Source organism: Physella acuta, unplaced genomic scaffold, assembly GCF_028476545.2.
Source record: "Physella acuta isolate Inbredline_101_S28 unplaced genomic scaffold, ASM2847654v3 ptg000421l, whole genome shotgun sequence".
Taxonomy (NCBI): Eukaryota; Metazoa; Mollusca; class Gastropoda; family Physidae; genus Physella; species Physella acuta.
In genome coordinates this window covers 144,227-264,520 of record NW_026731940.1, presented here as the reverse complement: position 1 = coordinate 264,520, position 120,294 = coordinate 144,227, and the positions used below count along the sequence as shown (strand labels likewise).

General features: G+C 37.4%; 5 protein-coding genes across 11 annotated transcripts; 3 read left to right on the top strand and 2 right to left on the bottom strand.

The window, feature by feature from the left end:
• The first annotated feature begins 10,037 nt into the window (after positions 1-10,037).
• On the top strand, positions 10,038-16,569 carry LOC131942705 (cholinesterase 2-like). Of its 6 annotated transcripts, none has more exons than XM_059302620.1 (4): positions 10,038-10,189; positions 12,873-13,086; positions 14,694-16,014; positions 16,356-16,569. In XM_059302620.1, the coding sequence occupies exons 2-4, from the start codon at positions 12,873-12,875 to the stop codon at positions 16,546-16,548; spliced, it is 1,728 nt and encodes a 575-aa protein (XP_059158603.1). In that variant the 5' UTR covers positions 10,038-10,189; the 3' UTR covers positions 16,549-16,569. The 6 variants fall into 6 exon arrangements, with proteins under 6 accessions (XP_059158603.1, XP_059158602.1, XP_059158601.1 ...); XM_059302619.1 differs by having other exon boundaries at positions 12,870-13,086; XM_059302618.1 differs by having other exon boundaries at positions 12,865-13,086.
• Positions 16,570-19,394: 2,825 nt separating this feature from the next.
• On the top strand, positions 19,395-28,613 carry LOC131942702 (mediator of RNA polymerase II transcription subunit 17). The gene is made up of 15 exons (XM_059302612.1): positions 19,395-19,486; positions 24,099-24,278; positions 24,547-24,682; positions 25,002-25,179; positions 25,298-25,459; positions 25,657-25,787; positions 25,887-25,958; positions 26,066-26,125; positions 26,248-26,447; positions 26,687-26,743; positions 26,953-27,087; positions 27,297-27,411; positions 27,590-27,738; positions 28,116-28,248; positions 28,424-28,613. The coding sequence occupies exons 1-15, from the start codon at positions 19,395-19,397 to the stop codon at positions 28,502-28,504; spliced, it is 1,881 nt and encodes a 626-aa protein (XP_059158595.1). The 3' UTR covers positions 28,505-28,613.
• Positions 28,614-30,279: 1,666 nt separating this feature from the next.
• Positions 30,280-44,968, bottom strand: LOC131942722 (uncharacterized). The gene is made up of 24 exons (XM_059302643.1): positions 44,840-44,968; positions 41,358-41,460; positions 41,030-41,205; positions 40,541-40,658; positions 40,317-40,407; positions 39,852-39,951; positions 39,345-39,421; positions 39,094-39,232; positions 38,928-38,999; positions 38,615-38,764; positions 37,999-38,140; positions 37,683-37,778; positions 37,147-37,226; positions 36,912-36,998; positions 36,452-36,583; positions 35,851-35,937; positions 35,627-35,672; positions 34,642-34,774; positions 34,231-34,354; positions 33,239-33,361; positions 32,764-32,898; positions 31,292-31,463; positions 30,780-30,907; positions 30,280-30,303 (listed from the first exon to the last, which is right to left on the bottom strand). Exons 1-24 carry the CDS (start codon positions 44,963-44,965, stop codon positions 30,280-30,282), a joined length of 2,661 nt encoding a protein of 886 aa, XP_059158626.1. The 5' UTR covers positions 44,966-44,968.
• Positions 44,969-54,013: 9,045 nt separating this feature from the next.
• LOC131942701 (uncharacterized) lies at positions 54,014-57,673 on the bottom strand. Of its 2 annotated transcripts, none has more exons than XM_059302610.1 (3): positions 57,510-57,673; positions 54,834-56,835; positions 54,014-54,354 (listed from the first exon to the last, which is right to left on the bottom strand). In XM_059302610.1, exons 2-3 carry the CDS (start codon positions 56,782-56,784, stop codon positions 54,047-54,049), a joined length of 2,259 nt encoding a protein of 752 aa, XP_059158593.1. In that variant the 5' UTR covers positions 56,785-56,835; positions 57,510-57,673; the 3' UTR covers positions 54,014-54,046. The 2 variants fall into 2 exon arrangements, with proteins under 2 accessions (XP_059158593.1, XP_059158594.1); XM_059302611.1 differs by lacking the exon at positions 57,510-57,673 and adding an exon at positions 57,026-57,075.
• Positions 57,674-61,910: 4,237 nt separating this feature from the next.
• LOC131942721 (serine/threonine-protein phosphatase 6 regulatory ankyrin repeat subunit B) lies at positions 61,911-86,958 on the top strand. The gene is made up of 3 exons (XM_059302642.1): positions 61,911-63,955; positions 67,286-69,457; positions 86,765-86,958. The coding sequence occupies exons 1-3, from the start codon at positions 61,966-61,968 to the stop codon at positions 86,956-86,958; spliced, it is 4,356 nt and encodes a 1,451-aa protein (XP_059158625.1). The 5' UTR covers positions 61,911-61,965.
• The last annotated feature ends 33,336 nt before the right edge of the window (positions 86,959-120,294 follow it).

The window sequence follows — 120,294 nt, the reverse complement described above, 5'->3', positions numbered from 1 at the left end:
GTTAGCTTAGCCAACACCCTTAAATAATAAAACGTATGCAGCTCTTGTTCGGCAGGCCTTATTTTTATAATATTTTATCTAGTATATGAAATAGTATGTTTTAAATTAAAGAGTCATCTAGCTATGATTTCCATTAAATGTGTCGGTTGCTGGCTGTTCCAACTCAGTGAGTGGGTAGAGAGTTCCACGCTGTATGCTTGTAGGTTATCAAAACAAAACGCAGTTTATCCTATAAACATCTTATATATCATGCATTTTAACTTCTAAGCTCTCTTTTAAGCAGTGGCGTAGCAATGTTGGGTGTCTACCGGTGCGACATGTAATGGTGTCATCTCCCCCTCCCCCCCCCCCCCCAGGAAAGATATATATATATATATATATATATATATATATATATACAGTGTTTCTTCCAGACTTTTTTCTCCGGGGGGGGGGGGGGAACTTGAAATTTTCGGGGGGGGGGGTTGGGGCGGTAGACTTTCTTCGGGGGGGGGGCACTGTCAGGGGAGGATTAAGCTTGGGCGGGGCCCCGGGCTGAAACATTGAGAAATCGGAAGTAGCGTAAATTACTACTTCCGGTCAACGGAAATTACTCAAAATTTAACAGAAGGTAGAGAATTAGATCTTTTACTTACATGTGAAATTTCATTTATCTATCTGAAATAGTACTCAAGTTATAGGCTTTTGAAAAATTCAAAGTAGAAAAAGTACCACTTCCGGTTATCGGAAATCGCTCAAAAGTTGATACGGATCTACGATTTTTGATAAAATACTTATATATGAAATTTCATCATCCTAGCAGTAACGGTACTCAAGTTATCGTGTTTACACACGGACACACAGACACACACAGACATACGGACAAGATTGCAAAATTATGTTTTTTCCGTATCAGTGAGGTGTAAAACGTTTTTTTTGCACGATTACAATACTTTCTCTATACTACGTATATACGAGAAAGTAAAAAGAGAATTTCAAACCACTCTATGTAGGAAATTATTAATAACATACAGAGGTTAAACTAGTAAAGTAAAGTAAAGTTTCCCTTTCAAACCTGACGACCTATGGGGCAAGTGAAGTAGAGTTCACTTGTTTCTGTGACCTCGGCATATGAAGAGATAGTATGGTCAGCACTATGCCCAGCCGCCTTTACTTTCCCTAACGTGAGTTAGGTACCCATCAGAGTTGAGTGGACTCAGGGACGGTCTACGAGGTTAAACTAGGCCCAACTAAAACAGTAAGCACGGTATAAGCATAAAAAATAAATTAAAAAAAAAACACACCTCCATCCCTTAGGTGTCATCCATTTATGAGGCCCACAATAAAATGGATTTCCACAGGCGTCCATTTAAAGAACGTCATCCCTGGCCTGTAAACCCGATATTAACGTTCACTAAAAGTAAAGGCCTATAAATGTTTTTAAAAGTTTAAATCATAGAATGTTCACACCAGATTCATGTCAATTATGTTTCAGAATTCGAACGCTGTTTATGTTTTTAACTCTACAATTAACCCAATTTATTGTCATAAGCAAACGCTGTCCGGGCTGGTATTTATACTAAAGTGTGTGCTCGAGTTTGATATTTTGATAAAAATAAACCGGGAGTGATCTCCCCTAAACTTTCTCGAATATTCTTATATAAAACAACAAGGGATGGGAACTCGGGATATAGTTATGATTTTTAATCCATTTTAAATACATAAACTTTTAAAAATAAAATAGAATCTCATAGAAAAAAGTATTGCACACCAAGCGAGCGCCGAATAAAGATGTTCATAATGGTGCGCAATATTATTAGTACTTTATAAATTTAGATGCGTTTTTGAGAAATCGGAAATAGCGTAAATTAGTACTTCCCGTCAACGGAAATTACTCAAAATTTAACAGAAGGTAGAGAATTAGATCTTTTACTTACATGTGAAATTTCATTTATCTATCTGAAATAGTACTCAAGTTATAGGCTTTTGAAAAATTCAAAGTAGAAAAAGTACCACTTCCGGTTATCGGAAATCGCTCAAAAGTTGATACGGATCTACGATTTTGATAAAATACTTATATGAAATTTTATCAACCTAGCTGTAACGGTACTCAAGTTATCATGTTTACACACACACACACACACACACACACACACAGACAAGATTGCAAAATTATGTTTTTCCGTATCAGTGAGGTGTAAAACGTCGAGATTTGCAAAAATCTCGATTTTTTTTTTGCACGATTACAATACTTTCTCTATACTACGTATATACGAGAAAGTAAAAAAAAAGTGAAATAAACTTGTGATTCAATTATTAAAACATTGGCTTTTATAGTAAAAAAAATCACTTTAAAGTGAAATTTACTATGATTGAAAAAGTAAATTTGGGGGCCCCTAAAAATCGGGGGCCCCTGGCTGCAGCCCTCTCAGCACCCCCCTTAATCCGCCACTGGGCACTGTTAAAAGTATGTATTTTTTATATAAATTATATAAATTTCATTTCGTTCGTGGGGGGGGGGGGGCGGTAGAGATGCCTGGAAGAAACTCTGTATATATACACATACCCTATATTCCATGTACCTGTGTAAGTCAGTGTATACGCATGTGTATTCAAATAAGTCTTTTTAGCGCAATTTCAAAAAAAAAGAAAAATGGCGTTTAATAATGCGTCATTTCTGGATGGATGAATGGATGGATGTGTGTCCGCAGCCTTTAAATCGTATCTCCTCCTCAACGAAGCAATATCGAGGACTAGTTCCAAAAGCAAATATGTTAAGCAAGTTCCAAGGATGATCGTGGGACAAAAAATTCCCGGAATTCCTTCCTGGATTTCCCGGAAAAGCCAAAAAAACCTCGAACAAATGCAGTTTTTGCTCCATATCTCGACAACCAGACCACTTAGCGACTTGAAACATTTACCAATCCATTCCTGCCATAATTTAGACCAATATTGCCGAAGAAAGTTTTCAAAAATATCCTTTCGTTCGGTCACAAAAAATTAATTAAGAACATTTAAACTGAGCATCGTGTAGGTTTTAAGCGCAAACGCTGAGGTTCGAAAGGATTTTTTAAATTTAAACTGAGCATCGTGTAGGTTTTTAGCGCAAAGCGCTGAGGTTCGAAAGGATTTTACCATAGCGAATGAGCGGAGGTTCGAAAGGATTTTTACGTAGGTCTGTGAATTCTAAAAAATTAATTAAGGAAATTGCGCTTAAATTGTCACTAGACTTTTTATTAACTTGTTTTCTGGATGTATTTAATTATTTTTTTTAAGCTACGCACTTTTGACAGAACTTTGTCCTTCAAATTATGTCGCTAATCACGGGTTGAACTGACTGGTTATACAAAAAGTAAGGGATTGCTCCAGAGGCGTAACCAGGTTTATGGTGTAGGGGGAGCGATAATAGCAACAACAAAAATTGGAATTCATAAGACGCGTGAATGCATTTATTTTTATTGCTTATTCAGTTTTACAAAACGGTCTTCATTTTTAAATTTAAAAAAGAAACAACATTAATTTACTATGGCGTATGTAAACACATTTGATTTTAAAAATGTATCCTGTAACTTAGAACTTTTGATAAAACTACAACATCCTTTTTCGTCTAAGTTTCATTCTAGCAAAATGATCAATTACATCTTTTAAAACAACATCAGAAGCTAATTGCCGTTCAATCGTAATCAGGACTAAGCTGGACAACCTGTCTTCGTTCATAGTAGAACGGATGTTTAAGAGTTTAAGACGGCTGAAGGAACTTTCTGCTCCGGCACTGCTTAATGGTAAAGTAAAAAAAATATACGACACAAAGTGGACAGGTTTGGATGCAAGGAAACACAAGTCATTAGCGATTATGAATTTCAGAATGCTGTTAATTTTCACCGCTATTTCCAGAGGTTCTTTTTCAGTTAAAACGCCCTTGTTATCACTGCTTACACCAAAAACTTCTTGGTAAAATGTTCTAAATGACACAAATTCCTCTACTACTTCAGTTCGACTTTCAACAATATCCGAGTACGCCGCAGGAAGCTCACAAAATTGAATAAATCTTTCGACGGCGTCTCCGTGTTCAGTAACATGTCGTATAGACAAAGAAAATTGATCCATTTTGCTAATGTCGATAGTTGAATCTACAGCCACAGCGAAATACCTTGCTATTTTCACCTACTAGCTTCTTTAAAAATTGGGCCCTCTCAGCTCCCCCCCCCCTTAATCCGCCACTGGTTAGAGCAATCACTAAATCAACATTCAAATTAGATCATCATGTGATATGTTCGAAATTTAAAAATTTAGATTAAATACAATCATTGGCTAGGGGAGGGTGGGTGATGGATAATAATATAAAAAGTTCATGTCTATTTGAAAATACTGTCTTATTTAATTGCTTTTTTTCACCGATTGTGTGACACCAAAATAAAAAGGCAAAGTGCTGGTAAAAAGTGCCCAGACCTTTCCAAATGAGAGACGTGGGGGGGGGGGGGGGGCATTTTCACCAACGCGAATAACTATATATAGGCCTAACTTGAGGTGGGGCGCAAAATTGATAGTTTGCCTTATAGGTAGCGCCTGCCCTGGGCGTATCACAAAGCAAAAAAGGATTTGTAGAGGAAATTCCAGATTTGTATCAATTATAGCATTAAGTTTGACTGGCACTTTTCTGTTAATATCGTCTTCTACACGGGTGTCTTCTAATATCTCTATGGACAATACCTTATTGTCTTGAGTTTCGACGACTTGATTCTGCATATGAGATGATGTAAGTAATTAAGTAAAGTTCCCTTTATATATATATATATATATATATATATATATATATATATATATATATATATATATATATATATATATATATATATATATATATATATATATTGTCACAGACTGTATTATTATGTATCTTTATTATATTGTGTTTTGCATGAATGAAGAGTACCTGGCTAGCGGAAGGACTGTCTGAGCGATCGTCATGTGTTTTTTCATGTTTTTGGGTGAGATCGCTCATGTACGTAAGGGGAGAGAATGGACCGGATAAAAGGGAGAGCAAAAGGTGAACGGGTGTTGTGTGCTAGGACTTGGGACTTGAACTGTGGCAGTGAATGTAAGATGTCTCCATGACTTGGAGTCGTGACTGTGACTGTACTTGTTGAGTATCTTCTAATATGGATTTACCATTCTCACTGTATATAGTGTAAATAAAGTCATCATTTGAAGTTGCCACTATTGCTTGTATTCCTGTGTGAAAACTAACCCACAACAACAAAGAATTCATGTTGTTACATATGGTGTCAGAAGTGGGATGTTATGCCTTTTGGCCTAGTAAATTCAACAGCAACATTCTCCAGATTTATGAGAATAATGCTGGCAGATATAAAGAATGTCGTACATTTTGTAGATGACATATGTATTCATTCTAAGGATATCAAGACACATATGCAGTCAGTTAGAGAGGTACTAACAAAATTAAGGGAGCATGGCGCGACTATTGCACCTGAAAAGTTAAAATTTGCAAATGAAGAAATGGATTTTTTGGGATTCAAAGTAGGCAAAAATCAAATTAGACCTACTGACGGAAATAAAAATAAAATTCTCAACTTAGAAATACCTAAAACCAAGAAAGAAGTCAAAGGTGTATTGGGTCTATTTAATTTCTACAGCAAATTCATACCCAAGTACTCAGATATAACTCTACCTCTAAGACAGCTAATTACCAAGGACAGCAGTAGAACAATAAATTGGTCTAAAGAATGTCAGGATGCTTTACAGCTAATAAAGCAGTACTTTGAACATGAAGTAACGCTTACTGCCCCTAACTTTGAGAAGACACTAACACTGGTAACGGATGCTTCAAATTATGGATTGGGTGCATGTTTAATGCAAGAAGTGGACAAGGTACTACGGCCTATATTTTATCTGAGTAGGTCACTAAACAAAACGGAACAAAACTACTCAACTGTGGAGAAAGAATGTCTGGCCATTGTATGGTCCATGACCAAACTGCAGAAATATCTATTAGGAAGAAAATTCATTCTCCTCACCGATCACAAGCCATTGTTAGCTATGAACAACAAACGGATAGCCAACAGCAAGATAAACAGATGGTTATTGATTCTGCTGGATTTTCAGTATGAAATTAGGTCTATAAAAGGGAAGGATAATGTAGTAGCAGATTTTTTGTCTCGGCAAAATGTTGACAGTACAGAAACTGAGCCTACCCTAAACCACATTAGTCAACATTTATAAACCTATTCTATACTATTAATTAACAGTGAATAAAGTAAATCAAGTAAAAGTTAGAGACTATTTATTCCGCATAACAATAAGACGGAAGTCTCAATGATGAATTGTATTAGTCGATACCTGTGAAAGGCAAGAATGTTGTGTTGTGACCTAGATATGACTGAAATGGGTCGACTAGGGGAGACAATAAGGTATATTACTTATGTGTAGTAATAACATGCCTTGATGATAAGGTTGTTTTACTACATAGGATATAATTATTTAATTCATGTCTTTAAGTATTTTAACTATGTGTTATGTTTTGGAATTAAGTCCTGTACCAAATTAGTTTGGTATATTATTTATCCCAACTGATGTAGTTTTTTTACAGTTACTGGGTAATTGAAATGTTTTTTTTCTCCTATGTGAATGTATATTGATGCATTAAATATTACATATAATGCTTGTACATTTAAAGTTTTTGTTCAAAACACTGACATATTTTAATTATCACTGATATAGTCACTATATACTGTTGTATTTGTATGCACTATAAATTTATGACTACAAGTGCTTAGTCTAAAATGAATATATTTTACTCTACTTTGAATTGTACACAATTTTTTGTTGTCTGGCACATGATCCTGCCCTACTAATATTGTATTTATAAATTTTGTTACACAAAATTTTATTCGAAGGGGGGACGTGTCACAGACTGTATTATTATGTATCTTTATTATATTGTGTTTTGCATGAATGAAGAGTACCTGGCTAGCGGAAGGACTGTCTGAGCGATCGTCATGTGTTTTTTCGGTGCCCTGTCAAAACGGCCCGGGACAAATCGGCCCCGTCAAAACGGCCCCGTTAATACGACCCCGTCAAATCGACTCCCGACAAACCGACCCCGTCAAAATAGCCCCGTCAAAAGGGCCCCGACTTATTGGCTCCCGTCAAATGGGCTCCCGTCATATTGACTTGCGACATATAGGCTCCCGACAAATGGGCTCCCGATATTTAGGCTCCCGACAAATGGACTCCCGACATATTAACCCCTGACAAATAGGCTCAGGACATATTGGCTCCCGACAAAGCGGCTCCCGACATATTGGCTCCCGACATAAGGGCTCAAGACAAATGGGCTCCCGGCAAATGGGCTCACGACATTTTGGCTACCGACAAATGGGCTCCCGACATATTGGCTCCCGGCAATTGGGCTCCCGACATATTGGCTTTTAACAAAATGACTCCCGACATATTGGCTCCAGAAAAATGAATGATATGACCACTCTTGGCATAAAAGTAACTTTTAATGCCCGAATGAAATTATTTTTTCATGAACCAACATTAATTCACAAACAAATCGAGCCCTTAACAGCTAAATTCCACCAATTCTAAAGTTTTGATAATGTTTAATTTACAACAGCAAAGATCTGTTGCTTAAAAGCGAGCACAGAAGTGTAAATGTATGATATACATGATGTTAACATGATAACAGCATTTTGTTTTGATAACCTACAAGCACAGTGGCGTAGCGAGGTCGGGTGTCACCCCCGGGGACAAACTTTCAAGTTTGCGATTTGCACCCCCCCCCCAAACTTTCGATTTGCACCCCCACCCCCTCAACTTTTTCTCTATATATTTTGCTTTTTTTTTGCCTTGGTGTCACCCCCCTAAATGGTGTCACCCGGTGCGGTCCGCAACCCACCCCCCCCGCCCCCCCCCCCTCCCCCCTCTCGCTAGGCCCCTGTACACGCATATTGCAGTTAGGAAGGTACAGCGTGGACCCTTCTCCACACACAATGAGTTGGAACAGCCTATAACCGACTCAATTATGGATGTCATAGATAGATGACCCTTAAATTAAAACATACTATATTTTATAATAGATAAACTAATATAAAAGTAAGGCCTGCCGAACAAGAGATGCACACGTTGTATTACATAAGAGTGTTGGATAAGCTAACTCTAAAGAATATTGATGAAGGGGTCCCACTGGCAGATGTCATATTCAATGAGACCGCTTTGCCGGGAGACTTAGTCTCTACAGAAACGGTATTGTCAGTGCAGTGGCGTAGCTAGGATTTTTGGGCCCCTATGCAAAAATTATCAGTGGGCCCCTTCGTCAGCCGTTAGGCCAGTGGCGTCGCTAGGTCGGGTCTCACCCGGTGCGGCACTTCGTATTGTCACCCCCTCCCAGGAAACAAAGCATATATATATATATATATATATATATATATATATATATATATATATATATATATATATATATATATATATATATATATATATATATATATATATATATATATATATATATGTGTGTGTGTGTGTGTCGGCCTACATAGGCCTAAAATTTATATATATGCCACATACTGGTACACGTACGTGTTTAAGCATTAATCACTGCTGACTTAATAGTAACGATGTTTATCTACAGTCTGTTTATAATATAGTTGGATGTAGCATTGTTTTCTTTATAGTTTACGTTTACGTCGTGGTGTCACACCCCCCCCCCCCCCCCTCTTGATATAATTTTCGATTTGTACTTAGAAGACTATTTAACTTTAACTAATGGATCAGGAAAATGGCATTTCATTCTATAAATTTTACAATTTTTTGCCTTTGGTGTCACCCCCCCCCCTAAATGGTGTCACCCGTTGCGGTCCGCACCCCCCGCCTCGCCTTCGCTACGCCTCTGCGTTAGGCTACAGAGGAGTTAAACTTTTCGGAACTTTTAACCTTTTTCTTTTTTAAAATTATTTATATGTAACAAATATTAAAATTCCATTGTAAAAGTTTAAATTTTTTATGAGGGAAAAGGGCCCCTATGTGCCTTGGGCCCCCATGCCTTGCTTACGCTAGCTTTACGGTAGCTACGCCACTGTGTCAGTGGTCCTTTTGTCTGGAGCCAAATTGACAGGAGCCTTTTTGTCGGGAGCCAAAATGACGCTAGCCTATTTGTCGGGAGTCGTAATGACGGGGGCCGTTTTGTGGAGAAACTAAATGGCGGGAGCCTATTTGTCGGGAGTCGAAATGACCGGGGCCGTTTTGTGGAAAAAACTAAATGACGGGAGACTATATGTCGGGAGCCAAAATGACGGGAGCCTATTTGTCAGGAGCCTTATTGACTGGAGCCCTTTTGTCGGGAGCCTATATAACTGGAGCCTATTTGTCGGTAGCCTAAATGACGGGAGCCTATTTGTCGGGAGCCTATATGACGGGGTCCATATGTCGCTGGCCCTTTTGACGGGGCCGATTTGACGGGGTCGTTTTGACGGGGTCGTTTTGTCGGGGTCGTTTTGTCGGGGTCGTTTTGACGGGGCCGTTTCGTCATTGGCCGAATTGACGCCGCACGGTTTTTTCATGTTTTTGGGTGAGATCGCTCATGTACGTAAGGGGAGAGAATGGACCGGATAAAAGGGAGAGCAAAAGGTGAACGGGTGTTGTGTGCTAGGACTTGGGACTTGAACTGTGGCAGTGAATGTAAGATGTCTCCATGACTTGGAGTCGTGACTGTGACTGTACTTGTTGAGTATCTTCTAATATGGATTTACCATGAATAACCATGGATTTATCATTCTCACTGTATATAGTGTAAATAAAGTCATCATTTGAAGTTGCCACTATTGCTTGTATTCCTGTGTGAAAACTAACCCACAACAACAAAGAATTCATGTTGTTATATATATATATATATATATATATATATATATATATATATATATAATGATGGAAAATTTGAACCCCCCCCCCCCATGAGACAATCCTGGCTACGCCACTGTGTCTGTGTGTTTTGTGGGTCGACCACTGCCCCAACACTGCCACTCCACCGTACCACACGTAGTGGCCTACACATTATGGAACCTGTCATAGGCTTCGCGCCAATAAACACCAATCTGGGTCTCTGTTCTACGGCACACAGCAGACGTCACACACCAAGATTTAGGGCTCTGCTAGTGTTGCCGTGATAAAACCCCGCTGTGCTGGTACCCAGGTCAGAGAATGTTTTCGTTTTAAATAGTGGTGAAAATTCTGGTTCACGTGTATTACTACTGTGGCCGGCATATTACTCGTGTTCATGTTTTGTTAAGCACGACATACTATAGATGTTTGTTATGGAGGGTGTTGTGTTACTCGCTGCATTGAAATAACTTTGCCATGAGCTAAGTTCTCTGTCAATTTTTTTTTAAAGAGGCGAATTTTTTTTAAAGTTGTTTACGGGGACACACAAAACGGTGGGTTTTTATTATTTATTTATTTAATTATATTTCAATATATTTGTATGGGAATTGGTAAGCTATAAGGTATTCGTGAAAAGTATCAAATAAAAACCTCAAAAATATAATTCTTTTAGTGCAATTATAGAAGCTTTTACAAAAAAAAATATGACAAATATTTTATTTTAGATACAATGCATAGGCATACAATGTTTTTTATTGTACTTTAAGGAAACAATTCCTCAAATTTCTCTGAATTTGAGGTATGAGTCTTGTTAATGTGGATAATTAATTTATTTTTTAAGATACATTGACAAAAAATTGTCATATTGTTTAGTATATCATTGCTCGTATCTGTGCACAGTTTCATTGACATTTATAACCTAAATTTTATTTTTTTATTTATTTTTGTTGGTGTTAATTTGCATAATTGTAACAAAATCACACCCTGTGGTCGATAAAAGTAAAAAGAAAACTTTTAAAAAACTTACTTATGTTTTTTTTTTGTCTTTGAATTGTTATACTATCGGTATACATATTTGTGGCTGAAATTTAAGGATCTTCAAAAAAAGGGTCTAGGGATAGAGGATCCCCTTAACCCGATAGTTTTATTCATCAATTCAGTTGACGAATCCAAACAAAACAACCAAGCTGGGCCACAACTCCTCCATTCCCGCCAACAAAGTTGTGAATTCACCCAAACAATATAATTACCTACCCCTTCAATACACCCCTTCCCCCGAAGAGATGCCTGAAAGTAACACTGCTTCCATACCAGTGGCGGAACTAAAAAACAGGGGCCACCCCGCAAAAAATTTTTTTAGGCCCCCCCCATATAAATATATAGGCCTATATATGTATATATGTGTGTATATATATATATATATATATATATATATATATATATATATATATATATATATATATATATATATATATATATATACTCAAACACAACATACGAACATAGGATACTTATTCATGCTGGCCTGTTCGTGTTATGAGAAATACGTGTTTTTTTTTTATTAAAACAAATTACAACATCATGTCATGAGTGTAAGTCGTAAGTGCATTAGTCTGTTTTGTGAAAATCAGTTTTATATTATCTCTGCCGTACGACCTTTAACCTCCTATCGGTCAAAAGAATATAAAACATGAAAGCTTTCTGTAAATAATGGTTTCTCGTGTCATGTTTATTTTTATGTTTTTTTTTACTTATTTTATTAATTTTAAATACATTTTCTTTTTATACAGTGTCATTCTTTAGTAAATAATTTATAAACAAATAATAATAAAGAGAAGTAATTGCTTTTTAATTTGTTTAGTACAAATCTATTAAAAATGAGCATCAATATTTGACTATTTAAAAAAGGGAAATAAGTCATGGAAGTGGTTTGAACGTTTGCTTATCTTTCATAAGTTTCAATGTAGGAGAAAGACGACTCGGCTTTCACGGTGGTTTAAAAACGAAGGAAAAATGAGCGTGGGGTGGTGTCTATAGAATAAAGATTATCCAACCGCAGCCACGGTAATCTTTTTTACAAAACAAACATTAAGTCAAAAATGCAAGAACATTTTTTTAACTATAACAATTTTTTTTATGGTCGGCCGTGGGCCCCTAAATGGCGTGCCCCCCCCCCCCCCCCCCCGCATTGCGGGGTCTGGCGGCACTGTAGTTCCGCCCCTGTTCCATACGCGTGTATTCACCACGGTGCGATGCTTGAGTGTATAGGAACTTTATTCAGCTCCAACCTGATGAACAACAGTTCACAATTTTTAATGTGCCGGTCTTATCAGTTAAACCCCCCATAGACCCCTCGATATATATATATATATATATATATATATATATATATATATATATATATATATATATATATATATATATATATATATATATATATATATATATATATATTTTGAGGGGGTGCAAATCGAAAGTTTGTCCCCGGGCGCCGGAAAGGGTCGCTACGTCTCTGATATATATATATAATGCTGGAAAAAAATTGACCCCCCCCCCTCCATGAGATGATGCTGGTTACGCTACTGCACTGCGTTACAATATACTTTTGAAATCCGACGATTAATCAGGTGAAGTAGAGCATATCTGTTTCTCAGGACATTTTATATGATAGAAAACGGTGGCTGGAATAACGATGATTGGAGAATCTTTGGAACTGTTTCCATGTAATCTCCACTCAACAGCTTGAGTTAGACTGTAATGCTTTATACACAAGCCTTTTGTCGAATGTCGACTACGAAGATTCTCGAATAGGTCTACATTTAAATAATGTTTCATTAATTTCATCACATAGCCGAATAGGTCTACACCAAATCTCTATATCTTTTAACTTTTTATAACATTTATCATTTAACATTTTTATATAGTTTTGTTTATTCAACATACCCATTGTTTTCAAATAATTTTTAACTTGTATCTATTGCTTTCAAGGGTAGAAGATGTTCGTCCAGATTATCCTCCTTTGGAATTTGGTTACACTGGCATTTTCTGGCCAAGAAAGACTCGTGGTGCAAGCGCCCGTTGGAAAAATCCTGGGACTGAAAGAAACTGCCGTCAATGGAAAAATGTTTTGGTCGTTTAGAGGGGTCCGGTACGCCAAACCTCCACTGGGTCACCTCAGGTTCGCCAAGCCGGAGCCCTACGTCATCCAGGGTAAGTTGGGGGGGGGGGGGGGCTTAAAACAAGAGAATAAGAATACATTCAGAGAGTAGGCTAGTCTAGTGTTATTTCTATTGCAGTTTTTTTTTTACTATCTGGTAAACGGAGTATAGAGGAAGTATTGTGATCTTGCTAGAAATTGAAATCGACATTTTGACAAATCTCGATGTTTTACGCGTCCCTGAGTAGGAAAAATTTAGTTTTGCAATTTTGTCTGTGTATGTGTTTTCTCACGAAAAACGAGTGGTTTATTCGTTATTTCTATCGCTCAATTGCTCTGGAAATGCTACCCCCCCCCCCATCCCACACACACTTTACTGTTGTATACGAGTATACTAAAAATTTAGGGGAACTCACTTCTGCTTTATTTTCCTTTTAACTTAACAGTAGTGTATGCTTTGTCATCAATAAAAATACATGGAAAAATGTAAATGAATTTAATCAAGAACCGTATTATATTTTGTACACACACTTTTATATTATTACTAAAGAAACTTCTTAATCACAGCTCGTGTTTTTCATTTTATTTATATAACCGACCCGTAGGTCTATTTCATCATGAAGATCAGTTGGCCTGCATTTTTTAATTGGTCATTTATTCAATTTAGAAGATTAACTCTCCTTAATAGGGCATAATCAGAGTTTCTTCCAGGCATCTCTTCGCTCTGCCCCCCCCCCCCCGAAGAAACTCTACCGCTCCGCCCCCCCCCCCCACCCGCACGAAATGGAATGTACATAGAAAATATATACTTTTAACAGTGTCCGCCCCCCCCCCCCCCTCCCGAAAATTCAAGTGCCGCCCCCTGTCCCCGGAGAAAAAGTCTGGAAGAAACACTGGGCCTAATAATACATATACACCACTACTTCTTATTATAGACCAATGTTTATGGACTTGATGGCAGATGAAGTAGAGTTCATATGTTTTTGTGAATTCGGCATACGAAGTGATTGTATGGACATTCCTCATAACTTACCAAACTTGAGTCAGGTACCCACGAGAGCTGGGTGGACTCAGGGGCTCGGGTCCGGAGACCGTATTCGACTTTCAGCCAAGCTGCCGTGTGGTCTGTTGCCCGACCATGCCGATACTTCATACAGGCCAATAATTCTTAATACAAACCAGTAGCGTAGCGAGGGGGGGGGGGGGGCATATGTCCCCTGGCGCCGAGCTTAGGGGGCGCCAAAATGGGTTGGAAAAATAAATTGAAAGGTTGAGGGGAGCGCAAATCGAAAGTTTGAGGGGGGTGCAAATGGAAATCTCGAAGGGGGGTGCAAATCGAAAGTTTGAGGGGGGTGCAAATGGAAATCTCGAAGGGGGGTATAAATCGAAAGTTTGAGGGGGGGGGGGGGGGTACAAATCGAACTCTCGAGGGGGGGTGCAATCGTAATTTTGAAAGTTTGAGGGGGGTGCAAATCGAAATCTTGAGGGGGGGGGGGGGGATAAAACGAAAAGTTTGTCCCCGGGCGCCGGGAAGGGTCGCTACGCCTCTGATACAAACCAAAACTTCTTAGTAGGCCCAAATACCATTATTTGTCTTGTATGCCATATAGTACTATAAAGACAACAATTCTTTTATCAACTGTTCTGTTTGTACTTATAGAAGAAATCTTCGACGCCACAGCTGAATGTGCTGCTTGCGTGCAATCCGAGTTACTGCCTTTGATGAAAAAGAACACATCCGAAGACTGTCTTTTCTTAAATATATTTTCTACGAATCCCCAAAATATCCAAGGTCAATTAAAAAAGGTCATGATCTGGATTCACGGAGGTGGTTTCATTTTCGGTTCTGCGAGTGAATATCATCCCGGAAGTTACGTCACGGATCAGGACGTCATCGTCGTCGCGATGAACTACCGGCTTGGGGTTCTGGGATTTTTAACAACGGAGAACGAAGCAAGTTCAGGTAATTATGGTCTCTGGGATCAAATCCTTGCTATCCAGTGGGTGAAGAGCAACATCGCGGCGTTTGGCGGCGACCCAGACGACATCACGATTGCGGGGGAGTCTGCCGGGGCGGCGGCCGTCTCCATTTTATCGTTAAGCTCAGTCACAAAAGGACTTTTTACCAAAGCTTACATGCAGAGTGGGACTGCATTAACTCTGTTAAATAGACCTAAGGAGTCAACTCGTCACGCACTGAGAGCGGCGAAATTTTTAAACTGCTGGGATAAACCAGACGACATAGACATTGATTTAGCCACCGGAAACTTCATCGTCGACTGCCTACGTAAGCGTTCAGCTAGCGAGATCGCCAATGTCCAAGTGATGATTGGTACAAAAATTGTTTTCGTGCCCTATATAGATGGTGTTATAATCCCGAAATCCCCAAGTCAGTTGCTGCAAGACTCCGTATATTTGACAGCAATTGGATTCCCACAAAGGAAATACCTCATGGGTATAAACAACAACGAAGCGAGCCTTGGGGACATTCTTCTGCTTGTGCCCAGACAATTCATTTTCAATCAAAACAACACAACAGCGGAAGAGAAAGACAAAAACTGGCACGATTTTATCGTCAGCTCAACCAGAGATTTCATATCACAACGGTTAGAAGCAGACGATATTTCAGAAGATCTTCTGCGCCAAGTTTACGGTTGGTATGACGCACGATACGGCGCGCAATCAGTTTTTGTACAGTTGGCAGTCGATGTCAATTTTGTCCTGCCCATGTTTGATATCCTGAACACCATTTCAAGTCTGGGATCTGAAGGGCGGTTGCTGTATTTCAACCACTACCCCCGTTACATGAAGGGCGCTTACAGGGGCACCCCGCACGCTTTGGACATTGCCTACCTGTTTGACATGCCCGTGGACTGGATCAAGAGAATCACCGGTGATCAAAATGGAGGCGTGTTTGAGGAAGAGGATGAGAAGCTTAAAAAACTGTTTTCGTCAGTCATCGGGGACTTTGTTAAAACAGGGTAAAAAAATTTAATTCATTTTATGTAGGCTTTGTAGTTAAAAAGTTAAAAAAAATAATAGTACACTATACTATAAAAAAAACTATGATCGATCAAGTTTATGTGTGTGCTGTTGATTCATGTTGCTGCTGAAATGTGTGTTTTTTGTTGTTGTAAATATTGTAATTATTGTAGAGTAGATCTAAGCTGTTTCTGAGTAAAAACCCATTTTGAGTTTTTTGGCTAACAAGTTATCGACTTATTTTGTGTTCATTACTTATTATTCATTATTTGATCATCATATTACATTTTAATTTTATATCTCAAGACAATCATTTTTCTATTACTATCTATTTTTCAAGCAACCCAGAAATAGCCACACGTCACGGTATTACAGAAGGTTGGCCAAGTTATGATCCAGTAGGTGATTACTACCTAGAATTCAACCTTGAGCCTTCCATTAAAAAAAACCTGGCAAGGGATGTGAGAAAGTTGTGGAGTAAAGAAATACCAGCTGGGCTCAAACAACACCAACACACGCACGGAGAGCTTTAGATAATATTTAGAACGTACATGTATTAAGGGGTCGTCCATAACAGTTTCTTCCGGGCATCTCTTCCCCCCCCCCCCCAAAATTTCAAGTGCACCCCCGGAGAAAAAAGTCTGGATGAAACACTGGTCCATAAATGACGTCACATGCGTAGGGGGAGGGGGGGGGGGGGGGTCGGTAATTTTGTGACGATGTGTGATGACGGGGAGGGGGGGGGGTCAGATGGTGCGACGTCACACTTTTGCATTATAAAAAAGAAATGTTAGAAAACGAATTTTAGACGTTATTTCGCGTTTTTAGAAAACTGTTTTAATAAATTATAATAGGAATTGATTAAAATACTCTATTTTGAAAGATTTCAGACAATATTTTGGAAAAATATCGATGTTTAAAAAAAATTCAACTGCAATTTTGAGGGGGGTTGTAGGCTGAGCTGTGACGTCATTTTAGCGGGGGGGGGGGGGTGTCTGACTTTTTGTGACGACGTGTGACGGAGGGGAGGGGGGAGGTAAAAATCGTCCAAAAAAGCGTGACGTCATTTATGGATGACTCCTAAAGTGTAAATTTGTTAAAACTAGCTTTACACTTATTTTGTAAATGCAGTCGTTAAGGCTTTTTAAAAAAATTATTAATTTTTTACATATTTTTATAAACACACAATTGTCAATTAAATATGAAATACAAAGAAGGTTAGAAAATGCAGATTAATAATGTTTTTAACATACGAAGGAGTAATAAGGCCTAACATGTGTGGATATACAAAAAGATAACATAACAATTACAAAAGGGCAACCTAAGCATTTTAAGATAATCTTTTATTCCCTCTTGAGAATATTTGTAATGCGTGTTAGTATTGTTACTGGCAATGCGAGAAACCGTTATTTTTACCGAGTGCCTAGGCTTAGGCAATTTGAAGTATAAGCTCGATTAAGCCCCTCCATCTGTATGTTAGAACTACGAAGGCTTTTCGATTGTTAGATATAAGGGGGTCGGCGTGGTCGAGTCGTTAGAGCTCATGGTTGCTAAACCGAAAAGCCTTGAGCTCGTACTATCGGGTAGGAGACGGAGACCCCCCGAAGAAAGTCTATCGCCCCCCCCCCCCCCCGAACGAGATGGAATTTATATAGTAAACATACACTTTTACTAGTGTCCGCCCCCCCCCCCCCCCGAAAAATGTCGACCGCCCCCCCCCCGAAAATATCAAGTGCCCCCCCCCCCCCCCCCCCCCCCGAGAAAAAAGTCTGGAAGAAACACTGGGTTGAAATCAGAGTAAACGGGCCTATATGGTGCAAAACAAGTTGACACGTATACTTATTTACGTTGGAGGGAATCTCTTCCATCACCAAAATTAAGAACGCAGAAGAAGAAGTTAGATCTAAGTCAATTCTTAGTATCCCATGTCAGTTAAGTGTATGTTATTCAAAATTGCTTTTGATGTCTATAACTAATTGAACTGTTTGTTGAACAATGTAGCTTTCATAGATATATTGCCATGCTGTGTTTTATGATAAATGATAATTAATGATAAAATTGTGATGTCAAATTATGTGCTTGATATATATTAAACAATAAACCACGCAAGATTTGAATTTAATCTTTCTTTTGACAAAAAATACATAATTATTTTTTTCTACAATCAGTTCGAAACCAATTACAATGATTAAAATAATCAAGCTTAAATTTAAACCTTTAAATGTTAATTAGTCAGTTTTTGCTGAGACTGTATTCTACTATGAATCACCAAAGAACAACTGATATTGAATAGTGTAAAAAGTAATTTGTAGGTTGAAAAAAAAATTAATAGATCTATAAAACAGTAAGGGTTGTGATGACTCTTCCATTGTAATCGAGCTCTAGAAATGTAGATGTGACAAAACTGTCCATATTTCAAGAAAACATACTGAATTTTAAAAAAAATTATCAGAGAATTCTTTGTGAGTATATACAATCAAAATCAAATTCTGAAGATGTCCTCACGGAGATAAAAATAAATTACCGCCACGTTTAGCGGAAATCGTTCAATAGGTGGTATAGTCCTACCTGTGTAAATGATTTAATACTTACATGTGAAACATCGTCCACCTGACTTAAATGGTACTCAAGTTATCGGTTTTTGTGAAACCAGAAATAGATTAAGTACTACATCCGGTTATCGGAAATCGCTAAAAATTTATAGAAAAGTACCATTTTGAAATAGAGATCTAATACTTGAATATGAAATTTCGTCAACCTAAATGAAACGGTACTCAAGTTATCATGTTTATACACACATACACATACATACATGTAAACTAATTTTTATTTTACTCTGTGCGATGTTAAACGTCGAAAATAGTCAAAATGTTGTTTTTTGCTTTGCATGTTTACAATACCTCTATACTTCATATTTAAAACAGTATTGATTCGCAACACTCGAAACATTGTGTGAAAACTGCTTTAGTTATTTTTTAAATGTGTCTAATTAGAACATTCCTTCATTTCCAGAGGTCTTTAAAAAAATAAATTGGGCTGGCCATTTCTCAAGAATCAAACCTTAAACTTAACCCCCTCTCCCCCCCCCCCCCCCCTTTCCCCACACACACACACTAATACTAGTTTAAATATTTACTACGAAGATAGGCCTAGCTATAGATACATTTCTATGTCTCTATTGAGACATTTATTTAAATCTTTCATATAGTACAATCAACTACTTAAAACAGAATAAAGCATTTTTTTCAAAGGCATAGGCTAGCATCTAATTATTCTAGAGCTAAATTTTAGTTTAGATCAAAGTAAGTTGTTAAAAATTTAACACTGACAATTTTTTGGTACATTAATCTGGCCATTTTTCAATAATCAAATAAGGAAAATGGCTGCTCCCTCAGTAAACGTAAGTGTTGAAGCAGCTATAGAACACCAAATTCAAGAAGTTAGATATGATGGGGAGGAGGTATATGTCACGTAAGTATTAAGGATTTCTAGATCTAGTCTCCTACGAAATAAATACACTAAGTTGCCTAAATTCTTTAATAATAGGATTCTGATTCTGGATAATCAACATCACACAATAATAGATTTTCTCATTGCTTAGATGGCTGGATTGACCTCTGACCCTGAAACGTCACGCGTCGTTTTCTGACGGTTTTTACGTTTATTTTAGGGGTCCTATACACGACAAATGAAAAAACTGCTAATCTCGCTAATTCTCATCATTATTTTAATGAGACATGCTATATAAATGGACGCCATGCCTGAAAATGGCCGAAAAAATAGCCAGATATGTGGTTTTAATTAATACATGCTATTCTTGTCGAGTACTCTTGGGAAAAACTGAACTGTCGCTTTAAACGGCCCAGCACTCGGTCGAAACCCCCCGGCACAGAAGTAGTAATATATAATTGAGATATTTATAATGAGTAATTACAGTTATGTTGATTCGCCTATTTTATATCGAATTTCCATATGAGGTACCCATGCAGACATTTCTGTCCGCTTTGTTTACTATCGTGACGTCATTGTTACGCTAGTTACCTCACAGAAACAACTCGTTTTTGTTTTTTGCGGAATGAACTGTTAAGTCTAGTATTTTAATTATAATTCAATTGTAGCGTGTGCAGAAAAAGTAAAATTATGGAAATTATTTTTGTATTAGTAATTTTATTAGTATATTGATTTTTTCTTCACTGTGGGCCGACAGTAGCTGCATTGAATTTAATTCGTGACCGGTGGTTAACCTCGTCAACGCTGCGTGGCCTATTCGTTTATATAATTAGTGATGCTCGTTCAGTGGCCTTTTTCAGAGCTAGGCCTAATTACGGGCGTTTTTTAGACTTAATTGATCGGCCGTTAGCCCTTTTCATTGCTGCGTATTTAAAAAAATGCTCGTTCAGCGGCCTTTTTTTTTGCGCTAAATAATCTGTTTACGGGCATTTTAAGCGTTTATTTATTTTTTTAAGCTAGACGTAGATCTAGTTTAAAAAATATTTTTTAATACAGCTGGCTGCAGGGGGGGGGGTGCAAATCGAAAGTTTGAGGGGGTGGGTGCAAATCGAAAGTTTGAGGGGGGGGGGTGCAAATCGAAAACTTAAGGGGGGGGGGGGTGCAAATCGAAAATTTGAAAGTTTGTCCCCGGGAAGAGTCGCTACGCCTTGGGGGGGGGGGGGGGGGGGGCTGACACCATTAAGTGCCGCACCGGGTGACACCCGACCTCGCTACGCCACTGGCTGGCTGTCTTGCATGCCTGATATGTGAACTTAAAAAAAAAAAATTACCGAACTTTAAAAAAAAATGACCAGAAGTAGGGAAGTAGGTCTGTTTTTCAATTGGCTAGAGGGAGGGGGGGGGAAAGAGAGAGAAGTGAAGACACCGACCATCTCGTGTACGCGTGTTCATGCTATGACGTGTACTATAGGCCTGCTGAACTCACGGTGACCCGCGACCGTGGTGGGATTTTTCATCCACAGGATAGTAAACGTAAGCAAGCAATCACGCGAGTGACGATGTTTGGAGATTTTTTAAAAAAAAATCACATTCGTCATGTTTTCAAGATGAAAAAAAATTGTAATGTAAAAAAAAAATATACCATGTATGAACCTCAGCTGCCACACTGTTGACTCAATATAATGTGAATTGAGTGTAAAATGTATTTGTATTTATAAACGATCATAACTGATACTATCTTATTATTTTAAGCATATTTATTATTTATTATTTAAAATTAGAATTTGAAATAAAAATATTTATTATGGTCATTTGATTTATGCAGGTGTTCATTACTTCATAAAATGGTATGAATAACATGTAGAGTAGAATTTAAAAAAATAATAAAATAACTAGATCTAGTTTTATTATCAACCAGTTGCTTTTTGTTATTTTCCGGTGAGTAAATTACCTAAGCTGACGCAATTACCATGGCGGGAATTAAAAGCTCGTGTACACAAGTCGACGACGTCATGTTATGCCAAGAACGCTGTTTTGTCATTCATTTTCAATTTTGATTAATTTTCAAATTCTCTCTTTTCTCGTCAACCGAGTAAGCTAGATATTTAAATGTGGTGTCAAATGTTCTCTGAAGGGGTAAGGAACTTAATGGTGTATTTGAAATAACAGAATATTTTATTTTTAAAAATCCAAAATTCAACCTACACAATAAAACTTCAAAACAACACAACTGAACTCCTGAGTCTGACTGACACTCACACTAAGTCACACAGACTACAGTCATCATGACATCAAGACATAGATTCTACATCTAGATCTAGATTTCTTATAATATAGAGTAAAGTTCCACGCGCGGTTAAAACACCGGTGCGATCATCGCCTGTTTATCGCTTCGTACAATATTTGTTTTGATGTTTTATACGAAACTACCGATATCTGCTGTAAACCTGTCCATTTCTAAATATATCCAGGTCAAATTCTTTTGTTTTTCTCCTTCTGGAAGTCGAGTTTTTAAATTTTAAAGTTTCGAGGTATGACGTCGTAGGCGGTTCTAGTTCCCCCTATGAAAAACACTAGGTCCCGGATGAGATGAATAAAACCAACCAATCAAAGCTTTTTATAACTAGGTTAACTATAAATAGCTTCTACAATATATGCGGGACACTGTACATACGATAGATAAGGCTAATAAAGCAACCTGATAGGTAAATAGGGGTGGCCGCAGCTTGGGTGTCGATTACGGTGGTTTCACATCGCTGCGTAACCAACGACTTGAGCTAGACTAGCCTAGTTCTAGATGCTCTATATTTCAAACTAAGCCTAGAATCTGTATACTTTCTATTTTTTTCTGCTGTTTTAAATTATTTCGATCATCTACTTCTTCTAAATCTAGTTTGTGTCTCTACATACAAGCATATCTAAGCAAATGTTACGTTATGTCTTTTAGTGGTTGTTACGTCCCTTTGTTATGATTATTATAGTTGCGTCCCTTGAGTCATCACTGGGTCAACTTTTAATGTCTTTAATTAATTTAATTAACATGTTTTTAATTATTATTTTTGCAATCTATTAATTAATAATACAATCAACAACACGTTTAAGTGTGTAAAATATTTATTTCAATTATTAAAATTGGATCAAAACGTATACAATACGCTCGTTGGCAAGCAGGTTCTTGCGTACGCAGGCAAAAAAAAAAGGGAAAAAAAATATCGCAAGGAGGGACGTCACTAAAACATGAATATCTTAAATACTATGCGTAGGAATACAAAATGACTCATACATATTACAGTAGAATGGCAGCGGAGTAATACAGTGCTTTCGGTTTGTTTCTGTGTGAAACGGTTATAAAATAGCGCCCGATGAAAATCGGGAATTTGGAATTTTCCGCTATGTGTGACCGCGCGTGGAACTTTACTCTAGATCTAAGTCATACATAACTCATTTAAGTATTAAACTAACTGATAACTCATATAAGGCCATAAGGGGTCATCCATAAATGACGTCACACTCGTAGGGGGGAGGGGGGTCCGTAATTTTGTGACGATGTGTGATGAGGGGGAGGGGGGGGGGTTCAGATGTTGCGACGTCACATTTTTGCATTATAAAAAAGCAATGTTATAAAACGAATTTTAGACGTTATTTCGCGTTTTAGATAACTGTTTTAATAAATTGTAATAGTTTAGACAAGATTTTGGGAAAATATCGATGTTTAAAAAAAAATTCAACTGCAATTTTGAGGGGGGTTGTAGGTTGAGGTGTGACGTCATTTTAGGGGGGGGGGTCTGGCTTTTTGTGACGACGTGTGACGGAGGGGAGGGGGGGAGGTAAAAATCGTCAAAAAAGCGTGACGTCATTTATGGATGACCCCTAACACTACTGTTGGTGTGTCAATCTCAACTCAGCCATAAAATAATAAAATTTAGATCTAGTTGGTCTAGCCCTAGGTTTTTAACATTTAAAATTAAAAACAGCTTGGTTCGTATCTAATCTGGAAAGTCGGGAAAAAGTGAAATTAAAAAGTGAATTCAGACTTTAAAAGGTTGGGAAAATCGCTAGTTTTTGGGCTGGAGTTTTATAAAGTCTGGTATCTAGTTTTAGAAACAAAACTTGTCCACACAGTCTATATTTATATATTTCAGACTAACAAAAAGGCTATAGGCCCTACTTAAGTGAATTAAATCCAACTTTTTTCCGCACCCTATGTGTGAGCCTAGAATGGGGAATGATGTTTTTCGTTGGATAGCAGAAGACCAATACCCTCCCCCCCCCCCACCAGCCAAACAGTACCAACTACGCACTTGGGGTCATAATGAGGATACACATGTATCATTTGTATTCATTAGTTGCAAACACATTATCTGTATAAAGTCTGGAATTTAATTTACGAATTAGTGTACGAATCAGAGTAGGCATATAGTTAGGTTAATAATGTTAAACTTAAATTAACTGTAGTATGACCACCTGAATAGGTTGTTATAGACATGGATATTATTATTGCTATTTGTTAAAAGAATTTTTTGACTTTTGAAAGTTTTCAAAATTGTTCCAAGCATTTTTTTCAAAATATAAAATAAAAAAAGAACAGTGAAAATATTATGAAAATAATGTTATTGTTTGTTTTTCTACATAGCCCCTTGTCTATGTCTGAAAACTTGAGTAAACTAGCACACAAAATAGATTTCTACAAAGATGAAAGTGAAGAGAAAGGAAAACCTACTTCTGAGGGTGAAAAAGAGACTGATGAAGAAAAAGTTTTAGCTCCATTTCAACCATCGCTATGGCCTTGGGACTCAGTGAGAAACAAGCTAAAGTAAGTTGGACAGTTTGTGATGTTAACTATTGTTACAAGACCCTTCTTTAAGTCAGTAAACTGTATCATTGTTTCTGATGGATTAAACATACCACACTTCGTATTCATTCACACTGAAAACTTTTACTTAGAATTATAGTTTGTTTTTATAATTGAAGTGTGTATATCTGCAATATTGGCCATATAAACATTTGACTGTAGCTAATCATAGTGTATGTAAACTTTACAAATCTTGATAGGTTATATTAGTTTTTTTGTTTTCAAATAGGTCAGCGTACACAGAAATCAGTGTGCTGTATGATATCCTAAACATAGTCAAAGAGAAACATTACATGGTAACAGATCCAGTTTCACAAGATTCTCCAGAACTTAAAGCACCTCTACAAATGCTTGCTAAGAAAAAAGTATGTACACAATATTTCAGTTTTTTCCTAATTGAATATTTGTTTAATAGTGATATAATCTATGTTCATATTAAAACTTAAAAAAAAATAATGTAATTTATTATCTCAATGTCAAATCAAACAAATAATGTACCAATTTTAGGGATTTAAACTAAGAAATATATTAATAGTGGGTTTTTTTTTAATGCAAAATTAAAAAAATTAATTTACCTATTTTCTAACTACCAAAATTTAAAAATATATTTGGTTGTTTTAGTATATTTAAAACATGCTGCTAAACTCTCCTTCCTACTGATACTAATGAATGAGTTGCTTCCAGAGTCTGATGGCAGCTGCACAGATTCTGGCCACTGGAGCCGAACGTCTAAAAAAAGTTCAGCTTGATATGGCCTCAAACACACAAGACAATTTTTTAATGGAGCTGCTCAAGCTAAGAAAAAACTGGAGGTTAAAAAAAGTACATAATACAATACTTGGGGAACTGAGTTACAAATCAGGTATGATATGAAACTTTAAAAAGCAAATATTCCTTTTTTTAAATTAAAATTACATATGGTCTCTATTATTTTCAGTACGTTTAGAAATTTTATGATATTATTATTCTTTGTTTGACAGCTGGTTCAAGGTTCTGGCAAGGAGGTACTTTTGAAGTACTTAAAACATCAGATCTTTTAGCAGAAGGGGAGATAAATCCTAGAAAAAGCTCTCTAGATGTCATCATACCAAGTGAATTAGAAGGTGTAGCATACATACAGGTGGAGGTGAAGAGTGTGCCAGGTAACTTATCTCTAAGACATAAGCAGCAATTAGAATAAAATTGGTCGAGTCATTGCTCTGTTCATGTAACATAGATAATCTGTACTTGTTACAGTACAACTAGTCACTCACCAATGTTGTATAAAGGTTCACGCTATTTTTTAAAAATTTTGTTTCCTTTTGAGACTGAAAATGTATTTTTTATTATCAATAATTAGATTTAATGGATTTGACAAGTGCTACGCTAAAAATGCCAGCAGGCCTCGGGGCAGTTTCAGTGGATGCCTATTGGCAGCAAAAGCTTGAAGTGGCTCAGAATGTCTTGTTTTGTAAAGAGTTATTTGCACAGGTAGCATTTCATTTTATGAAATAAATTTGTATATAAAAATTTTTATTGTTCAGTTTGAACATGTATATGTGATAAAATTATTCATCAAATTTTTAATAGCTTGCTCGTGAAGCAGTGCAAGTAAAAGGAAATACCCCACACATGGTTGTTGGCAATCAAATTCTCACTAATGTAAGTAATGCCTTTAATAACCGATAATTTTATTTTAAATTTGATCCCTGTATGTTCAGTAGAATCTGCAATTACATGCATTCACAAACTTCTTCATTTTTTTCTAGGTTTTTCCAGGTATTCAGCTGTCCATAGTACTTTGTCATTACACAGGAAAAGAAAAGAAGGTACCCTTGACTATACATATAACACTATATATTTTATTACAAGTTTAAAAAATAATACCATCATGTTATGTCTAAAACTGTCTTGTGTCAGCTTTAAACAAATGTGACATCATCATCACCAGGTAAACCTGTCACCACACAAGCTGGAACACAACCACGTCCTGGAGCACTCACTGCATCAGTTGCTGCGGGAGGTCCATGACAGAAACCTCAACTACAGCCCTCCCCACCCAGTCAATGCAATGCTTGGTATGAGCAAGCGACGTCGACTGGCTGGACCAAAGGCAATGTGCCGACTTGAGCTGATGGAGATGGTGGAAAAGTAAGACTACAGTTTTATTTTTTTTGTTCTATTTAACTTCTTCAAAATGGCACTACATAAAACTATTGTTTGTGGTTAATAAATATATTTTTGGCAAAGTTAAAGTTAAACAAAATAAACTAGCTAGATTTTTTTTTATCACTGAATTGTATTTGGCTTAAACTTACATTTTTAAAATTATTTTCTTGTACTTATAATAATATGTTCTTGTTTAAATTAATGATAATATTTTCTTTCAGTGAATCTCTCTTAGAACAGATATTGAAACAAACAAAACATGCTGTACTGAGAATCAGGTAGAACTGTTAAAAAAATATTGATATATTTTGTTCATCACAGAGTATTACATGTAGGGATAATCTTTCATTTTTATTTTAACCTACTTTCAACTAACCCAAAAATTATTTTATTTGGTTAAAAAAAATAATCTTTTAGCCTTCTAATTATCGCCCAAACTTAACCCACCCACCATTCTTTTCACAATGAAATTTTGTTTGTCTTGCAGATCCATGCACGTCATAGACCAACTTTCCATCAATATCCAAGACCCACAGATTTGTGCTCACTGGAGCTGTCTCAACAACAGTCTAGAATCCAGTGTTAGAATCAGCATCACATCCTACGGCTATGAAACAATCAGGTTTGTCTATTTGATCTTAAAACTCAATTGATTTCAAATTATGACATAATACATTTTTTGTAGCTATTTAACTTTAAAAGGGTATGCTCTGATCAGGTTTTAGAAATACCTACATCTTTTGTGTATTGTTTAAACTGTGTACTAATGATATTTAATAGTTTTATTTATGTTAAACCTAATAAAAATTTATTTTTTGTTCAATTTTCCAGAACCCCACTTGTTCTTATAATTGGAATAGACACAATCCAGGTTGTGATGAAAGATGGCAGAGTCTGCACCTTGTCATTTGAGGATAGTGAGCTAAGAGATCTGTTACAGTGGCAGGTAGGTTACTGCATTTTACTTTGGCACTGTGATCATGACTAGCTTGTACAACAATGTCCATAACTAGCCTTCCCTATTGGTGACCCAAGCTAGCCTTCCCCACACTCACTGTAACATGTTACTGTCTTTTTATCTGAACATTTTGATCCTTATTGATTAGCTGTTGTTTTTTTCCTAGATCTGCCAACATCATGCCCATTCCATTCAGCATCTTGCCAAACTACAGGGCTGGCAAGTGTTGTCAGGAATTGTAAGCAGTGGCCATGGTGATATGGAGACCTACGGCACAACCTCTAATGTTATGCTGGCCTCACCTAAAGGCAATGTGTAAGTTGTATAAAAAAATCACCAGTATTTTGTGTCGTTGTTTGTTTAAGATTAGCTATAACCAACTTTAGGGACTGCATGGTCAAAAGGTAGAACTTATGACTACCAACTTAGAAGTCTCAAGTTTGGATTCAGGACTCAAGTCTGTGGGTCATCCTTGAGTCCACACAACTCTGATGGGTACCTGACTCACCGCGCTGACCATGCTATCCCTCAATGTCATTTGTTTAATAGTGATATAATCTATGTTCATATTAAAACTTCAAAAAAAAATTATGTAAGGGGAGATGTGTCTTGAGCATGGACGGGAAAAGCTTATCTTAAACAACTTTATCTATTCCTCTACTGTTACAGATACTTGATTTTCTATTTTTCAGCGTGCTTGCTTTTCATAGTAACCCAGTAAGTGGAAATCGACTGTCTGTGAAAAAGATGGATCCAACCATTGAAACTCACACCTCGCCAGCTGTCACTGCTACAAAATGGGCCAGCTTATGTGGGGAATTTCAAGTTAGTTCAATTTTTATTTTTCCTAACCTGTATCTGGGTGAGCATGACATATTTTAACAGTAAATGTAAGTGGAGGTTTTGATGACAAAACCTTTTACTGGACAGGTCTAAAACAAAATTTTGTAGCTCTGGCATTTTTTGTATAAAGAATATTTATCTTCAATTTTAATTGCAGGAAATCAATCTTCAGCTCTTGGAGGGTCGTAACTTGGCAGGGAAGATAGACATGCTTATGGCCAGATTGTCTTCTAGTTGATAGGTCTAAACATCATCTGATTAATTAACTTGTTAGGTGGACAGCACTGCTGTTTAGTATATTGGTATATAATGGCCCTGATAACAATGGTTTAGATAACAAATGAAAAACATTTATTTGTTCTGCAAGATCTCAACTTGAAATCTGCAAGCATCATTTCAAATATCTGTATATATTTTATTAAGTAAATAATATTACTTGTTGGAATGTTTATATGTAAATAGTTATTTTTGTTTTAAGTTCATGATGTTTTTTTAAATAAATCTTTTTAATGTAAAAACAGTTTTGTAAAAATAGTTTTTATTTAACAAGAACACAATTAAAAGCTTTTTGATTAAGTGAGACATAAAAATCAGTATTGCACACACAAAAAATGCGTAAGTAGAACTAAAAAATTAATACCATTATTTTACAAAATGTGAGTGAATAAAAAAAAAGATCTCTAGTTCTATAACAAATATATTTTATATTGGTTAGGTAATTAAAGTAGACTAGAATAATTTGTAAAAATCATGTAATGTAAAAGTATGATATGCAGATGTGGACAGAGTTCAAGCAAGCATTATCACATAAAAGTATAAGTTGTGTACTAAGATGTAAAAGTGAGATCAAGGAATGTAAGTACTAATTTTCACACTACAGTTATCACTGGCTACATTGGACCATGTGATAATATTACAACAATCAATGTAGTATGTGATTAAATAGACTGAGATGACACCAAAATGGGTGTTACAACACTGGTTAACTATATGAAAATTTGATGTAAAATATTAACAAATCCAGCTATATGTTTGTAGTAATATCTGTTAAACTGATTTATGAAAATACCATTCTTGTAGTTCAATAACTTGTATACAACTTTTCAAACACACAAATAAAATTATCTTGAGATATAGTTACAAGTACAATCAAATCAATTAAGAACAATTAGAATGTTACACATTGACACACCAAATATAACAACAAAAATTAATATCTAACTAAAGGCTAAACTACAACCAAATCATGTACCTTGGCAACAGTTTTTGATTATTTCTCATTTTAAAAAAAACACAATAACCACAATAAAATAATATTTAAAAATAGTTTTCTGTGAAAAATTCAGCATTTCTTTTTTTCACAAAAATTTGAGATTCTCTGTTACTGAGGTCAGAAATGTGTGTAAACATTTCAAATAAAAGAAGCTACAACAATTTTGGCAGTGCAAAGGCAGATAAACTCTCGTGTTGAAAAATTAAGCATTTCTTTTTTTCACAAAAAATTTGAGATTCTCTGTTACTGAGGTCAGAAATGTTTGTAAACATTGCAAATAACAGAAGCTACAACAATTTTGGCAGAGCAAAGGCAGATAAACTCTCGTGTTGTACAGGGTATTTCGATAACAAGAAGATTAGCAACACAGTTAACTGACAGCTGCCGAAATAACTACTGACAAGGCTGTATATTTGAAAACTTCTTTGCTTACTTAGAGAATCTAAAACACAACAGGCTACCCCATGTAATGTCTTAGATTAGTCATTCCACATTTTTTTCATACAACTGAATACTTATATTAATACATATAAATAAAAAATACCAGAGAAGTTTTAAATTGAATTCTTAAGTACAAAAATCAGGTTGTATGTTCATTGACTATATAAACCAGTTATGAAACAAAATTAACTTTATGTTCTACTGCTTTATTAACATTTCATTTGTTGTAACAGTCTATTGTAAAAAAAAAAGGGAATGTTACTAGTTTCATATGATGACAAGTACACTAATTAGAATCTTCATGATTTGTCTGAGCTGGGACACTATAATAAGATTAAGTTAAAGAGGTAGATTATAGGTTATATAATTTTACCATTTAAAATAAAACCTGAATTTAAAAACTGGTCACTTCTAATTGTAGGAGAAAATGAAAACAAATTATCAAAATAAATAATGTAGCATTTCTATAACAGATATGCCACTTTGATGGCAAATTTATTAATTAATTCAAGGACTAATAATCTACTTTGACTTTTTTTTACTAACTATTGATAAAAAAACATATTTTTTTTTCTTAAATAATATTGTAAGTTTAATTGTATCACAAAGAACTATTACCAAGATTATTGGTATCATTAAAATTTCCTAACTTTAAAACCTAAGAGACACTGTCATTTGTGCCTCCTTATATCTAAAACCTAACAAAGACATTGTCACTGTGGCTCCTGAAAGTGTCTGAGTACTTTCGCAACCTGACCCCTTGCCAGGCTAAGAAAATTCCACCAAGGGACAGACCTACCAATAGACCAATGAGAATTGGGCCAGACACCTCTGGTTCATGCCAGGTTTTCAACTGACCCTGGCGCCAAACTGTGTACATTGACTTCCTGCACCACTCGTCATGGCGGTTGTCATCCTCCATGCTGGCTGGAGAAACATAGGAGAGGGATTATGGCTCAAACAGTAAATTAATCATACATGATTCATCAATAGTTTTATTCCATCATTGGAGGACAAATTTAATTTTTAGTAACATAAACATTGTTAAAAAATATAATGATTTATAAATGGTTGATTTAATGTTAAAATCCACAAATAAATAGAACTTATATTTGCTCAGATGGTATTGAACGTGTTGCTATGAAACAGAGTTTAAAGAAATAGAAGTGAATTTTAGCACCATAGTCTTAATTCATCAAGTTTCATTTCTTCAGTTGCACACAAGATTTGTCAATAGGCAGAGTTAATTTTTACGTTTAGTTATTTATTAGAGTGGTTTAATCAAAATTATTTAAAAAAAAAGAAGCTTACTTTTCTCCGCTACATGTATTGTAAACTTATGAGGGCTGGATGTGTTGCATGTGTTGATATCTGCTATGTACAGCTTGCCAGGTTGTGTGAATGTCTGGTAGTAGATCCCTTTATCTGAGTCTTGTAGTTCCAGCTTCTTGGCCTTGCTGAACTTGCAGTTTTGATAGTCACTCTGAAACAAGTGTACACAGGTTTATTAAACACCATTATACTCAATGGTGTCGATTGGAAAACAATCTGCTCATCATCATTCAGTGAATAGGGTATGTTATTCATGGCAGTCTCTGAGAGTGCCATCATAGGTGACTTGACTAAAACAGGTGGTTGCTAATACTAGACTATTAAATAACATTACAAGACTAGATCAACACATGCCCCCTAAACCAGGGGTCGGCAACCTGCGGCTCGCGAGCAGCATCAGCTCTTTTGATGCCAAGATGCGGCTCTCCTGCTCCTTGCACAAATATTAATAGTTATATTATTTCATTTTCAAAACTCATAACAAAATTATACTGTAAAGAAACACAAAACAGTAGAAAAAACTCATCAGAGAACAGTGAAAATAAGTGCAGTAGAAAGTATACGGACAGCCGTGCTGTGACCAGCCCTATGGCAACAATTCCATGCTTGCCACTGCCAAAGTGTCGACTTTTCAAATATCGTTAAATGGGGAATGTTATTCTTTAAGAATGCATTCTTCTACCTGTCCGTCAGTAATCATTAATTTGACCTGAGTGACTTAGTTCTTTTTAGTTATTAGCTTCCTACTGTGGAGCCGGATACTGGACGGTGGGGTACGAGTTTACCCTGTGTTCAGTGGGGTGGAAGATAAGCCTGGTGGGAACCAAAGGACAGAAGTGACAGATACACGGTAATCAAACAAATATCTAAGCCAGTTAGTCGGAGTTTGCCATGTTGCGGCCTGCCTGGCTAATGGGAGACACCTCCTGAGCCAATAGTGTCCATAAAGAAAGAAAAAAAAAAGGTAACTGCTCCTAATGTGGTTGGGACGGTCCTATAGTTTTTTTTTTTTATTACTAAATTCATTATTCTGGCGAAACAAGTGTATGTTTTTATATGAATAAATATTATGTCATATTTAAAGCTATTTATTTTAAATAACAAATCAAATTTATTTACCTAATCCTAATCAATTAATAAAATATTGAAATAAAAATGTTAGTGGCTCTTTAAAAACCGGGAAATTTTGTAAATTTTAACTTTTGGCTCTTCCGCCTCAAAAGGTTGCCGACCCCTGCCCTAAACTGATATTATACACATAACCAAAGACTGAGCCTATATCTTACCCTAGTACCATAAACTGATATGGTATAAATAACACATCACCCTTAAGTTTTTAGAGTGTTAAGCATTTTCCTCTCATTTGTAAAGTCATTGAACAAACAGTTTACAAATAGTTACAACAGCTAGTAAAATATTTGCTTTAACCAAGGTCTGAATGACCATGTTACCTCTGATGACATTCTATAGAAGGTTGAATTCTCTCCCAAATATATCTTCAGGTTGTCTGAAACAACAGCGTAGATGTCTTGGTACGTTTCTGAATCCGCTGACCAGTTGTACTGGTCACTGCCCATGTTATGTGTCTGGTTACAATGGACAAATTATTTTTATATAAATTGTGATTAGAAATAAATAAATTATAATAAGCATTTCACCCCTAAAAACTAATTCAGCAATTTCATCAATTTAATAAGCTTATAGCAAACTCTAACGTGCCCAGCATTCATTAAAAGTTTTTTGTCATACTACATGCAAACCCATGTTTCTGACAATAAATCAAAATCATTACAAATAAAAACTGCAAGTTCTAATTTTCGAAAATAATTTCATTTTGGTGGAAAATTTTTCCTTAAAACGGAAACTGGATTTCCATTAAAATATGGGAAAAGTGACATCGCTAGTATCACAAGTCAATGAACAAACCTTGCTTTTGATGCAATTTCCTCTATATACAGGTGGTAAGCCCTTGTTGATGTTGGTGTCACCATTTACTATTATGGACACAGAGTCTGATGCAAGTCGTTGGTCATTCAATGGGATTTGATTCTGTAGTATTTAGGTGACAAATAATGTCAAGACAAAGGCACTTACCATTGTTCAAACAAAGTAAAGAATAGGAAATTTTAGCATATTGAATAATGAGTCTATTAAATTAAAATTTAAAAAAATCATTTGATTATATTTTATTCAGGCAACTTAATGGTAAATTTGGTCAACAATAGCCTATTGTTCTTTGAAAAAAAAAATTAAGGCACTTCACTTACAAGAAAATCTAGAAATCGGACAAAGCCATCAACATATAAAGACCAAACAGGATAGAATCAATGAACACATTATCAAACATTGTAATGAAATTAGTCAATTTTTTTATCATTGGTCAAAGAATATTATTTCTGAACAGTTTTTAATTAATGAACACATTATCAAACATTGTAATGAAATTAGTCAATTTTTTTATCATTGGTCAAAGAATATTATTTCTGAACAGTTTTTAATTAAAATGGTTTATGAAACATTGGCTTTTAACCTGTCAGGTTTTCAACAAATATTCCTTGATATTTTTATATTAAGACCATCCATGATGTTCAACCCTTCTGTTTCATTCATCACAAAAAAGATAAACTCCCCCCCCCCCCCCCCCACCCCTTCTCATCAAATGCAATACATTGCAATATTTATTTTTGAACTAGCAATTTTTATTTACTATTTTCAAATGAGATCTTAAAAATGAGAAATTACTGATTAAATTCAGTTAAAAACAATTTAAAAAAAAAAGCGAAATTGTGATGTAACATTTTCTTAACTAAACCGCCTTGGTGACAAAATTCCAAACTCTTACTCCCCTCCCATGATATGTGACATCATTTATAAATGACACAACAGACTGATTCCTAGAGCAATTAGATTCTACTCACACATGCAATGAATGAGTGACTGAGTGAGGCCACAGGTGTGAAGGGAACTGTATCCACCTTCCCTCCACTGTCCAGTTCCAGGCTGTAGTTCATGCCACTCCAGTACCTGTTGTCTACCTGCACACTGTCAGGTGACCAGGGGGAAAAATAGGAACTTTAACAATATAAACAATTGAGCCATCAGGTGATCAGAAAAAAAGATTTACTATAGTATCAGAAATTTTTTAATGATTGGCACATGTTCTCACTTAGGTATACTGGAACACACAACTATTGACACGTTTCAACTTAATAATACTGGAGCATAATGTATATGATCACACAACATTGGGCACATGTTCCAATGTCTCAACTTATTGAAATAGAACATTATCTATGAACACACAATCATTGGCACTTGTCCCAACTCACCAATACTGGAACACATTGGCCCTGTCCAAGATGAAAGTTTCCATCTGGTGCCACTCCCTGCCTGGTCCATTCCCTATCACCAGCTGATCAACTCCTATCCCATTCAAGGAGAACTTATTCCTTGTGTCTTCACCTGTACAACCAGTACAACAGGGATATTGTATATACCACACTACAACAGGGATATTGTATATACCACACTAATGTCAAAATCACACCATAAAGACCAACTACACACATGCACCCAACCCCACACAAGAAGCAGACTCAAACTTTTATTGCATAGATAAATAAGCAATACTAAAAAAACAAGCTAATTAAAAAGTCTAGTGACAATTTTAGCGCAATTTCCTTATGTTATCTAAAAATAGCTCTGTCATAGCGTAAATCAAGAGCAGGGTTAGTAAAACCATTGGTTTAAATACATGTTTTATTTACAATAGAGTTACATGACTAAAAACCATTGCGCGTCTAGCTACTGAACGTGATGACGCAGCCATTGAACGTGATGGCGCAGCTATTGAACGTGATGACGCGTGTGGTGTGGTTGGATAAAAATGCCTACTAATTCGGTCCAAATTTTAATTAATTCAAAAAAATTTTTGTGACCGAACGAAAGGATATTTTTGAAAACTTTCTTCGGCAATATTGTTCTAAATTATGGCAGGAATCGATTGGTACATGTTTCAAGTCGCTAAGTGGTCTGGTTGCCGAGATATGAGCCAAAAACTGCATTTTTTCGAGGTTTTTTGGCTTTTCCGGGAAATCCATGAAAGAAACCCGGAATTTTTATGGCCTATGTTCATCCTCGTAACTTGCTTAACATAATTGCTTTTGGAACTAGTCCTCGATATTGCTTCGTTGAGGAGGAGATACGACAAAGCTGCGGACACACATTCATTCATTCATCCATTCAGAAATGACGGGTTAATAAACGCAATTCTCCAAAATGGAAATTGCGCTAAAAACCACCAATAGAACTTACACTTTCCTTCCACCATCCCACAGTACTGCAGCAGTGAACCAACAACCTAACGAAGCAAACAAATCTGATTAAATAAATATTGGAAAAATATTTTTTGTCAATACTCTCATAAATTATTATAATATAAGAACATTATTTTTAAATATTAAATTGAACTGAATGAAATAGCATTATTTTTAAACTAAATCGTCCTTTAAATAAAATAAATGTTGTATGGTACCCACATTTCCAGTGACATTACCACCCTCTGAGGTCACCCTGATGGCAGCTTGTCCTTTCAGTAGGTGAAGTAGAACCTCACTACTCAACTCCTGTAAACAAGTATTGAATATTACATAACTGTATAGATCTATGACACTATTATCATGTACACATGTATACACATGTCTGTAAAAAAAGATGAGCAGAATAACAGATTTAAAATAAAACCTGACGGGACTTTTAAATAACTTGTTACTTTATAATTTGACACGAAAAAAACAATACATAATCTTTTGACTTAGAACAGGCCGTAACAGACTAAATCAACACATGCATAAAAAACTAAAAATTGGGTGTGGTGAAATATGCCCTTGTGGCAACGTCCCGGAAAATACGGAGCACGTCCTTCAGGAATGTTCTTTATATAGCCAGGCGCGTGTCAGACACTGGCCCCTGCTCACCCCACTCAGGGAAAAATTATATGGGGCACCTGCTAATCTGGAGACCACAGTCCGGTTTATTCACGAAGTTGGACTTGTTGTCTAAATCCTCCACCATATTCTCAATTAAGAACGAAGAAGAAGAAGCAAAGAAATTTTATTTTTACTTAACAAAACCACCTACATGGTACAGCATGGCCTCTATACAACAGAACAGCTGTGTACAGTGGATTGTTTCCTTGCTCAAGTCCACTAAAACATTACCACTGGGACCAACAAGATGAGCGGACTGGAGGCTTGGGGCCAGATCATTCAGCTGACAAAAAAATTAAATTTAAACACTAGGGCCTAAACAAACTCAACATAATCTGTTTTTTTTTATCCTGAAAGTAATACATAAAGTGCTTGTTAATGCCTTTTTTGACAAACAGAAATCTAAAACAATGAGGACAAATGACCTGAAATCTTTTAGTCATTTTATCAATAAAACTGTATAACTAAACACTCAATCCCTAGTTTCTGTGATCTTTAAAACAGCACAAAATGCACTTTGAAAAAAATAAACCGAAACTTAAAAATACTAGTCAGATGCCCTAAAGACTATACAGGTAAAAATGAAAATTGAAGTATAAAGTACTACATACAACAACATCTACTCTTAGCCACTGTCCTTGGGTGATCTGAATCTCAGTCAAGCCACGAACACGACCTCTCTGATCCCTGAGTACAGCCTGCATTATTGTTATATATTGGAAGTATTTAGTTCAATGCATCAATATAATTATTTTATAGGCACATCGCCAATCTTTTTTTAAATGTAACTATTAGTTTTATGTTATTGCTATAAATTGTAAAAAAGGAAGCAAGGGAATCACTTACATACATCCCTTCTTCCAAGTCACCCTCCAAAACATTTTTTTCTTTATCTGTCTTCACACTGACAGTTTTCAGAAACTTTACTAAATGTGCAAAAAAATATTCAAAAGTTATGGTTCATCTAAACAAACACATCTTTTCCACACTGGACAACAAAAAGATTCAACTTTCGATGTACTGTACAATAAAAATAATTTAAAATTTATTTCACGTAGTATTTAAATTTCCTTTGTTTTATGTATATATTTCAACAGGGATACCTGTTTTTTGTTAGTAAGTATTTATCAACCTATAAAGAACAGGGAATTGATATTTTAAGAGAAATGTTTCAGAAACATTCCTGCAAGTATAAGATTCTTTAGCGATTGTTCACATAAAATAACAAAAATAGGAATAATGTTACTTTATACCACCACCTTATAGCACACATTAAAACAAAAAAATATTTGGCACAGTAATTTAAAATAACATTCTATGTAAAAACTAAGGGTCATTATTCAGTGAAAGAAGGAGCTAACTGTCAGTAAATATCAACCTACCTGTGTTGATGTAAGGCAGCTGTTTGGTTATATCCACAGCAGCATGTAATATCCCTGTAAAACTGGGTGGCACATCTATCTCTATGGGAGGAATACCTGGAAAAAATATGTGGAAACATTTATTTCTATTAGAGGAATGCCTAGAAAAAATATTTTGGCTATCACACTATTTCGCTCTATCAATCCGAATTCAGCTGCAGGTTTCATGTTACTTCTTTCTACCGTATCCACCCTAAAATAATGTATAAACCTGCTCTGGTAGTTAAAAGCAGCCCCTGTAACAGTCAAAGCCCTTGCTGTGACTCACATTACCTACCTACAAGTGCTGGTCCACTGATGACTATGGTCTCTATCTGTTCCCTCTCAACATGCAGGACAGCTGTGATGTATGCCCTGTTTTCTAGCACTGTCATACCCAGGATGCCGTGAGCTGTCACATGAACTGACTGTAGATAAGCCTAGGGATTCAAAAGATACACTTAACACTGACTGTAAGTAGGCTTAAGGATGAAAATGTTATATTGTAAACATTGACATTAGATTAGCACAGAAATTCAAATCTTATCATTCACTGAATATGCCTATATGCCTAGGCATTTAATTGTTACACTTTACATCATTTACACTAATTTAACTTAACAATTAACCCCTGATGGGTCATATGGAAGAAGAGGAAGACCACTCTAGTAAAAACATTTCTTCTCTATGCTATGCTGGGCACACCATTCAACTTAATGTGTTCAGACATTCACAGGTTAGGCTCAAATTTGTCCTAACCTTGTTTTAACCAATAACCTCTAGCATAATAAATATACTTCCTCATCTACTAATTTACCAGCAACTACAGCAATAGTTAATATTTGGTAGTTTAAAAAAGATCTAAACATCAATATTTTCAATAAGTAATAGTATAATAGAGATCATCATCCTACCGTGTAGAAACTGGATTTGGGCACACAAGGTCCAGCAGGTATTGAGGCTATGGGATCTTCTGCCTGGGGGCCTAAAAACTTGCTGGCCACCAACCAACCACTCTTGCTGTACTCATCGTGTAAAGCACCAATTTTACCTCCAGTGAAGAGCTGAGAATATAGCATTACTCATTAAAACAATCTAAGATTAGTTCTAATTTTAACACTTCAGGTACTTTACTTAAAATTTTTATAAATAAACATGATGAGTTGAAAAATCATCATTCTTTATGAATAAGTTTAGCATATATTTTTTTTAATATTTAGTACTTACTTCCCCTGAGTGGATTATATCACCTGCGAGAGATTTGTCAGATCCAACAATGTTCAGCACAAGTTGATCCCTCTAATTTAAAAAAAAATGTATGTTAAACAAAATGCCTGTAAGAAGTACAAAGCAGCACATTAGCTTCTAAGATGAAAAATACATAACTACTTACAGATAATTCTTCCACTTCAAATGTACTGAGCTCTTCCCATGTGACTGAGAAGGAATTTGAAATTTTCTGTTTCTCTGTGATTGTGACATTCCATATGATGCTGATATTTTTTCTTATCTCTACCCTTTCTACGGGTCCTCTATGTAAAATTAATGAAATAAATATAATTTCCTGCCCATTTATTAAATATAAATAAAATGTAATTAACATAAAAAACACAAAATAAACAATTAAATCTAAAGAACCCTCACAGTTTCAAGGCATCAGGAATATGTATATGCAACTTCTTGTGAAGAACATCATATACTAGTTTTGCACCCTCATCAGTCTGTTAGGCAAAAGAAAAAAAATTTCTGTATTTACACTTTATATTGAATTTAAGGGGCAAAAGCTTGATGGTTTTAAAACCCAATTTGGAGTTGTTTTTTTTCAATGGCTAGACAAGTAAATTAATAATACTCTACTTCTTTTAAAAAAATAAACTATTAACTTGTGTGTAAAATGTTACTTATTCATGATTGGTTTACAAAATGAAGATGTTTTTTCTAATGAGACAAGCAAGTTTAAGATATTTTTAAAAGGACAAGACATTTAAACCTCATTTCTAATAAGGAATAAACTTTTTATGTTACTAGCATATAATTTGTTAACAAACACTATTGTATAATTGGCTTATAAAATGAAGATGTTTTTTGAAATGATAAAAAATAATCCAAAATGTATGAAAAAGGAAAGAATAAAAACCAAAATACTAATACCTTGTATAAATACTGTGGTCTGTAGGGCCAGTCACCTGGTATGTTGTCTAAATAATTAGAACAGTAGCTCAGATTCCTGTTAACACCATCAGCAGTTGGCCTGTGAGGTAGAGAATTGTTTTCAGGTGTGTGTTTAATACATCTAGGAGGTGAGTGAACAATTGAAACTGTTGAATTTTAAGAGCCCAAGCAGCAAAAGTGCATGTAAACATAGCCTTAAAGTATTTAAATTTTCATGCCTTTGTCTCACACACAGATGAAATTGGACGTTGAAAAATAACCCCACTGCCTAATAATCATAAAAAAATTAAAATGTTATTAAAAACACTTTAGCAGGAATTCTAAAGATACATTATAAAGTAACATACAGAGTATATAACTTAAAATAGATTTTAAATAACTACAAATTCACATTACTGTACACTAGTTACTTTAAAAGGTAAATAAAAAAAAGATTCCACTTACCTAATTCTAATATTAGCACAACTAGAAACTGCAATGCAGTCAGTAGCATTGCCAGTGTCATTTCTCTGTGTCAAATCACACAATTTGTTTTCTAGAAAAGAGAGAGAAAGTACATAACTATATATTGGTCATTAAAAAAAAATCACAGAAAATATATCAGATTAAATAGAAAAATAAACAAGTGATTAAAAAAAATATGACAAGTGTACTAAAACATTTAAGACCTTGAGGTGTGATTATCTGCTGTAACATCAGCTGGCAGTTTTCACAATTCAAATCTGGTATCATAATAGTGATGTAATAGGTGCTTCCATTACATATTCCAAGAGGGTTGCCATTTCCCTAAGAAAAAAAAAACAACAAATTTCCATATAAAACAACATATTGAGATGATGCTGTTCTAATAGCTTTTAACATGTGATAAGTTTTTTTAGGTTTAGCAAAATCTGAAATGTGTAATTTAAGAAAATTGTTTTAGTCAATGTGGTTAGAAGTAGGGACAATAACTGTCTCATTTCATGTCCAAAACGTTTAATAAAATTCAGCATGGAGATGTAACAATGGTTTCAGTTGGTGATAACATTTTCTCTAATTATATTTTAAAATCAAGTTAACACTATACACGTAGGCTACCTTCTTGTACACTTTAAATAGTGCAACAGTTCAAACAAATCTACCAACATCTAATAAAAACATTAGAAGTAAAAACAAACTTTTTCAATACAGTCTTTGCTGACAACAGCCTGGTTATTGTGTGGGATGTGATCTAGCAGCAAACAGCTGTACTTTGTCTCGTCCCCTGAGCTGTCTGTAGAGTTGGTGCCATTCTTTATTTCTTCAAGCTTTATGTCTTTGGAGTCTCCAATTAATGTGACACGGAATGGGGAATCTATAATTAATTAGGATATCAGGGCATTAATTTAGAAATAAAATAAAAATAGCCTGTGTACTTGTCATTTAATTTTCAATGTATTATTTGGCTTATGTAAAAAGATATTCTTCACATAATAAGTTTTCAGATTTTAATTAGGATATACAAACTTGATTGAAACTTGGTCTCTTCAAATCTTATAGTGAAAAGTCCAGGTGAGACATCCATGATGTTTTTACTGCTAGTATCATCCTGGTCACAGGTATTTTGACTCTGGAAACATAATTTTATTTTCTTAGAATATTAAATTATCTAATACATCAATGTAGCATATCTATAATACACATGTGAGATTAAGTTAATTGCCTGTTTTTAAAATATGTACTAAGTCTAAATTAAACTTTTGAAAACGATGAGGTAAATTTATACTGTGTCTTTAGAAAACATTTGAATGCACTGAAAATAAGAAAATAAACCAAACATATTTTTCCAATAGATTAATGGCAAAAATCCACTGGATGCTCTTGAACTCTCTTTAACACATTTTTGTGAGCAATGCTTATACCTGTGAAATGATGTATTAGACCTCAACATGCCCTAATTGATAGGCTTAAATACTAAGTATTATTATTAGGCCCAATACTATAGGTACTTATAATAAAACACCCACATCTTTAGTTATAGATTAGGTGTAGTTAATCGAAGACTAGAAGAGAAATATTAATTTAATAGTCTTTCTTAGAAAGTTTCTAGTTTTAGTCTAACTAATCGTACTAATGTCGAATGCTAAATTGATTATTGCACTAGAAATACTAAATTACTAAACAATAGTGGCCAATTAAGGATAGGCACCACGGATAAAAATTTTTTTTTTATTTAACACATTTCTGGATGTTTAATAAGTTCATATAATTATAGTTGCTAAACTATAGACAAAAATAATATATAGCCGTCAATAGCAGTACTGGTTGCCATGGAAACAGCGAAAAGGTGTGAAAACTAACACCTTTTCAAATCGCTAAGGCTTTGTTCCCATAAGAGATTTTAAAAAACGGATGAAAGATTTAGATTTCTCAAACCAAAATATACATTTCTACGTTTACTTATTGCGATAGCTTGTACTCAATTTTTTATACAAATTTTTACGTAAATTTATGTACAAAAATTAGGGGGTGGTGTTACAAAAATATCAATATTTCCTTAAGTATTGTAGTAAACTTAATGTACAAACGTAGTTTTGTAGATGGTATAATGCTGAACGCATGTGGAATGTTTTATTCTTGTATGACAAAGGGTTCCAAAGCCTTAGCGATTTGAATGTTGAATTTTGAGTAAAAATGCAAAGTTGAGAAAACGTGAAAAGAAGAGCGGGAAAAGGCGCGGTGCTTTTTCTCTTATAGAAAACAGAAAAAAACGTCTTGTTATATGTGGAAGAACCATTTGTCTAATAAAACACGCTTTGATTTATGTTGTAAGCTTTAGATAGATTTTTTCTATGTAAGCAGAAAATATGTATACAACAGGTAATGAATGTATGACTATTAAGTATTACACATCCTATCAATCGAGCGGTATTCTCAGAACAGCTATCATCAAACCAGATAAAGTTTTGTTTGTTAGCCGGTCTTCTCACTTCAAAACAATGTCTTTCTCTATTCAAATTGTAGCTTACACAAGTTTATTGCCTTATGATAATAGCCTACAACACAACACTGGGTACAACGCTGGAGGCTAGACACGCCCCTCCACCCCATCCCACCGCTGGATAGTGCGTGAGGAACCGATGAGCCATAGATTACCAATGTTCATTCAACCGCGAATAACACATCTGTGTAGATAGGGTCAAGTACAGGGCCTAAGTAAATGCTTCCCAGCTATCCTATCTACTATTATCTAGTATTTACATTCGTTGCTAGCACACCCTGTACGGAGAGATGGGCATACACTTTAACACATGTGTCGTATACAGTCCGGTGTAAAGCCTGATGAACGCATTCAAGCCTATCACAGCATGCCGTAACAAGATTATAAACCGGCCGTTGGTTGAATGGCGAGAACGTAATGAAGGGAGTAAAGGGGATGGACAGTACATTCTTCAAACTGATAGTCATGTCCATGACGCATTGTTTCAGCTTAGTATAATTTTAAAGCGTACGCAACAGTGTTTAATATTGTTCCAGTGATAATCAACAGTACATTTCTAGGCAAAGTTTCAATTATTAAACTTAATGTTGTTGTATAACTTTAAAACAACAAATAGAAGAGTATACGCAAATGAGGTAAACAAACGAGACAGGCGATTGTTTTGTTTATCTAGAAACAAGATGGCTGCCTAGCATACGTGGTTAGTTGCAGCCTATCGTGAATTATTTTGATTTACTGTACTATAATATGATTGGTCAAGCGTATCAATGAACCTCTTCCCATTCATAAATTTTACGCGCATGCCCTTATATGGAGTTTAATATAAAATTTTACTTTGTAGAAAACAACTTCTATCCCAATTATTTTTAGAACAAAAGAAAAGGTCACTACACCAGCGGGTACACGAGTGCTTGGCCCTTAGATTGCTGTAAAGTTTATTGTGCCTCGCGGGCAATAAATGATGTAATACCCGCTCGAAGATAGCCGCTGTCCGCGTAGTAGTGTGAAAACTTGCCGGGGGGTACCATGTTTCACATCGCAATAAACGAATAACCGTAAGCTGTAGAAGTCCGAAATGTTCGGGTTAGATAGATAAAAGGTATTAGTATCGAATTAAGAAATAAAAATTTTGGGTAGCAAAATTAACATTTTATCGAAAACATGGGTATCTTGTTCCCTTAAATACTAGTAATTGAGTATTAGTAGAGTATTATTAATAGTCTTAATTTACCATTCCCTTATTCAACCTTTTTCCAAAAACATAGCTTCGCCTATTCTGGTTCTAATTTGTGGAACAATCTTCCTAATAAAATAAAGCTATCTAGATCTGAAAATATATTCAAATCTAAACTAAAACTAAAATTATTTAATGACCTAACTGACTCATTGTAACATTTCTCATTCATCTATTATATTCTCTTTTTTATCTCATTATGTATGATAGCTATGTACCATTGTTTCTTTATTCCACATTTTTAGTGCTATGTGTTACTGCTATGTGTTATTGAATTGTTTTATTTGTTTAAACGGCCAATGTGAAAAAAGGCCTTTGTGCCTACAATTGTAACCGTTGTTTGAATAAATTTGAATTTGAATAGTAAAGAGAATTAAATAAATAACAAAGAGGCTACCCAACAAACACTTTAATAATTCAATGTCTGTTGGGCAGTGTTGGGTAAGATGTTATTGTTAAGTCACAATAAGTGAGACTACTCTACTGTACTTGCTTAGGCTACTTTTACTGCAGTGAGTTGGGAGAGGAATAGTACTAAGTAGAGTTAATTTAGTAGAGTACACTAATAGTTCATTCATATTAATACACAACAGTTAGACGAACTGGTCTAGTTACATTTATTTTAATTTCAAGTAAAATTTAAAAAAATATCTATTATTTAACAACCTCCCCCCGCCTCCCCCCCCCCCCCCCAATTCAGGCTAATCAACATTTCAATTTCTTCTTGATTTGTGATTCTCTAGAGATTTTAGATTTTAGATTTACCACACTTACAAAGTATGTGACAGATTCATGGTCAGATTGGAGACTAATGGGTTCAGGGCATACAAGTCGAACGTTTCCTTGTGTTGTCGTGCAGATAGTTAATAGAAAAAATAAACTTGAAATGAAGAAAGCCATTTGTATTTATTTAGATCTAGATCTAGCTGAGTATTATTACGTTTAACTTCAGTTGCTTGTTTCCATTCTGCTACACTTAATATTCGACCCGGAAGTATTATGTAAATGAGTAGTACATTTTCGATTTCGTATTTTATCTGAGAGCCCAGCATCACACCTGCCCACTTCCTAATAGCATACGATAATTTTAATTGCCTGGTATTTGTTTTATAGCAAAGCTTAAGAGAGTTATATTATTGTTAACCTTTTAAAAATGATTTCCTTCCCCATCGTTACAAATTGCCTCAAATAGAGGGTGATCAATAAACGATGACACGCCTTTTTTGACAATTTTACCTACACCCCTCCACCGTCACACATCGTCATGAAAAGCCAACACACCCTAATGTCACACCTCAGGCTACAACTCCTGCGCTCCCCCAATAAAATTGTGGTATTTTAAAAAAAAAACACTCGTTTTCTTTCTAAAATATTTCCACAGCTCGGTTAAATTGTTGCTATATTAATCAGTCAATTACAATTAACAAAAACAGTATTTTAAAAAAAGGGAAAAGAAAATAGTTTTAAAAATGTTAGTTTCTAACCTTACTGTGACAAAAGTGTGTCGTCACACTTTCTGAGCCTCCATTCCATCTCGTCACACAATACCGAACCCCCCCCCCCCCCCGTTAAGTGTTTCTTCCAGACTTTTTTTCTCCGGGGGGGGCACTTAAAATTTTCGGGGGGAGGGGGCGGTAGACTTTCTTCGGGGGGGGGGGCACTGTTAAATGTATATATTTTCTATATAAATTCCATTTCGTTCGGGGGGGGGGGCGGTAGACTGTAAGAAACTCTGCCCCGTCCTCCCTTTCCGTTCAGTTCAGAGGCGTAGCGACCCTTCCCGGCGCACGGGGACAAACTTATGATTTGCACCCCCCTTCAAGCTTTCGATTGCCCCCCCCCCCCCTCAAACTTTCGATTTGCACCCTTCCCTCAAGCTTTCAATTATTTATTTTTTTCCAACCCATTTTGGCGCCCCCTAAGGTCGGCGCCCGGGGACCAGTGGCGTGCAGAGGTGTGTAGATGCCCGGGGCAACTGAAGGAGAGGATGCCCCCCCCCCCAACCCCACCCCCTATGTATATATATATATATATATATATATATATATATATATATATATATATATATATATATATATATATATATATATGTTATAATAACTTATAATACATACATGTATTGGAGTTTATAAGAGCTAATTCTGAGATCACCAGAATCGGTCATACAATATAAATAAGTACACATTGAATAGAATAGTATATAAACAAAATAATACAGTTCAATAATTAGTTACGGTTCCCCAGGTGTGCCCTTCTTTCAGAAAATGTCTTCACCACCTCCTGCTTGACATCAGCTGTTAAGAATTCTTTTTCAATACTTATCAGAGCTAGATTTGTTAGCCTCTCATTTGACATTGAGGACCTTAGATGTGTTTTAATTAATTTAAGTTTAGAAAAAGACCTTTCACAACTAGCGATTGAAAACGCAATTGTGAGAAGTATCCTATATGCTATACATACTGTTGTGAATACATCACATCCAAATTCTATTAGTGATTGTAGTACATCTTTTGGCTCACACGGAACTGTGGATCCTGCAGCTCGAATGAGTATCACAAAGTCAACAATTTCATCAAACAAGCTTGCACCCGTAACATCGTTGTCGTAGAATTTAGCAAATTCGTCACAATCGCATTTCAATTGCTGTTTCTCCTTTTCGTCGTCTATTTTAACAGAATTTAGATTCAACAAAAACGAAAACCGGTTTTTCAAAACTTCAAGCCGAACACTGCGATCATTAATTTCCATTTTTAACCGATTGATAATCTCATGCATTACTCGGTTGATTTCCTGCTGTGCCGTTAGTCCAACATCTCTTGTTGTTTCACCAGCCATCATATTTCTTCTTGTTCGAGCTATAGGTATTTCCCATTTGTCACAATATTCATTTGATGAAATTATCGCGGTGTTAATTATATCTTCAGCCTTAAAGTTTAATATTTCAGCTAGCCCTTTTAAATCTTGAGATGCTTGATGAAATCCCATTTTCGGATCTTGTAATCGTTTTGAAACTTTCTGCACTGCTGCTAAAATAGCACACCAAAATTCAACAAAGACAAAAAGTTAAACTGTTGAATAGCGTTTAAAAGCGATCCAGCGTCAGAGTTCGTATCTGTTGAAAAATCTCCTTCTTGTAAATGTTCAAGGCTAGAAATGATATTATCTATTTCTTCTTGAATTGCATGTACAGCATCATATCATGAGCTCCATCTTGTGTCACAGTGTCTTTTGACTGATAATTTAGTAAATGTTTTTAATACTTCCCAGCGTGAACACGATGATGTAAAAAAAGTGAAAACTTTTTCCACGGTTCCAAAAAAAGTGACTACAACAGGTTGAACTTCACTTGCATGAACGCATGCTAAGTTAAGGCTGTGGTTTTCGCAATTAACAAAAACTGCCTTTGGGTTAATGTCGATAATTTTTCTTTGAACGCCTCCTTTAACCCCTGCCATAACTGATGCATTATCATATGATTGACCACAACAATCAGTAATAGAAATACCATCTTCTGCCAACTTTTCTAACATTTTACTTACCAAGCTTTCTGCATCTTTTTTATTTACCTGAAAATAACCCAAAAATACTTCCTTTATTTCAACTTTTTTGTTTTCATTAATGCGCACATACCTCATAATGTGAGATACCTGATCTTCATGCGAAATATCTGGAGTTGAATCTACCATTATTGTATAATATTTTGCAGCCTTTATTTCTAAAATAATTCGACTCTTTATAGTTTTGCAAAGGAGATCAATAATTTCATTTTGAATCCTATTAGATAAGTATGTGACACCTTTAGGCGTGTCCTTCTCTCTCTGCAGGTGATCAGCTAAAACAACATCATATTTTGCCATAAGCCTAACTACTGCTAGGAAATTCCCGGTGTTTTCACTGATTGTTTCTTCTGGCTTTGCTAAAGCCCACATTCCTTCTCCTCGATGTCCCCGAAAAGCCATGTTCTGTTTGGCCATGAATGAAATTATTTCAACAATCCTTTCAGTTATGGCTACCCATTTTTTCTTTTCTGTAGATATTTGCTCTTGTAGCTCAGCATCTATTGTGGTGCATTGCCTAAGTCGAACAACAAGGTTCAAGTTTTCCCTCATGTACGCTCTATGAGATGGACTTTTCTCGTGATCCGGTATACGGGGATTCAGCTTTCTCCATTTGGAGAACCCTTTTTCCAGGCTAAAATTTGATGCTGACGACGACTGCTCGTTTGAAAACAAAAAACAAACAAAACAATAACAGACGTTTTTATGTGGAGAGTACAGCCGCCATTTTCTCTGCACAACCTCGCCATTTGTCGAGTGCTTCTCAAACCACTGTTTGGTAAAAGATCTGTCATCTTTGTCACATGTTGGGCGAAATGGACCATTTTTGTGCTGATATTTTTCTGGGCCGCATTCAACTATTGTCATCTTTAGCTGATCTGGAATATGCTTTCTCAAATAGCCAAAATCATTTTCTTTCAAAAACATGCACAGATCCGTATCATCGCGCTCACGGGTGTCACTAGTCGTGCTAGAGACTGCATTTGGTTCAGGCTGACAAGGGTTTATATCAGAACAATCGTGTGAGGTTGATTGTCCTGAACACGCATCGTCTTTCACTTCTACATCAACATTTCTTCTTTTGATCCATGCATTTAATGCGCCTCTTTGAAGGTGTTCAGTTTCGTCTCTGGTCCTCTTTTTCTTTCTATTCTGTGCTCCGCTCGGTTGTACTTTCTTCATATTGCTTAAATTTTGTTAAAATTTACTAGATCTATGTCAATCCCAAATTATCGGCAATTAGGGCAGCTAATATACTACTTCCCTGCTTATTTATGTCCCCCAATACACTGTTTTAAAAAAAAAGGAGCGGGCCTTAAAAAATTAAGATGTAATTAGTTTTATTGTTTTGTTTATAATTTACGCAAAAGTTGAAACTTCTCACTTAATGTGATTTGCTGTTTACTAAAATATCAAATCACTTTTGGCAAGTTAACAAATCACTAAAGAGAATTTAATCACAAGCAAAAATAAAATAAATAATTCGAAAATCGCTCTAATGCAATAAAGTGGTTATTGTTCGTTCAATGGCCAGTGGTTAATATAAAAGTCATGCGTTTAGGTATATTATATAAAGAGACAGTGTTAGTAAGCACACAATTTTAGATAAATTACAATATCACCCAGCATTAGTGGTTAAAATTAAAACAAATAGGAAAACATTGACAGATTTGGACACTTAGCTCGAATTGTGGGAAAAACACTGTTTTCGGCTATAGAATCCAAGAGAAATGTCTCTCAAATGTAATAAGAACGCTCAGTAGTGTGGGGTTTAGGGGTGGGTGACAGTAGATGCTTCGAGATTTGGGGTGGGTGAAAGTTGGGGGGGGGGGGGGTAAGGTGAAATATCACGCAGACTGTGCATTTAAATTTATGGCTATGGGATGGAACATCCCCAAAAAAAAGTCTCCAGATTCGAGTACTACATTACTGGATCTCTGGCCGTGCCAATAGAGCGTCCAGGTATTACATTACCGGTCTTACAATAGGAGGTTTGTGCCTAAAGTGAGGGGGGGGGGGGACAAGTGACAGCCAGCTACACCTTATTGATGTGTTTTTCGACGGTACGACCGGGCGGCCGCGAATGCCGGTAAGGGGTCATCCATTTATGACGTCCACACCATTTTGGGATTTTGAACCCCCCTCCCCCCTGTCCACAAACGTCCACTTTTGACGGAGCCCCCCCCCCCATGTACGTCCACACTGACTATAAGTTTTTGCATAATCTTCTTCCACTATTACTCAAACAACTGCATTAAGTGTGTATATACTCTGAGTGTATATAATATTACAACATTTTTTTTATCATTTTCATATTTCAAACTAACCGAAAAATCCCATTAATAAAACACAGGAGACCAAAATATTTATTACCAAAAAATATTATATTCCTAAAATGAAATGCAATTCTTACCTGTATCCTTTTTGGGTTGCCTGGCCCAAAATGATAAAGATCGGGACTGATTTATCCTGATGACGTCCTGCAGTTCAACTAATTTAGCTGTAAATTAAATTGTTCTTCTGGCTGCCTCTTTAAATTAAGCCATAGGCTATTAACCTCTTTTTGAAGTTGATATTTCAATTTGGAAGGATAAGCCTTTTGATACAAATCATTTAATTTAGCATATTTCGCGGTGTTTTGACTAGCCATTATTTCGCACACTTGTAGTCGCATTGACACTGTTATATTACTGAGTCCAACGTTGATGCTAGTGTGTATTAACGCCCCCCCCCCCTGTCCCACACCTGAACAGGGACAGCGTGCTATGCCCCCCCCCCTCCACCCCTCTCCCGTCTCACAACTGAACTGGGATAACCCCGCATGCAATGCAGGTCGCCTGGTATTTGACATGGGATGCAAATGTGGGGAAAAACGTAATTGGATCCTATTGTATTCGAGGTTAAGCCAGGGCATAGACCCAAGCTGGGTGGTGGGCCAGAGAGATAGGACAGATGAACGTTAGCTTCGCAAGGAAATATTTTTCTTTCACACTACCAAAAATAATGTTAGATTTAATGTGTGGACGTCCACATTGGGCCACCCCCCCTCCCCCTGTCCACACGCGGCCACAAAAGTCAATTTTTTTCGGACCCCCCCCCCCCCCAGTGTGGACGTCATAAATGGATGACCCCTAATTAAGAAGTGTGAGACTTAAGGACAACTTTAGAATGAAGTTAACTCGGCCCGGCCCAGTGTATCAAAACAGTACGGACTTGAAAGTTTGTATTTAACCGTACACAAAAATCCAAATGGCCATGAATAAAGAATATCATTAGAATAAAAAAAAACCAATAGGCTGTGTGCTTAATCAGTCTACGAATGCCGTTACGTCCATCATAATAAATAAGGATGCCCTACAAACATTATGCAATGAATAGAAACATAATAAAGATGCCCGATAAAATATAAAGCGAACAAGGGCATAATTACTGTAGGGATGCCCTTCAGACATTCAATAATGAATATAAGCATAATAAATATCCGATAATATATAAACGAATATGGGCATAATTGCTGTAATTATATAAATACAAACGTGAATACAAGTAAATGACTTTAAAGATGCCCTGACGATATATAAAATGTATGCGGGCATAATTACTGTTTGGATGCCCTTCAAAAGTATTATGATGAATATAAGCAAATTACATTAAAGATGCCCCAACAGTGTGTAAATTATAATCATGGGCTTTAATACTCTATGGATGACCACAAAGTATAAAATGATTATGGGCGTGTTCTCTAAAAGATGCCCCTACAGTGTGTAAATTATAATCATGGGCTTTAATACTCTATGGAGGACCACAAGTGTATAAAATGATTATGGGCGTGTTCTCTAAAAGATGCCCCTACAGTGTGTAAATTATAATCATGGGCTTTAATACTCTATGGATGACCACAAGTGTATAAAATGATTATGGGCGTGTTCTCTAAAAGATGCCCCTACAGTGTGTAAATTATAATCATGGGCTTTAATACTCTATGGATGACCACAAGTGTATAAAATGATTATGGGCATGTTCTCTAAAAGATGCCCCTACAGTGTGTAAATTATAATCATGGGCTTTAATACTCTATGGATGACCACAAGTGTATAAAATGATTATGGGCATGTTCTCTAAAAGATGCCCCTACAGTGTGTAAATTATAATCATGGGCTTTAATACTCTATGGATGACCACAAGTGTATAAAATGATTATGGGCATGTTCTCTAAAAGATGCCCCTACCTACACAAGTATCAGATACTCTATTAATTGAAAGACTGCATACATTTATTCGGGGAATATCAATGACTACTACACCACTACCCTTCACCGATGCCCCTTTCTCCCTGAAGGTTGTACGACACGGACAGTACGATGACTATATCAGTGTATCAGTGCCATGTGTTGATTGTATATACACATTTCGGTGAATTCGGCAAATTGTGATAATTTGATAATTCTGCCTAGGTAGACAAACCTTAGTAGACATTTAGCTTTCCTAAAAAAAAAAAAAAAAAAAAAAAAAAAAAAAAAAAAAATCAAATTTTTTTACCCCCTTTGGATGCCCCCTTGATGTGGCTGCCCGGGGCCTGGGCCCCCTCCGCCCCCCCCTCTGCACGCCACTGCCGGGGACATATGGTCCCCCCCCCCCTCGCTACGCCTCAATTCAGTTCATCATAAAAACACGGCTATGAAAGTGAAATAAGTCACTGCGAAAAGTATACGCCGCGAGAAAAATATCATCTGGTTACCAAGCAGAGTAAAATATTGCCAGTTTTTAGCGCAATTTCCATTCTGGAGAATTGCGTTTATTAACTCGTCTTTTATGGGAATGGATGAATGGATGGATGGATGTGTGTCCGCAGCTTTAAGTCGTATCTCCTCCTCAACGAAGCAATATCGAGGACTATAGTTCCAAAAGCAAATATGTTAAGCAAGTTACCAGGATGAACATAGGCCAAAAAAATTCCGGGTTTCTTTCATGGATTTCCCGGAAAAGCCAAAAAACCTCGAAAAAAGGCAGTGTTTGGCCCATATCTCGGCAACCAGATCACTTAGCGACTTGAAACATGTACCAATCGATTCCTGCCATAATTTAAAACAATATTGCCGAAGAAAGTTTTCAAAAATATCCTTTCGTTTGGTCACAAAAATTTTTTTGAATTAATTAAAATTTGGACCGAATTAGTAGGCATTTTATCCAACCACACCACACGCGTCATCACGTTCAATAGCTGCACCATCACGTTCAATGGCTGCGACATCACGTTCGGTAGCTAGGCGCGCAATGGTTTTTAGTCATGTTACTCTATTGTAAATAAAACATGTAAAATACTGAATTTTTTTAAAATAAAAAACGTTTTAATAACTAACCAATGGTTTTACTAACCCTGCTCTTGATTTACGCTACGACAGAGCTATTTTTAGATAACATAAGGAAATTGCGCTAAAATTGTCACTAGACTTTTTAATTACCTTGTTTTTATCATAAATTAACACCACAAGCATTAGACAAAATTTTAACCTTCTCCTCTATACTTTCGCTACAATAGCATAACAAGACGCCTGATCGGATTGTGGGGAGGGGGGATGTTAAATGTGTCGTAGCATATGTCAAGAGTGATCAATGATTTTAATAAAGGACTAAATTTTCCGTAGGGGGGGGGTGGACACTGTTAAAAGTATATATTTTATATATTTAATTCTTTTTCGTTGGGGGGGGGGGGGGGGGGGGGGGGAGGGGGGCAGACGTTTTCGGGGGTTGTGGGTGCTTACCCCTCTCTCCATCGAAAAGATACCAGAGAGAAACTCTGCCTACGTAGCCAATCATTCATTGTCGTCACCAGGCTGATGTGCATTCGCTTGAGATTAAACATTTTATTATTGAACTTAGTTATCTTTCAATTAATTGTTAACGACTTAGTTAATATCCCATTGGATTAGAAATGAAATATTCTAGTGTTGTCTTCAAATACTAATGCATCTGTAAAGTTAAATGAAATCGTTGCATGGAACGTATATATCGGTCAAAATTGAGTCATAGAATTAGAATTCGTGACAAACCCAAAGCCAAACAGACATTGTGAACTAAAGCTTATAATAATGAGAACGCACAGACCTTTTAATAATTTTATTCTATTGTACAAGTTTATTTCCTAACAATGTTATCTTCACCGCAATATATATTTATGAACCATAGATGGCAACAAACTCAACTTTGCAGTAAGTAAACATGAATTGCACAACAAATGAGACATACTGAAAACACATTATAGACTTAGAATTTTTTTGTTAATAATTTTATTATTTATTTTATAAAATACAAAAAAAAAAGAAAATAATTAAAAAATAAAAATTAGCAAATCAAACAAACAAAAAAAAAAAAAATCAATAGCAAACAGTTACATGGATAAAAAAAACAAATTTAAAAAAGCCTTTTAATTCTTCACATCCGAGGGGACCCCGCCCACTTGCTGAGAGAAGGCCTCTATAGCGTCTCCATCCTCTAGGCCCAGCTTATCGGGCGTGTCGGCCTCCTGCACGCGGTCCCCGTCGTACATAAACTTGATGGTACTCATCTGATAGTTGTACTTATCGCAGTACGCCCTCATCAAGATACTCATGGGCTCGTACCTACCGAGCTCCACGTTGATGCACTTACGCTGTTGGTCCACACATCTCAGGTCTACTTTGTTGGGGTCTCGGCGTGGTGGCCGGCAGTTTTCTTGGAGTTCTTCAATTTTTTCTAAATTAGATATTGAACACACGATGTTAATGGCGGTAGAAACAAAATTATATGAAATTAAAGTATCTGAATAAATGCAAATTGGTTGGTGATGTTTTAGCGTGGAGTTCTACGTGCAATATCTACATGTGTTGCAAGAATGTCTAGAAAGAAAATTTTTTATATTTATGTATACATATGAGACAAAGTTAGAAGCACCAGAGGCTTAAAGATTCTTAATTTGTGTACAAAATTATTTTTTTTCAAGTAACAAATACAACAATATCTTCTTTAATTAAACGATGAACACTTTTCTATGTAAATGTAAGCAGACATAAAAAATATTAGTGGCAATAACAAGCTAATAGACCCTCAACCCAACCCTTCAATTTTAGAAATAAAATTAATATTAAGGAAGTATTTAAATTTTTAAATGTGAGTTGTAACAAAAAGAAATTTCAAAACAACTACTACCCCCCCCCCCCCCAACTTCAACCTACCTGTCAGTTCTTTGATTTGACTCTTCATTACCGACTCGTTCATCTTCGTCATGTCTGTGTAATGTTTCTGTAATTTCTGAATTTGTTGCTGATGCGTATCGTTCAAACTCTTCACGTTTTCTTTCCATCGCTTATCCTCTTCTTCTTTTACTTTCTGCATCTTGGCGTTAAACTCTTTGAGTATGTTTTCTTCGCGCTTCTTCGCGGACTGTTCATTTTCTTTCATTTTTTGCAAAATCTCACTTTTTTCATTTTCGCTTGCATTTCTTAATTGTACCAAATACTTGTTCTCTTCTTCAGCCTTCTTTCTTTTCATCTCTTCCATTTTTACCTCATGTTCTTTAGCCAGTAGCTGCCTTTTCATTAAATCGTCTTTTTTATTTTGTTTCGATACTTTTATCTGCGCGAGAGTGGAATTGAGTTTATCGATTTCTTCAAGTAAATAATTTAAAGCACCCGTCTCTTTGTCTTCACTTTTGATAACTTGGCTGAGGTTCTCAATCTTTTGACCAATAGTAGATAACTCTGTGTCAATTTCATTCAAATTTTCATCTGTGATTTTTAAACGACTCATAGCCTCAATGATTAGATTCGTTTCTTTCATAATCTCAGCTTTGATAAGTGGTTCTTTCGCCTGAACGATTAGTTTCTCCCTTCCGTTCTTCACGACTTCGAACAACGAACTCGTGTACCTGACCTCTCGGTGTTTCAGGGTTCGAACCATCTGCAGCAATTCAATCACCTGGTCTCGTTTTTCTTTCTCGTCTTTTGTTCGGTTTCTGAACAATATACACCTGTAGCTGCACTCAATCAACAGGTGTTTAAGTGGGCCAGACTGCTTGCTCAGCCATTCAGGAAAATTTTCAACATTCATATCTTCTTTATTGAGATCAAAACTATCACCGTAGGTCATGATAATAATGCAATAATCCCTCACTATGTTTTCACCGAATATACTTTTCAACATGCAGATCGTTTCTTGTTCTTCCTCAGTGAACCTCACGCCAAACTTCAGGACCATTAACAGAGCATGGAATCCATTGGGACATCGCGTCACTGCTTCAGCCATATCCTTGCAGGCTTTCTCTGTAGCTTTGACGCTGTCTAATCGAGTTTCACCAACCCCCGGGCCGTCGACCACATGCACAGTGTAGTCTTCAATGTCCGTCCAAAGCTCCTGGACATCGTACGTGTCCGAGGAGGCGTCGGAAGACGTGCTGAAGACTTTTCTTTGCGCGATTGAATTTCCGGTTGCACTTTTGCCATGGCCAGTTTTTCCAATGAGGAGAAGGTCAATGTCCTGCTTGACCACAACTCTTGCTGGTTGTGGGCATGGTGCTGGAGCAGAATTAACGCCCGTTGCCTGATCATTTTCTGAGAATGCATCATCGTCGTCACCATCACTGTTGGTAGAATCGTCCGTCTGTATGCCACTTGTGTCGTCGTGTAGACTGCAGTCAGAGACCCTTCTGAAATTTGATTCCAGACCTTCTGGTGAAGGCCTTGTTGATCCAGAGTTACCCCCTTGCAGATTTGTATCTACAAATGATCTCCCCGGACTAATCAGTGGAACGGGTACAGCTTCGTTTCTCTCATCTCTCGTTGAATCTTGTCCTTGCCGTAAGATATTCGGTCGACTCTGTTCTCTCACCTGATCCACCTCCCTGTGTAAACTGTTGGGCGGACTCTCTCTACTAAGCCCATCTGTTTCATCAGCTTCAATTTTTACCTTTATAACATACTTAGTAATCAAACCAACAACGATTTTGACAATATAATCTTTGACGAGTCTCATGTGTCTGATAACCGTTTCATTTCTGGAACAGTACCAGGACACACAAACTGCCAGTGTGGCAGTTAGAACATGCCAGAGAATTCCAGAAAGCCACATACTCAAGCACACCGAAACAACACATCCAATGCCAATTGCCTTTTTTCTATCCAAATCCATCTTTTTTTTTACTATTTCACGATCGGAATACCAAATTTACGTTATGTTGATCTGAAATATTAGAAATAAGTTTATTATCTAGCTATGTTGACCGCCACATAGGCCTAAGGGTATAACTTTAATCACTATTAATAATATAGTATTACTACTATTCACACATTTTATTTCCAGAATAATTTTATCAAAATTAAATTCAAGATATTTACTAAATTCGTTTAAAAAAATTCTAAATAAAACTAACTAAAATTCGTAGATTCAACAAAGAAGCCCGAAAAACAAGATAATGGTATAGTTAATTTTTAAATCTATTTCGGGAAATCCTTATCTCATTTAATATATTACGTGTTTTATTTCCAAATATAAGTTGCAAGCTAATCAAACCGAGGCCAATATTTCAGGAAACTCCAAGGCTTTCATTGAAATATCTCATTTCAGAATTTCCCAAAATTACTACATTCAATTAACATAGATAGTTTAGCCTTAAATAAGAACTTTATTAGTTTTTATAAATAGTAATCGGAAGTTAGTTTCATTATATTATTATTATGTCCTTTTATTTTCTTATTGTATATCACTATTATATCGATTACAAGTATTTTTTATCATATAGATCAAGGCATAAAATTTTAAATATCATAATTTTCTAAAAGCAATATGATAAATTAATAGTAAATTAACTAATTATCAAAATTATTTATTTATTTATAAAGTAGTTCATTATTTACCTCATGCGTATATAAGAATTCTACTTTAAAGACAAATAAGATAATTTTTTGACGAGCTAAGTCGCTATAATTTTAAAAGCTTTCATGAAAATAAAACATCAACATCGACAGATTATTTTAAAATGACAACCAAACTCGTTAACCGATTGTGAAGGTTAGTTTCTAAATATGTCTGGTTTTAAGTGCCGAAACTGAAAACGGGACTTGTAATCCGTGTAAAATGGTTTCAGTTTTGGTAACGATAAGATGTTTTCCCCAGGAAAGCGGTAAGTCCGTTTATGAGATTTTCCAGACTACGCTAGAACTGTTGACAAAGTTGACACTGTCATTGATCAAAGTCTTCCAAGAAAACGGAAATTCCATCTATTCTGTTAGAAACGTTAGCTAATTGACCTTTCCTCCATCTTGATAAAGGTTTTCTTGCTGGTAAGTTATACTTTTATTTATCAATATTTTGTTACAATGGTTTCAAAATAGCCAGCATATGTCCAAATAATGTTTTTTTTTTATTTCTATTAAAACATTTTTAAAATGCTTACTTCTTTTATTTGAAAATAGTGGATTTTTTTTCAAAACTTAATTGTCTTTTTCTTAGTAAGTTAGAAACAAAGTTTTAATCGGGGTTCTAGTTAATTTTAAGTATTACTTATTAAAAGGAAAACACGCCCGTTACATTTTATGATAAACAACAAACTGTCTATAGGCTTGAAATTACTAGTTTTAATGTCTTTAATCTTTTAATAACATCACACAAAACGGATCGAGCTCGTTTTAATGTCTTTAATCTTTTAATAAAATCACACAAAACGGATCGAGCTCGTAGTTATTTGTAAAGTTATTACCGTGTTTTCCATATATGTTAAAGACTTAAAAACAATTCGTCTAACTTTTCCAGTTATATGATACAGCCTTTTACCATTCTAAATGCGCTAGAAGATTTAAAAATCTTTAATTCAACTTTGTACAAGTTCTATGTTTTAAGGCCTCCAAATATCATATTATTTGTTATTTACACAATTGTATTCTGAAAGTGTAAAATCGCTACCATATCTTCATATTTTTGTCCTGTGTTTCTTCCAGGCGTCTGTTGGGAGCCCCCCCCCCCCCCCGAAGAAAGTCTAACCCTCCCCAATCGAAATGTAAATTTATATAGAAAATATATACTTGTATCAGTCTTTTATATACTTTTATACTTTTATCAACCCCCCCTCCCAGGAAAATATCAAGTGCCGCCCTCCCCCTCTCCCTCCCCAGAGAAAAAAATCTGGAAGAAACACTGTTTGTGTCCATAATGACTCTATCCTATCTGTATTTCAGTTAGAAAATTAAAATTCATGAGTAGTCACACTCAGAGGTGTAGAGTTCCCCCCCGGCGCCCGAGGACAACCTTTCAATAATTTGGCGCCCCCCCCTGCCATATATGTACCCCCTCCCCCCCCCCCCGGTCGCTTCGCCTCTGACACTATAATATTTTATTTAGATTTCCATGAAATTCGTTTGCCCACAGTAAACGTTTTATGCCTGGGGCTTTCCCAGTTGATTGGAACTTTCCTAAAATGTCGTGGCTCATGATTTTATAAGCGTACACCCTTTTCAAAATGCTTCTTTTTAAAATTCTTTTGCTTTTTTATAGCGTCTTATAGCAAAAAACAAAACAAAAAACGGAAATATTAATAAAATATAAGCAGAAGAAACATAAAATTACGTTTAGACCTCAGGTCTTCGTCAAGCTGAATAATAAAAGCAGCAGGACGATAAGAATAACTTTAAAGTTTTAAATTTATTTTCTTTAAAGTTTCTTTTTTTAAATTGCTAGTTTAATATTATCGACAGCCTCATGTAGTTGAAGGCTGAAATGTTATAAAGACTCTTTCAAAATGTGGCAGGATCGTCACATGTATCCAATAAAGTGCTGTTGCGTTGTATCTGCCATTTGGTAGTAGCCTACGTGCTTATTTGAAACTATGACTTCTGAAATATACCAGTCTTATGTGGGCAAGAAACCCTTTACGTTCTTCAATCTACAATGAGAATGGCAGTGTTTGACACAACTCACAAGTTATCTAAAGGCTTAGTGATAACCTATTTTAAAGCCGTGTTAAACTATTCTTATTTAATATCAATGCACGGTATTATATGCTAATACAATATGGACAATAATAACTAGAACGGAAAATACTCACAACTTACAGTGGTTTTTGTCTATTGAAATATAAAATGAAATCCATCTTGTCGTATTCCTCTCAAAAGGAAAGTATAACTTTGTGAATATTGAGATTGAGCATAGTGTAATCGGTGTCAACTGCTCAAAACACAAAACATGGAATAAACAAAAAACAAGGTAATTAAAAAGTCTAGTGACAATTTTAGCGCAATGTCCTTATGTTATCTAAAAATAGCTCTGTCGTAGCGTAAATAAAGAGCAGGGTTAGTAAATCCATTGGTTAGTTATTAAAACGTTTTTTATTAATTTTTTTCAGTATTTTACATGTTTTATTTACAATAGAGTTACATGACTAAAAACCATTGCGCGCCTACTGAACGTGATGGCGCAGCCATGGAACGCGATGGCGCAGCTATTGAACGTGATGACGCGTGTGGTGTGGTTGGAAAAAATGCCTACTAATTCGGTCCAAATTTTAATTAATTCAAAAATTTTTTTGTGACCAAACGAAAGGATATTTTTGAAAACTTTCTTCGGCAATATTGTTCTAAATTATGGCAGAAATCGATTGGTACATGTTTCAAGTCGCTTAGTGGTCTGGTTGCCGAGATATGGGCCAAAAACTGCATTTTTTCGATGTTTTTTGGCTTTTCCGGGAAATCCATGAAAGAAACCCGTAATTTTTATGGCCTATGTTCATCCTCGTAACTTGCTTAACATAATTGCTTTTGGAACTAGTCATCGATATTGCTTCGTTGAGGAGGAGATACGACTTAAAGCTGCGGACACACATCCATCCATCCATCCATACATTCATATATCCAGAAATGACGGGTTAATAAACGCAATTCTCCAGAATGGAAATTGCGCTAAAAATAAAATAAAATACATTATTCAAGATGTGAAATTGTACAAACCGCAATTAATTTGTATTTTCAGCCGCCCTAACTTGGCTGTTATTGGCTGGAGGCGAAGATGGCAGGCGGTAGAGATCTGACCAGGTATATTGAAAGATCACCCGGATACCTTGTCGGTGAGATAAGACGAGGCTTGGACGTGAATTCACGAGACCGAGACAATAAAACCTTATTAATTCTCGCAGCGGAGCTTGGAAAACCCGAACATCTTCTTGAGATACTCAAACACAAACCTTACGTCAATGCACGTGACAGCGAAGGCATGACGGGATTGATGTACGCGGCCGCCATGCCGCACGTGGGGAACGTGAGCAATCTTCTGAAACACGGAGCAGACGCGAATTTAGTAAACAGACACGGGCAAACGGCTTTAATTCTCGCTACTTACACGGCAAACAAAAAATGTATTGAGCTGTTAATTAAACATAAAGCAGATGTAAATATTGTTGATAGCACCAATAGCACTGCATTGACCATCGCGGTTTTAAAACAAGAATCTGGATTATTGGATATATTATTGAACACAAACGTGAATTTAAAAACCCTCCAAACCGCTCTGAGTACGGCACTTTCTAATCAACAAGAAATAATAGCCATGAAAATTAAAAGTACTGTACAGAGAATTATGGGAACCACTTATTTTGACTCACAAGCAAGCCCTGTTACCTACCCTGTGACAAACAGCTATGGCCCTTACACCTTGGTAGGAAATCAGCACATCGTGGATAGCATGGGGTCACTTGGTGCTGTCGGTCCAATCTACTTTAAGGACTTCAGGGACGGTAACTGTTCTTGTTCTCCGACAGCAAAGTACGGCGACAAATTAATTTTAGCAGCTAGAAGCGGAGATGATACATCTTGTTTACAATTGTTAGAGATGGGTGTTGATGTGAATATCAGGAGCCTTGATGGTACGACAGCGTTAATTCTGTCTGCCCGAAACGGACATGAAGCCTGTATGAGGGTACTTCTTGCATACACCCCGGATGTAAATCACATGAATGAGAATGGTGACACAGCTTTGATGATGGCGTCCTACGCGGATCATCCTGTGTGTGTCGAACTGTTGCTGGAGTATGGCGCTGATGTAAACCTGGCAAACTCTCAAGGAGACTCGGCCTTGACCTTAGCTGCGGTACACGCTGACCTAGAGTGTAATTTGTTACTACTTAATGCAGGGGCGGATTTGACTCACAGGAATTCAAAGGGATTTCATGCACGCGATGTCGCAAAACAGAATCGAAGAGGTGATTTAGTTGAGTTATATGAGTGCGCTTATACCGCAGACAGAGACGCAGGAAACGTACACGGAAATGCGGTAGAAGTAGCAACGAAGCATAATAATGAGAATGAAGATTTATCATTGTGCACACAAATGCAAAATCTTACCCTAGAAAGTGATATAACCATCACGCATACTAAAATAAATACATCTCAGACTGACATAAAGACTTTACAAAGTTATAAAACCATCATACAAAGTGATATAAATCATTTGCAAATTAACACAAACAACCCACAAAGTGATTCAAACATTTGTATAATAACACGAGTTTCTGTCTCTGACTTTGAACGCGAGATTCTGCAACAGTTAGAGCACGTAGATAACCTCGACAAAAATATTTTGAAAGGTTTCATTCCTCTAATGGTTGAAAGCCTCCTCGGTGACAGTTTGTCCCGGAGTAAACTTATCACTTTATCCCAGCGTTCACACACAAACATTAACATGACAGAAGATTCAATTGGAGTAGAATTTATTGATTCACAGATGTATCTTCAACTGACAATATTACCAAATACTGAGGGGACATGTTTCGTTCCAATCACAATTTCAATGTACAGAGTAATTGGTCATGTTCCCTTAGATTTATTCAAACTTAATTTTTATATTAAAGTTGATAAACCCTCACAGTTTAAAGAAAAACAAGGAGTGGGCAGTGTTACTCTTGCATCGGCAATAAATGATGGTGATTATAACTTAATAAAGATAGCAGTTGCAAGTCTAAATAATGTGAATGATCAAACACCAGACGGCATCACACCATTGATGTACGCAGCTTATAGAGGCAACACATTTTGTCTGGAGCTGCTTTTAGCTGAGGGAGCTAAACCAGACCTCGCAGACAGACAAGGCACCACCGCCTTAATGTTTGCTGTCCTCGCCAACTCCCCTGAATCTGTACACGTCCTACTGAACCGTGGTGCCACCTTTAACGTAATGGACGACAAGAAAAACACGGCATTCAGGATTGCTGTGTTAAAAGGATTCCACGACTGCGTGAAATTATTAAATTCTGCGTCAGAAAATGGAAAACTTAGAAACGAACGTGAAAACTGGAGCTCGGATTTAGTACTTGCGGTTGAAGACAACCATACGGAATGTGTACTGAACATTCTAGAAGCTGGTTTTAAACCTGATGCACAGGACCAGCATGGCAAGACGCCATTAGTCAGCGCCATATTGTCTGAAAACAAGGAAATCTTTGACATTCTCATCAGTAAAGGTGCAAACGTGAACCTTCCTGCTGTAGACAATGTAAGTCCTCTAATGGCCGCAGCTTGGATAGAAAATGTATACTTTCTTGTAAGACTTATTGAGATGAAAGCGGATCTGGATAGGCAAGATGTGAAGGGGTGTACAGCGTTAATGTTTGCCTGCGAGAAAGGGAACATTGAGTGTGTGAAAAAACTTGTAGAACATGGCGCGGATATAGAGAAACGAACAAAGTATGGAGAAACAGCTTTAACTGTTGCTATTTCAAATGGATACTTAGAATGTGTAAAATTAATAGAAGAGCAACATCGAAAAGTAATATCGCCTCCAGATGATGCAAAAGCCTTAAGTGAAAAAATCCTGTGCGCGACATGGAATGGGGACGAAAGTATGCTTGAAAAATATTTAAAAGAGGGCGTATCTCCTGACGACAAAAATAAAGCTGTACTTATTGCTGCAGCTAAGGGAAAATTAAACATAGTTAAAACTTTGGTAAAAAATGGCGCTAATGTGAACGTATGTGACGTATACGGAGTAACACCCGTGATGGAGTGTGTAATGGGGAACCACACTGATTGTCTGAAGGAGTTAGTGAAACAAAAGGCTAACCTTGACCATCAAAACATCAACGGCGTTACAGCGTTAATGTTGGCAGCCGTTAACGGACACGATGAATGTTTAACTATTTTAATTCAACACAAATCGAAACTACAATCAATTAACCAACAAGATGATGACGGTGTTACTGCCATGATGCATGCGACAAAAAACAACCACTTTCAATGCGTAGAACTTCTATTGAAAGCTGGAGCATCTCCCGATCGAAGGGACACAAATAAAAACACCGCATTAATGTATGCTGCTGAAAGGGGTCACACAGCTTGTGTTAAGCTCCTACTCAAATACTATGCAAACAGGAATGCAACAAACAATGCTCGTCAAACAGCATACCATTTGGCTAAAAAAAATAATCATACAGATTGCTATAAAATTTTGGAATAAAAACCGCTATAAAGGCACGCGAATCTTCAAATATAAACTTAAAGATTCTCTGGCAGTTTTCTATTAGCTACAACTTTTGCCAACTTCATAAATGTCACGATGCATCTCTCACTTTTCAATATATATATATATATATATATATATATATATATATATATATATATATATATATATATATATATATATATATATATATATATATATATATATATATATATATATATATATATACATATATATATATTTATTTATATATATATATATATATATATATATATATATATATATATATATATATATATATATATATATATATATATATATATATGCGCTCGCACACAGGCATACATACTTAAAACAACTTTATTGGTGCGGCTGATGAAGTAGAGCTCTCGTGATATGAAGGAGAGTGTGGTCAGCACTATGGCCAGCCGCCTTCGCTTTCCCTAACATGAGTTAACTACCCATCAGAGCTGGGTGGACTCAGGGACATTATAATGACTTGAACCCGAATTCGTGACTTTCGAGTTAGCAGTATAGCTTTCTACAGCTAGGCCACGCCGTCCTATTTTATTGGTATATTGAAAGATAATTAACTTCATTGGCCAAAATACCTTAAAAATTGTGCTTATCCGTTTGTAATCAATAGAATCTACTAATCGGAACAAAGAAATATTTGTTTCTTTTTATTTGTGTTTACAGTTTTGTAACTCATACAAACATGTCATGGATAGCTGTGGTTACCTTTATTATACATGCCACAGTTCTTAATTTGATAGTGATTTGTAGTGGTTACATTTTGTTTTATTTATGGCGTTTCTTAAATTTGTTTTTGCTTGTATTTGAAGTTTCTTTGAAACTATTATTATTACAATAACCAGGGTTTTAAAATAAAATAAAAAAATACTTCACATTTTGTAAAAATAAAATGCTTCTTTTCTCACGAGCTGAAATTCAAACAGACACAAATATTTTATCTTGTATTTTCTATGGGCAACGGATATATTCTTAAATTGCAGTATTTATAAAACAAATTGTAACATTTCTTTTTTAAATTGTCAGTGTTTTATGGTTGTTGCTTTCGCTAAGAAATATTAATTTTATTTCCAAGAATGATAACAATATTTAAAAAAAAGCAACTCAACAATACTTGGAAGCAATTAAACTTATGTAATAATTAATTGTATTAAAATTTTAGTTTTTGAAAACCTTAAGAATTTATCTTGTTATTTTATGTGGATTCATTATTGTGATAGCAACAGTGGCGACGCTAGGTCGGGTGTCACCGGGTGCGGCACCTCAAGGTGTCACCCCCCCCCCCCCCCGACTATTTTACTCTGTAAATTCTGCAGCTGGTGTCCCCCCCCCCCCCCCCCGGTAAAAGTTAAAGTGTTCACATTTAATACTAATGAAGTTTATCTATAGTCGGTTGTTAATACAGCTGGGTGTAGCATTGTTTTCTCTATAGTTTGAATGTTTACGTCATGTTGTCACACCCTCCCCCCCCCTAACTCTAATTAACCATTCGATGAACTGGCTAAAACATTTATTCTATAAATCTTGAATTTTTTAACATGGTGTCACCCTCATAAATGGTGTCACCCGGTGCGGTCCGCACCCTCCGCACCCGCCCCGTGACAACTCTGGATAGCAACACACATTTAGTATGTTTTCATTTAAACCATCCATGCTTTTGTTTACTCTGTATTATATAGGACTATAAGGAGCTTATTATTGAATTAATCTAGCAAGATATGCACTTTAAAGCATCATTTTGATTTGTATATAACTAGCTATTAGAAAAGTGATAATAAGTATTACATATGCTTTTTACAAATTTAAAAATGTATAGATCTGATAATCTGTGTAATTATCTGTTATATTGGCACACTTAAGATATTATTTAACTCATATACTACTGTAGTGACCTAAGTCTAAAAAACAAATTAAAAATATTGATAAAATAAATATACATTTTTAACAGTTTCACATTCACTCTATCCGTCACAGTAGCTGGCCTTATAATCTTGTCCTGAAGAAAAAATAAACATCAAGTGCCACTAGAAAACTTGGAAATATTTCAGGGAATCAAACAATGAGGCATATAACAAGCATAGGAGTTTGGACCAAACGAAAATTTAGCCTAAACTCACAAAAAGGTATGGTTTTGGGATAAGTGCAAAGTTTGTCTTAAATTAATATTTTAGTCTCTAATCTTCATCATCTTCATCATCCTCATCTTCATCATCCTCATTCTCATCTTTATCATCATCCACATCATCATCATCATCATCATCATCATCATCATCATCATCATCATCACCATTACCATAATCTATCAACACCCATACGTACAGCCTCTGCTTATTGGATTGTTATACCTCTTTCCTTCATCTCTTTCTTATTTGATCTTCTTCATATTTCTTTTAGACTTGATTGTTTTTCTTGCCCTTTGATTTTCATTTAAGGATATTCTTGAACCAATGCGTCTGCTCTTGTTCTGAACACAAGCCCCAAACAATCTCTATCTTATATACTTGACGACTCCCACTAATGCTTTAAAATGATTGTCCTTTTTTATAAACTTTCCATGATAGTGGTATTTGTCAGGACTTTCTGGATAATTCGGAAGAACGGTTGTTCTGAAAAGCTTTTAGTTTATTAATTGTTTTTGCATTGGTCGTTTACCTACATTCCGATACAGCGACTTTTAAATTGCTTTCTTTCCAATTTCCACATATTCTGTAGAATACCAAAATATTGGCTAGTTCCCAAATTCTAATTATTTAATTCTTTGAAGCAGTCTCCATCATTTGTGACTCCAATTCCCAAATATATAAATTCCTACATTTCCTCTACTTGTTTTGTCTTTAAAATTGAGTGGTTATTTGACTTAGGCATTAAACAATCGCTGATGATATTATATATATATATATATATATATATATATATATATATATATATATATATATATATATATATATATATATATATTGTTTTATATCTGTTTTTTCCATAAGCCGTCTTTATATCCATATCACAGAAGTTTCTTTTTATATGTTTTTGATAACAATATACTGACAGTTTATTTTTGAGGTTTAAATTAAAATATTGTCTCATTAGTTAAAATACCGTTTTAATTGAAGTAATTAAGCTAAAATCATAAATTGCTAACACATATCTAAACTACATTCCACAGACTATGGGGACGACATAAAAGCTATGATCAAAGCTGGCGACGAAAAAGGCGTTGTGCAGTGGTGCAGAAAGAAGCACGATTGTGTAGACCAAACAGACAAACTGGGTAACACTCCGCTGATGTGGGCCGCGAGGGCAGGTCAAGATAAAATTGTCAAGATTTTAATAGACCATTCAGCTGATGTTAAGCTGGCCAACAACAAAGGCATCACAGCGATCATGTTTGCGCTTTTCTTCTCTCACAAAAAGTGCCTGGATGTTTTGCTTAAACAAGCAAGCGACCAACTAGACAGGGTGAGCCAGCATTGCGGCACTGCTCTGATGGTGGCTGTTTGGAAGGGAGACTGGGATTGTATGCAGATGTTGTTGAGGGCGGGGGCTGGTGGGAACATATCGAGGGGAGACGGAGCAAGCTGTCTCATGTTCGCTGTGTTAAGAAACAATCTCCAAGCTGTGAAAGAGATTATCGTGCGCGGTGTTTACTCCGACCAAGCTTACAAAAACGGGTTGACACCTCTAATGCTGGCTTCTGCTAGAGGTTATGATGATATTTTGTGGGCGCTAATGAAAAATGGAGGCGCGGAAGCGCGATTGACTGATGACGATAAACGTAACGCGTTAATGTATGCATCAAGGGCAGGTCACGTGACTTGTGTTAAACACCTCATCAAAGCCGGGTCAAAGGTTAATGACCAGGACAAGTTCGGCCTAACGGCTTTGATGTTTGCCGTCTACGAGGGACACGACAAAGTGGTGCAGGAACTGATGACAAAAAACCCCGACTTAGAAACAAGAAACGAAGACGGTGCCACTGCCTTGATCATTGCCGCTGTGAGAGGTCACGTGAAGAGTCTGGAACTTCTCGTCAACAACGGAGCCGATCTAAACGCACGTGATAAACTAGGTCAGACAGCGCTGATGTACAGCGCCATATACGGGAGACTGAAATGTGTTGAGCTACTCACTCGATTAGGAGCGGATACAGATCTGAAAAATTGTTCAGAGGAAACTGCTTTAATGCTGGCTCTACGTTTTGGAAAAGTCGACTGCGCGTTAAGTCTTATAGAAACAGCAGGTGCTGATGTTAACTTGCCTGACAAAAATGGAACGACTCCTTTGATTGAAACCGCAGCTTCGAACAACGTCGAATGTCTGATAGCGTTGATAAAAAATGAAGCGGAAGTGAATGGGTGTGATTTACAAGGTTATACCGCGTTAATGGAGGCGTCGGTTTTCGGGTATACGCAGTGTGTTCAGGTGTTGGCTCCGTGCAGTGACGTGAATAAAAGAAACGGGAGTCACGTGACAGCACTGATGCTGGCGAGTGTTTACAACCGGGGCGACTGCGTGACGTGTCTACTGGCGAACAAAGCTGAGGTGGACGCCACGGACCAAGATGGCGCCACCAGTCTTATGCTAGCCTCGGGTCAAGGTCATCTAGACAGTGTGGAGAGGTTGCAAAAAGCCGGGGCGGATGTCGAAGTGGAGGATGGTGATGGCGTCACGGCTCTGATGAGGGCGTCGATGCATGGGTACAGTCACGTGGTACGGTATCTGTTAACATCAGGGGCCGCGCCCAACCGCAAAAACGCACACGGGGTATCCGCGCTCACCTACGCTCAAGCTTACAACCACGAAGAGTGCCTACGACTGCTCACATTGGCCAGTCAGACCAAGTCACAAAAATCCGCTGCCGTCTCCACGCTGATATCGTGTGCCGGCCAAGGAGACGAGAAATCGCTGAAGGATTGTTTAAACACCGTTGATGTCAACTGGTGCAACGAGCTTGGAGAAACAGCTTTGATGCATGCGGCGGTCGCAGGCTCGGTCCAATGCCTGGATTTGTTAATACAAGCAGGCGCTAGCGTGAACCAGGCGAATCTTGACGGGCAGACAGCTTTGTTTATGGCGAATATAAAAAACAACACACGGTGCATTGAGTTGCTTTTACAACACGGAGCTGACGTCAACGTTCAAGACACGTTTGGAGTCACGGTACTCATGGACGCAGCGGGAAATGGAAATTTTGAATGTCTTAAGATGCTAATGAAGCGAGATTTGAACATAGACAGGAGAGATCATGACGGGTATACGGCTTTAATGCGAGCTGCGAGGGTAGGGGCCGCCCAGTGTGTGGAAGAGTTGCTGAAGAGTGGAGCTGATTGCACGCTATGTAACAGCGATAACATCAACGCCCGAATGATGGCTGAAAATTTTCAGCACGAAAGCTGTGTTCAAATATTTGATAAGTTAAAGGGATATGGAACACCTGTCTAAGTGTGGACGTTAGTTCGTGGAATAATGGACATTTATTTTGCTTGTGATCTAGACCATTTAATTATGGACATTTATTCTACGTGGGATCTGGAACATAGAATTATAGACATTTATTCTACGCGTGTTTTGGAACATAGAAATATGGACTTTGTTCTAATTGAGATCTAGATTATAAGATTAAGTTATTTATTTTAATTAAGTAGAGGTATAAACACATCCTGGATAGCACTAGAAAAATAATTACTGACATCACAAAAAGGACTTGTTTTAATGGGTTTTTAAAAAATGTTAACGACATACAATTTTAACATTATTTTGCCTACAGCTATATTGTACATTTACATCTCAAATACCGTAAACATGTGACCACACTCCTGATCTAAGCAAATAAGTGTTTCTGGATTTCCTTTATCTTTATGAATAGGTATAATAAATAGGTAACATAAATAGGTTTGCACTTGCTTATTTAATTTTTTTTAACGCAGTTGTTTAGATAAGTGAATTACCTAGTGTAACCTAGTGTAACCTAGTGTTACCATGATCAATGGGGATAATTTAAACCTTATGTGGGACCGCAACGGTTGATGTTATTTTTGTGCTCTTCGGTGAGCAATGTTTCCCCGTGTTTCCCATATCATGTGACCTCTGGGTATCTGTGTAGTTGCGACTGTATTGACAGGATTCAAACTCCAGGCTTCCGGTGGTCATGACAGTATGCTGCCATGGACATAGAGTAATGTATATAGAATATAGACATAATGAAGGTACAGTGATTTTATTTTATCATACTAGTGCCGCATGTTGCGGCCTACATGATGTTAAAGGCTATATGAAAATGCAATGTTGAAATTAAAGTTGTAATTGCAATTCTAAGGAAGTCTAGGAAATTGAATACGAAATTGAATACGAAATTGTAATTGTCAGCCCGTAAATACTCTACACCTCAGAGGGTGACCATCACACCTTATCCACACTGAGGCAGTGTTACACCTGGTGTTATTCACGCCAAAGCTAATTTCCAAACAGTTCCTAGAAATCTATTAGATAATTAGGCTAGTATGTTGGCCGTCTGCTACAATCTACTTTTGTTAGTGATAAGAGTATGATTATAATTATGGTTTCAAACAAATATGAAGAAATTAAAGTTTTGAAAAAAAGTGCCAATCGTAAGAATTATTTTGTTTTAATTATTTGCAACAAGGGGCTTAAAAATAATAACAGATATTATAAATCCATCGAATGTGTTTGTTTTGCTATGTCGAAGTTTCTTTTAACCACGAAGGGAAGTAATTATCGTACGTAGTACAATAAATGGGTAATATCATTGTTATCGCCCTTAAATGGTTTCATCACTAATAAAACACTTGCATTACTTTAACATGGTCCAAAGTTTCCAATTTTGCAGCTAGTGTAAAGCCAATATATATATATATATATATATATATATATATATATATATATATATATATATATATATATATATATATATATATATATATATATAATATATATATATATATATATATATATATACATATATATATATATATATATATATACATATACATATATATATATATATATATATATATATATATATATATATATATATATATATATATATATATATATATATACACACACACATATATATATGTATATATATATATATATATGTGTGTGTATATATATATATATATATGTGTGTAGCCTATAAATACAATATTTACAGGTAATATTTATCAAATATCAAAATCACTATGAAAAAATGTGCTTTGTTTGTAACTGAGATTTTTACGACGGCTGCCTGGATGGCTCTTGTTGTAGTCAATGCGCTACCACATTTTGTACATTCATAATGAATTTTTATATTCAACTCTCTTTGAATTGCATAATTTAAAAAGTGATTACCGTTCGAAAGTTATGAGAGGCATTTTTACCCTATTTTACCCATACTCTCTAGGCTAGCTTCATACCTCGTCACCGACTCCGATCTGCCCAGCCCCTAACCATTGTAAAGATGACTAAAAGTACCTGCTATTTACCAAAAAATAAAAACCTTAAGGGAATAAATTTATGTACGAATATTTTTATTTCCCTCATTGGTAGCATAACATCAGACTCTCTCCAATCCCCTAATTACATAATCTATGTACGACACCTTTTACAGTACTTGTAATTGATTGTAGTTTTTTTTTTAGAATTGTCTCATAAATTAAATATTTTGTGTATTTAAAATAACAATGGAAGCAAAATTGAAAAATAAAACTATTACAACGGTTTTTATCTTTAAATATAAAATCAGACGGTCTGTATTAAATCTTCCATCTAGTTGAGTTACTATTCTGTTAATGGATAAGGGCAAGACTCAATCCTCTTGAATATTCTAGAAAGTAGAAATAACAGCAGGCGACCGGCGCTAATCAACACACATGCGCATGCGCGTCGCGCTGACAGCGACAAGTTGGCCGCGCGCTAGACAGTGAAGAGTTCAAAGAAGAGTATCGATACGTAGGGGAATCGATGTTCTACCACCAAAGAAGGTTGGCTCGGATAGAGTTTATACCTGTGATTTTAACCGCTCGGTTTAGAAAACTGTGTTTAGGTATTTCAAAACAACACTTAGTGGAATAAAGACTAGGCTTAGCGACATAAAAAAGGCAAGTTTTGAAACTTATTTTTTAATTTGTTGTTTTTTTCTGCTGCGGGTCTTTCTCTTGTTTGTTTAGAAGTTGAAATAAGTTGTATCATGTTTAACACGGACGTTCTTATGTATTAATTGAACTTGTTTTAAGTTTTGTTGTTCTAGACAGAAAATACAAATAATTCATTTAGTGAAATAAATAATGTTTAGCTGTTTGCATGCGTGTGTAGTGTGTGTGTATGAGGGGGGGGGGGGGGAGAAGGGATAAACATCAAGTCTAGAAAACGACGAGGATTATATGTTCATGTCTGCTTCTGCCTTTGAGTACATACACGCACATGTAAAGATACAATACACGTAGGTATGCTTTCCAAATTCTTATGTGTGTATCAGAGGCGTAGCGACCCTTCCCGGCGCCCGGGGACAAACTTTCGATTTGCACCCCCCCCCCCCCTCGAACTTTCAATTTGGCGCCCCCCCCCCCTAAGGTCGGCGCCCGGGGACAGATGTCCCGCCCACCCCCCCCCCCCCTCGCTACGCCTCTGGTGTGTATGCTAGTCAAGGTTGACAGTATCCTATACTTTAACCCTTTAACTTGCATATAAAAAAAAAGTCCGGAAGAAGTGATCGTGTTATCAAAGACGATCACTATCTACTGCATGACCGGAAGTCTGATGAACCACGTGGTGCAAGAGTTCTCTAGTCATCCATTCCCCCTCCCACCCCACCATTTGCTGGTATTAGTGGGTGTTTTTTTTCCTGGCCATGCATATTTAATTGGCCACTGGGCCAGTTAGTGGCCCGAGGTAACGAGCGAGCAGGTCCGGAGTGAAGAGATAACGTCGTTAGATGCTGTCGAGACAAAAAAAAAACGTTTTTTACCTGATGTCCGGTAATTGGATTAGGGTTAAAAGGATCTGGGCATGCCGAGGAAGAAAGTCGAGGTCTCCGTGTTCTAATGGTACTCGTCGACTCTCCGTACCCAACTATGTGTATGCCTGGTCTAACGGATAGCTTAAGGGGGTCGTCCATAAATGACGTCACGCTCGTAGGGGATGACGTCACACTCGTAGGGGTGAGGGGGGGGGGTTCCGTAATTTTGTGACGGCGTTTGATGAGAGAAAGGTGGGGGGGGGTGTGTTCAGATGGTGCGACGTCAAACTTTTGCATTATAAAAGCGATGTTAGAAAACAAGTTTTAGCCGTTATTTCGCGTTTTAGAAAACTGTTTAATAAATTGTAATAGGAATTGTTTAAAATACTCAGTGTTCAGACACGATTTTGGAGCAATATCGATGCTTTTAAGAAAAATTTAACTCCAGTTTTGAGGGGGGTGGGGTAGGTGGTTGAGGTGTGACGTCATTTTAGGGTGGTGGTGGGGGGGGGGGGGGCTGGCGTTTTGTGACAATGTGTGACGGAGGGGAGGAGGGGAGGTAAAAATCGTCAAAAAAAAGCGTGATGCCATTTATGAATAACCCCTTACATTATAATCTAAACGGAATTCTAAAAATAGACCGAATCCTAGCAATATCTCTAAGGCTGACCCCTGACAACAAAAATGCTTTAACTCGATGGTGTTGAAGCACGTTTATCTACGATGCACGTTACAGATACATGGATGCAGATAATAGATAATCTAAATGGAAATTCTTGTACAGCCGCTGGTAAAGGATAATAGAAAGGGAGAGCACTTTTCTTCCCCATTATCCCTTGACCAAAAAATTAGTTTACCGAAATAGAGAAATTGTTTTTGTTAAAATTCACTAATCCTTTTGATGATTTGTCATTGACTTCTCGCGAAATTGAAACAGACAATTTGATTAGTGCGTGAGTTTTTGTGTGTTTGTGTGCATGTTAGTGTATTGATACAATGAGGTAGCTCTACAATTCAGAGGCGGAGCGAGGGGGGGGGGGGGCATATGTCCCCGGGCGCCGACCTGAGGGGGGGGGGGGGCGCCAAAATGGGTTGGAAAAACAAATTGAAAGTTAAATCAAAAGTTTTTCCCCGGGCGCCGGGAAGGGTCGCTACGCCTCTGCTACAATTTCATGTCTATTGCTGACACCCAATCCCCCCCCCCTTCCTTCTTTATATTCTATTAGAAAGTCAACTACTCTACCTTAAGATTGATATAGAATTCTCCTGTCTGTCGTATCTTTTTGCTATTTGTCATGTCCAGTGTATTAACCAACATTCTCAATAGTTTAAGAAAAATCCTTGTTATTTTAGAAAACCAAAGACTCTACCTTAAATTAAAAAAAAAACCAAACTCATTTTTCACAACGTAAATAGATACCCAAATAATAAAAAAAACTTGAACTGGACAGAAAAAAACGAAAAACGATCTATACATTTGTATTGATCAGTCTAGCATTAAGATGAAGTGATTCCGGTAACCTTCTCACCGATATAGCATAGACCACGGTCTATGGGCTACTGGAGGCTCAGATAACCCTCTCTACAGTCCAGCATAGACCACGGTCTATGGGCTACTGGAGGCTCAGATAACCCTCTCTACAGTCCAGCATAGACCACGGTCTATGGGCTACTGGAGGCTCAGATAACCCTCTCTACAGTCCACCATAGACCACGGTCTATGGGCTACTGGACGCTCAGATAACCCTCTCTACAGTCCAGCATAGACCACGGTCTATGGGCTACTGGAGGCTCAGATAACCCTCTCTACAGTCCACCATAGACCACGGTCTATGGGCTACTGGACGCTCAGATAACCCTCTCTACAGTCCAGCATAGACCACGGTCTATGGGCTACTGGAGGCTCAGATAACCCTCTCTACAGTCCAGCATAGACCACGGTCTATGGGCTACTGGAGACTCAGATAACCCTCTCTACAGTCCAGCACAGACCAGGGTGACGATTGGTAGGATATTGGACACGAGCAGTGACTTACAGTAATGAATGGGACGCCACTCCTGTATCCCATCAGTACATTTCTGTTGGCTAGTGGTGACGAGGATAAACTATTTACCTCGAATATGATGAAGTGTCTAATAGATAAACATGTATATATACATGTATATATATATATATATATATATATATATATATATATATATATATATATATATATATATATATATATATATATATATATGTATATATATATATATATGTATATATATAAAGATGCCCAAATGAAAATGGAAGTGGGAAAACAAAGTCAATTTATTGATAGACTAAAGAAAGTGAATCTTAACATCACACTTGGTGGATATTTTTGTAATTAATCCTAACTACAGGAATAAGAATATTTTTAAAGCTAGTTCCAAGCTACACGAGGAGTTCTAAAGCTAGACCCGTCAAGCAAGAACATTGCTTTAGCTAAATTTATAACGTCACCACGTCTTCCTGGGTCGACCCCTACGTCGCCATTTCTTTTTGGGTCGACCCCTGCATCGCCAGCCTATAGCAATCTGGTAGCAACTGATACCCAAACATATGCACGTATTTTGTGAAAACACAACATCACCAATATCATCAGTTCTGAGATATCTTCATCCAAGATGTTGTAGACTACTTATTCAATTAGTTTATTCTCAATATACTTTGCAATACTTTCTGCTAGATAACAAAGAACACCAAAAGTAACATTTTAAAATAAACCGGGAGTGATCTCCCCTAAACTTTCTCGAATATTCTAATATAACACTACGTGGGATGTCAACTCGGAATATAGACATGATTTTTGTTTACTTAAACTTTTAAAAATAGAATAAAATCTAGTAGAAAAAAAATTGCGCACCAAGCGAGCACCAAAACCAAATGTGCGTAATAGTGCGCAATATTATTAGTACTTTATAAATTTACATGCGTTTTTGAGAAATCGGAAATAGCGTAAATTAGTACTTCCGGTCAACGGAAATTACTCAAAATTTGATAGAAGGTAGAGAATTAGATCTTTTACTTACATGTGAAATTTCATTTATCTATCTGAATTAGTACTCAAGTTATAAGCTTTTGAAAAATTCAAAGTAGAAAAAGTACCACTTCCGGTTATCGGAAATCGCTCAAAAGTTGATACGGATCTACGATTTTGATATAATACTTATATATGAAATTTCATCAACCTAGCTGTAACGGTACTCAAGTAATCGTGTTTACACACAGACACACAGACACACAGACACACACACACACACACACACACACACAGACATACGGACAAGATTGCAGAATGATGTTTTTCCGTATCAGTGAGGTGTAAAACGTCGAGATTTGTAAAAATCTCGATTTTTTTTTTTGCACGATTACAATACTTTCTCTATACTACGTATATACGAGAAAGTAAAAATGATGAACAAGAACTGCAATAGGTGCAACAAAACGTTAACGTGTTGAGAATTATATCATTTAGCAAATAGTGATTTTTGAAAATAACAAGACAATTGCAAACCAAATACATTAAAAATTATTTTTGACATATTCCAGTGAGAGATTTTCCTTCCTAGTTTGGTAAGTTCTTACCCAGACTTCATCTTATCTCATTTTCACTAACCTAAAGTAAAATCTGTAGTTTTTTTCTATCATCGTATGAGCGATCTAGGGTTTATTTAGAGTGATATCAAACACAGTAGTGAATAAACGACTTAAGGAGACACCCATGTTTTTTCTGACATATTTTGACAAATGAGCTAACTTGATTAGATGGAGTCCTACAGTAAAGTGGGGTATATACAACCTAGCTGTATTATGTGGGTGATATTTGACGTAGCTGTATAAAGTGGGGTGTACTTTACCTAGCTGTATTTGGGATCTAAACATGATTTAGAGTTGACCATCAACACTTGACGTTCATGGCTGGGGATATTATGTTGAGTGTTTAACTTTTGCTCTTTGAATTTGTGACTCTCACTCTTTTGCTCTTTGACTTTATGGCTTCTCGACTATTTTTCTCTTTGGCTCTTCGACAACTTGGCACTTTGTCTCTTTGTATATCTGGCTTTATTACTCAATGTTTTTTTTTTCATTCTGCTTATTTTAGTAAATCTCTATGTTTGTATATTTAGATCTAGCCCTATGACTCTCTGACTCATTCCGTGTTTAAGTCCTAGAATTTGTGCTTTGTCTCTTTAAGTCCTAGAATTTGTGCTTTGCCTCTTTGACTTTTGGTCTCCCTGAGTGAGTACACATTCAATGATTTTTAAATAACAGAGGAATTGTGGGATTGTACGCTCGGCTCCACTCTCTCATTCACTCTCGCAATGTTTTGTCTGATACGATGGTGACCCATTGATGGTGACGCATTGTTCGATGGTGACCCGTTGTTCGATGGTGTACTTTTCTGACTCATACTCTTGTAATGAGATGTTTTAGTGTATTTTGTGCAGTTCTGAATCCAAAAATATATCCAACACCAATAACGATTATTTTTTAACATTAGTAATATCTTTATAACAACCCCTCTCAACAAAATCTGTTTGTCAACCAACCTAAAACACCAGCAACTCTCCTCTCTGTATGCTAACATGTGCCACGTGACCGGACACGCCCCCCTTCCTGAACCAGTAGACGCCATGACAGTTTAATCAGTTCTCCAGCTTGACCGAAAGCACCATGAAATTTGACCCCCGCCATCAACAGATCAGCTGATTACCGTAATCCGAGCCGGGCCCTTGATTAGAGTACAATGCCCAGTAAATAATGTCGTATTTAAGTACCGTTGAGGTCCCGCGACATAAGGGCTTTGAAGGCCCATCCAATAATGGAAGCGGGGCTTTGGTATTGAAAGATTAAAAAAAAAAAGATAAAAAAACGATAGTTACGCTTTGTGAAACTGTTACTGAAAATGGAACAGAAATAATATGTAACAACTGGATATTTATTATTAAAAAAAATTAAAACAATGATGTTGATTAACCTTATTTTTTGGTTTTTATTTAATTCGCTGAATATTGTTTAATTTTAGAAGCGGAATTTTGTAACTTGTACATTAGCGTATAGTTAGTGACGTCACTAGTGTGTGGAAATGAAGGGGTTAAAATAGCCACGGGACGCCTACAGGGTGTGTGAATGATTCCTCTTATTCAACCCGCTAAGGTGTATGTCGAGAGCAACGACTTACGTTATAGACATAGACCACTTATAGACACATAACCACACGATATTTCATAGACAGACCACATGACACATAACCACATAACAAGTCTTAGACATTGTCAACTTGATAAACAACCACTTGATGTGCTGTAGGCATTGGTAAGTCATGTACATTGACCAATGTATGCGATGTTTGTTTACATTTTCAATGAGAAAATGAGAGAAAAAAAACGAATGGCTTTTTACTTTTTTTTTCCAAATTTTGATTAGTTACCAAAAACACTTACTAAAAACATGAAATATATCAAATCTTAATTAGTCATCATCAGTTCCCGTTCGTGTCCAAGACACATGGGGCAGGTGAAGTAGAGTGTATCTGCTTAAGAGACCTCGGCATATCAAAGGATAGCGAATCTGCATTAATCATACAAAAACCACACAATCAGTTTTAATAACATCGCACAGGATGATTAAAATTATGAAATTTAAATGAGCTATCGTGTTTATTCCGGGTGAGCACCATAGTCTGTCCGTCCTTCCTTCCACCGTTTTATCAGTTTAACGCTTCGTTAAAATTTGTCATGAGTGAAATTTAAAATAATGTACACACATCAGCTTGAACATGTAAAAAAATTTAAAGCTGCGAAAGTACAAAAAAATAAATCACATGTATATGTCATACTTTTACTTGGTTAAATAATCCCCGGGGTATTTTAATAGCTTGTCATTTTAAAAGTACTTTATTGAGAGAGGCGTGATATTTAAGATATTTAACTCAAATTACTTGATCTTCTTTGTCGTTAAATGCTGACAGATTTTGCTTGACACAATTTGAAATGTATTAGGCCAAAGAGTCAATGTCAACAGCATATCAAGTGATCTATATTAAGTGAAAAATGTATATGACATGAGGTTATGTATCAAGCGATCAATGTATATGATATACCATGTTGTTATATGTCCTAAAGCATTAAAAATGTTGTCCTCCTGATATAAAATTATTTAAAACATGACTTCTAAAAAAACAATTAGAACATTTTTTTAAATAATCATGCTATAGATTAATACCTGAATATTTTTTTTTTGCGTTTACGGCAACAATGCTATTTGTTTACGTCAACACGAAATTTTAACCTGAATAAATAAACCGGGAGTGATCTCCCCTAAACTTTCTCGAATATTCTTATATAAAATAACAGGGGATGGGAACTCGGGCTATAGACATGATTTTTAATCCATTTTAAATACTTAAAGTTTTAAAAATAGAATAAAATCTCGTAGACAAATTAATTGCACACCAAGTGAACGCGAAATAAAAAAGCGCATAATAGTGCGCAATATTATTATTACTTTTAAAATTTACATTAGTTTTTTGAGAAATCGGAAGTAGCGTAAAGTACTACTTCCAGTCAACGGAAATGACTCAAAATTTGATAGAAGGTAGAGAATTAGATCTTTTACTTACGTATGAAATTTCATTTATCTATCTGAAATAGTACTCAAGTTATAGGCTTTTGAAAAATTCAAAGTAGGAAAAGTACCACTTCCGGTTATCGGAAATCGCTCAAAAGTTGATACGGATCTACGATTTTGATTAAATACTTATATATGAAATTTCATCAACCTAGCTGTAACGGTACTCAAGTTATCGTGTTTACACACGGACACACACACACACACACACACACACACAGACACACAGACATACGGACAAGATTGCAAAATTATGTTTTTCCGTATCAGTGAGATGCAAAACGTCGAGATTTGCAAAAATCTCGATTTTTTTTTTTTGCACGATTACAAGACTTTCTCTATACTTCGTATATACGAGAAAGTAAATATAACCTTAGTAAATCAAATGTAGCATAAGCCGTGTATTTTTAGGCCTTTTTTAAGCGCAATTTCCATACTGGGGGATTGCGATTATTAACTCGTCATTTCTGGATGGATGGATGTATGGATGTGTGTCCGCAGCGTGTCCGCAGCTTTAAGTCGTATCTCCTCCTCAACGAAGCAATATCGAGGACTAGTCCCAAAAGCAAATATGTTAAGCAAGTTCCGAGGATGAACATAGGCCAAAAAAATTTCCGGAATTCCTTCCTGGATTTCCCGGAAAAGCCAAAAAACCTCGAAAAAAAAATGCAGTTTTTGGCCCATATCTCGGCAACCAGACCACTTAGCGACTTGAAACATTTACCAATCGATTCCTGCCATAATTTAGAACAATATTGCCGAAGAAAGTTTTCAAAAATATCCTTTCGTTCGGCCACAAAAAATTAATTAAGAATTTTTAAACTGAGCATCGTGTAGGCCTAGGATGATTTAGCGCAAAGCGCTGAGGTTCGAAAGGATTTTACCATAGCAAATGAGCGGAGGTTCGAAAGGATTTTTTTTCGACTGATACGGGAGGCTAGCCTGTCGCGACGTGGGATCGTTCGCGTCACTGCGCGCGGCAAGAGAGAGAGAGAGGCGAGCTACGCGTCGCTCGTTTTTTTCCACGTGCTAATGTTTACAAACAAGAGGGCGGGTTTTAATCATAGTCAAATACTGATATAAACGTTTTAATATTTGGGCACCGTTGCTGAATATATGATTTATCTTGATTTAAAATTGTTATGGATAACATAAGGAAATTGCGCTTAAATTGTCACTAGACTTTTTATTAACTTGTTTTACTCAAAAACTATTTCGGTAAGTATTCTTATGACCCTTAATTTTTTACCCTCAACTTTTTAAGACAATATGATTTGGTTATCGATGTATAAATAATTGATAGAGGGGCATCTTATTAAAATCATCGGATGCCATTAAGTCTGGGACTAACCTACGGATTCCGGCTAGTACCAATTTCGTGCCTTTCTCAAGGAGCGACATCTGTACGGGCATGAGTAAAGCGATGTTTATCTACTGTCAGATCTTTATATTTATACAAGGAAAATCAAAACGTGGATACCCAGTAGGCTACATTAGTTTTAATATTGTGAAATATCCTAGGTGTTTTACTACGATAACTAAATATTTTTATAAGCTCCAGCACATAATGGCTCTTGATTTTGGAAAAGCTTCTCACCCTAACTAAAGGTCAATGAACATATATTCAAAATAAGTTAACGTATGGCAAAAACAACATTTTAAATAAAGAAATATTTTTGTAAATAAATCGTGTCGTATAATAAAAGTAAAAGAAACGTCGGCCATCAATTTGTTGTTTACAAATCTAAGCTTTAACACGCCTTCTGAGCGTACAGCAAATCGCAATTTATTTACCCATCTCACGGCTTAATTAATTAAAACCTTGTTGATTAGGATTTGTAGGTCCGGGTAAAAAAAAATAATCTGTGATCATCAGATTAAAAAAAAAAGGTTGTTGAGCGATGTGTTTTTATCTTCGCTCATCAACGTTAACCTTTCAACGTTACCGTGCCGCCGATGTTAATAATTACAGTTTGTCGTGATTTTAATAGTGGGGAGGGTTTTTTAAATTATTTTTTTTCTGCGCTTTCGTGGTCGATGAATTTTTAAATTTAAACTGTGAACAAATGGGATTTATAATCAAATGAGATTAGTTAAATACAGAGGTTGTTTTAAAACTATAACGAATGGTTGTGCCGCTAATGGAATAGACGATTATCCGTTTTCAAATGGATGTTTTTTTTTTCTTGTCTGCTGTGGATGGACATGCTCTGGTCTTAATTGTTTTTTTGTTTTTTTTTTGACGTTGTTTTTAAATTAATTGTAATCTTGGTTTAGTCTCGATTATGTTTGATCCTGTTTGATGTTTGTTTGGGGAACTGTGTGTGAAGGTCGTAACGACGGAAGATTAAGTAGTGCTAATACATGATTGGTTCTGTCAGTGGCGTAGCCAGGATCGTCTCAAGGGGGGGGGGTAAATTTTTACCCGGGGACAAACTTTCGATTTGCACCCCCCTCACACTTTCGATTTGCACCCCCCTCACACTTTCGATTTGCACCCCTTCATACTTTATATATATACCGAGGGGTCTATGGGGGGGGTTATCACCCCCCCCCCTAACCCCCACTGCCTACGCCACTGGGCTCTGTAGTAAAACTCATCGTTTGAGAAGCGATGTGATTAATAAATGATTGCTTCTGTAGTAAACTCATCGTTTGAGAAGCGATGTGACTAATAAATGATTGCTTCTGTAGTAAACTCATCGTTTGAGAAGCGCTGTGATTAATACATGATTGCTTCTGTAGTAAACTCATCGTTTGAGAAGCGATGTGACTAATAAATGATTGCTTCTGTAGTAAACTCATCGTTTGAGAAGCGCTGTGATTAATACATGATTGCTTCTGTAGTAAACTCATCGTTTGAGAAGCGATGTGATTAATACATGATTGCTTCTGTAGTAAACTCATCGTTTGAGAAGCGCTGTGATTAATAAATGATTGGTTCTGTTGTAAACTCATCGTTTGAGAAGCGCTGTGATTAATACATGATTGCTTCTGTAGTAAACTCATCGTTTGAGAAGCGCTGTGATTAATAAATGATTGCTTCTGTTGTAAAAGCCGTCGTTTGGGAAACTATGTGATGGCCAGTTAATTGTAACGCGATTTAATTGTTGATCCTAGTGTTGCTGTTCTTATGGTACTTCTAGGTAAGCTGGCTGGTCCTATTTCTGTAAATGGGTGGTACTATAATAGTCGGTGTTAGTCGTACTAGAATTAGTGTCCAATTTGGTTGTGTTAATGTTACCATGATCAGAGTACTACAATAGTCGGTGCTAGACCTACAAGGACTAGTGTCCTACAAGGACTCGTGTCCTACAGTTATTGATGTGTTAGGGGTATTTGATCAGAGTACTACAATAGGCGGTGTTAATCCTACTAGAATTAGTGTCCAATATTAGTTGATGTGTAAATATTACCATGATCAGAGTACTACAATAATTTGTGTTAGTCCTACAAGGACTAGTGTCCTACAAGGACTAGTGTCCTACAGTAGTTAATGTGTCAGGGCTAACCTGATCAGAGTACTACAATAGTCGGTGTTAATCCTACATGAACTAGTGTCCTACAAGGACTAATGTCCAACAAGGACTATTGTCCTAGAGTAGTTGATGTGATAGTGTTACCATGACCATGACGTGTAGCCCATCTTTGTGATGCCAGCATTCAGGTAGCTTCCCCAGGTGTTTCTTGGTCAGTTTCTCCAGTGTATGTGGATCCCACTTCAGTACTTGCCTGACGAAACTTGACGTCAATGTATATTACGTCTATATCAGATTTCAAACCTACGACCAAATCCAAATTAAAATAAACGTATTTATAACACATGATTTCATAAGGCTTTCATATGAAATTACAATATTTAAATATTTATTTATTTAAATATTTATTTAGAAATGTTTTGAAAATGAGGAGGAGGGGGGGTGTTGTAAAAAATTTGTATGCTCAAGTATAATATTAAAACAACACATTAATTGGTTAACGTCTATCAGCATGTTGCTATACGGCCTAGCTTCTGATCTAGCAGTACTCATGTATCGACTGGCAACAAAAAAACAAAACAACAAACCCCACTGAACTCAATCTCCAGCTGTCGGAATCCAATGGATTAACGACGTGATTAACATAAATCAACTGGATTAACAAAAGGAAATTGCACACAGAGGTGTCTTCTTTACGCGTTTCTGTTATAAGCTATTGAACTCTCGTTTTGCTATCTGGAACATATAACACTAGATGAACTTTATGGTGTTTACACACTGCTCAGTTTAGTACTCAACACACGTAAACATGCTAATACTGCCACACTTAGCACACCAACATTGTGTCTTACCTAACACACCAAGTCTGTGTCGAATCTAACATACGCACCCCTACACTACACCGAGTCTCGTGCCTAAAACGTCAACACCTAACACACTTACAGTGTTCCAAACCTAACACACGAACAACATTCTACACATAACACACCAGGAAACACGTGAAACTCCAAAGTCAGTATTACACTAAAAGTAAAGCCGAGTTATATTATATAACACACCAAAACTGCGCCAAAACAAACACACCAATCAAACTCGTAAATCTGCATATTTAAAAACAAATAGTTAATTAGCAATTATTTTAATGACGACACAAACAAAACAAGCCTTTCAAAAGACAAAACACAATTTTATTCCCCTCATTTCGACCTAAAAACAAAATAACACCCCCCTTCTCCACCGCTCCTCTTTCACCGCCCACTCTAGCCCCACCTCTCATTGTACAAATCGAAAATCCCCCCCCCCCCAAACCTTGTCTATTGCTCGCTATCTTTACGCCTCACATCATCTTCAACAGTTTTATTTTCCAATCCTCAGAGCAGATTGTCTCTTTCTACGGTTGGTGCAAGACTACCCCTCCCTTCCCAGCGTATTGAATTCCCCCTGTTTAGAGTTGGGGAAAAAACACTAGTGAGAGAAAATTTAGCTACGAACCAACAAAAACTAGTGAAAAATACGTTGATGAGAACCCTTGAAAAATAGTGGTATAGTAGTCTAGCTGGCAAGTTATTTGTACCGTTGGGCTGAGCCGGTACTGAAAACAGCTTTAGAAGAGTCTTTAGAACTTGTTTGTTAAGTGGTAGTATAAGACAAAAGTTACTTGCGTAGAAAACATTAAAATATTTGGTCAACCGTATCTAATTAATGTATCATTACCATCATTTGTTCCTGTTCGTGCCCAAGACACACGAGGGGCAGATAAAGTAGAGTTCCTCTGTTTCCATTGATTCCCTAACGTGAGACAGGTAGCCTACCTATCAGAGCTGGGTGGACTCATGGACGTCCATCATCCTCCAGCCCAGGATCCGAACTCGAGACTTTTGGGTTAGCAGTTAACCACTCTACAGTTTCACCACACCGACTCTAATTAATGTATGGTTTGATTTTTTTAAAGACACCACATATTGCGTGTTTCAAATGGAATGTGTCTTACATGCTGAGGGAGAAACGAAAGTCTGCTACAGACACAAGAAAGTGACTCGCACGTGACACGAGTGTCCAATTTTAGGTCGAACAAATCAACTTTCCCTTGTCAACATCCATCTGTCTTTTAAAACCCCTTTTAATTTTCTTTTGTAAACATTGCTCTGTTTGATAATGTTCCTGTCTATTAACTTTCCTCTGTCTGTCATCGTTCCTCTGTCTTTTAATTTTCCTTTGTCAACATTCCTCTGTTTGATAACTCACTGTTGTCATCATTCCCCCTTCTTTTAACTTTCCTTTATCAATATTCATCTGGTTGATAACTTTCCTTTGTAAACATTTCTCTGTTTGATAATTTTCCTGTCTATTGACTTTTTTGTCAACATTTAATTTTTCTTGTTTTTTTTTTCATCGCCAGTCAATATTTATGTTTGTTTATTGTTAACTTTCCTCTGTCAACATTCCTCTGTCAAAATTCCTCTGTCAACATTCATCTGACTTCCGTAGAGTTACAAAGGCGGTTTACCATCTTTCGGCAGACGACCCAACAGACCAAACGACACAGACGAGAATCGATTTTGTGGTTTTTGCACCTTTTGTTGGCTCTCAAGATAATCCAACAGAATCCGATTTTTATTCGATTATTTTTTTCTTTAATATCATTCCAATCGTCTTCTTATTTATCCCTACTTCATGTTCAGCAAGACAAAAAAAGTTACAAAATCAATAGTTCCCAAGGTCACATAACATTGTAAAAAATAAACGAACGCATTAATCCCTTTAATAAAAAAAAATCTATCGAGCCACTTACATTGATCTATTCGCCCATGCCGCCAATTTGCGAGCCATTTATTTCAATCATCCCAGCGGTCTAAGTGGATAGGGACCAAAAAATTGACCCTTAGATTACCTCACTTGGACAGTCTGTGTACATACACTGGTAGCACTGGTAGTGCAGACGGTGGAATGTGGGACTTAAAATGGTAAAAAAAGTAGTGTAATATAATTTGATTTTTTTTTCCAAATTTTCCAGGGCCTTTTTTGGTGTTTTTTTTGGAATGCTTAATGTATCTGTATATATTTTTGTATATGCCTTTCTTCCGAATAGCTTACAACAATACTACTCGTAGCAAATAAATAAAAATTTTATCACCCCCCCTCCCCCCATCCCTTCACCCAGTCCTAATATATTGAAACGTAATAGAGACAGGGGTCGGTGTGGTCGAGTCGGTAAAGCTCATAGTTACTAAACCGAAAAGTCTCGAATCCTCGGGCAGATGAGGCTCGTTAGCTGGAGACAGCCACTCTTCTAAGAGAGACAACTCCAAAATTAAACAACTGCTACCTTGTAGTTCTTGGCTGGACAAAGGCTAGGAAGCAAATCCAAAAAGAAAAGCAGGCTGAAATAGGAGTCAAGGCCTCAATGGCGCATAACCAGTTAACACGTATACTTAATTGTGTTGGAAGGAATCCCTTCGAATACTAAAAATAAGAACGAAGAAGAAGAAGTAATATAGACTGTAAATGTCTAAAGTCTAAACAGTATTTTTTAAAAATGTTTCTCTCCCCTAGGTGTGACGTCACCAATGGTCCTGAGGTATAGCCACTATCTCCTGATGGACCGTGCGGCGGTGAAGACGACTGGTCAGCTCCCTGACCCCCTGCTCGAGCCCTTCACCCGCTTTTTGCTGGAGGCCGTGGACCTGGGTGTCACCAGCGTCGTGGTTCAAATCCTCGCCTGCAACCTTAAAGACTGCATCTACTAACGCGGGGAGGTAATTCAACCTGAAGGACTGCATCTACTAACGCGGGGAGGTAATCCAACCTGAAAGACTGCATCTACTAACGCGGGGAGGTAATACAACCTGAAGGACTGCATCTACTAACGCGGGGAGGTAATGCAACCTGAAAGGCTGCATCTACTAACGCGGGGAGGTAATTCAACCTGAAAGACTTCATCTACTAACGCAGGGAGGTAATCCAACCTGAAAGACTGCATCTACTAACGCGGGGAGGTAATACAACCTGAAGGACTGCATCTACTAACGCGGGGAGGTAATTCAACCTGAAAGACTGCATCTACTAACGCGGGGAGATAATTCAACCTGAAAGGCTGCATCTACTAACGCGGGGAGATAATTCAACCTGAAAGGCTGCATCTACTAACGCGGGGAGGTAATTCAACCTGAAAGACTGCATCTACTAACGCGGGAGGTAATTCAACCTGAAAGACTGCATCTACTAACGCGGGGAGGTAATTCAACCTGAAAGACTTCATCTACTAACGCGGGGAGGTAATCCAACCTGAAAGACTGCATGTACTTACGCGGGGAGGTAATGCAAAAGACTGCATCTACTAACGCGGGGAGGTAATTTAATCTGAAAGACTGCATCTACTAACGCGGGGAGGTAATGCAGGCCTAAAATAAACACAAAAAATGTATCCGCGTTCACATACACCAACATATATAATTCTTTTCCTTTGTTAACTCGAAATCGATAAATAAGAGCTAACAAAGTATAACTTTATTATTAATATTATTAATAACTTTCACAATATTTTTTAAGACATCGATAAACATCGGCTTACACAACACAACTTTATTATTCATGTTAATATTAATACATTTTCAAGATATTTTTCTTCATTATATACACAAGAGCCATGAGCACCCAAATTACATTTTGCTCCATATTCTCCGTGATGTTCATATTTAATTGCCCCTGACAGCGGGCTCCCGACAATGTTGACTGGGTAAACATGGCCGCCATAAATTCTGGAGCACCATGGGAAACGTAATCCCGCAGCACGACCACCTCGGTTGTTTCCGGGAAGATAATTTCACCACAGCAGAAAACAGCCAATCAACGATGAGATTATGGGAGGTAAATCATCGACGAAAAAAACTCATTTAAACGAGAAAAAAAAAACTACTAGAGAATATTGCGTGCGGTATTTAAAAAGTGAAGAACAAAAAAAGCACGTCATACTTGAAAAAAAAATTCAAGATGAAAATATTTAAACTTAAGACTACTTCCGGCGACAACTCCGGGATTTCCCGTCCCAACCAGCTGTTACTGGTTCAACTGGTTTTGATGTGGATGTTGTCAATGACGTCAGCTGTACACCACGCCGACTGGGGATCGGTCCCTTGTGTGGCGATGAACAGTGAGGATACAATCAAATGCATGGGCGAAAACGTCACTTCCGTCCCTACCACGTTGCCGAGCAACATTACACAACTGTAAGTAGCACATGTGTTGTCATTATAACCTTTGACCCCCCAGCATTACACAACTGTAAGTAGCACATGTGTTGTCATTATAACCTTTGACCCCCCTATATTATACAGCAGTTAAGTAGCCAATGTGTTGTCCTTATAACCTTTGACCCCCCATCATTATACAATTGTTAGTAGTCCTTGTCTTGTCCTTATAACCTATAGCCCACCCCGCCCACCATTACACAGCTGTAAGTAGCCAATGTGTTATTCTTATTGCCTTTGACCCCCACCCCTTCCCAACATTACACAACTGACAACAGTCAAGTTGTCTATGCGTTGTCCTTATGATCTTTGACCCCCACTTTCCAACATCCTATAATTTTAAGTAGCCCCTGTGGTGCCCTTATAACATTTGACCTCCATCCCCAACTTTAGACAGCTGTAAGTAGCCAATATGTTGTTCTAATAACTCACCCAACAATTAATCCACTCACCCAACAACGAATCCACTCACCCAACAACTAATCCACTCACTCAACTAATCCACTCACCCAACACCTAATCCACTCACCCAACAACGAATCCACTCACCCAACAACGAATCCACTCACCCAACAACTAATCCGCTCACACAACTAATCCACTCACCCAACAACAATTCACTCACCCAACAACTAATCCACTCAGCAATCCCTCAACAACTAATCCACTCACCCAACAACTAATCCACTCACCGAACACCTAATACACTTACCCGAAAACTAATTCACTCACCCAACAACTAATCCACTCACCCAACAACTAATCCCTTAATCCAGCAAATAGGTCACTCACTACAAAACTAATCCACTCACCCAACAACTAATCCGCTCACTCAACTAATCCGCTCACTCAACTAATCCGCTCACACAACTAATCCACTCACCCAACAACTAAAACACTCACCCAACAACTAATCCACTTACTCAACTAATCTGCTCACCCAACAACTAATCCGCTCACACAACTAATCCACTCACCCAACAACTAAAACACTCACTCAACAACTAATCCACTTACTCAACTAATCTGCTCACCCAACAACGAATCCACTCACCCAACAACTAATCCACTCACCCAACAACTAATCCACTCACTCAACTAATCCACTTACCCAAAAACTAATCTTCTGACCTAGTAACTAATCCGCACGCTGCTCCTTAAAATCATCATGAACTAAACACGTGATACATTAACTTTAATTATTGCGCTTGTTTTAAAATTACTCCAGTGGCGTGGTTGCCATGGGAACAGCTTGTGGTTGTATTTTTAAACGACGTACTGTTAGCGTGTTAATGAACTTAACACAAACGTTATTTTACAAATCAATCCCCTGTCAATAGGATGGCTGCAACCACATATCACCGTATGTATCTCAATAAGAACCAAAACATATATTACAATATGGACTTTTACTCTCTCTATTTATGGTTTCAATAGGTTAAATTTCTTCAAATGTTTACCTTCAGTAGGCTACTGATTATTTATTTAGTATGAAACGGGGAAATCCTGAAATTGTATGTTGTAAAATTAAATATAATCACACGCGACCAAAAGAAGACCAATTTAACAAATTGCACTCATCGACTGAATGACAAAACCATCGACCGAAATACACAAACTAATAGACCAAATCGTACAAAACGCATTGACTGATACCCACATACTTTTCGACCTAAATACCAACCTGCAACAATGGTCTTTACGACGCACACAACCCAAGTGACCAATTGGAAAAATTAAAAAGCCCACACCACACAAAAATACTAATACAACACGAAGTACTTTAATAAAATTATGGTCAGCTTGGTCAAAGCATTTACAGAAGGTTTACTACAGTAATTCCTTTATGGCAAGTTTACCAAAGAAGATTCATATGAGTTATCTCAGAAAAGGTTTATGAAAATATCAGCGCGGGATGTTTAGAACTGGAAGATCCTCCTCCCCCTGCGCTCTTCCTATAGTCGTTACTGTAAAGGCACCTAGCTGAAGAATATGTGCCGTTTGGAAATGGCACCGTGACCCGTATGGCTTCACTGTTCTGTCTTCTTACAGTACCTATCTGTCTGTATCTTTCTCTCGCCCAGGCGTTGAGATAACACTATATGTCTACTATCGATAATTTCTTTTCATCCATCTTCCTTATTCTTCAAATACTGTACAATCGGGAAATAATTGGATTAAAAAGTTCTCTTATCTAATTAGGACACGTGACGCATTAATTAGATCAATTAAATGACAGCTTTCTGGGCAGGAGAAAACATTTATTATTTCGTCTGCCTGCTTACGTCAATGAAGTTCGTGTCCTAGTTTCAGCAGACGACCTATGTCTAGCTCTTCAGGGAAGATAACAAAAGAAATTAGTAAAAAGAAGCCATTTCACAGTAACACATTTTATGGACCTAAAAACCTCAATTGTAGAAAAAATAAATATTTCGACCAGAAGAATTTGTCAGAACGAAAAGGAAAGTAAAAAGTATGTTTTAGTATCGTCTTTGAGATAAAAAAATAAATGAAATAGTTTTGTATTTTTTTTCTTTTTATTAGTTAGCAATGGTGTATTTTTTAACCTAGTCACTCTTCCACAATCTATGACTATATATTGGGGGCGGGGGTCACTGTAGTTATGTTAAGTAATCGTTTTAACTATAGTATTCTAAAGTATTAACTATAGTATTCTTTACCATCATATGAAGCGTAGGCTAGATTTACTTGTTATTTTCGGTTTTTAAACGATTCAAAACATGTCGAAATATTTCATCCAAGCTATTTATTTTCTCTACAAAATGAAACGTAATTAATTCACGGTCTGTAAATTAATCCTCAGTAGTATATGAAATAATTTCCCTAATTACTTTTAGCACTCTATTCGGGAAAAAAATAATTTTAACTTAAATTTAGTAAAATTTGATCTGGCAGCAAATACGACTTACCATAACATAAGCCGCAGTAGGGAAGCTAGGTTAGGTTTTTTTTAACTTGTTAGTCAAATTCTCATTTCTTTTGTCTTTTGTGCGTAGAATTATGTAATATAGCTTTTTAACGTTGGTAGGCTTGTTAGAATTTGCCGACGTTCGTTGTCTTTTAAAAATATATTTTTTTTGGGTTGGGAATTCTAAAAATAAGCATAAAAATGTTCGTGTTTATAGGCCTACGTGTCCGAATTTCAATATTTAAACAACAGAACTAATATTTGAAAATGGGAAAAACAAACAGCTACATCACCGTCTCTCTAAATTTGGTTGTGTAATTAAAATGTTAATAATTCAATGAATAACTAATTAGTGAATGTGGAGAACACTAATCTTAGTTTAGTACCGACAAAAAGGCGCTTCAACGAACATCAGACACATTAATCTCAAGTAATTTTTTTTTTGTTTAACTTTTTTTTATCAACTTTACAAGTGCGTTAGGTAATCTATTTAAATAAAGGTCATTATACACCTCCATTTTATAGTCTCTAAACTCAGGCGTTTTTTTTTAAGTTTGCATTGATTGGTCGGTTGTTCCCTCACTGAATCTCCTCCTCCTCCCCCCCCCCCCCGCTTGTAAAACAAATCTTGTAACATCAGCAAGGTGGAATGTGATTCGTTTAACATACCTGCACAGTAAACGTCCATGTAGCCTAATTACCTGGACAGTACACGTCCGTGTCGCCTAATTATATACTTGGACAGTATACGTCTATGTCGCCTGATTATATACATGGACAGTATACGTCCATGTCGCCTAATTACCAAAGAAAGTATACGTCCGTGTCGCGTAATTACTCGGACAGTATACGTCTATGTCGTCTAATTACCTGGATGGTATACGTCCATGTCGCCTAATTACCTAGACAGTATACGTCCATGTCGCCTAATTACCTGGACAGTATACGTCCATGTCGCCTAATTACCTGGACAGTATACGTCCATGTCGCCTAATTACCTAGACAGTATACGTCCATGTCGCCTAATTACCTGGACAGTATACGTCCATGTTGCCTAATTACCTGGACAGTATACGTCCATGTTGCCTAATTACCTGGACAGTATACGTCCATGTTGCCTAATTACCTGGACAGTACACGTCCATGTCGCCTAATTACCTGGACAGTACACGTCCATGTCGCCTAATTACCTGGACAGTATACGTCCATGTTGCCTAATTACCTGGACAGTATACGTCCATGTCGCCTAATTACCTGGACAGTATACGTCCATGTCGCGTAATACCATCAATATTATGTCGACAGGTTTTGGAAATGTCAATTTCTGTAAATCATTTTTGTAATGAAAGTAACTCTTTCAAGTAGCCACACCGGTCATTACCCCTCTGTAATTACGACTCAACTTCTCTACCCCCTGCATTAATCCCCCTCAAATTGCAGATGAGTAAGGTTCTACTCTACTGGGGGTTTTATACAGGAAGTAGCCTACTGAAGACAATAGTTAATACGGTGGGTTATGTCAATGAGTAAATGACTCGGTAGCTCACAGCGGAGTAAATATCCGGGGAAGTAGTTCACAGTGAAGCAAATGTCCGGAGAGTAGCTCACAGCGGAGTAAATGTCCGGGAGAGTAGCTCACAGTGAAGTAAATGTCCGGGGGAGTAGCTCACAGCGGAGTAAATGTCCGGGGGAGTAGCTCACAGTGAAGAAAATGTCCGGATAGTAGCTCACAGAGGAGTAAATGTCCGGGAGAGTCGCTCACAGTGAAGTAAATGTCCGGGGGAGTAGCTCACAGCGGAGTAAATGTCCGGGGGAGTAGCTCACAGCGGAGTAAATGTCCGGGAGAGTAGCTCACAGTGAAGTAAATGTCCGGGGGAGTAGCTCACAGCGGAGTAAATGTCCGGGGGAGTAGCTCACAGTGAAGAAAATGTCCGGATAGTAGCTCACAGAGGAGTAAATGTCCGGGAGAGTCGCTCACAGCGGAGTACATGTCCGGGGGAGTAGCTCACAGTGAAGTAAATGTCCGGGGGAGTAGCTCACAGTGAAGTAAATGTCCGGGGCAGTAGCTCACAGTGAAGTAAATGTCCGGGGGAGTAGCTCATAGCGGAGTAAATGTCCGGGAGAGTCGCTCACAGTGAAGTAAATGTCCGGGGCAGTAGCTCACAGTGAAGTAAATGTCCGGGGCAGTAGCTCACAGTGAAGTAAATGTCCGGGGGAGTAGCTCACACCAGAGTTAATAAATCTCTTAAACCTGTGATTGCTCGCTGGATCTATTCTATAGATAAAAATATGCAATAGTATGCGTGTAGCGTCTCGCAATAAAAAGATTGTATCATTTTTAAAACTGATTTGTTATTAAAGGAAAAAAAAACCATAGCAACAATGTATGTCCTACATTTACAGGAATTTCCAAGATTTTACCAGATGATTAAGTTCTAAAATGTAAAGTAAAAATTAAGACAACCCAACAAAATTATTCAATAAATTTGAAGCGTTACAACATACGGTAACTTTATTCTTCTTCAACGCCTTCGTCAATGTTAAAAAAAAAAAAACCAACACGAAATAAAAATTGTTTTATTTAAAAAATGCGAAAAAAAATCTGGTTGTTTAATCAGGCGATTGCTGTCGTGTTTACCTGGGCAAAAAATATTTTTTACGACATAAGAAATAACAGGGGGCCTCACACTACGTCTAGAGTCCATTGACAATTTACGACATTAAATTACAATACGAATTTAGGTTTCTATAAAATCACTCCACTTTTAAAACTAGTAGCCTATTATTCTTTAATTAAGTTGAACGCTGGAGTTCTTTTCGTTAAACACACGTGTTTAGCTTTGTAGGTCAACTAATCACCGGAATACGCATGCGCCTAACTGTCCAAAATACTCAGTAATGATTTAAAGAATCAGATAAATTAATTACCAAACAGGCGATTATAAAAACGATAATGATTTTTTTTTTACTTTTCCAAAAACTGAACTTCTAGTTTGTTATTAATATTTATGATACAACAATTAAACCTGATAAAAAATTAGTTTTATTTATAGTCATCACATTATAAAGTAGACTGTTTAATTAAGCCATATCGCCGTTCAAAGCAGATATAGTGAATTGCTGAAAATAAGAAGTAGAGTATTGATTCTTAATATAATTTGAATTATATCACCGAAAGACGAGATTCGTTATATAAAAACATTTTAAAATATTACGAGCCAAATATCTACCGGAGGTGTAAAGTACAAAAGCTATGGTTTTCTTGACCAATCAAAATGTGTATCACAAACTTAATATGACAAGAAACGTAAAGGTAATATGGTGGATATGTCGTATATATAAGTAGAAGTGTAGCTTCAAAGTTTTAAGAATATCAAAGTTTTAAGAATATCAAAGTTTTAAGAATATCAAAGTTTTAAGAATATCAAAGTTTTAAGAATATCAAAGTTTTAAGAATATCAAATTTTATAACATTAATTTAAAAATTGTTCATATTTTAAATTATTTTTAGAATACATTTGGTTGTACTTAGAAAGATAGGAGAAAAAGACGGTTTTGGTTCATGTCAGTAATAACGATCTATTCCCTCTCAGCCTATTATCTATTATCTATTCATCCTCAGCCACTTCACGTCGATTTATTAACTCTGTATCTACTACAATTCTTAGAGCTTAACTAGGTCCTTACCTCCTAAACTTGAATGAGCTTATGTAGCCCCATTACCCCTGACACATGATTGCGCTAAAGTACCCTTCCCCCCCCCCCCCGCTTTCCACTATTGCTCCTTGTTTTAAAATCACCATTGAACACCCGAGGGTAATCAGCCATGTGTTGAAAATTGGTATCCGCTGCTTTACTGAAGGGAGTTATGGGCCTTTATCGACAAGATTAAGTGCTCCTTTCATGTCATCGTTTTAATTTTCTCGCTTTAGTTAGTGGTTCTTGTTGCTTTATTGGTGCTGCTGGTTCTTGTTGCTTTATTGGTGCTGCTGGTTCTTGTTGCTTTATTGGTGCTGCTGGTTCTTGTTGCTTTATTGGTGCTGCTGGTTCTTGTTGCTTTATTGGTGCTGCTGGTTCTCGTTGCTTTATTGGTGCTGCTGGTTCTTGTTGCTTTATTAGTGCTGCTGGTTCTTGTTGCTTTATTGGTGCTGCTGGTTCTTGTTGCTTTATTGGTGCTGCTGGTTCTTGTTGCTTTATTGGTGCTGCTGGTTCTTGTTGCTTTATTGGTGCTGCTGGTTCTTGTTACTTTATTGGTGGTGCTGGTGGTTTTTGTTGCTTTATTGGTGCTGCTGGTTCTTGTTGCTTTATTGGTGCTGCTGGTTCTTGTTGCTTTATTGGTGCTGCTGATTCTTGTTGCTTTATTGGTGCTGCTGATTCTTGTTGCTTTATTGGTGCTGCTGATTCTTGTTGCTTTATTGGTGCTGCTGATTCTTGTTGCTTTATTGGTGCTGCTGGTTCTTGTTGCTTTATTGGTGCTGCTGGTTCTTGTTGCTTTATTGGTGCTGCTGGTTCTTGATGCTTTATTAGTGCTGCTCGTTCTCGTTGCTTTATTGGTGCTGCTGTTTGTGGTGGGGTTTTTTTTGTGTTGTTGGTGGTGGTGGTTTGAGCCGCTTTTGGTGTGATTGTGTTTTTGTCATTTTCTGTGAGTTGGTAGTTTTTCTATCCTTACGGTTATTGGTAGTTTTTTATGTTTTTTTCGTTTTGTGGGTCTGTGAGTGTGTTTGCGTTATCGTCACTTTTTTTTAATGCTGGGTGTTTTTGTCGATTTATTTGTCGTTGTTGGGTTGTTTTTTTTTTAAATTTTCTTAGCGTAGGTGCAAATATGAAGGTTTAAAGTAGAGTTGGTGCTTTATGTCGATTTTTTTCGCGGCGTTGGTGGGTTTCTGATGTTTTAAAACAGCGTTGGTGGTTTTGTTGGTTTAAAGTGGTGTTGATGGTTCTTGTCACTGTGTGATGTTATTCATGAACACCATCTTGATCCAAACAAAATCATTGAAGTAAGTGGCAAATTATGTTAAACCTAGCCGATACAACTGTGACCTTGCCCCTAAACAAATCTCCGTTTAAATATATATTATAACGTGACGTTCATCAAATAACCCCGAGGTTTAAGATCTAAAACTCTTCAAATTAAAACATTGGGAATACCTTGAAGTATCCCAGCATGCAAAAAAAGCAAGTTGAGAAAAACCAACACTAGTTCCTCATACAGCTAAAATGACTGCTAAAAACTTGTTTGTTATGAAGATGACAATAAGAGGACACAGTGTGAGAACCTCTGAGTGTCTCAACGAGGATATGGAATTTTTGATAACATGCACAAAAATTTGATTACCAAATTTTTTGTGACACGTTTTCTTTGCCTCGCGCAATTTTTAACGGCCGAACTCGTTACCCTTTTGCCTTTAAGCATATATATATATATACATATACATATATATATATATATATATATATATATATATATATATATATATATATATATATATATATATATATAATAAAATAAAGTAATAAAATCACAAACAAATACATCAATGATTTTTGAAATCGCGAGATTACATTTTTAAAACAAAGAGATTTTTTAATTATTAATAGAAAGAAAAGCTATGCTGGCAAAAAAAAATGATGAACTAATTTACATATAGAAATGTTCGTCCATGAAACTTGCGTTGCTAAAAATCCTTGGAGTTCCTAAAGATTTGCACACGGTCTCAAGCTTGGCTTCTAGTGTCAATAGTTGATTTTGCATATTCTGGGTTGAATTCACAATGTTTTTTGTTGAATTGGAAAATGGGGATTCTCTTTTCCTTAAGTACAGATTTTCTGTTTTAGCGAGAGAAATAGCCCAAGCACGGCACGGTCATATCAACCATTAGAATATAGGATATGTTTAATACCGTTTTTCAGAATATAAATCATATACTACGATATCATTTATTTATAAAAATTGAGCTTATTATCAAAAACTTGAAGCATATTTTAAAGGATCATTTCTCCGTGTTAAAACTCGAGCAGATCTCGATGTTGCGCGTTAAATTTCGGATCGTCTCCCCCTGACTGAGCAGCGTCTGAGTTGGCCGGCATATCACCACGACACCGGGGTAATGACTTACCGCCCCTGATCACAAGAGCGGTCCCGGTGTTTTATTTTATCATGTGCACTGTCAAAGGTTGCCTCTGATGGGAATCTTGTCGTGAGTTTCTTTTTTTTTTTGTAGTGCTGAATTTCGGATAATGCAGGGTATATTTTACTGCCTAGGACAGTGAGCTATGGACTTGGAGCTTGCGAGTGCGATCGGAGAGCTAGAGTTAAGGGACTGGGGGGTAAAGAGCTTGTGAATTATATTTGGGAATTAGGAGGGGGGGGGGGGTAACTAGGGAGTTGATGCTAAAGAGCCTGACAATGTGATCGTGTGAAAGAGAGGGGGGGGGGGGTATAGGTGGGAAACACTGCGTGCGTCTTTACACGCTATGTTACGTGCAATGTTGTCGTGAAAACATATAAAAACAGAAATTTTAAACTAACTAGCTGTTCAAACCTCAATGGAAGAGTAAAAATTTGAAAAAAAAACCATTAACTTTAGATGTTTTTTTTAAATACTTTAAAGTGTTTCCTATTAAAGTAATATTTTTTATCATTTATTTATCACACTATTTCTGTAGGGTTGACTTTGATGATTTGTATCTAACATCAGTATCCATCTTAAAAAAAAACAACACCTCAATAATCCGACGGACCTCACAAATCCAAAGGGCGAGGTTAATCCGACATGAGGGATTAGGGCCCATAAATTTCTGTAAGCCCTGCTCCCCAGATGCGGACCGCGCCGAATGAAAATCAGACCAAAAAGAAATTTAAATTGGATTTTTCTCTCCCCCGATATAATGTAATTTCCCCCACAACAAACAAAAAAAAAATGCAGATCGTTGTTCGCTCCCCTTGTTTTACAAAATTCCGTGCCACACGTTACGTTGTATGAGGGGCTGTTTGATTGTGTCTGTATTGTGGGATCATTTTATAATGATAAGTGTACATATATCATAGGTATCTCTTGAGAGCCCCACCCCCCACTCCGAAGAAAGTCTACCACACTCCCCCCCCCCCCTCACCCCGAACGAAATGGAATTTATAGAAAATATATACTTCTAACGGTGTCCGCCCCTCGGAAATTTTAATCCGCCTTCCCCCGAAATTATAAGTGCCCCCCCCCTTCCCGGAGAAAAAAAATCGGGAAGGAAACTGGTATATATATATATATATATATATATATATATATATATATGTAACTAGGGTAGGCCTAGCTACTAGTTACAAATCTGATGCAACTGATAACGAACGATAAGCCGAGACGCAGTATTACAGTCTGATGCAACTGATAGCAGGTGGCTTATTAGATCGGAATGATAACAATCTCAAAGCCAACGCGTGCTATTTTGGGAAACGGTACGAGGGGATTCAGACGGCCTGTCAACTTTGATTGATAGGACGCAGATGTTTTATTAAACGGACTGTACGTTAGAACTGCGCAACTAGTAGTCGGAGACATCGAGTACAAGTATCGATTACGGAGGAATACAAGTACGAATACGAGTACGAATACAAGGGATAAATAGGAGGGGACGGCTGAACTCGCTGCTCTTCCCTTTTCGATCGCCCGCTCTCTTCATCGCTCGCTTTAGATCAGTCAGTCTGTGTGACATATCAAGTTGGTTATATTGTGTTAAGAAGGACAATAGACATGTGGATTCAGTTATATGAAGCCTAGTGAGGACTGTTAGGGGTCAGTTGATTCAGACTATTATTGTGAAGCATTCCTGTTGATTCATTGTGTTATATTGAGGCATTTCTTGATTCATGTAATAAAAGGATCAATAGCGAACCTGCATCTTCGAGTATTTCTACTGTAGTCGATGTTGTGTAGCATGAGTGGTTAAACTCGTTACATTTGGCACTACAGGCAAATAGTCTCGTAACATGTGGCGTTGCGAGCAGGGTAACTGTTCGCTCGTTACAATTGGCGTCGTCGGACAGGATGAATTCAACTAGACTTGCCGCTTTAGGCACCCATAGTCAACCTTGTGCATAACTGTGTTTAGTGTGTGTGTGAATTCGGACATTCAGGAACTGTGAAAATTGAGGAACGAGAAAAATTTTTTCATACACACACGGTAAGAAAGAACTCTTTTTTTTGTTACTTACGGAATAAAATGTCTACTCTGGACGAGAAGCAGACCCATATAGTGGTCCTACCCAGAGAGTCCCACATTAACAAATTTTACGGGGACGGTGATCCAACTTTAACCAACAGGTTCAGTGAAGAGGTCAAAGCGGCCTGGGCCTCGAGAGGCATGTCACCAGAGGAAAGATTAAGACTGCTGATGGGCAGTATAGGAGAGACGGTTAGGGCAGAGGTCAAATGCCACGATAAAACCATCCAATCAGATCCAGATAAGGTGCTGGATCTGATTATGGAGACCTTTGGGGAGAGACGGTCGGGATCGCAACTGCTGGCAGGGTTCGTAGGCTTAAGGCAGAGAATGGCGGAGAGTGTGATGGAGTACTCACACCGGATGAACAGGGCCTTTGATTCGGTAAAGGTCAAAACACCTGACATTGATGTGCGCCTACTGAGGGACCATTTCATCGAGGGGCTAGCAACCCCGATCCTAAGAAGAGAGTTGAAAGAGGAGGTCCACAAAGACCCGCAGTTGACCTTCCTTCAGGTCAGGAACTCAGCGATCCGCAGGTCCGAGGATGAGGACCAATCGAACTGTTCGGTGGACAAAGTCTCTGTGCCTGAACAGAGACAATCCCCACCCACAGGGGCCGACACGATGGAGACCATGATGGCTCAACTGTTGGCCCACCTAGATAAGGTTGACCAACGTTTGGAGAGGTTAGAAAGCAGGTCAACAGCTGAGAATCAGGGCAAAAACGGGACAAAACAGAGACAGGTTGGACAGCCGCGACCTGCCGCTCCATCACTCCAATGGACGGCCGACGGTCGACCAATTTGCTGGTCCTGTTCACAACCCGGACACATGGCACGGTACTGTCCGGTGAAACGATCGCCCTCTGTAAGGCAGGTCAAGGCTACAGAGCGGCGAGGTAATGACTTAGTAAACAAAATGACAAAGAAACACAGTAAGGAGAAAAAGAAAGGTAAAACACAACTAATGAAAAAAATGAACTGTGAAATGAACTGGGATGTTGAAAAGTTTCAAGTGAACAATTTGTTGGTAGAGAAAAATGATGATAAGAAGGAAATTGGTAGACTTAAGAATGAGATCTCAATGTTAACCAGGAAACTGGATAGGGAAAGGTCATGCAAATTAAAAGCACAGGAGAAATGTTCATCTTTAGAGTGTCTGTTATCGGAAGAAGTAAATAAAAATAGTAGACAACAGAACAGTGTTGGCAAACTAGAAGAAATGAAAGAGTCTCAAACAAGACTTGAAGAGAAATTATCCGATATTGAAAAAGAACTTCAAAGTACAGCAAGGCTGGGATCCATCGAACAGCGATGGGCAGCAGAATTGGCACTCGTTGACCTAGAGAGAAAACATCGCCCGGGGCGGTCCAATGGCAATGCGGACGCCTTATCAAGGAATCCTTACGAGAGACCGGGCGATGAGGAAGAAACGCTGACAGGAATATGTGAGGTCAGAGCGTCAACAGATATCCCTTATGGGGTGCAAGTGATGCAAAACGGGCAGACCGGGGTGGAGCACATATCCACAGAGCCCGGACATATGGACAGTAGTGATTTTAATTGCCTTAATCACAAAAAGATAAGAGATGCCCAGAGAACGGATAGTGGCTTACAACCGCTATTGAAATACGTCCAGGAACAAAAATTCCCAGGAAGAAGGGAAAGAGAACAATTTGGTCGAGAAACAAAGAAAATACTGAGTCAGTGGGACCGTCTCAGTATAGAGGATGGTGTTCTCATGCGGAGAATTCATGACCAAATTGATGGGACAATACACCAGGTGGTGGTGCCTGGACAATTACGAGAAGAAGTGCTAAGGTTGGCACATGACAGGGCAGGACACCAGGGTCAGGACAGGACGCACAAAATTTTACGACGGAGGTGTTACTGGCCCAATATGGAAATGGAGGTCAAACGCCATTGTGAGGCTTGTGTGAGGTGTCAGCATGCGAAAATGCCAGTTGTCAAAATGAGACAGCCATCAGGACACCTACTAGCGACAAAACCACTAGAGATTGTGGCTATGGACTTTACGTCGTTGGAGCAATCATCGGATGGGACGGAACATGTGTTGGTAATGACTGATGTATTCACCAAATGGACTGTGGCGGTGCCCACACGAGATCAGACTGCCAAAACAGTGGCAAAGGTCTTAATAGAACATTGGTTCATCAAATATGGCATACCAAGACAATTACACTCTGACCAAGGAAGGGCTTTCGAGTCAGAAGTAATTAACCAACTGTGCAGCCACTACGGGATCAACAAATCTAGAACAACCACATTTAATCCGAAAGGAAACGGACAGTGTGAACGGTTCAACCGTAGCATGCATGATTTGCTGCGTACCCTAGAACCTGAACAGAAAAAACGTTGGCCTGATTTTCTCCCAGAGTTGGTATATCTATACAACTGCACACCCCATGCCACAACCGGCTTTTCGCCATACATGTTGCTGTTCGGACGGGAGGCTCGACTCCCTCTTGATTTGTTCCTAGGAAAAAGGGAGAGTATGACTGGCTCATACACCGCACTGGAATATGTGAATGAACATATGAAAAGAATTAGAGAAATGTACAGGGTAGTACAGGAAAGACTAGAACATGAAGCACGGCGAAGGGAACCGCCGGTACAGACAAAGGACCCGCCACTCAAACTGAACGACAGGGTATTACTGCGTAGCCACCCGTTAGGCAGAAACAAAATCCACGATCTCTGGGGACAGGAGATATGGCAAGTCGTGGAGATGCCTAAAGTAGCAGGTGGCCCCTTTAAGATAAGACCCATCGATCACGCCAAACCGGATCGGTGGGCGAATATTGCTCAATTAAAGAAATATTGGAATAGGCAAGAAGAGCAGTTACACACAAGGAAATCCAAGACAATTAGGGAACCGGAAACTATAACGGAAATTCACATACCCATCCCGGAACCATATCACCATCAACAGAACAACCGCGATACACAAGTGGAGGATAACGGCAACAAAGAGGATCCCGTTCCTTCCAGAAGCAGAGAGACAGTAGACCATCAGATAAGTGGTCCGCGGAGAAGTTTGAGGAACAGAAGGAAGACGAAATTTTTTGTCAGCAACCATCAATTCTTTCATGGTCGCGCTGGTATGAGAACAGACGGTTCAAAAAGCTATAAAAGTGAACTGGTGAAGGCACCAAACGAAAAGGGTGGATGTGAATTCTAGAACTGTTTTGTGTCTCAGGAAGATGATGTAGACACAGTTGATATGTGAAATAGGTATAACTGTCAATCGTATACGAATGGGACGACGTGGACTGTGAGTGGAACAATAAAATTTTTTTTTTACGATTGTGCGATTGACTTTGGAGGAGTGCACCTGCCAGGCGTTGTTTGTGGTGGAAAACACACAAAAAAAGGCAGGGGTGGATGTAACTAGGGTAGGCCTAGCTACTAGTTACAAATCTGATGCAACTGATAACGAACGATAAGCCGAGACGCAGTATTACAGTCTGATGCAACTGATAGCAGGTGGCTTATTAGATCGGAATGATAACAATCTCAAAGCCAACGCGTGCTATTTTGGGAAACGGTACGAGGGGATTCAGACGGCCTGTCAACTTTGATTGATAGGACGCAGATGTTTTATTAAACGGACTGTACGTTAGAACTGCGCAACTAGTAGTCGGAGACATCGAGTACAAGTATCGATTACGGAGGAATACAAGTACGAATACGAGTACGAATACAAGGGATAAATAGGAGGGGACGGCTGAACTCGCTGCTCTTCCCTTTTCGATCGCCCGCTCTCTTCATCGCTCGCTTTAGATCAGTCAGTCTGTGTGACATATCAAGTTGGTTATATTGTGTTAAGAAGGACAATAGACATGTGGATTCAGTTATATGAAGCCTAGTGAGGACTGTTAGGGGTCAGTTGATTCAGACTATTATTGTGAAGCATTCCTGTTGATTCATTGTGTTATATTGAGGCATTTCTTGATTCATGTAATAAAAGGATCAATAGCGAACCTGCATCTTCGAGTATTTCTACTGTAGTCGATGTTGTGTAGCATGAGTGGTTAAACTCGTTACATTTGGCACTACAGGCAAATAGTCTCGTAACATGTGGCGTTGCGAGCAGGGTAACTGTTCGCTCGTTACATATATATATATATATATATATATATATATATATATATATATATATATATATATATATATATATACATCTATCTCTCTCTCTCTCTCTCTCTCTCTCTCTCTCTCTCTCCCTCTCTCTCTCTCTCTCTCTATATATATATATATATATATGTATATGTGTAAGTATATATATATATATATATATATATATATATATATATGTATATGTGTAAGTATATATATATATATATATATATATATATATATATATATATATATATATATATTTATATATATATATATATATATATATATATATATATATATATATATATATATATATATATATATATATATATGTATATGTGTAAGTATATATATATATATGTATATGTGTAAGTATGTATATATGTATATATGTATATATATGTATATATATGTATATATATATATATATATATATATATATATATATATATATATATATATATATATATATATATATATATATATATATATATATTGTGTGGAAGAGTGATCTGTCTTTGCGAAAACTCGGTGACCGGCGACAAAGACGTGGGAAATGTTAAAGTACTGACGGTGTGTTACGTCACCTGAGACCTCCAGACACGGGTGCCAATCATTTGGTAACGAGGAACCCGCACAAGCGCCAGATAGATCTAATACCACGGGTAAAGGGACGCGGGGATCAAATACTTTTTTCTCCGGCTTCGTTAATTACAGCGGCGACTCTTAGTTGTGTGAGTGTGTGTGAGTGTGGGTGTGAGAGTGTGTTTGTGTGCTGGTGTGTGTATGTGTGTGTATGTACGTTTGTGTGTTGACAGGATGTCTTGGGTCTGACTATGTGGCGTATCATTTCTTCTTATGTATGAGAATAGTCTCCCCACTCCCCTCGATACACACACACACTTTACTAATTGCTTATCTGATTTCTCCTATTACATAAAAGTTCTGCTTTAATCTGATGTACTTTAAGCACCTGGTATTTTAGGTCTAGGTACGGTATTAGTCAGGCTGTAGAGCACACCTTCGCTTACCCCTAGTCTCGAATTTGATTGTCGTATACAAATCTGTAAGACGTTTAAGAGTCCACCCAGCTCTTTAGGGTACCTCACTGGATCGAGGAAAAGTAGTGTATGTAAACATGTTGCTGACCACAGAAAGTCTTCATACACCAAGATAAAAAAAGCAAGTCTGCTTCATCTTCCCCTTTAAACAACGTTTTATTTTAAAAAAGTACTTTAAGAGTCATGCGTTTACGACCTCCACAGGGAGGGGAGTTTGGGTGTTTGTTTAAAGTCGACGCGGAAGTACTCAAGTAAAGTAAAGTAAAGTAAAGTTCCCTTTCAAACCTGACGGTGTATAGGGCAAGTGAAGTAGAGTTCACTTGTTTCTGTGACCTCGACACATGAAGGGATAGTGTAGTCAGCACTATGCCCAGCAGCTTTTACTTACCATAACGTGAGTTAGGTACCCATCAGAGCTGGCTGGACTCATGAACGGTCTACTAAAAGTACTAATGTACTAAAGTGTGTATCTAAAATTCTATTTGATGTCTTAAATGGAAGAACCCCATTTCTAGACTGTGTCAACCCCCACACCTTCACGCAGTAGAAACAGTTTTATTTACGTCATCCCACTCGGACCACGGCCACCGACAAGAACCTTCCAGAAAACTCAGTCCTGTTCTTGTTTTTTCCAACAGCCCTCAGTGTTACCTAACATCTTCCCAGGACGCGTTCCTGTGTTTTTTCTTGTTCTGTCTCTTTTTGTTTCCCTTGTGATTCCAGACGAGGGCCTGTCTTGCTACTCGCGTCATCAGCTGAGTATGATCTTCTCTTTGCTGCACACTTCCACTCAGTGGTGTAGCGAGAGGGGGGCGGGGGGTGCGGACCGGGTGACACCATTTAAGGGGGTGACACCAAGGAAAAAAAATAGTAAAATATATAGAGAGAAAAATGATAATTCCACTTAAATAAGGGATTAATTCGAGTGTTAAAAAGTCTTTTAAGAGAAAATTTGACAAATCCCGACAAGGTTGGAGGGGGGGGGGGGTGCAAATCGAAAGTTTGAAGGAGGTGCAAATCGAAAGTTTGAGGGGAGAGGGGTGCAAATCGAAAATTGGTAGTTTGTCCCTGGATGCCGGGAAGGGTTGCTACGCCTCTGGGGGTGACACCCGACACTGCTTCCACTTGATATATTATAACCGTGTTAACCTAATTCTCTTTCGTACTTGTTTCAACTTCCTATTCTAAAATAATATTTAAAAAAAACATCTTCTATTTTAAACCATAATTTTGTAAAAATCTGAATATTCGATCCAAAGTTAATCCATGCAAAAAGTTATATCCTTTAAATTGACAAACTATTCAGATTTCTCTGGCAAATACATCATCCCAACCCCACTCCTCGAAACCAACGCCCCCTCTACCCCAAACCCTCGAGAGAGATGATTATCAACCAGCAGTTAAAAAAAAGATGGCTGAACGGCCAAGGGAAACTGAACGCTGTTGCCAGGTTGTAATTTATTAAATAATGCATCACACATGACTGCCAGGGCCTTTCAAGTCGGAGACCCACCAGGGATCTATTAGTGTTGAGTCACGTGGTAGCGCCCTGCGGGGTGGGAGTAGTAGGGAGGTGAGAAGGGAAAAAGGAAGAGGGGGTGGGGGGTTGAGTCGGTGCGCACTTTTAAAATTATCGATACATTCAACTGCAATCTGTGACTAGAATCTGGGCTATACTTGGATTTAGGGGGGAAAAATGAGTCAGTGACTGGAATTGCTACAGTAGACGAGAGTTGAAAAAATCTGGGATAATTGCTGGAGGAACTTTATAACAAGATTCCCTGCATTGGAGGGTCTATTGTTTTTTTTTTTAAATGTAATCTACGATTCTCAGCTTAATACTTTTTTAAAATTTTTCTCTCTCATATTTGTAGAACAAAAATTTAAAAGTAAATTTGTTTTATTGTTGATGTTATTTTTATTCTCACCAATACTTATAAAAAAAAATAATAACTATCGTGATCGGTTTGAACATTTGAAAATGCCTGTATATTTTTTTAAAATACCTTGATTGCGTAACCTGCCGTGGGACACGTGATGACTGGCGCTGCAGGTGTACACAGATACATGGACGAACATGGTAGCTTGTGGTCTAGTTGTAGAGCGTGCAGCTGTGAGTTTATCATTGCGGTTCGTATCTCTGAGTATCACTCTGTATGGGTTTATCAAAGAAGTTTAGCTGATTCCTTTTCCTGAAGGAGATTAATCTATAATTATATGTAAAATGGGGAGGGGAATCACAAGAAGGCCTGTTTTTTTTTTACTAATATCCTATTTTTTACTAAATTCCCAACTTGTACTAAATTCCCAATTTTTAAAAATATTCAATTTTTACTAAATTCCCAATTTTTACTCAATTTCCAATTTTACTAAATTCCCAATTTTTATTTAAGTCCCAATTTTTACTAAATTCCCAATTTTTACTAAATTCCCAATTTTTATTAAAAATGGTTAGACGAGGTTGGGCGAGAGGGCATGTGGTTAGCTGTGGATAGTAACTTATCCAGGTGATAAAACTCAAACCCAAACAACGGCTGCCTTAGCAGAATGTTGTTAGGTGGACAACAACTACAGAAGCAAATCCAGAAAGGATAACAGGCCATGTGGCGTATTACATGTTGACACGTAATACTTGGTTATGATGCCAAAAAAAAAACGCCGACAATATAATACAATCAAAACTAGAGGATAGAGCATTTAGGAATTTTTATTTTGACCACCCACCATTGAAACTGAATTTTAATATTCAATGAGATGTTATGAAATAAGATAACTAAATTTAAAACCAAAGAATAAAGCATTGAGAAATGTTTATTTTGAAAATCCACCATTGAAACTGAATTTTAATATTCAATGAAATAAGATAAGTAAATTTATATCTCACTAAAACCTGAGTACAGCCCCCTTCTCACCCACCTCTTTACACAATCATATTCCCCAGGTCCTCCAGGTACGTGCCCCACCCCCTCCCCCAGCCCCCACAGCAGTCTGTGAGTATATTTTGTCACGTGACCTATCCCCCAGCTTTTGGACTCTCCCAGGTCCCCTCCCCACCGAACTAAACAATCCATCTATTTCATTTCGAGGAATCCACACCGGTACTCAATTTATCTTCCATGCTCTGGGTTATTACCACCACTTTCATTCCACCAATCAGGTGCGTTTGAAGCGATTCCCCTTTGTGATGAACCCTAGTTTCATTAAAAGTATTATAAAATTTTTATTTTCGCCGTTTTTTTTTAACGAGCATGTACTTTAAGTTAATTCCCGGCCGTCTAAAATTGACGTCCACGTTACAATAATGACGTCATGTTTTACAGCGTTTTTCACAAGCATAAAATTACTCTGACGCAACTCGTTAGATCATCGGAGGGCTTAATTAGGTAATTAATTTTTGTTAGCTTCCTTTCTTTTTTTAGATCGTTGATAACTACCAACAGTCTGAACATTAAATAGGGACTAAATGTAAACAAATTATTTATGATATTGTGGGTAAAAATAAAACAATGTTAAACATTTTTTTACGTACATTTATTAAAATAAAATGAGGGATTGATTATAATGTTTTGAAACTGTTTTATATACTTTTTTCTAAATCTAAATAATTGGCGTTTGTGTTTGCGCGTATGCGTGTGTGTGTATGTGTGTGTGTGTGTAGTACCTGTTTTTTTTTAAGTTTAACAGTCCCTCGAGCAGCCTCTAGATTGCTACTCACAGATAAGTTTGCGTTTTTAATGTATCTATATTTTATGGCGAGATGTACCAAAATATATTTACGTGTTTGAGAAAATGAACCAACTGCTGGACATTTTATATTCCAGATGCGAATTGAAAACCTTACGTTAATCAATATACTTGTATCATTACAATTTTTTTTAAATCACCAGATTTTTAGTGAGTGATGTCACGCTATTGTCTGACTCGAAATTATAACCACTATCCCCTCCCCCCCCCCCACTTTCCTTCAGCCAAAACCTAGCTATGTCGACCAAAGCTACAGTACAAGACGACTTACTTGCGACTGACTGCTCGCCAAAGTACCTTGGTCAAACAATACAATATGGCTCGGGACTGAGTCTTTCCGCTTCAGAGAATACCAATCTCTTAGTGAATTTAACGTCGATTTAGTCGGCGCTCCGTGGGCGAAATGTGATGATGGGGTCACCTAGAGGTAATGATTCGCGAATAAAACAGTAAGTGAAAGTTTTATTCGGCGTTAACCAAATAAAACTCCAAAACAGAAGACATTATTTTGGAATAACCGTTCAACGCTTTATTTGAATTGGGAATTTCCGAACATTACTATATTTGATTTGGAAATGTCCGTGCCACCAAGATAGAACACATGACAACTACAAAACTGAAAACAATGGCAATCCAGCGATGAAGCTACAGCTTTCAAATATAGAAAAGCAAAAGAGAACTTAATCACTGATCTAGACATTCTGTTAGCGCTTAATTACGCAATAACAAACATGGATTACAAGATCGCGTGTTTGCTGATGACGTAACAAACAGAACGCCATCTATACGCAAATAGCACAAACTGTACTACTTTGGATACGGGACTACACACGTTCAAAAGAGTACAGTGGTGATGGCACAGCAGTCGGGAGAGACTTAGAAAAACAGAACTTCTATAAACATGTGCTTATTAATTATTAATTTTAAACAAATAAAATTATTAGTGATACTCAGTATTCTAAGAAAATGCAACAATGTTATAAATGGTGAATTTAAATTATGAGAAATACACTTCTAATTTTTTTTTTATGTCTTTGTCAGAAAACGAATACAATTTGTTGGGGCTTATAAAAAGCTGCTTAATATATCTAAATAAGTCTGCAGAATTTCTAGACGATTAAATTTTAAGATTTAATTTTTTTTCTTACTGTCATGATGATTGATTGACAGGAAATAATGTCTGCCACTTGACCTAATTGCCAGTTGTACAAGTGTGGGCGTGTCAACACGCGATAGATCTGACAAACTGTTCCAGTGGTGGTCGGCTTGAACCAGTTTAAAGATATAAAACAATTCCTTTAATGTTTCTACATGTTTTATTGAGGACAATATTTTTATTACATATTAATGCGTAAGTAGAATATATATTTTATACCAGCTCAAAAATAAAATATCAAAACATATGATATAAAAGTTATATGGACAATACATTTACGTTTTACTTATCCGTTGGATAATCAGAGGTAAGTATAGATATCCAGACAAAAATTAGATGAGGGTATGCGAACAATGTGTATGGGGTTTATGGGATAATCGTGTGACATTTGCGAATTGGAGCGCCATAGGCTAGTGCCAGATGGCCATCTGGATGATTCAATTCTTCAGATGTCTGCAGAACTAATACAGGATTTGAACACTAGCCTTTCAAATTTTTTATCGTGCGCTATTTACTCGACCACATCACCTACTTCGACATACATAACACACAATCATCCATATTATAATAACAGGGAAAATCAAATGCTTTATTCTCTCCATTAAAACCACAACCAAGAATGAAAGAAGAAAGACAAAATATTTGTCTGCATAGACTCAACACTGATGCATCAATATCAAGCTAGCTAATTAAATAGCCCATCGATGATTCGTTGTAGAGAAATAAAGGCGAAGAAATTGGGGATTCCCATGCTTTAGCAAGATAAAGTAATAAGGAATCGCAGATTGAAGCCAACAAAAGCTGGTTTTTACGGCACTCCATCATTTAGATGGAACAGAGAGATGAAGTCTTACTCCTAACGCTAAGCAGTTATTAAATAATAGAACCTTATATATATATATATAAATATATATAAATATATAAATATATATATATATATATATATATATATATATATATATATATATATATATATATATATATATATATATATATATATATATGTAACGAGTCCCCGAGTCTATCCTGCCGACAACGCCAAATGTAACGAGTCTCTGGCTACCCTGCCGACAACGCCAAATGTGACCTTCCCGAGTCTAACCACTCATTCCACACAACATTGACCACAGCATAGATACTCGAAGATGCAGGTTCATTATTGATCCTTTTATTACATGAATCAAAGAATGCTTCACAATAATATAATGAATCAAGAGAGATGTTTCACAATAATAGTCTGAATCAACGGACCCCCAACAGTCCTCACTAGGCTTCATCTAACTGAATACACATGTCTAACGTCCTTCTTAACACAATATAACCAACTTGATACTGCCACACAGACTGACTGATCGAAAGCGAGCGAGAGAGAGAGACTGACTGCGAGCTCAGCCGTCGCCTTCCTTATTTATCCCCTTCATATCCGTAATCATATTCGGTCCTATCATAGTTATGTTCCATCCGAATATCTCGCCTTCCGATTACTACGCAGTTGTCTCGTACCAGTCTTTTATTAAACTTGTTATCAGTCCGATCAATAGAACACCTGCACTGTGACGTCAGCCAATTCATGTCAAAGTTGACAGCGGCTTGTCGTATCGCTTTCCAACTACGCCTTGGCTTCGTGATCGTTATCAGCCCAACATCTGCGCTATTGCATCAGACTGTAATACGTTGTTAACCATAGTATGGTAACTACACCTAGTTACATCCACCGCCGCCTTTTTTTGTGTGTTTTCAACCACAAACAACGCTTGGTAGGTGCACTTCCTAAATGTCCATCGCACCATCGTAAAAAAAAAATTTATTGTTCCACTCACTGTCAATGTCGTCACATTCGTAAAAGATTGACAGTTATCCCCATTTCACATATCCAATGTGTCTACATCATCTTCCTCAGACACAAAACAGTTCTAGAATTCACATCCACCTTTTTTCGTCTGGTGCCTTCACCAGTTCACTTTTATGACTTTTTGAACAGTCTGTTCTCATACCAGCGCGACCATGAAAGAATTGATGGTTGCTGACAAAAAATTTCGTATTCTTTCTGTTTCTCAAACTTCTCCGCGGACCACTTATGTGATGGTCTACTGTCTCTCTGCTTTTGGAGGGACCGGGATCCTCCTTGTTGCCGGTATCCTCCCTTTGTGTGTCGCTGTTGTTCTGTTGATGGTGACATGGTTCCTGGATGGGTATGTGAATTTCCGTTATAGTTTCCGGTTCCCTAATTGTCTTGGATTTCCTTGTGTGTAACTGCTCTTCTTGACTATGACAATATTTCTTTAATTGAGCAATATTCGCCCACCGATCCGGTTTGGCGTGATCGATGGGTCTTATCTTAAAGGGGCCACCTGCTACTTTAGGCATCTCCACGACTTGCCATATCTCCTGTCCCCAGAGATCGTGGATTTTGTTTCTGCCTAACGGGTGGCTACGCAGTAATACCCTGTCGTTCAGTTTGAGTGGCGGGTCCTTTGTCTGTACCGGCGGTTCCCTTCGCCGTGCTTCATGTTCTAGTCTTTCCTGTACTACCCTGTACATTTCTCTAATTCGTCTCATATGTTCATTCACATATTCCAGTGCAGTGTATGAGCCAGTCATACTCTCCTTTTTTTCTAGGAACAAGTCAAGGGGCAATCGAGCCTCCCGTCCGAACAGCAACATGTATGGCGAAAAGCCGGTTGTGGCATGGGGTGTGCAGTTGTATAGATATACCAACTCTGGGAGAAAATCAGGCCAACGTTTTTTCTGTTCAGGTTCTAGAGTACGCAGCAAATCATGCATGCTGCGGTTGAACCGCTCGCACTGTCCGTTTCCTTTCGGATTAAATGTGGTTGTTCTAGATTTGTTGATCCCGTAGTGGCTGCACAGTTGGTTAATTACTTCTGACTCGAAGGCCCTTCCTTGGTCAGAGTGTAATTGTCTTGGTATGCCATATTTGATGAACCAATGTTCTATTAAGACCTTTGCCACTGTTTTGGCAGTCTGATCTCGTGTGGGCACCGCCACAGTCCATTTGGTGAAAACATCAGTCATTACCAACACATGTTCCGTCCCATCCGATGATTGCTCCAACGACGTAAAGTCCATAGCCACAATCTCTAGTGGTTTTGTCGCTAATAGGTGTCCCGATGGCTGTCTCATTTTGACAACTGGCATTTTCGCATGCTGACACCTCACACAAGCCTCACAATGGCGTTTGACCTCCATTTCCATATTGGGCCAGTAACACCTCCGTCGTAATATTTTGTGCGTCCTGTCCTGACCCTGGTGTCCTGCCCTGTCATGTGCCAACCTTAGCACTTCTTCTCGTAATTGTCCAGGCACCACCACCTGGTGTATTGTCCCATCAATTTGGTCATGAATTCTCCGCATGAGAACACCATCCTGTATACTGAGACGGTCCCACTGACTCAGTATTTTCTTTGTTTCTCGACCAAATTGTTCTCTTTCCCTTCTTCCTGGGAATTTTTGTTCCTGGACGTGTTTCAACAGCGGCTGTAAGCCACTATCCGTTCTCTGGGCATCTCTTATCTCTTTGTGATTAAGGTAATTAAAATCACTAATGTCCATATGTCCGGGCTCTGTGGAAATGTGCTCCACCCCGGTCTGTCCGTTTTGCATCACTAGCCTTTCTTTGTCTATCATTTCTTCTAGTTTGCCAACACTGTTCTGTTGTCTAATATTTTTATTTACTTCTTCCGATAACAGACACTTTAAAGATGAACATTTCTCCTGTGCTTTTGATTTGCATGAACTTTTCCTATCCAGTTTCCTGGTTAGACTTTGAATTCCTTTATTAAGTCTACCAATTTTCTTCTTATCATCATTTTTCTCTACCAACAAATTGTTCACTTGCACCCCGTGAGGGATATCTGTTGACGCTCTGACCTCACATATTCCTGTCAGCGTTTCTTCCTCATCGCCCGGTCTCTCGTAAGGATTCCTTGATAACGCGTCAGCATTACCATTGGACTGCCCTGGGCGATATTTTCTCTCCAGGTCAGAGAGTGCCAATTCTGCTGCCCATCGCTGTTCGATGGATCCCAGCCTTGCTGTGATTTGAAGTTCTTTTTCAATATCTGATAATTTCTCTTCAAGTCTTGTTTGAGACTCTTTCATTGTTTGTCCCATTTTGTTTCTTAAGCCATAACCTCGCCTCTCTGTAGCCTTGCCTTGCCTTACAGAGGGCGATCGTTTCACCGGACAGTATTGTGCCACATGTCCGGGTTGTGAGCGGGACAGGCAAATTGGTCGACCATCGGCCGTCCACCGGAGCGATGGACCGGCGGGTCGCGGCCGTCCAACCTGTCTCTGTTTTGGCCCGTTCTTTTCCTGATTCTCAGCTGTTGACCTGCTTTCCAACCTCTCCAATCGTTGGTCAACCTTATCCAGGTGAGCCAACAGTTGAGCCATCATGGTTTCCACCGTGCCGGTCCCTGTGGGTGGGGATTGTTGCTGTTCCGGCACAGAGATTTGGTCTACCGAACAGTTCGATTGGTCCTCATCCTCGGACCTGCGGATCGCTGAGTTCCTGACCTGAAGGAAGGTCAACTGTGGGTCTTTGTAGACCTCTTCCTTCAAATATCTTCTTGCCATAGGGGTCGCCAGCCCCTCGATGAAATGGTCCCTCAGCAGGCGCGCATCTATGTCGGGTATTTTGCCTTTTACAGCTTCAAAGGCCCCGTTCATTCGGTGTGAATACTCCATCACACTCTCCGCCAGTCTCTGTTTTATACCTACAAACACCGCTAGCAGTTGCGATCCCGACCGTCTCTCCCCAAAGGTCTCCATAATTAGATCCAGCACCTTATCTGGATCTGATTGGATGGTTTTATCGTGGCATTTGACCTCTGCCCTAACCGTCTCTCCTATACTGCCCATCAGCAGTCTTAATCTTTCCTCTGGTGACATGCATCTCGAGGCCCAGGCAGCCCTGACCTCTTCACTGAACCTGTTGGTTAAAGTTGGATTACCGTCCCCGTAAAATTTGTTGATGTGGGACTCACTGGGCAGGACCACAATATGGATCGGCTTTTTGTCCAAATTTTGTCCTGGTCCCTCTGGAGGCAAAGGGTCATCTTCACCGTTGCCTATCTCTGGGCTTTCTTCATCTGGCTCAGATTGTTGGGCCAGCAGGAGTCTCTGTCCCTTTCCGATATCTAAAATACCACTCCCGCGTCTGCCCCTCACACCAAGGAAAAATGTTGCAGCTATGCAGCAGATAGTGTTGCCCAAAAGGGAGATCATGACACATTTCCAGTGTCTAAGGGTTACATCTATCTCTTGGTTGTCATCTTTGCCTAGTATTTGTCCAACAACCCAGTTGGAGATACCAATGCCAATTATCTGGATGCTGGTGGTCAGCCCCATAGCTGTCCCCAGGGTAGTTGGTGCTACAACTAGGGGTATACTGAGCCACATGCTTGCAGCAGCAAAAGAGCATGTGACACCAAGCCAGAATGATAATGAAAGGTGTCTCATCTCTGTTCTTTTCAATTTCCTCAATTCTGATTTAAATCTTCCCTTTTATTTATTTCCTTCAAAATAAAAAAGACATTTCTTACCGTGTGTGTATGAAAAAATTTTCCTCGTTCCTCAATTTTCACTGTTCCTGAATGTCCGAATTCACACACACACTAAACACAGTTATGAACTAGGTTGACTATGGGTGCCTAAAGCGGCAAGTCTCGTTGAATTCACCCTGCTCGCAGCGCCAAATGTAACGAGTCCCCGAGTCTATCCTGCCGACAACGCCAAATGTAACGAGTCTCTGGCTACCCTGCCGACAACGCCAAATGTGACCTTCCCGAGTCTAACCACTCATTCCACACAACATTGACCACAGCATAGATACTCGAAGATGCAGGTTCATTATTGATCCTTTTATTACATGAATCAAAGAATGCTTCACAATAATATAATGAATCAAGAGAGATGTTTCACAATAATAGTCTGAATCAACGGACCCCCAACAGTCCTCACTAGGCTTCATCTAACTGAATACACATGTCTAACGTCCTTCTTAACACAATATAACCAACTTGATACTGCCACACAGACTGACTGATCGAAAGCGAGCGAGAGAGAGAGACTGACTGCGAGCTCAGCCGTCGCCTTCCTTATTTATCCCCTTCATATCCGTAATCATATTCGGTCCTATCATAGTTATGTTCCATCCGAATATCTCGCCTTCCGATTACTACGCAGTTGTCTCGTACCAGTCTTTTATTAAACTTGTTATCAGTCCGATCAATAGAACACCTGCACTGTGACGTCAGCCAATTCATGTCAAAGTTGACAGCGGCTTGTCGTATCGCTTTCCAACTACGCCTTGGCTTCGTGATCGTTATCAGCCCAACATCTGCGCTATTGCATCAGACTGTAATACGTTGTTAACCATAGTATGGTAACTACACCTAGTTACATATATATAGTGGCGGAACTAGAAAAAAAGGGCCACCCCGCAAAAAAAAAATTCTGGGCCCCCTATATATATATATATATATATATATATATATATATATATATATATATATATATATATAATTTTAAGAGCCTAAAACCTTTTAATGAAATAAAATATTTTAAAATGATAAATATAAAGTGAGCGAGGGCACTGTCGCCAATAACGAGAGACTATTTTTATCTCGGGTTTAATGAGGGCGAGATGGAAGGGGGGGGGGGTTTGATTCAACTAGCACCATCTGCCTACGCCACTGATATACATACATGGCGTATGTTCAACCAAAATCCATACATAACGAGCGCAACAACTTTCTAGATTTATATAAAACATGCAATTTAAAAAATACCTCTTTTTTAATAATAAAGGAATCTTTACAACAAATGCCAACAATTCAACACCACAGGTTTCCCTAGAAAGCACCCCGGACAAGAAATCCCGCTGCATCTAATGCGCTTAGGTCATCTTTAATAACAGCGCTGCTTACAGCGGGTATCCGTCAATCAGCAGAACAGCAGATAAGACCCGTGCAACGGGGTTACACTTCTTTTTTTTTTAAATTGTTGACTTTGATGAGTAGATTCACGAAGCATTTAATGAGTGGATTTCGGTAACGTTTTTTTTATTGTGCGTTTGGTTTGGGACAGAGTTTATCTCAGTTATATTTTCGTGGAGAACCGCCCATCCCCTTTCGGTGTGAGTCTACCGCCCCCCTTTCCCAATAAAAATAATCTATATATAAAATATATACCACTGTCGTCGTCCCCCCCCCTCAGGAATTAAGCTCATCCCCCCAACCACCTGGAAAGTTTCAAGTGCCCGCCCCCGGAGAAATTTGTCTAAAAGAAACACTTCATTTGCGAGTCTTTCAATGATGGCACAAAAAAGGTAATTAAGCCTGATAAGCCTGCACTCATCAGCATATCCTACAGCCCTACATTAACCTTTTGACCCCTCCCCGACCCCTATCCCCAGCTTTACGTTAACCCTATATATACGTACCTCCTCTTCTACGTTAACCCTTTGCTCTCACACTTCCAAATATCAAATTAAACCCTTGATAACAACAGTATAACATTGTAACCACATGACACAACCTTTACTAAATCTTAACCTAACCAAATAGTTTACACTAACTCTACAACCTAGCGTTCACTAACCCATTAATAACAAAAAAATAGCCTTAACTTTATGACCGCAGGAACTACACCCCCCCCCCCTCTCCTCCCCACTGGTCTAGTATATCTAACATCTCGCACTGGATGACCTGGAACTTCCAGCAACCGTCTGCTGTGTCTGGCACTGACCTGGCTAGTGTTGGTCTTGTGACCAGCTAGTCAACAAGCTCCAGATGGTATAAGAGATTAACGCCCTCTAATGAGTACATCAAAATTAAGCCCAGTGAAGTCACACGTGCTTTTTTTTATTTATGTATGTACACAAATAAGAATATTTCTGTTCAAGGTATGGAGTATTTACATTTGCATAATCAATTGAACATCTTTGTTCCGTTACATTCCATTTATTTTAATTAGGCTGACGGTTAAATAAAAAGTAAAATCTGCGAAAAAGAAAGAAAACATTGTAATTAGTTTTATTTGAAATAATGTTCCATTTTAAACTAACGGCTATTTAGAATTAGAAAATACAAATCACAAACAAGAAACTAAATAAATTATACGTTTAAAAAAATCAGATTCACGTTTTGAACTCTAAAATTAGTCAAAACAAACAAACAAACAAAAATAACTTTACTATTCATCAAACATCATTTTTTTTCGTGCCATCTTTTTAAATGTTTATTTTACGTTGATTGAATTATTTGCTAAGTCCTTAGGTGGTCTATACTTTTGTCAATCTTTTGTGTCTCAGATTTTTATTTTCTAAGATAAAAGCTCGTAAAACCACCTGCATGGTATTATTAACACTAGACTTAAAATAAAGCAGGAAAGTATTTAAGTTAGAGAAATAATGCTTGATTGGACTGAACTTCTTACAGACAGATTTATTTTAAAAATTTCAAAATTGTAAATTTATAATTTTTTTTTTACTTTTTGTTCTTGATTGAAGGGGATTTCCTCCAAGACAATTAATTATTACTTGTCAGCATCTTATGTGCCATGTGCCATGCGGCTTTGTAGACTTAGACTTCCACCTGCTTTTCTTTCTGGATTCGGTTCCTTAGCCTATTCCCACCTAGGAACCATCTGCAAGGCAGCAGTTGTTAAATTTTTGGAGTTTTCTCTCCTAAATGAGTTGTTGTCCCTAGCTCGTGGGCTTCATTTGCCCTTGGGTCCGAACTCATGCCTTTTGGATTTAGCTATCATACCCTCTCCCGCTTGATCACGCCGTCGATTTATCATATCAACTCATGGGCTTTTAAAATATACACGAACCCTTAGAAACTGACTTGACTTTGTAGACAGGGCGTCGTCAATAATTTGATCAGGAACTATCACATGCACAAGCGTATAGGCACACTCGCCGCGCTGAATAAGTAAAATACCTAAATACGTTTGATTTTCCCTAACAAACGCCAGATACCCATAAAAAACTGAGTCGACTCAGGGACATCCTACGTACTAGAGCCTTTGATCTGAATTCCAAAGCGTTCGGTTTAGCAGTTGTACGCTCTAGCTTTGTCTACACGTTCCATAAAAGCTTACAAATATATTTTTTAAAAATCTTTTACAAAGTAGTTTAATAACATTTTTTAAGGTACATGTATTCCAGTCGATATCTATAATTTCAGCGATTTTCTTTCAAAAATACATCGTTAAAGCGTCAAAGAAGTTAAAAAAGGATAAAAACACAAATAAAAACTCAACCCTCCCGCATTCAAAAACACAAGATTTATTAAAACCTAACGGTAAGATGTCAGCAAGCTATCTGTATCTTGCATCACTATTTACCAGTGCACAGTAAAAGCGAAGTACTATTTAGGTTTAATGGTGCTATGAATAAATATGACCCAATTTGAATATAAAAAAAAACCCCGGTTTTTCCCAATTATGGTACTCGGCTAAATCCGGTCATTGAAACATCGTGTGCATTTCCGGTTTCATGTGTGGTGCATTTATCTTGTCATGAACATGACGTTTAAAAAATAGTTGAGGTCATAATTAGCGGGAAAAGCTAAAAGAAAACAAATCAGCTTGTGGTAGCACGTATGGGGTTAAGGCAAAGACTATCATGTTTTTAATACGTTTTTTAATACGTTTTTCTTAACTCAGCTTCGCGTTTGTGGATGGATTTGTTTGTTGTTAAAATTGACATCGAAAATTAGCCCACTTCTGATTGCTCTAGAGATCTGAAATTTGGCATACATGCTACTTTCGCCTAACAATTTCAGATGCAATCATAAAAACTAGCAATTAGAGACCGTAATTAGCTTAATTTAATTACGCCCCAAGGACCATAAAATTGAGGACATGATTTCTAAAGATACCGACAACACTGGAGGCCTATTGACACAGTTACTTCGGCCCCAATCGATGTGAGCGCGCTGGCCGTGATCGTATAGTGGTTAGTACTTCGCGTTGTGGCCGCGACAACCCAGGTTCGAATCCTGGTCGCTCAAGATTTTTAGTCCGTGTATTTATAAACACTTAGTCAAGTCATACTTCATCAAGTCATTAGATAAAGTAGAAAATAAACTATATAAAAAACTTTTTTAAAAAACCACGTTTTCATGTGTAGCAACGGACTAAAAAGGAGAAAATAAAATACTTAAAAAAAACTTTAAAAAAAAACACGTTTTTCTTGTGGACTAAAAAGAAGAAAATAATTTTTTCTTTTGTGCTTCCTCGAGCTGTGCAGGTTCTTGTGATGACTGACAAAAAACGTGGGTCGGGCAGATGGGTCGGGAAATTTGATGGTGAACGTACCCACGTTTTTTGTCAGTCATCACAAGAACCTGCACAGCTGGAGGAAGCACAAAAGAAAAAATTATTTTCTTCTTTTTAGTCCACAAGAAAAACGTGTTTTTTTTTAAAGTTTTTTTTAAGTATTTTATATATGAATCATGTTCAGGCGTCATTTAAGCTGACGGGGAAGGGAGGAGGGATTAGGGGTGGGGGTAACTGTTTGAGAGTATTTTCTGAAAAATATCGGATAATCGTTGG

What these genes read in the sequence shown, in the direction of transcription:
- LOC131942705 (XM_059302620.1), top strand. Translation starts at nt 12,873, where the DNA reads ATGTTCGTCCAGATTATCCTCCTTTGGAATTTGGTTACACTGGCATTT. An exon ending in GGAGCCCTACGTCATCCAGG is followed by an intron (nt 13,087 to 14,693) that starts GTAAGTTGGGGG and finishes TTGTACTTATAG; the next exon opens with AAGAAATCTTCGACGCCACA. An exon ending in GGGGACTTTGTTAAAACAGG is followed by an intron (nt 16,015 to 16,355) that starts GTAAAAAAATTT and finishes CTATTTTTCAAG; the next exon opens with CAACCCAGAAATAGCCACAC.
- LOC131942722 (XM_059302643.1), bottom strand. Translation starts at nt 44,965, where the DNA reads ATGGCTTTCTTCATTTCAAGTTTATTTTTTCTATTAACTATCTGCACG. An exon ending in GCAGATAATCACACCTCAAG is followed by an intron (nt 40,408 to 40,540) that starts GTCTTAAATGTT and finishes TCTCTTTTCTAG; the next exon opens with AAAACAAATTGTGTGATTTG. An exon ending in GAAATTGCATCAAAAGCAAG is followed by an intron (nt 32,899 to 33,238) that starts GTTTGTTCATTG and finishes CATTGTAACCAG; the next exon opens with ACACATAACATGGGCAGTGA.
- LOC131942702 (XM_059302612.1), top strand. Translation starts at nt 19,395, where the DNA reads ATGGCTGCTCCCTCAGTAAACGTAAGTGTTGAAGCAGCTATAGAACAC. An exon ending in CTGATGGAGATGGTGGAAAA is followed by an intron (nt 26,448 to 26,686) that starts GTAAGACTACAG and finishes ATTTTCTTTCAG; the next exon opens with TGAATCTCTCTTAGAACAGA. An exon ending in CATGCTGTACTGAGAATCAG is followed by an intron (nt 26,744 to 26,952) that starts GTAGAACTGTTA and finishes TTTGTCTTGCAG; the next exon opens with ATCCATGCACGTCATAGACC.
- LOC131942701 (XM_059302610.1), bottom strand. Translation starts at nt 56,784, where the DNA reads ATGGATTTGGATAGAAAAAAGGCAATTGGCATTGGATGTGTTGTTTCG. An exon ending in TCAAATCAAAGAACTGACAG is followed by an intron (nt 54,355 to 54,833) that starts GTAGGTTGAAGT and finishes TATCTAATTTAG; the next exon opens with AAAAAATTGAAGAACTCCAA.
- LOC131942721 (XM_059302642.1), top strand. Translation starts at nt 61,966, where the DNA reads ATGCAAAATCTTACCCTAGAAAGTGATATAACCATCACGCATACTAAA. An exon ending in AATGTATGCTGCTGAAAGGG is followed by an intron (nt 63,956 to 67,285) that starts GTCACACAGCTT and finishes TACATTCCACAG; the next exon opens with ACTATGGGGACGACATAAAA. An exon ending in TGGAGCTGATTGCACGCTAT is followed by an intron (nt 69,458 to 86,764) that starts GTAACAGCGATA and finishes TCTCTCCCCTAG; the next exon opens with GTGTGACGTCACCAATGGTC.